This window comes from Electrona antarctica (assembly GCF_951216825.1).
Source record: "Electrona antarctica genome assembly, chromosome: 17".
NCBI classification, from domain to species: domain Eukaryota; kingdom Metazoa; phylum Chordata; class Actinopteri; order Myctophiformes; family Myctophidae; genus Electrona; species Electrona antarctica.
This window is the reverse complement of record NC_136798.1, coordinates 10,669,034-10,805,589: the sequence shown is the minus strand read 5'-3', so window position 1 is coordinate 10,805,589 and position 136,556 is coordinate 10,669,034. Positions and strand designations below refer to the sequence as shown.

The following is a 136,556-nucleotide window of genomic DNA, read 5'->3' as shown; positions in this document are numbered from 1 at the left end:
GAGAGAGAGAGAGAGAGAGAGAGAGAGAGAGAGAGAGAGAGAGAGAGAGAGCGCAAAAGAAAGAGAGAAGAGTGAGGGAGAGGTGGCGGGATGCCTATTCGGGAAAGAAGCAAATGACGAAGAAACACCGGCAAAAGGCAGCACGTTGCAGTCATAAGAGAGCTATACTGTAGCCCATAGGGTACCGCGAGACTGTTGAGCTTCGTCAATTTTATTTATAGGTCTTTCATTCTAATTTATTTTTTCCTTGTCTCTCTCGACCGGTGGCTGTGATGGGATTTTCTTTAACGTAACTTGTACGGCAACATCAGCTGGACTGCGTTTCGGTGGCCCCCGCACAGCGGATTATACAAAGCGTCTCCGGAGCTCTGCTGTGAGGAATAGCGAATTTCAGCACCCTGGACAGCGGCGGAACCCCTCGAGGTAAGCGACCAGTGCGTCGAGGAGCAAAAACAGCCTGTTCCTCTTATATGACTGAAAAGTGAATATTCTCCAGTCGTCACAGTCCCTCTGCGATGTGGCTACACACAGTAAAATACCAAGTGTTCATTTAGCCTACAAATGTAACCATATACACCCATATAAGGGTCGGTTAGGTTACATGTGTAGCCTATACACTCTCGGAGTTACAAATGTGGATAAAAACACATGGCTATACAGAAAATGTCGACTGTGGCCAGACTAGGTCTTACGGAGCTTCTAAAGAAATAACGAGGGGGGGGGGGGGGGGGGGGGGGGGGCTCTGGCATCGGCATGGCTTCACAGATGTTAATTGGGTTTAGTCGAGGTCATTGAGGTGGTTTATATTTTATCGAGATGTCTGCACTGTTTTCTAGCTGGCGCTCAATCACAGTATATAGGCTATATACCTCCTTTTCATCGGATGATGCGTGACGAAGTTTATTGGTATAGCTAATAGGCTATACTCGGGTCGAAAAATAATCCATATAGGCCTACACATCTATACTTTAGGCTGGGCCTATGTAGATTTGAGTTTGTAAACTCTTATCGCAGCTTTGAATCAAATGTTGACTATACGGCCAGAGGCAGCCTATTAATACCCGTAGCCTATGTTGTTAGTTGGACCGTCCAACTTGGACGGTTGATTGGGTTCGCAGCCTACTGTTCTGCCCCTAGGCTAAGCCTCAGTGGGGCAAAAGGAAACCCTCTCGTCCATTAATGTAAGGCAGCTATTTATTCTGAAGAGTCAGGCGCGTGTCCACTCAGCAGCAACTCGTGCCTGCCCGTCTGCACAGAAAATCAGCTCATGGACGGAGCGAGGCATTTCCCCCCCACTATTTGGCATGTAGCCAGGAGAGTTTCAAAAATGAATGAATAGATAAATTAACAAATAAATAAGTAAGTAACCTAAAGTAGGCTAGAACGCAATGCCGACGACAAGGGGCAGGCGCTACTGCTGCCAATCTCTAGTTGTCTTGGACAATTAATGCGTGCATTTCTCATGCATGAATGTGATTCTGATGTGGCCTATGCGAAACAAAATGGACCATATCAGGTTTTCTTTGGAAATAACTTAAGTGACCCGGTACTATAGGGCAGGCTACACGTGTCACGTTCCCTGCTTTACTGAACATATATAGACACATGAGAATTATATTCGTATATAACTATGCCCATAATTTTCCGTAGGACTTGGACGCCGCTGAATATAGCCTAATAACTCGGAATCTGTCACATGTGTGTCGACCCAGAATGAAGAATGTGGTGAGCAGGGAACTATAGAAGGTTGAATTACGAGGAGGGATATGGATGTCTTGCCAGGGAGGATCTGTCCTTGAGTAATATGGACCAACCTGCATTTATGGTCCAAGTATTGCTTCTGGATTTTTTATGCTACTGTATGCCCAGACATTGTGTGGAAACCTCAGATTATCATCCAAAAAACAGTATGTGAATTTACAGTATGTGAACAACACAGATCTTGGCCTGTTACTACTGCTCTCTTTTGTCCCATTTGTCTACTCGAAATGAAAGACCCACCAGCCATGCAGGGGCAGCTGAGGTTGTGAGTATGGGGCATTTATCTCCTGACACACCATAAAAGCAAGGCCAGGCTATTTTTCAACTGCAGGGGATTAGCCTGCAGTGTCTTGGACTGTGTCTTGCTGGTGCAGAATCTCCAGTAAACATGTTTAGGGTTAGCAGTTATGAGCACCCTTTGGTGACCATTGCATAATAATGAGTCCTTATAGGGTTGCTTTTTGTTCTTGTTCCAATCATACAAATGGCAAGAAAATGTTTTTATGAATCATGACTGTGTATGTACCGGGCATGCCGCACTGTAGATTGTGTTCTTGCGTGCCCAGAAACCCATTTACGAGTCTCTTAAAATTCACCCCCGCTAGAGATGTAATTAAATTCAATATTGCTATTATAGCTATAAATACACAGTGGACCAGTCAAAGCGTCAGAGAGCAGGCAGACCCCAGCAACCCCTCCTGCACATTGAGCCCCCACAACCGCTCTTCACCAGTGAGTTGTGGTTAATTTCAAATGAACAACTGACGACAATCTGGGAGGCTGCCACAGAGAATATTTTTTGCAATGAGCTGCACCAATAAAGGGACTGTGTGTCCAGAATAGTCAATGTGCTTACTGCTTACAGAGCCCAGCTCTTTTAGTACTTATTCTGTGTTCCTTTTTATAGAGTAGAGGAGAAAATAACGTGAGGATGGGCGATACTAGTATACTCTGTGCTAAATTGTGTCCTCATCAACCTTATGGTTCAGTATTAGGTTGTGTGTAAGGCTCTGGACTCGATTGTGCGGTGCTGAGCCTATAACTATAGCCTATACTGTACTTTGCTAGACTGTGCTGTAGCCCTATACTGTGCTATATGCCATTCTATTATGCTGCTTGTGCTCTGCCGTCTTGTCATTAGCTGAAACACACATCTGCTGTAGCATCAGAAGCAGTGAGCAGTATATGCTCGTCTAATTTCATCCGTTCTCAGCCACTGGTTTTCCACTTCACAACCACTGTGCTTCGGAGGGCTATAATCTCACTGACATAATGGCGTCCACTCCAATCAATAGCCAAATGGCACGGTGAATCAATAGATACCGTAATGTACAATAACGTGCAGGCCAGGCAGAGGCAGAGAGGAAAACAGCCTGCGGCTATCTCACTTTAACACTGCACTATTTGAAAATATGCTCTTTAATTATGGATCAAGATCCAAACCTTGTTAATGAGCCATGTATTATAGATTGCCCCTATGATCTATGCAAATATAAAAAAAAACACTGTCTATTGCATCTCTGCAATCACCCCACTGCAAACAAACCACACATACCCACTAACACACACACACAAAGACCAAAATAAGTATACACAAACACAGACGCAACTTAAAACATGAACAGATGCAAACACACAAACTCAAACATTAAAGCAAAGCCAACATCAAAACAACAGCAGAAATCATTTTAAACAATGCAGACTGTGAGCAGCCTATAGAGAATATATGTGCTTGCTGTGTGCACACTGCTCTGAGAGTTGCTGAAGTCATCTTATTTTGAATGGAAAGACCTGCCAAATGTTGGGATAATGTGGCTTTTTACAAGATTGTAGAGTTTAACACCCTCCACTGGGTTACTCTGTATCTGTATTTCAATCTATCGAGTCTTTCACCTTTGATAAGGCTAAATGTCTTCCAGAGAACAGCCACATTGACATGTTTTGACAATCACAAACAGATTATTCTGCTGTGTTTTGGTAGCAAAAGATTAGCAAAAGATTATATCTGGAAAAAAAGTGTAAAAGAAAAAGAAAAAAGAAAAAGTCTAAATCTAGATTTTGACCAGCTTGTGGAGCAAGCTGATCTATATTCAGTTGCTGCACTAGTAGCATTCTTTTTTTGTGACTTTATCCTCATTAGCTGTCCTTGAATAGGGAGTCTGCAATGCCTTCCCATAGAAGGAACACTTTCTAATTTACCGTTGCTAACTTACAGTAGACACAGACAAACTCATGGGTGTACAAATGTAAACAAATGGACCATTATAGGCACAGGAAAAAAATCTAATTAAAGCTAGCTGTCCACCGCACCGACGTCGGAAGGCGTTGAAAATCATCCGTTGCCGACAACCTGCCGACAACCTGCTGTAGATGCTGCCTCGCCGTCGTGTCAGGACTTCTAGTCGAACGCCAATGGCCGACCGAACTTGCTCGGTCGGGTCCCGACAGGCTAGATCCCGTCGATAGTCACGGGGTGGTGAAGAGGGGGGGGGGGGGGAGGAGGGGGGTGTAAAGGCTCTGTAGAGATCCCAGATTGGCCGTTTACTACTACAACTACGTCATTGTTTTTATTCTGATCAAGGTCTGCTGCCTCAGCTTCCGCCCCCCTGAGCTCCTGCAGACTACTGCCACCTCGGCCGACAGTTTGCAATAGTTTTTGCTGTAGTGTGTTGTAGTCTGAAGTACCTACTAGTCTGTTTGGTGGAGACTAGTCACCTTAATATGACTCTAAACATGTTTACACATAAAACTGCAGTAAGTATTTCACCATAGAGGAGAAGATGCCTCCCTGCGTTATGGAGGAGACGCCCACAGTCTAATCTGGTCACTGGCTGTAGTTTGGTAGACTGTAACAAGGCAGTTCAGATACGTAGGCATGAGAGCCTGAGAGGGTCTGAGAGAGTCAATTGATGAACAAGCGTATGAATAAACACTAGTATTTCTGAATGATTTCAAACTTTGCCAAATGATCGGCTCAGGGAAATAAAATAAGTCATCCCAAATTGAAATTGTCCTGACAGCCACGTTTTGGACCAACATTGTTTTATCACCGTATACGTGTGTAGAGACGTGTGGGGCGGCTGTGGCTCAAGAGGTAGAGCAGGTCGTCCAATGATCCATGGGTCGGCGGTTCGAATCCCGGCTCCTCCTGGCTACATGTCGAAGTGTCCTTGGGCAAGACACTGAACCCCAAATTGCTCCCGATGTGCTGGTTGGTACCTTGCATGGCTTCCGCCGCAATCGGTGTATGAATGTGTGTGTGAATGGGTGAATGTAATGCACAATCTATGTAAAGCGCCTTGGATAAAGGCGCTATATAAATGCACCATTTACCATTTACCATTTTAGAGAGGAATTCTGTTTTAAACAAAGAAGGAAAAACTCTTTTAAAAAATACCTGTGTACGTGTGAGTTATTCCCGCAGAGAAGCAAATTGGCCTGAACAAATCATTTGGAGTTTCTTCTTCCCATTTAGTACAAACGGTATACTACAAATGGGGCACAACGTGATTACAGTCTGCTTAACTAAATGATCACCACCAAAAGGGCATTTTCACTGTTGGTGTTCAATTCAATCTGCTTTGCTTCTCATACTGTCAAAGCAGATACACCAACTACTACAATGGACATAATTAGATGTCAACAGCATTCAATATGAGAGCACTATGGGACGCGAGAAAACAGAAGGTCAAAAGTTAAAGTAGGACATTTGCATTGCATGCATATAAATTATGCAGTCTCTACATGGAGTTCTTTTTGGTCATTTGGCTGTTTTTGACATCGGCTTGTCTATTTTTCCTGGGGGAGTTGTTGATGCGGGGGTGAACGAATAATGTGGTAACTGGCACAGAATGCAAATAACCTCATGTCCCTTCTCTCCTACACTATGTAGTGCATAATGAAGACACCTGGGGCCGTTCATCACCAGTAAAGAGTCTAAGAACAGTGTAAACAATATCGGTATACGTGACACTCACTCAGACGTGCACACGCACGCATGCACACGCATGCACACACGCACACACACACAATGGTGTCGTACAATTTTGAGGTACGGTATTCTTTTTATCACAAATATTGTACTTTTACTCCAATTACAATTATTTGAACATTTTAGTTACTAGTTTCTTTGCAGATATAAAATATTATATTATAAAACATACAGTACATTATTCACTTTAGCCCTATAATATACATATAGGCTAACATTTTAGTACTTTTACTTTTGGTGCCAATACTTTTGTATGTTTGCTCAAGTTACATTTGGAACATATAGACCTTACTTGTAACCGAGTATGTTTATATTGTATTATTGCTACTTTTACTCAAGTAAAAATATCTGAGTACTACTTCCACCACTGCACTCAGGACACTAACTGACCGCGCGCGCACACACACACACACACACACACGCACACGCACACGCACACGCACACGCACACACACACACACACACACACACACACACACACAGTAAAAAAAGCCCACATAAGCAGTGTGGCTACGGTAGGAAGAGGTAAAACGTTGGAGCCATTGCAGCGCTCTAGGCGAGCTGTTATCAGGGATACAGGACTGATGGGAAATCAATCAGCTCAAGTGGAGTGGCCTGGTCTGCAGAGCCTCGTCCACCACTGCATGTCTGCTACTCCACATCCTTAACCACCGCCATGACATAAACAGTACCACTATATCTGCCTACATGTACATATATGTTTAAATTATGAGGCATGACTGGCCGAAAGTCGAAAAACTCCCAGGCAATAGCACAATATATGCATCCTGTACATTACTAGACCTGTACGGCCTACTTGGCAACGGGGAACCTAATAATACCCGTCGTCATAGCACCCGTTTTAACTATCTGTCTGTGTCCCTTTTGTGCCCATACTGTATATGGAGATCTCTGTAGTATGCAATACCCGTTGTCATAGCACCCATTTTAACTGTCTGTCTGTGTCCCACATGGATATCTCTGTATCTGTCTGTCTGCCTGGAGAGTGCAAACTGAAAAGTGGACTTATAGGTAATCAAATGGCAGGTGTGGGGTTGCCATGTCAATCAATTGGCTGAGGCAGAGGCTGGAAATTGCACAGGTGAGGGGACTTGGTCTCATTAGGTCCACTGGCAGAGCCTGACCAGAGCCTTTTGTGGTGTTTCTGGGCAACGGTGTATGCCACCGACTCAAGACCGGGCACTGCACTCTCTGTGGGGGTGTGGAACGCGTGTGTCGAATTTGAAGTCGGTGGGGAAAACGGTTCTCAAGTTACATGCATTACAACCGTACACACACGCACACAGACTGTATGTCGACCTATCTATCCTTCTATCCATCCATCCGTCCGTCCGTCCGTCCGTCTTTGTACTTCATCAGCTCAGCTCAGTCCACTGTGAGGGGAATGAGATTGTGGAGACTTGGATGATGATATCAGGCAGAGCTTTAAGCAAACACTCTTACAAACACCTCTAGTGTATATCAACCTCATTTCTAATTTATGCCCTTTATTGCTACTTTGTATGAGGTGCAACGCAAGGCTATGGAGGTTACCAAAATGCATTTAATAGTCAGAGCAGTAACATAGCTAGGGGGCATACCGTATTGTAAGTGGCCATAAACATTAATATAGCATAATAATCCCATGGGGACTGTCTCCTTTAGAATGTATTTAAGGATGAAATATTAACCCATGTCGAACACACACACACACACACACACACACACACACACACACACACACACACACACACACACACACACACACACACACACACACACACACACACACACACACACACACACACACACACACACACACACACACACACACACACACACACACACACACACACACACACACGCATTTTCAGTGCACATGTACAATTTGTGCGTGCATATATTCTGCACACAAATTGTATGTGTGGTTGTGGCATCTACCCGATGTGCTTATCTAAATTGAGTGTGACTGTATAGTGCAGGCTTAATGCTGTATTCGCACTGGCACAGACAAAGCTACAGTGCAGGCTACCATTAATTTTCAATGGAAGCCAGCAGCATGAATATACAAAGTGACACCTGACGTTTGTAGCTGCATGCTGCAAAATGTACAAAGCTCAATTCGAGTTGAGCTGACTTCAACTGCTGCTATAGAAAGCTACCAAACCACAGATTGTGTTTTCTCCTCTCTCTCACAATTCCTGATTTTATAACAGGGAAAACTAATTATTTCCGCTAGATCCGTGTTCTTTGTAGCCCAGGCTTTATATTCCGTTATATTATTCTCGCTCTTCGGACACACGCTCGCTCGACGTCAACGAGTGTGATCATCAACACTTCTGTAGCGACTCAGTGACAGATACACTGCTTTGCTTTGTAGTTTTGTATCTAAGCTGCCAGTGTGAGCACAGCATGAGTCTCCAGTGTGTGTGTGTGTGTGTGTGTGTGTGTGTGTGTGTATGTGTGTGTGTCTGTGTGTGTGTGTGTGTGTGTATGTGTGTGTGTGTGTGTGTGTGTGTGTGTGTGTGTGTGTGTACCTTTACAACATGTGTGAATGCAGCAGTGCACTTCCATGTGTGACAACTGGGACCGTGCCTCATCATACGTGGAAGGATGGAAACCAAACCAAATGTAACGCTGCTGTCCCTGCATGTGCCACCTTCTGTTCCATCCTCCCTCATATCATTAATGCACCGCACCTGTCCAGATGGTGTGAGTGTGTGTGCGAGTGTGTGTGCGCGTGTGTGTGCACGTGTGTGTGTGCACGCGTGTGTGTGCACGCGTGTGTGTGCGTGCGGGCGTGCGTGCGTGCGTGCGTGCGTGCGTGCGTGCGCAAGCATGTATTCGCATGTGTTAGCTTGAACGTGCACATGTTTTTGTGCATAATATGCGTGTATAGCACGACCACCTTGTGTATACAATTGTTGTTTGGTAGTGCTGTGTGGGTTTCCAAGCTGGCAGGACAGGTCCGTATAGTGGGGCCAGCTGTGTCCATAACGTGGCCCTGGGACCGTGACAGGGACAGCTGCCTGCAGAGAGTGGCTATGTGGCCGCGGGGTGACGGGAAGGCCAAGCTGTCTGCTGCCAGTCCGCTTAAGATGCAAAACGAATGGGAGTAGATCATCTCAATGCAAGCTGATCTGCACAGCATCAGCCAGACACAACTAAGCTGGGCTGTGTATAAGTACATCAAGGACTGGGATGCATGCGTGTGACCGCACATGTTTGCGTTTATTATGTGCGAGACACAAGGTGGAGTTCAATTTAACCGGACGAAGTCCCTTGGGCCCTAGGCCTGGCCCTACCCTATCTTGCCTTACCCCTTATGCCTAAACATTTTGGGCATTTTCACTATTTTGAAAAAAATAACATTTTAAAACATAGCTATAAAAAAATAGCCGATCTACATCGACACGTTGTGAGCTTGTAGATCGAACGCTATGCACACACCTGCACATCTCAAATGAACGCCAGCTGTTTTAGTATAGATAACTTGAATGACTATGACTACAGACTGTCACTATGCCGGCTATGTGCATGGGCACATTATTTGGTCCTGTAGATGAGACATGTGTCGTGGGGGTGCTTATCATTATATGTTATAGCTTAGGAAGCAGATGGATCATCCCCCATATAATTTATGCGCCTATCCATAACATTGTGTTGACAGTAAGATGCCTGTTTGTCTATATGCTTACAAAGAACTAGAGCTGAGGTGAAATAAATTACACTGCAGCACAGCCGAAGCTGTATACTGTACATACAATACATAATACAGAGAATAATTATTCTCTCTTTGGACAGTCCCTTAAGCTGGCTCAGTGATGCTAATGAGTTCTATATTCCTATATGGAAATGATTGTTTAGACAATCTTTGTGTCACGTTGTGGCGGACAGAGCTGGATGGCTGACGCAGGTGTGGTCTGTGTATACAATTAAGTGTGTTTGGTTGTAATTAAGGCAGGTCCACGGTGTCAGCACCTGGGTTAGTTTAGAGCTTCATGTGCGGGGGCTTCACAACAACAACTGGCTCTTGTCATTTAATTACGGCGAAAAAGCACGACAATGGAGCTGCATAAAGTTCTTGAGCACGGTAGGCTGCTCACACGCACATTGCGATTCACACAGGCACATGTCACTGGCATGCATGCATTGCACACACACACACACAGCATAACAGCAACATGTTAACGGCATTCACACAAAGCCACAAACGCCCACATACTCACACACAGATTCACAGACAGCACATTGAGCCATGTCAGCCACTGTGGCCCAGCGGAGCAGCCTCCCACCTCCCCCTCGCGTGACCCTCTCATTTGTCATCCGCTGGCCTTTGCCTTCTATAAATTTGGGGGTTTATTTTGTGAGGAGCCTGGGGTTGGAACACTGACAGGGAATTAGCCTTGTTTGTTCGGGCCAACTGACCCTTCTGTATAACATTATTACCAGCATGTGCGGTGTGTTTCAGCCGAGCAAGTGTGTTCAACTGTGTGTAATAGCCACGTCGATACAGATCAAGACTGACGGATCCTCGGGTCCCGAATGTTAAAACTAGCTCTGAGTGAAAGTGGACCCTTACGGGTCACTCAGGACTTTAACTGTGTGTAGTAATCCGAGGGGTAAAAGGTCATGCTGGTGACACTAAAGTAATGGTTCTGAAAGTGGGGTCCGGGGACCCCTAGGGGTCCTTGTCAGGGTTCCACGGGGTCCCCAGCAAAATTAGCTAATATAGCTTAATAATCAGTTAAGCACTTTAAACCTAGTATACACTGGCTATTTGAAAACAGCCCATAATCTCTTATAGATCTGCTTTAAAAATGTATAATATAATAATATAATTAATTAATTATATATATATATATATGAGACAAGAAAGGGACTCCTGCACATCCAACAAGACCCGTGGGAGGTGCAAGTCTAGTTAGCAGGCATAGACATCAAAAAGGGAAAAACCTTCCAAGGAAGGGACTGCACATTCCAGGGAACAAAGACGGACAACTTACTGCATCAACTTATTTATTAGCACGACGCGTTTCGCCGTGAGCTTCGTCAGGTGCTATATATATATATATATATATATATATATATATATAAATATAATTTTAAAGTATTTTAACAACACAAATCTTGGCACGAAATATTTTCGTTCCAGGGACCCTGCGGCCAAATATGTATTAATTTGACAGTCCTCAACATGACAAGGTTTGAGGTTTAGGTGCACTAATCTGGTGGAACTGATTGTTGTCGCCTGTGCTGTCGTGGTGGTCCGGTGCATGGCTTTGAGGTGGAAAGGGCATCTTCAAGGGGCTCTGGACAAATTAGAGCTCCTCCCAACATTTCTGCTCTCTCTCTCTTTCTCTCTCTCTCTCTCTTTCTCTCTCTGTCCTCTGTTTCCCTTGGCAGCACTTAGACACCATCACCACAAGACAAGGACACGAGGCACAGACACACGCACTGGCGCACGTGTGCATGCGTGCGTGCATGCGTGCGTGCGTGCGTGCGTGCGTGCGTGCGTGCGTGCGTGCGTGCGTGCGTGTCGCTTCATGCACATATAAGAGAGAGGTTGGGCAAATTAAATGAATGTCTGTGCGTGCCATTAGATTATTTTTCTATTTGAATCAATGGGCGTGTTTTTCCGCGAGTCTGTCTCTCAACTCAGCAAGGCACTAATAGGCATTCTGCCAGCCGCAATGCCCTGCAATTAGCCACAGGCCGTGGAGAAAACATCTCTAAACAAAGATGATGGAATTGACGCCCACCCTGTCGCAAGAACAAAAAAAACAACTCAACACTAGTGTGCAGGTGTACGCATATCATCCTCCCCTGTCCCTCCTCCCTTGCCCACGTTTGTCCTTGAAAACCATCAAGCATCAAAGCCATGCAAGTGGCTCCATGTTCAAAGAAATAAAAGCCCACAAAGGCCATTTGCGTGCAGGATGTTGTTGCTGGAAGCAGGGTTGATATATACAGTACGTGTCTATACTGCGTGTGCGTGTGTGTGTGTGTGTGTGTGTGTGTGTGTGTGTGCGCGTGCGTGCGTGCGTGCGTGCGTGCGTGCGTGCGTGCGTGCGTGCGTGCGTGCGTGCGTGCGTGCGTGTGTCTGGCACCGTGGTAACCGGGAGGTCTGCTGCCCGTGGTTTCATGTCAGAGCCAGGGACAGTCACTGCAGCCACCATAAGATGAAAAACACTTCCTTGGCTAGTAAACATGCATTCTTGTCTATTATCCTGAACTGGCCATAGGGCAAGCGCTTGCACAAGAATAAACACCCCCCCCCCCCCCCCCCCACACACACACAATCTGTTCTCCTCTGTCTGTTTCTTTCTATTCCCCCCCCCCGTCTCGATCACTGAGTTTTTCCTCCAATTTTGCTCCAACACTGCATTGAAAATGTTTACACTTAATGAGACCAGCTCTGGCTCGTCTTTGAAGCCCATAAGCTTTTGAACGTTATTCTTAGCCTCGGCAAATCAGTCAATATCAACTACATTCCCTGTCTTTATGTATGTTAGCTATCATTTTGCGGTAATGAATAATGCCACACACACACACACACACACACACACACACACACACACACACACACACACACACACACACACACACACACACACACACACACACACACACACACACACACACACACACACACACAGACTTGTTTCTGATGAAACGAACAACATGATAGAACCATCCAGCAGGCTTTTGTTCTGAAATGTTGACAGAGCCATATATGGGATCGGTCTCTTGATGATTAATGCAACAACAACGAAAGAGTTACTCATACGAACTAACACATTGTTCAGTTGTAATGACGCAAAGGAATTAGAAACCTATAAAGAACGGAAAGAAGAGAATAAAAGAAGAAGTGGCCTGAGAGTTGCACTATGGCAACACATGCTGACAGTTCAGCATGCTCTGTTGACTCCAACGAGTGCACTCTTGGCCCTGGAGTCCAAGGCAGATCAGCAGGAATCAAGGAAGTGAATCAGAGGGTGACCGCGGCGTCGAGCTCCATGTAAATCGCCGGATAAACAGTGCAGCTTCACTGAGCTCAATGACCCTCGCCAGCTCTCCGTCAACACCGGCGAGGATCTCCAAATGACATGTCTGTGCTCCTGACGGCACTCCACAACATGCTGCAGATCACTGGAGCTCAACGGAGGGAGCATGACAGTGACATTGATGGGATCAGGGGCTTGTTTTCCCCCTCCTCGCAACATTCACTTTGGTTTACTGGAAGTTGGGGCGGCCCTCACAGCAACATCGCACCGCCAGTCCAACCGCTATGTCTATAAGTCATAGTGTCAGAGTATACGCGATGAACAGTCTGCCTGTGTGTCCATTTCATGGTAAATGGTAAATGGTGCATTTATATAGCGCCTTTATCCAAAGGCGCTTTACATAGATTGTGCATCAATTCACCCATTCACACACACATTCATACACCGATGGCGGGAGAAACCATGCAAGGCACTAGCCAGCACATCGGGAGCAATTAGGGGTTCAGTCACAGTGTCTTGCTCAAGGACACTTCGACACTAACTCTGGGGGAGCCGGGGTTCGAACAGGCAACCTTGCGGTTACCATCCAGCCACTCTACCCCTGAGCCACCGCCCCCCCATTTCATGCCCATATATGGAGATCATTAGTATATGCCCATTGCCCATACCATTTTCCCATTACCCTGTATACTGGCATGCCCACATATGGGCAACCACATATCCGAACTGCTCTGTGGCGGGGACTGCACTCCCTCGACCGAGTTTGAAGACGGTTGGTCCCTTATGTACATGTCATGACCATACAGTACATGTATACAGTACAGTACAATTATGCATAGCAAGTTGATCTGTGGCTCTGTATAACCATTCCTATGGGAATATCGGTTTTGCTTGTCTATTGTAGAAGAGAAGACTTTTCTCATACCTTATGAACAGAACAATGAGAGACAGAGAAGGCGAGAGCGAGAGAACTATAACGCAACATCTGCGTCATAAATCAATGCACAAGTGTGTGCTGGAACTCTTAACATGAGCGTGAGCAGCAAATGGGATATGGGCCAGTTTTACAATGAGTTTGGTGTTCTGTTGCCATGGGTGTAGCCTCGATAGTATACCCAGGCTTTCATTACCATGGGGTGTGAGAGAGATCTTACGCAGCTACAAGAAATCCTGTCAACAAAGTGGACAGCACTGAGGCACGCAATTACTTTAAGACTAATTCACTAGTCTTAAACATACAGTACTGGTCACAGCATTCATTCAAGAGACTGTTTTTTGTTGACGGACCGAAGGAACCACTGGATCGTTAGATCTCATCAAAAACAAAATGTAAGTGAAAGGTGAACTACAGCTGCACATGTAGCACTCAGGGTATTTACATCTCTTACTCACGCTACCCATTCCAGCAAGTTCCAATACAAGTCCAAGCACTGAATCAAGTGAGAGCTCAGTAAATTCACAAGCTTGATTTGAAAGCAACGGTTGCAATGCAACGATGCAATGTATGCCTATCCTGAACGTAGGTTATCCTTACAGTTAAACTGAGAGAAAATGTCTGCAACAGCAGAAGGCCCGCACACTGCAGATTAGATGAAAGTATTTTGGTGCAGGGCTCAATAATGCAAGATATACATGTATACAATTCTGAGGAAGGCTTTTCAGGTCAAAACGCGTCTGTTGTCTGTCCATATGGGAGGTAAATACACCATGTGAAAAGGGCATGTATTGGCTATTTCTTCACTTCTATATCCTTACAGTCAGCATCATTTCTCTTTTCCGCCGCAATTTGCATTTTTAAACCTAACTACAACACTACATTTATATGTACCATAAAATGTGAATTCATGGCATTTAATAATAAATGAAATAACAATTACCACCCACCCAGTATTACCCTAGTGTAAACGGCGATATGAAGGTTAATTCCTGAAAAACAGGACATAATGTGCTTTTTGTTGCTTGACAATCGCACTCTGCCAGGCAGCCTATATCCTCCTCTCTCTCCCCTCAGCTCTGCGGCGGCTGGCTGATCGCTGTGGGTTTGTTCGCGCGGCGAATCCATCTCATTCTAATTATGATATTTCAACATTGCTTCTCCTCGTGGATCCCAGCCCATCCTCCCTCCCCCAAGTAGATAACAGGTCAAGCTGACTGTTCTCCCATTCGCGTCCCAGGGCTTTGATGAAGGTCTCATTTTGTCACATTAATCCATTGAGACCTGGAACGCATCCATGTCACGTTAGCGTTTAACCACATTAACCATTAACCCATTTTGGGCGGGAACCCCTTTTGGTGTTTTAAACATTATGTTATAATTTAGCTATTGAAAAATAGCAGATCTACAAGCTCATAGCGCGCCACCGAGTGGCGCGCTATGAACTTGTAGGTCTGCTATTTTTGAAAAATCGTTAAAATGTGCCTCAAATCTTTCCGAAAATTGTCATGATTTAGAAAACTTTTTTTTTAAATTTCGACGTTAGGGCTGAATGGGTTAATAACGACCCCATGGTGTGCCGTGTCCGGCCGGGATGTCTCATCGACTGATGACACAACAAGGATGGGGAAGTGAGCGAGGCAGCGGCCTGCATCTCGCACGGCCCGCTCCAGCTTCATCAAACTCACTTACCGGTATAATCACCTCATGTTTCATCAGCGCTTTCCCCGGGAAGAAATGATCACTATAAATACACAAGGAAACAAATTAACCACCAGTGTCAGAATTCTAATGGTTTCAATTAGTCAACACTTTGGGGAGCGTGCATTATTTAGAATGATTGCACACCACTTCCAGTTCGTACATTTTGAGTGCTTAGCTACAATCAAAACACGTGTAGCCCAGCAGCTGCTACACTTGTCCTACGGTAGCCTACAAGCCCCATGCTACAGGTAATGCATGACTTATAGTCGGATGTGTGGCGGTGTCACGCATCAACAACAACAGATTACTGTCCGGGTAGCTCAGTCGGTAGAGCTCTCGCCTTTGGACCACAAGTCCATGGGTTCGATCCCGGGCACCGCCAACTCAGCGTATGAGTAGCACGGCTTGGGTGCGGCAAGTCGTGCGGGAAGTACTGGGAGCTGCACCGGGAGCTCCCAGTACTCCCGGTGCAATCCATCTCCCAGGGATCTAGCCGCATTGTAACGGGCACAGACTCCCGTGTGTTACCCGCTGATACCGACAATAAGCCACTCCCGACCTGCTTCTTTTTACAAGCTCACAAGGCGTCGCATCTGCTACATTTTGATGGGCTGCACTGTCACGTAACCAAGTATAAATCAACGGTAACTGTTGAGCTGTGTATTGGAGAGCATTCAGTTTATTCCTTTAGAATAACCTGAAATCCATGGTGCTCAGTTGGTGCAGGGGTAAAGTTCCTGTCCACCACTGGAGGCTAAGGGCTCCATTTTCGTCACCGATAAACCCCTAATCCCTAAACTTCTTTGCCTTTTTTTACTATTTTGCAAAACATTTTTGAATAGTTCAACTAGTCAATCTACATTGACACGTTGTGAGCTTGTAGACTGGCCATTTTAACTATTCAAAAATGTTTTGCAAAATATTAAAAAAAGGCAAAGAAGATTAGGGATAAGGGGTTTAGCGGTGACGAAAATGGAGCCCTAGGTGTTTTAATCCTCTGTGATGCCTCCAGTTTGGCTGAGTGTCCATACGAGCACAATTGGCCGTGTTGTTGGAGGGAACCCAGACAGGCAGGGCAATCGTTGTCGCTGCACCAGCAACTCCTACGGACTGAGGTGGCACCTGTCTGTCAGCAGAAGGTATTGAATGGCGAGGAGCAGAATGTTCCTCCACACATGCTACCGATCGTCCCAGTGGGGGCTCCTCACTGGCAGGTGAGCCATGCTACCTCGTCCCGGTGGGGGCTCCTCAATGGCAGGTGAGCCAGTTGGGATCAACAACAGTAGCGACAACACACAAGTGTATGGAAAATGCGGTAACAGCCATAATGAATAATTTGGGACGAAAACATAGTAAAAAATATATATAAAAATAAATTCAAATCCTTACCATGTGTGCATGCGCATAGATAAGACAGATGTTTATGGCAAATATTGTTCACCTTCCACTGACTTGTAATTTGGTAAAACAACTACCAGTAGATCCATGCATGCTAGACTGCAACATTTGTAATGTAATCCTAACATCTCTCACTGCTCTGAAATGTAACCCACACTTAGAATGTAATGTGCTGTAACAACAGAATATGAACTTTGTACACAGAGAAACTCCCTTCACTCAGTATAATTTAATCATACGCCATTTAAGGGGATACAATAATTATCTTGGTTCGGCACGTAAGCCTGTTTTGACGTGCGTGCCTTCTCTTTTGTAAGTGCACCAGTATGATTCATTGGATACACCTCCAGGACACAAGCCAATCAGTCAGCACAGCAGGGGGTTCTATGGTCTGCAGAAGGTCTGTAATCAGTGAGGGAGCTTAGAGGGAGATCTGGACATATATCGATTTTGAACTGCATGTCGATCAATAAATTGTACTTGCAAAAGTCAAAATAGTGTAATATTCAGTACTGTATGTAATTGACTTGTTCAATTGGAATGGATTGGGTTGATCTCGTAATAAAAGAGAATGATGAAAGATCAGCTTTCACTGCCTTACAGAAAAAGATTATTCCATACAGCTTGTGCAGCATAATCCATGTCTTAACCCATTCAGGCCTGACGTCAAAATTTTAAAAAAAAAGTTTTCTAAATCATGACAATTTTCGGAAAGATTTGAGGCACATTTTAACGATTTTTCTAAAATAGCAGACCTACAAGTTCATAGCGCGCCACTCGGTGGCGCGCTATGAGCTTGTAGATCTGCTATTTTTCAATAGCTAAATTATAACATAATGTTTAAAACGCTAACGCTAACGTGACATGGATGCGTTCCAGGTCTCAATGGATTAAGCCAAATAATCACTCCGTGAGTGGAAGAGACTCATATTCAAACCATTAGTGTATGCTCTGCTCGACGAGAATGCAAAATATCTCCAATTTTGGTTACACTCAAGGCTCGGGTGTGCATGCTTGAAGCTTTAAATAAAACAATGGCTGTAGTCACTGCAATTAATGGTGCAAAGGTCGTTTCCACTCCCTGCAGTGGGATCATTTGGAAGGGTTTTGCTGCATGCATTGTGTGAAGCATGATAAGTTGTGCCCTTTTAGGACTAAAGAACGAGTCATTGTTCATTCTGAGTTGTACTGACAATAATCTCCCTACTGTATGTGTTAAGTAGACAGTGTGTCACTATCTGGCATGAGGGTACAATAGATAATGACAGAATATTTAGGGGGGGAACTATTTCTTTTCAGTAAGCACACTCCACTGCATGGAGGTCTGCCAACTCAGAGCAGAATGTTAGCCAACATTAACTTGACATTAGAAACATATTGTATTCAGCACATCTCTTATCCACAGTTACAAAATCAGAGGGAAAAGCTTTGCTGGGTAATATAATATGATTGACCACAGGAGCTATCTAATGATGGTGGAATTAAATCCAGATATGGAAAATGCATGATTATGCTTTGACGTATTGCAGACAAACTCTACAAGTTCTGAACACGTTGCATTGTGTTGTGGGCTTACGTAGATTGAGTACACATCTGTGAGAGCCCTAATATTGACTGCTTATAGAAATACCTTTCTCTACGCCTACGGTCTGTGTGTGTGTGTGTGTGCGTGTGTGCGTGCGTGCGTGCGTGCGTGCGTGCGTGCGTGCGTGCGTGCGTGCGTGCGTGCGTGCGTGCGTGCGTGCGTGCGTGCGCATCCATGTGCATTGACATCTATGGCAAACTCCTCCAAGCACCTGTGACCTGTGCATGAAAATACCTAAACTCTGATCCGTGAGGGAGAACAACACACAGTTTTTAAGGAAAAAAACAGAGAGACGGTACACTTATGCCTGAGGCAAAAGCGTACTAAACGGCCGCGTAGGGGCCTGTGGCCATTGGGGGCCCTCGAGCAAGCAAAGAAATGATTTTTCTTTCTTTTTTTCCATTCACATAAAATAAATATGCACTCCACTCAACAGCAGCTTATTAATTGTAGTCAAGCATCCAGACATTTTAATTTATTTGAGTTATTGAGTATTTGTGTCTTTTCAACCTGGCATCCCTAGTTATTAACAAAGAAATAAACAAAGATTTCAAATATATTGAAAATAGCAGATCTACACTAAACGCAGAGACTGGATCTGAAGTTGTAGATTGGCTATTTTAGCAATTCTTCACACAACAGTATGTTGTATGAAAACTAAGTATGGCTTAGGTGGTTAAACGCTTGAAATGGCAATCTAAACATTAAGCTTTATGGTATCTCAAAGCACCTGCTTGACCGAAACATATATAGACACCAGTAGGAACTATTTGCTTTTGCTTTTTGAAAGGAATATTGTATAATAATGCCTAACCTGGTAAACGAACCCAGTCGGGTGGATTCTAATTATCATTTGTCTTCTGCAGACCAGTCTGGCCCCAAGTGCTACAGGTTGGCAACGTGGCACCACAGCGTGGAAGATCCAATCAGTGGCTGTCGATCACACGGCCCTGATCGCAGACTCTGATTGGCTCTTCCACTTTTTGGTTTCTGCAAAACACCCACCCAGTGCTTGGGGCCAGACCGCTCTGCAGAAGACAAATGATAATGTGAATTCACGTGACCGGCATGGTTCACCAGGGTAGTATTATGCCTTGAGGATGAAAAGGATATATCTTGAATGAATTGTTGTGATTGTGCCGCTGACCATATGTATGTTTACCTGCCAGCTGGCACCAAGGAGAAAGAAATGGGAAAACATAGACATTCAGTAGCGTATATAATCTATATGATAAGCAGTTTATCTTTGCTGAAAATAATGCCAAAAGTTTCATCACAATTACTCAGATGTTGAGGAACAGCTCTCTCCCTCTCTCTCCAACTCTGCCTGTCTCTCCCTCTCTCTAACTCTGTCTGTCTCTCCCTCTCTCCAACTCTGTCTCTCTCTCTCTCCCAGTTTAGAGAATACTTGGGGTGAAATCAAATTCTGCTTAGCCTAGGGCCCCAAAAAACGCCGGCCCGAGGGAAAGAGTAAAAAAAAACGCCTACGCCAAGTGTGTGTGTGCGTGCGTGCCTGCGTGCGCGCGTGTGAATGATGGAGTGAGTATGCAGCTCACCGTCTCCCAGCTCACGACCACAGTTAATTATTCACCAGGGCTGTGCTGCAGAGATGAACCGAGGGGCTTTGGGATGAAGGCACTGGAGAGGGAAGATGAAATTATAAAATCCTAATGATGGAACTCCGGCTGAATGGTAATTTCTTAAATTGATTTTGAAGAGATGCCCAGACACAGCACAGGCATGCGGAGGCGAGACAGGGAGGGGAATCTCTCTGCGTACACACTAGAAACTCTTCACCCCTGGTCTATAAGCTTCCATCTTTCCCCCCTAAGCTTCTACTTCCTTCACTCATGCTTTTGTTTCACTCCTCTCTCCTCTGGTTGACCTCAAAGTCTCACCTTGTCTGCCCAAACCTTCACGTTTCCCCCCCGTTTCTGGCCCCTGGGCCCCTCCTGACGAGTTATGACCTGGTAGCATCAGCTGTTCAAATAATCTCTCTTTTAACTCATGTGCACATTGCCATACAGCAAAAGTGAAGAGGAGACCAGAATTAAAATACATAACCTACTGTGTATAGCATTAGCACTACGTTTGAAAGTAGTCAAGGTCTATTCACACAACACATACAGTAGCACTGAAGTTCACCATTGTCAAGTTGTGGTGTGGACTCTGCCATTCACTTGAGTTAGAACGATTAGTCTGTTAGTCTGTCAGGGATGGTTGGCAGTGTCAATATTTACTGACATGAGTGGAATAATGGACCATGGTAATGCTGCCTGAGGACCAGCTCCTTGCTTGAAACACATTGCGTTCTGCAGTATGCGTTTAATGTATGTGTTATCTGTGCGTTATTGTGAACAGTACATCATCCAGTATCAACATACAAAAAACAACTATCAAGGAGCAAAATGTGTAAAGTAGGGGAAAAAAATCACATGCGTGTGAAGTGAGGGGCGCTCATCCCGGCAAATCACGTCCTCACTTTTCTGTCCTCACTATTTATCCTCAAGTCCAATCCGGCTAATCAATTGTGGCGTCCTCAATTTTCTGTCCTCACTTTTTATCCTCAATACCATCATCGCTATGGGGTACACACAAAGGCTGGGCATAGGAGGGGCTACCGGCCCTCAAAAATGGAGCATTTAGCAGTCTGTTTGCCATGGGGATGAACAATTTTGTATGGCGGTTAGTTTTGCAAGTGGGTAGAATATAAGAATGCCCTGATGGCAACAGATAGATACATTTCACTTGCTAGAACATATTGTTAGGAAGCCAAAATGCTTGCAGCCTCTGGGAGGGTTTGTTGATTACAGAAAGAAAGATAGTCTCGTTGTTTCACTCCGATACTCTTAGAATGCATTTGACAATTCTGTTTGGGCTGTTTCTATGTTGCCTTGTGAGACTGTAAAACCAAACCAGCAGACATTTTCTGGAGACTCAATAACAGGAGAGAAAAAGAGAAAACAAAAGAGAAGGATGGGCCTGACAGAAAAACGATTGTGTATGGGAATTCTCTGTCCCTAATTCACAATAGTGAGGAAGGCTAGACACCTGTGCCACCCCAGACACCTGGGAAAAATAAAAAAGTCTTACAGAAGGTCCTGAAATCTTACTACTCGGACAGCTATACCTGTTTTTCTGACGTGTTCCGTTTGGTGTGAGGACAGCTCTTCCCAGGACCAGAGAGCCCTGCAGAGGTTTGTGTGCTTAGCCCAGCACAAGTCTGGAAGTTCTGTCCCAGGACTCCTACATGAGCAAAGTATTTTAGACTTTAGATTTAAGACTCACCACCTCAGCAATGAACTGTTTATGCCACTACGATCAGGCAAATGCCTGATGTTACTACAGAGGCAAACATTGAGGCAGGGCCGTGAGATATTTACAGTAGGTAGTGCTGAACGTTCAGTAGGGGGTGCGCGCGTGTGAGTGCGTGCCGCAAAATGCGTGTGCACGCGCATTTTCACGCAGGAAAGTGACTTTAACTTTCCCTCTCAGTTATATGAACAAACTGACACCAGGATAAGGCACCGCTACTGTGATACAGCATATGTATTATAGGCCTAGTAACAGAAATCTGTTCTGATTAAAATTATTATTATTTTCCCCCTTCTGTCCGAGGGGGGGCTGTGCTCCAGCCCCCCCAGCACCCCCACTTCCCTATACTGTATCTTCCGCCAAGCACAAGACGGCGCAAAGGGGCAGTGCATTTATAATTGCTATTTTCCGACCAATTTCAATTAGTAGTAGCTACACTTTCATTTTTTTTAAACACGACAAATGCAGAATCTGAATACAACCCCTTTGCAACATGCTCCTCTCTTTGCACCCAGATAACGCACCGTTTGGCTAGCAAAGGTGACGGGGAAAAACCCCTGATGCATTTTTGCGACCTGTGTTCTGCGCTCTGTGCCATAGATCATAGATGATCAGCTTATTGTCTCCACCAGGCCGAAGGCATGGGGAGAGAGTATGTTTTGCACTCCGTCCGTCCGTCCGTCCGTCCGTGTGTCCGTGTGTCCGTCCGTCCGTGTGTCCGTGTGTCCGTCCGTCTGTGAACAGCTAATCTCCGGCACCGTTAACCCGGTCGATGCCAAATTTTGCACAAACACTCCCTGGATGCCAACGATGAACCTCTGCCCCAGAATGGCCTGTTATAGCGCCACCAGGAGGCCGCTTTGTGCAAAACAAGTTTTTGGACAGTACACCTACATATTTTGTCCAAACATCACGCAAATTGGTACACAGTCTCTCTAGAGCCATTCAACGAAACGGGTCTTTCAGATTTCTCAGACTCCATCCTGATTGGCTAAGATTGGCTTCCAAAGTTTGCAGGAGTGCTCGGTTTCAAACAAAATGCTGCAAATCATGAACACATCATGTGATTTCCGTGAAATTGTGCACGCACATTCCCACTAGGCAGAGGAAGAAATGCCCCAAGAACATTTTCAACTCAGCCTCATGGTGGCGCTATAACTGGCCGAAAAGTGTTTTTACCTCTAACTGCACGGATCTGTGAATAACTTTGTATGCCAACTCCCTAGAGGCCAAGGAAAAACCTTTGCCTGGAATGTTTCACATCTGCTCTTTATAGCGCCACCAGGAGGCCGACATATGTAAAACACATTTTCTAATATTACTCCTTCAGATTGTATCCAAATTTCACGCAAATCGGTACACATGCTCTCCATAGTCATGTGATCAAGACGGGTTTGTTTGATTTCTCATAATCCACCCTCATTGGCTACGATTGGCTCCTAAACTTTTCAGGAGTAGCCCGCTTTGTACCCGTTTTGTACAAATCGCCACAACTACTCAACGCAGCGTCCGATTGTGGTGAAACTGTGCATGCATATTCCCACTAGGCTTTGGAAGAAATGCCACTTGACCGTTTTCAAATCAGCCTCATGGTGGCGCTACAACAGGCCAAGCCGCGACACACACACACACACACACACACACACACACACACACACACACACACACACACACACACACACACACACACACACACACACACACACACACACACACACACACACACACACACACACACACACACACACACACACGTTTATATTGCTCCTAAACATTTTGCCAAACATCACACACACACACACTCCTATCCTCCTGGTGGAGACCTGTGCCCAGAAGGGCACTTTTTCTAGTTTTATTCTTATTTTTTATTTAATTTCATTTCATTTTTGGCCAAACCTATATTGCACATATTATACACTATATATTGTGCACTATATATACCTTTGCTGCTGCACGCATTTTCACTGTGTGTACTGTATAATGCAAGCAATCATATACTGTACCGTAAGTTCCTTGGTTCAATCATAAGTCCAAGAAGTTGTTATCAGCCCAGGAAATAAAGTCAGTGAGAACATGTACGTCATCTAATTTTGAACCTTGAAGAAAGGACAGCAACAGAGAGCTGTCCTGAGAGCTCCTGCATGCATCGATTGCATTCGTCAGCGTACATAATGAAAGGGCAAAAGGACGCACCCTTGTGGTGAGCCCATGTGGACACAGCTAACAAGGGTCGCTAAAATAACGGAGTAATACCCATTTATACATTTTCAGTTTTTTTGTGACAACGCAGTCTGTCACTATTAATCATTTTATCCGCCCTGGCATTCCCGTAAAAACCCCCACACCCACCTTCAGACCACCCCATCCGCGACCGACACACACCCCTCCGTCAGCCGTCAGTGCGGAGGGCCATGGTTCACAGCGGAATGCATGCTGATTGACAGAGATAAGACCCTTAATTAGGAGCCGTGATTGGGGTCTCCAGGGGGAGGGAGAATGTGTGTGCGCGTGCATGTGTGTGTGTGTGTGTGTGTGTGTGTGTGTGTGTGTGTGTGTGTGTGTGTGTGTGTGTGTGTACTGTGTGCGTGCTTTCTTGCATGTGTGTACTGCGTGCGTGCGTGCGTGCGTGCGTGCGTGCGTGCGTGCACACATACATACGTGGAGAGGGTTCTTGGTTTCCTGGCATATAGGCAGAAGCACAGGAGACAGACGTATACCCTGGGCTTCCAACCCCCCAGCCCGTCCCCTCGTCCCCCCCCCACCCACAATTAGAGACACATCTGCTATCAGCAATCAGCTCTGTGTCCCTGGGAGAGAAAGGATGCTCTACAAGCGCTATGCCTGCCTGCCAATGTCATTCATTGTCCCCATCCCTCTCTCTGCTCCTCCCTGATGGATGGAGCCGATAGTGGCGCTGTCTTGCTAACACAGACACACAGGCACATGGGAACATCAGTGCACGTGTGATATACACACTGCACACTGCACAGTTGTACGCATGTATGTACATGCACGGACACAGTCAGGTCTGCACGTATACCATACGGTACATGGCAGACATTTACACACATCTACAGTATACAGTCACTCACACTGTCACGCACGCACGCACACACGCACACACACACACACACACACACGCACGCACGAACGCACACACGCACGCACGCACGCACGCACGCACGCAAGCACGCACGCACGCACGCACGCACGCATACTGTTCCATACTGTACATACTAGCATGTGGATGCATGCATTTATGCAAAATAAGTGTATTGGCTAATAGCCATTTACAGTACAGTATGGCACATGAAACAGATAGTAAATCATGGTCAGGTGCCTAAACGATCACAAGCACACACACACATCCATATACACAAACAAACACATATTCATATGCTTAACCTGACATTAAGCATTAGTGCTAATATCTACTTGGCACAGGGTTCCGGGCACGGGCTTTAAATTTACAGCACCAGCATTAGACTGCGGAGGTTTTTACAGCCCTTGTGAAATGTCACGTCACCTCTGTGCAAGTTTTATGACTTTAATCCGACCAGGGGGCGACACAGACGCAGCAGCGCTCACTATAGCATGTTCAAAATGCAGTAATAGTGCATTATGGCACGCGAGCATACAGTACATCACGGCGGGATATGTGCGACGCCAGCATGTTGTCGGTTCGAGCCAAATTTATGCTCACATATGTCTGCTGCCTACAGTAATTCCAAAATATGGAGGGAGCCACCGTCATTTGAATAATCCATCTACTGTACAGTATACCAGGAGAACGAGGAGGGTAAGTGGGGTATTTATCATGATGAATAAGTCACAGCCGCGTAACGTGCATTATATGCATGACTTAAATCTTGCATCCCGTGCCGAGGGTGGAGCAGCTGATAGCAGCAGCGGAGGTGTTGTGGGAACTGACAACAGTCCCAAGCCACGCAGTTTTATTTTTTTCTTTGAAAGCCATATGGCACCACTGGCAGCCTTAGCCATTTGAACTCTAGTCTCGCATTGCCAGAAGATTGAATTGGATATCTTTGTCTCTATACCACCCCCCAACAACCCCCCCAAGAACTGCCTTGACTGCCTTGCTCTGTCCTTCGCATTGGTTCTGCAATGGAGTTTTTTGTTTTGTTTTAATCTCTGAATTGTTAGAGAAAGGAGGTCCCGCACACTGTCTTCACTCAGCAGTTTATTAAGCTACTGAGTGACAATGTCTCGGTCTCACAACCTTCATCAGGAATCGCTGAATTGTTACCACCCACAAAATGTCACCAGGTTTTTAAGAAGCGGAGATGAGCTTGAGGTCCAAGCAAGTCGAAACGAACCCTAGTGTACCTACAGTATTCCTGCCGTGTAAGAATAAGAGCAAACATTTGGCAAAAGCGAAAACAGCAGATCTACAACGCATTACCAACGCGGCGGATTGTGAGCTAGGTTGGCTATTTCCGCTCTTAAATGTAGCAAAGCATAGCGTATAAGTAATTAAGCATCTGGGGGCCTGTTTCAAGAACTAAAGTGGGACCCCAAGTGGTGTTTCTTGCCTGGCTACAGTAGGATAACGTAGCATCCAACTGCAGAGATTGTCCGCGGGAAATTAGCTAAGGAGTATGGAGATTTAATCCACATCTGTGAAACCAGCCACGAGTGTTTTCATTCTGGGGAACCGGGTCTTCATTAATACCTACCTACAGAAAGACTGGTTGCCTCAGCAACAAAGGGATCTGACTTTATCATGCCGCGCGGTAAACATGCGTGTTTGTGTACTATGCCTCTGCATTTGCTTGGGCTCCTTCTTATTCTTCAGAAGTGCTCTGCTTATATCTTGTTCCATGGTAAACAAACAGTGGGAGCTTTGTGTTAAATAAGTGACCTGAAGCTAGATAGAATATAAGATGTCAGAGGAGAGAGATAAATTGAGAGATATGGTATCTTAGCCCTTTGTGGACTGACAAGAACGTAAGAAGATGTTCTCCTTTGTGCAGGTCAGAAACACTGAAAGATCAGGAAAGGAGGAGAGAGGGAGCACGGGCGTGAGAGAGTCTAGACTCTAGAGGTATACTGTATGATACAGAGAGAGAGAGAGAGAGAGAGAGAGAGAGAGAGAGAGAGAGAGAGAGAGACAGAGCGAGAGAGAGAGAGAGAGAGAGAGAGGAGATGGAGACGGAGACGGAAAGAGGGAGGGAGGGATCTGTGAGTTCATTCAAGGAAAGAAAATGGGATAAATGGAGCATTTCCCCCTTGTGGATACTCAACACAGAGAGAGAGAGAGAGAGAGAGAGAGAGAGAGAGAGAGAGAGAGAGAGAGAGAGAGAGAGAGAGAGAGAGAGAGAGAGATAAGAGTGCAAGTGCTTCCTTGCATGCATCCTATGCATTGATTCATTTCGTCCAGTGCAGCTTTATAGGTCTTCTCTTTAGCACTGCCATTAAAGGTTGGCTTCAAAACACAAATCCAATGCCTCCAGCTCCCCTCCTAGTCTTAGCTCAGGGCAACATATTCTCACTCTCAAGCCGTACTAGAGAGCATGAAAACAAGTGACCAAACGGCAAACATTACAACATCCTGATAACCCCACAGAGTAGACTATGGAATGCGGAAGTGCTGTTCTCAAACCCAAGACATAGAGAGAGAGCTCTGCTGTTTGATTGGATTTTGGTAAATGAAATACAACACAAACAAAATATAATTTACGGTAAATCCAGAATATTCACATAAAAACATATAATAAAATGTGACAGTTTCTGACCGAGAAACTGTCATAACTTCAAATAGACATATTGGTTGTTCAGTTTGACCCACCAGTGTTGGACATAATGGCTTATAGAGTAATGTCTTGCAGAAAACAGTGAGTTGATAAAACAGGCTTGAAAGGTTAACTTCTGTCTGTACATGTTTAAGCATTTATTTCATATTTTGTATGTCGATTTCAGCTCTGACATTTATTTCAGACATGTTCTAATCTAGTATGTGAATAGTCTGCCTGTGTTATTAACTTATTTTGGATAAATAAATAAATAAATAGTTTTTCTCCTCTCCTGTCTTGCCGCCATGACTGTCTCTGTATCAAAAAGAGTCACAAATAATAGACAATAAATCACATAAACCCAATACATTATATAAAAACCAAGGCGAGGGGTGCTCGGTGGCCCAGTGGTTAAGTGTCTTCCCACCACCATCGCTGAGGCTGGGGGTTCTAATCCAACGTGGCCCGGCTTTGTCGAGCGTCTCTATATGTACACAATTACTGTAGCCCTTCGCTAAGTCCCTCCGCAACACGTCCTTGTCCAATAGGCATGTTAGCAACGGTTATAGATAGACATTGGCAAGCTTTTCCTTCTAACCCATTGAGATGCGTGTTAAATGACGGGATTTCTCCATATACTGTAAATAATCGATCATTTCAGTAGCACAAGCTTCAAAGTGTCTTCTAAATCTAGTCAACCAGGCCTTCAGTATAGGCTATGCACTGGACAAATGTGCATGACATTATTTGAATAAACTAGATAAACGAGGAAATGTTAGAGAAACAGTCTCCAACTCAATGAACTTTAACGACCATCTGACGGGAGTTTTCATGTAATGCACGGTAAGACTACGGTTATTAGTTTTATTGCCATCACCTGGGTGGGTCAGTCGTGTAACTTTCCCGAACGTTAAGCTACAGTATGGTAAATGGTAAATGGTGCATTTATATAGCGCCTTTATCCAAGGCGCTTTACATAGATTGTGCATTACATTCACCCACTCATACACCGATTGCGGCGGAAGCCATGCAAGGTACCAACCAGCACATCGGGAGCAATTTGGGGTTCAGTGTCTTGCCCAAGGACACTTCGACATGTAGACAGGAGGAGCCGGGATTCGAACCACCGACCCATGGATCATTGTACGACCTGCTCTACCTCCTGAGCCACAGTCGAATGTATGTGTTCAACAACACAGCCATGCAAAATAACGTGTGTGTGTGTGTGTGTGTGTGTGTGTGTGTATGACAGTGTGAGTGCCTGTACTGTAGATGTGTGTAAATGTCTGCCGTGTACTGTATGGTACGTGCAGACCTGACTGTGTACATACATGTAACTGTGCAGTGTCAACGGCTATGAGGTGACGAAAGCTTGCCCAGCATAGCAACGGTCGCTAAACTATATTGAACTTGCTTTTGGGGTGGGGTTTAGCGAAGGGCTACTTGTCCCGTGGGAAGCTAAACAGGGTGAGTGACATTAGGGGGACAGAATTGTAAATCCTCATCAGCATCGTGGGACGTCATGGGGACATCAGCATGTGACGTCGTAGGTACCAAAACCTCTAATAGTGACGTACGGTCAAATCCGTCCCCAGCTGTCACCCGTTTGACGGCACGGGTATGAGAATGTGTTGCTCAGGGCACACATCAGGAACCCAGACCTACAGTCAAAGCACACTCCAATGTTTAACTGCATGAACTCTAACGCCCCTATTCAGCCCAGCTGGCATATCATAATAGGCAAACCTTTGGCGACAATAGACGAACATTTGGAGAAAATAGATTATATACAAGCTCATAATGCAACACTTGAGCTTGTAGATTTTCCATAGTAGATTTTTTGCCAAAGAGATTTGGGGGAAAACGGAGGGGGGCAAGTACAGACGCCTGGAGGATCGCGGTCAACAAAGTATGTAGCGTTTAAGTGGGCTCAGAAGCTTACATCACATCCACAATGCAACTCAAATGTATTTAAATGCCTTTCTATTGGATGGGAAACCATACATCTACTGCTCATAAGGGGAACGCCCGCTGGCCAAGAAAGATACGAGCCTACTCTGCAACATTTAGATCAATGCGATAGCTCCATTATTCTGAATTAAAACCATCAGGACTAAATAATACAAAAGAAAAACACTTAAGAGAATATGTGAGAGACATATGTGCCTCCTCAGTGTGAGGCACTCCGTTATTAGCAAAGCCTGGTGACACATTTCACAGCAGCACAGCCAAAAGTCCACTTAACGGAGGCTTCACTGTGAGCACATTGCTTCAAGCTCATCTCCCCGTATCCGTTAAGTTATGCCGGAACATGTCACCAGCCATGTGCCAATGCTGCTCAGTATAATTACGTTAACTCCAGTGGCCGCGGTCCCTCGCTAACACGGCATGCTACTCTTGTTCCGGCTTTGCCCGTCTTCTTCATCTAGTGGATTAGGGCTATACCTTTTTTTATGCTCAAGGCTCAGCATTGAGCTAAATAGAATGTGCCTGGTGATATTTTAACGCAGCGTGAGGTCTAATACATGGAGAGTGCATGAGAGGCATAGCAGAGGGCTGAGTACTTATGAATGGCCTTTAACAGCAGGAGAGAGATGAACTCCTGCCTCGTCCTCTTCTTCCATCAGACTCTCCCTCTCTCCATCTGTCTCTCTGTCTCTCTCAACCCCCCTCTGCTCCACTGCAGCCTGCAACTGCTCATTGTGTGTGACATTCAGACGCAGTGTGAATATCAGAGGATGGGTAATTCTGTTTGTGTCGTGAGCCTCTGTGTGTCGTGTGTGTGTGTGTGTGTGTGTGTGTGTGTTCGAGCGAGCGAGCGAGAGCGGGAGAGCTTAAGGGCAGGGAATAATTTATGACCACTGCACCCTATAATTAGCGAAAACCAAATTGTGTGTCAGTGCAGGAGGCAGTTATATTGGGCCTGCTTCTGTCAAAGGACATTTCATATCCAAAAAAAGAACTATCATGCGACATTCCACTGGCTGAACTGACATAATAACACTGTGAAACTGGGCCTGCAGACTGAATGACTTCAGAACCTTTCTGGCAAGATCTGACCACCATAACTTTTTGATGAATTGCTAATTTGCAATTACTCTTTGGCTCTTCAACTGTTAATGTAAGTGGCAGAGTCTGCCATAAGCAGAATCACACACCTTGATATCGAGCACTCTATATCAAAATAGTTCCTTACACTTAGTTCGATCCAATCTCTGAGGTCAGGCACCGTGCAGTGGCCATGACCTGTGTGTCTGTGTCTGTGTGCGTGTGCGTGTGCGTGTGCGTGTGAGCGTGAGCGCGTGTGAAGCAGGTGGCGGATTGAACAGTTCACGCCAAACCCTGCTAGCCGCCCTATGCAAGCAAAGCAAAGCACTGCCTGAGGTCCACACCCCTTGGGACAAGCTGTAGTCTATTGTAAAGACCCAAGCTTCCAAAGCTTTGCAATGTTATGCCTGAGGGGTTGGCAAATATCTAAGTCATCAAAAAACATCTTAAATGTGTTTGTAGTGTTTTATGTGTTGAAATGCTAAATGATTTTGATCATGTTAGAGCATAATTATCTGCAGTCATATTGGTGACAACCAATATAACGTGATTATGAAAAAGAATTGGGGGAGATCCTTTTTGTGTATAGTTTTAAATCAAAAGTCAAATCTTAAAGGAGCATTCAGTGATTTGAGTGATTTGGAAAACCACCCAGTCCGCCCCGGTAACAAAATGTGCACATGCACGCTCTACAGTGGGGGGAAGTGCAACAGGCCAACAGCATGTGCACCAAGGCCCGCCCCCACTCGATCATGATTGGAGGAAGGCCTCTCTCATAGGGAGGATTATCCAGAAAAAATGAAAAAATAAGTGATATTTAGATTAAGTCAAATCACTGAATATACCTTTAATTTATACTTACTTACTTACAGGTCAAACAAACTTGTCATGCATGCATACATCAGCAGGTACCAAACAAATTCAATCAATAGGGCCCGGATGGTTAGCTGAACCGTCTGGGCACCTATCAATAGGGCCCGGATGGTTAACTGAACCGTCTGGGCACCTAGGCTGCTGAGCCAGCCTGACGGATGGTTAGCTGAACCGTCTGGGCACCTAGGCTGCTGAGCCAGCCTGACGGCGTGCCGCGTGTTCGACTCCCGATCCCGACGGCCCCGAAACCTACGTAGCTACCTGGTAACGCCATGCTACCACTGATGGCTCCGCTAGACAGTGCAGTAACAGAAACCAATGGAGGTGACCTCCATGCAGGCCATACTCACCATTCACAGAATGCGGGCTGTGGAGGTAAATATAATATTGTAAACCTTGAATAATTTCAATGAAGAATATTTTAAAAGCGCAAAGGTATAGGCTATACATGCGCTTAATGCACAGTTGCACACGCATCTCCTGTTTCACATGTCAAGATAGAGACATTATATACTCTCAATATACCACATATATCTCAACTGATAACTCATATCACCCATTTCCGTTCATCTAAATGGCTCCTGTAAATCACTTTGTTGTGAAATGGTTAGATGCTACACAATGTTTTATCAAAACATTGACACACGACCGAGCAATCACAATTGAGTAAAGACATCAATCAAATGGCTGACAAGGCCTCTCAAGTGTTCAGTGAGTCAGTGTTCCTTCGCTGGTGTGTGTGTGTGTGTGTGTGTGTGTGCGTGCGTGCGTGCGTGTGTGTGTGTGTGTGTGTGTGTGTGTGTGTGTGTGTAGAACCATTTCCACCAGACAATATGCTGATGATGTCATTGTGCAATTTACAATTTAGGCATTTAGCAGACGCTCTGAGTTATCGGCAGTTAATTGGCGGCGACGCCGCGTCTGCCGTCGCTACCGGAGAATGCACTTGCTCCTTCTGGATGGGCTCACCCAGAGCAACTTACACAGTTGCGTACACAGTTGGACCATGACCAACTAACAGACAGGAGTCTTGAATAAATCCCTCAATTAGAAACAAAAAAGGCTAAAATACCACCTCGACTTTAAGCAAAGAATGGAACTAAGGAGAACACCAATCAAGCAATGTTTGGTCGTTTTTTTGTTTTTTTGGGCCACCACAATGCTTTTCCAATGGGAGTCACATGGTTTGATCAAACATTTGTGTTTGATTGCTGATTGCTGATTGCTCCCCCGTCATCAAACAAAAATGTTTGGTCAAACCATGTGACTCCCATTGAAAATGAATTGGAGCAGCAATCAAACAGCAATCAGACATCACACACGGACCAAACATTTGTTGTGTGTATATGAAGCCTCAATGAAGTGTGCCGTCCACAGATTCGGCATTTTATGTTTGTCAGTGGCAAAGCCCGATGTCTAGCTAGAAGACGATAACACATTTCATTTATGTATATTGATCAGGCCGGATGCAACATTTTAGCCATAGCAAATGAACACCCAATGCATTGTTTCAATCATTTCAGTCCTGCATGGTCGAATCCTTCAGTGGGCTGTTTTCCAGTTCTCTTCCACTAAGCCAACATTAATTGGATGACACACGTACAAGCACTTTTCGGGAGAGTCAATCAGTCGCTTCTAGCCGCTGGTCTGTCACATTGCAGTGGAAGTCGATAGCCCACAATGAGTTGCAGAGCAAACAAGAGACTAATCCTGATCAAAGTTTTGTTTGACATTTCATTATCATACAGAGCATGTGTTGACTTGAGCAAACATGCAGGGAGTGCTTGAGAGATATACAAAGCTTTGCTACATCAAGCTTTGCGATATCTCGTTTCACATCAGTGATAATAGGAAGCGTACACAGAGCTGCATGGAGAAATGACATTTACAGGAAAAATGTGTCTTAAACTATAATTTCCTCTGGTATTCAGTCTTAATCTCCTCACTTTTGCAGATGTGTTCACTTGGTAAAGCAGAATTAAGATTTAAAGACTTAATTTGTTATTAAATTACTTATTAAGATGGTCTCTATACCATTTCATTTCTGACAGTTTTACACACCCTCCTCATAAATGCCTGGCTTGTTCTGCTTAATTCTGTTGGTGTTGCTCATTAGTGGCTCTTGAAATTCTCCCCATGTTAGAGCAGTTTTACCTTTCATTCAATCACATTGAAGTGTCACTTCTTTCCCCTCATCTCACCTCAAAGCCCTCTCTTCCCTCCCTTGCACTTATGCCAGATTTATACTTTGTTGCACACAGGTGTCACGCAACAAAAATAGCAGCTCTACAAGCATACATCGCACTGCGACACGTGGAATTGTAGATCTGCTGTTCTCTGCGCAACACCTGTGTTCAACTGAGTATAACTCAGGATTGACTTTCCTTGGACAAAATATGAGTGAGTGGTCTCTGCACCTTTACACACAACACGAGAGCTCCTCTGTCTTAAACATAGCCACCTTTGGGAGCAATAGGATGGTGTAAGTTTAAGTTGGATGAATATCTGGCCCGGAGAGTTAAACAAACCTTACTACCATGGAAACCGCAACTCAAGAGGAATTTTAAGAAGCAATCTGAATGGCTAAATTTACTTCTATGCACAATTTACTGTGCCACTCTGTTAATGAACAGAGTGGCACAGTAAATTGTGCATAGAAGTAAATTTAGCCATTAATTAAACCCTGAAAATAGGACCTTGGAGGTTTAGATGTCTCTACAGACAGACACACTTTTGTATGCTCGCCCACACAACATGCACGTATGCACACGCATAGAAATGGCAACAGTCTGATCAGGAGAAGGAGAAATTGCGAGGGGCGCATCAGTGGGGAGAGCCGTGGTTACTTGGCTATTGACAAATAGATTAAATGGATCTGCCTATAAACCCCCTCGATAACAATCACTAGCGCCCCTGGCCAATCACTTGCCCAGTGAAATGATCATCAGGAAGATGTAATTCTTGGGGCACAGTCAATATACTTGTTAGACTTTTGTGAATGAGCACAGGAGAGGTAGTCAAATGAGGAGTGTGTAATGTTTCATTTGAATATCATTAAAGATGCTTTTCTATGCTCACACTGTAAGCTTGGGGTGGAGTGGGAGAGTAATGGTGATAGCTTTTTTCTATGTTGTGACGCTCAATTACAATCTTTGAAATGGACGCCCCTCAAGCAAGTGCCAAACTTTGGGTGGAGCTACAGTAGGTTATGATGTGTGAATGACAGCATGAATCCCACCTCTCACTACCTGCACTATAGGAGAATCGCTGCACACTTTGGTGAATGTCAAAACGGTGGTAACTTGATGACATGTCCATCAACCACTAGTAAGCAACTAGATGTCAAGCTTTACACAGAAAAACTGAAAACTTCATTGTGCAATTTATAGTCCAGATTACAACATGGTTGTATATGATAGTTGTACATGATTGTCTCCACCAGGCCGAAGGCATGGGGAGAGAGTATGTTTTGCACTCCGTCCGTGTGTGTGTGTGTCCGTCCGTCCTTCCGTCCGTCCTTCCTTCCGTCCGTCTGTGTACAGCTAATCTCCGCCACCGTTAACCCGGACGGTGCCAAACTTTGCACACACACTCCCTGGATGCCAACGATGAACCTCTGCCCCACATTTTCCAGAACGGCCTGTTATAGCGCCACCAGGAGGCCGACTTTTGTAAAACACATTTTTTGATATTACTCCTCCATATTTTGTCCAAAAATCCAGCAAATCGTTACACAGTATCTCTATAGTCATGTGATCAAGACAGATCCGTCCGATATTGCTTATTCCATCCTGATTGGCTAACAATGACTTTCAAAATTTGCAGGATTGGCCCCGATTTGAACAAAAAGCCTCAAATCATGAACGCAGCGTGCAATTTACATTAAATCTTTCACAGACGTTCCTACTAGGCTGAGGAATATATCCCACCTTTTCACATTGGCCTGTTATAGCGCCACCAACAGGTGAATTTTTGCAAAACACATTTTTGGAACAAAATGCCTCAAATCATCCAATTGCCATCCAAGTCGTACGAAGAAATTGTACCCTTTTCACATTGGCCTATTATAGCGCCACCAGGAGGCCACAACCTGACCTGCCCTGGTGGAGACCTGTGCCCCGAGGGGCACTTTTTCTAGTTTATATTGTTATAGTCAAGTTAAATCTGGAGACTAGCAAACGTACACATTTTAAAAAGAATATACCGGTATGCCATACATTTTCAATATAACCAACTGCCATTATGCTAGCCACTCGCCATATACACACACACACACACACACACACACACACACACACACACACACACACACACACACACACACACACACACACACACACACACACACACACACACACACACACACACACACACACACACACACACAGATATAGGTGATGATCCAGTCTTCTCCATGTATTACTATCCAGGGTTTGATGAGGTCAGTGTCGTAATCTTCATATATGGAGACGGACATATATGGAGTGTGTCACAACCCACGAGGCGTGACGGACTTACGACCATATATGGTGGCGTGACGTGTCACGAGGCGTGATGGACTGACAACCATATATGAAGGCGTGACAGATCGACGGACGGAGGGACTGACAGGTTTTGCAGGTTTTCATAGTAATCTGCGACCTACCGTCGCAACTAATAGAGTAGAGCTTACTGCTGGATGCAGCATATGAAAGTCCCTAACTCACTGAGTTAGCTATAGAAAGAAATGGTACATTCTCACATAGTAGCAAAAATTGTGATATATGGCCATGCAGGCCTAGGTAATATGCCTGAGGGAATATTTGGTTGTGAACTAGGTTGTGCGCCATATCATGCACCGGCAATTGCCGATTTACAAGCTCACAATGTGTCACACTGTGAGCTTGTAGATCATATATTTTAGGTGTGCGACACCACTGTGTATTCATTTAATTTAAGCATCAAGTGATGTTATCTCTAGCTTTTGGCATGTGATAACACAAGCAAAGTATGGCATCTTGAATACATTTCCAAGTGAATCTTATTTACACCACCGCACACCTTTTCCTTTTAGGCATTATGCTGATGAATTTGTTTCATACTCCTTTCCAAGTTCCAATTAATATACTGCCTCCTATCACTATGATAATGTAAGAGACAGATGACCTGTAAAAAGCAGAACAGGCAAGATATATCCTGGCAGAAAAAGTTGTCTTTAGGCTGATGAAGCCACCATGGGCTGCCAGAAAATGTTACCATTTTACTCTGATGTATGTGTGTACTTTTATGCAGGCACCTCAACTCAATCCCACCACTGCACAAAACTCTCTGCATATATCATCAGTGGTGTACTCAGTTAGGTATTGCCTCTGGGGTGGAAACTCAGAACTGCTTTCCCAGGCTACAACAGTTTTCTCAACTCAACAATTCGTATGGGTTCAAATCCAGAGCTTGACATCGTGAAGACAGGATCCCACTTTAATTGGGCAAAAGCAAGGACACGTTTATAAACTGGTAATTTTTTATTCAACTCTGAAAATATGAATAAATATACGCATGTTTTTCTTCAGAATCCCTCAGTTTTAGCTACATTGTGCTGGTGAAGCAGATATTAGTATAAAGATTGCAGTAATTATAGTGCTTGGTAAGTCCTATACCAAATTAATTCCAATAATTTGACACTACCAGACAATGTACCACATTCTACAAGTCACAGTCCTATATAGACATTCTTAAGTAAGATGGGGTTCTGCCTTGATGGTAATCTATGAGAGAGAGCGAGTGCATTTTCTGGCAAAGGCATCAGCCGCGGAACACCCGCAGCAGGCGACAGTGTTTCTCGGCGGCATCAGTCCGACACTCTACCCAAAACCCTTACCCTAACCCTAACTGCAAGCACGACGCAACACATTTCGGAGCAACGCACTGCCGTGGAAGTGAGCGGCAGTCGAGTGTCATAATCCCCCCAGTTTCCCCGGCAGATGCCGCCCCTTCTTCGGGCAGCGCCGCGGCTGTTGACCGGCAGTTTACCGGCAGTGCTGAACGGACCGAGATAGAGCGGTAGTGGAGTAACATAATCCCCCCGGCAGATGCCGGCCCTCCCCAGCTGGCAGCGTCTCATTGCCGTTGCCGGAGAATGCAGTCGCTGCTTCTGTAAACTATAACACAGAATGCAAGTGGATGGATGAGGTAAATAGTGATGGCCTACTTTCTTTCCTCAATGGAACCATTTCACCATTCACTGAAACAAATTGCCCAAAGGTAACTTTATTACCCAGTTTGTTATTAAGGAAACGACAGAAATGTCTCCTCTCGAAAGTCACCAGCAGTGAGGGTCATTTAAAGTCATTTCTACTGTGTCGGGCGCCCTCAAAAGTAAATCAGTCACAGCTCATGCCACACGCCACACCACGAGCACATCACATCACATCACATCACATCACATCACATCACATCACAAAACAGTGAAACTTGCTGTACAAAGAGAATGTACATAATACACCACAAAACAGCACTGACATTAACAATTCATTTGTGAATTGCACACAGCAACTGGTTATGCAAAAGACTAGACAAGGAGGCCCCGCGCCATGGGCTCTAGTATGAAGGCGGCTAATTGGCACACTCAGCCGATAACTTTCTCTGTATTCCATGCAGGCCCTAACAAAATATCCCATCAGCACTGAGATTCCCAAGTTTGTGAACCGGCTTCTACAGATGGGGTGTGTGCAGCGCTTGCCACTTACTGAACATAACATCAGGGTGGATGAGAGTGCTTTGGGTATGAGATAGAGCGAGTGCATTTTCCGGCACCGGCGTCAGCCGCTGCGTTGCCGCCAGCAGTGGAAGACCTGAGGGGGCGGTTTAGAACATATTTAGGCAGGCAGTCATGTAGGTGGGACGGTGCGAGACCATTGAAAGCTTTATAAACAAGTAAAATAATTTTAAAATCAATCCTAAAAACAAGCCAATGCAGTGAAGCTAAAACTGGAGTAATATGTTCTCTCATCTTAGTTAAAACTCTGGCTGCCGCATTTTGGACAAGTTGTAATCTGTCAGTTGTTTTCTTAGGCAGTCCAGAAAAAAGTGCATTGCAGTAATCAAGCCGAGAAAAAACAAAGGCGTGGATGAGTTAAGGGGAGAAGGAAATACTGTATGTACAGTAGCCATTCTAGTTTACTGCAAAAGGGAAACTATAATTTGAAAGTTTTAAAGTTGAAAAGTTGAAAGTATTCAATGTGAAATAGTACAGCACTCACTAACCTCCACAGCAAAAAACAAACTTGGTATCTCAAGACAACCTGTGTTGTCATCATTAAATCAAAAGCTGCTAAAACCATTTTATTTTATTCTATTAATTTATCATGCACTTTGACACACTTCCTCCAACTTGATTATTAATTTTGAATGGACCAGCAGGGATTTCACCAAAGTGTGCCGCACAAAAGTTCAACTACAGGATGCCGACCTCCGCGATGTGCTGCGTCGTGCTGCGGTTTAGCAGCCGCTGTGCCTGTGCTACTGCTGCGTGTCAGACTTCTGAACCCATCAACAAGGCGCACTTCCTGATGGGTTCAGGAACTTGCGTGTTTAAGTGGGATGAATAGTAAATGTGGCCCAGAGGGTTAACAAACCCTGCTACCGTGCAATTTGCAACTCAGAGGAATTTTAAGAAGTGATCCGAACAGCTAAATTTACATCTTTGCACATCATTAACAGAGTGGAGCAGTAATTAAAAACGGAAAATAGGACCTTGGAGGTTTGTCACACGCACGCACGCACGCACACACGCACGCACGCACGCACGCACGCACGCACGCACGCACACACACACTCTCCCCCCTCAGGGTTGGCCAGAATAGAAACAGTCTGAGCAGCTGAAGGAGAAATTGCATCAATTTGCCGATAAACATTAACGTTACCGTCTTCAAATGGCTTCTTACATTATAATGTTCTCATTGCAAATTGCTCATCAAGCTGTCATTTTGTTTTTCCCATAATACCGTTCTCTGTCACTTAAAATGCTCTGCAAGGTTTTGGTAAGAGAGTGAGAGTGAACATTCTCCTCTAATTCTTGGCTGCGCCAAAAACAGCTCCATGGAAGTCTGAAGAAAACAAAACATCATGTGGATGATCTCAATATCCATATGGAAATTCCACTCCCATTTGGATCTCATGGCTTCATATGGCCAGTCTTTGATGTTAGTTGTGGCATGTCACTCCAAATTTGGGCAATGTTTCAGCCCAATCCAAGCCCCATTGACTTCCATTATAAAAATGTAAGTTCAATATTTCAAAAAGTATTAAACATGGAAAAATAGTAGTGAAGGTACTTATTTGGCCTACTGAAGTTGTGCATACATAGTTTAGCGCTGATCAGCCCCATCGATTTGTGAGATCAGCTCCGGAGACACTCACAGACGCACACTCACAGACCGACCCTCGTAGAACCACACTGCATAAAGTGATTAGTCACAATAGCTGACTGGGATAATTATGCAGGATCTGTATGACTCAATCGGTATAGAGTAGACCAACACTGTCAAGGCCAGGCCCTGGGCTGGAGCCTGGGGGCCCCCGACTGGGCAAATGATGAAATTATTTGTTTATAAAGTATTGCAATCCAATTCAAGTGAGATTTGTGTTTAGTTATTGCATATTTAGTAGCCTGTCCGTCCGTCCGTCCGTCCGCCCGTCCGTCCTGCCTGCCTGCCTGCCTGCCTGCCTCTCTCTCTCTCTTTTCGGGGGGCTGGGTACAAATTGTGCACTGTGTGGCCAAGGGGGGCCCTAAAATTTTGCCTAGCCCAGGGACCCCTACTACTGTAAATCTGGCACTGGTCAAGTCTATTGGATTTCATTGTCGCTGAAGTCACCCATGCAAAAAAAAAAGTGTAATATTTTAGATAAAAGCCTGCATTAAATTACTTTCTTTGCTAGGGGAACATGAAATACAAAAGTTCCGTATCACAAGAAAAAGTTTGACTTTTGCTTGTTAGGTTGGGGTGCCCTGACCCCTTCCCTCAAAAAATGCAGCTTAATTATTTTATTGCCAACTCCGGATATATCCGTACCCCCCACCTATGGGACGTCATACGCCAACTCCGGATTTATCAGTACCCCCCTTTACACTATATATGAAGCAGTTAGGCCGACAATCAGCTTTTAACATTTCAACAATGCCTCCGTCACCTCCAGCACTTTGCACACGGCCCCATAGACTTCTGTTCAAAGTAGGAATTTCAAAGCCTTATAACTCTGAAACTACGAGTGCTCTCCATGGTGATCGACAAGTTTTGGATGTCATTTGTGATTTTGTACCACATCACTCCCCACGTAAACGTTTCTGGCGAAAGATAAAGAGCGCGAGCTAATGCTAATCATAGCCGATCCTTACAATGGTGGTCTGAAGGCTGGTAAACAGGATTTGAACATGAGAAAAAAATCAAAGAAACTGCTGGCAAGGCTTAGCTACACTCTGTTGCCACCAATAAAAGAGTTGTGCTCACGACGTCTCCACACGTCTTTATAAGTACACCCGTAGAGGGCCCAGGACGTTTTTAATGATATAAAACCGGATCACTAAAATAAATTTTTGGACAGGGCAACACTCAGCGTCATGTTTCGCGAATGCTGCAGCCCTTCACTTCCTTGTTTACGGCCCAACAAAACTCTCTATTCTCTCCAAATCTACGACGCTGTCCATGGTTTTCATCAGAATGGCGATGTTCTGTCCTCATTTCTGACTTAACCAAGCATCTCGTTTGGAATATTAACGCTTGTCGAAAATTATAACTCCCGGTTTGGGGGTGGAAATGGAAGGTGGGTCTTTTCAGAGTAAAATCTGCCTCATCTGCTGGGCACTCTCGGCCTTTATTTTGAAACATTCCGGCGCACTGGAATTGTTAAAACAGGCCTGAAAATCCACCTTTCAGTAGGCCAATGGGAGAGGAAATTATCACTTCTCCCTTGATCACCCCCCCTCTTTACACCTCCCTTCTATTTTCTTCTACTCTGTAGTGTACATAGTGTTTTATATTTTGTGATGATATTGAATTTCGTATTTTTCATGAATTGAGGTACCCGAAAAATTGTAGGACCCGAAAAACAAGACCGCAAGGACCTTTTTTTGGTGCTATCCTTTTAGAGCAAGTGACTGTGCTCTGTTGCTGTTTAGTTTAGGAATAGGGTTAGGTTTTGGCATCGTTTTACTGAGGTCAAGGTTAGCAATAAGGTTAGGTTTAGGCAGTGGCGTGCACAGATATACACTAGGGGGTGCTAGAGCACCCCCTGCCCTTTTGGCAATGTGCCCTTTTGGAAAAAAATAAAACGGTTTTTGTTGTACAGTGTACACTAGTGTACAGTATGTGGACCATGGTGACATTGATCAATTCTTGATAAAAAGCTTCTAATATATTATTTAGGCCCCACAATCTATAAATCTCACACTATTAAGGCAACCGGCCGGTTCCACACGTTACACAAGGTGCCCTTTTTTCACTTGAGCACCTGTCCCTCTAAATGTCTGTGCACGCCACTGGGTTTAGGCATAGTTCACTGAGGTTAAGGTTAGAAATAAGGTTAGGTTTAGGCATAGTTTACTGCGGTTACATTAAGGAATACCAGGTAGAGACCGTTCTGAGGCCGCCAGATTTGCGCGCGGGGCAACTTGTGTTTTGGGGCGAGCGTTTTGGTATTCAATTTAAATAGTAACCATCTTGTGTTTCCGGAGGTACTCTAGTAAGAGAACAACCTGTCGATTTTTCTATATGTCATTCTAGTGTCCTGCTGGTGATGAACGGCAGGGTGGGGATGTCACTTTAATGATGACTCACTGTGGCGCGCCGTGGCACCTTTGACCCCTCCTCAGCTTTGTGAATAACAAATGTGCGGTGATTGACATTGTGCAGATTACAGCCTTTTGAGAGTTGGCAGGGGAGGGAAAGAAATGAATGTCACCGTCACTGCCCACCACTAAAGCCAAGGAGAAAAGGCTTGGGTGGCGTTCAAAACCATTTAGCAATGTTTCAACCGTTAAAAATAAAAAAAATAAACAGACCTCGAGCCACAGCACGACAGTGGTCATTTTAGTAAAGCAGATTAAGGTCATCAACTCCTACCTTAACACAGCCAAAAATCACTCACTGTGATGGAACGCTAGTACGCTACACAACTTAGGAATGGGGGGAGTGGAGGGGTGTCCCATATTCAATTATATTCTATATTCAAATTAGCTAATGGGAAGGCGGACCACAGCCATGTCACTGACATAACCATAAACAAAAGCAGGCCACATCATGATGATGTCAATGCAGCTCTGCCCAAATGTGGAGTGTGTTCATGTCTAACCTCATGTGTAAAGTCATGGCATCAGACGCAAACAAATCAGTCAGCTCTACTGTATGGGCACCAGATCAGTGGCCTTGTGGTTGAGTGTCCGCCCTGGGACTGGGAGGCTGGGGTTCTATCCCCAGCCGGGTCATACCAAAGACTGTAAAAATGGGACCCAGTGCCTCCCTGCTTGGCACTCAGCATCAAGGGTTGGATTGGGGGGTAAGTCCCTGCGACATACTAGCGTCATGTCCAGGGGGTGTACTTGTACATCAAGCTGCCTCACGCTACAGAAACAGGAGATAGGCTCGTGCCCTGGGCCTCATGGCTCGGCAAGGCTACTTTATACTGTATGGGCACAAAAGGGGCAGATCCAACCAAAATGCCCATACTGTCTATGGGTATTCCAATATATGACTCAGACATATTGCCTGTATCGGCAGTGCGACGTAGGTGTGAGGGCCGCGTAGCAGCCCGAACCTCTAGCGACTCAAAACAAAAGACTGCTTCAATTGAGTCCATGGCACTGCAGGTTCACCTGACAAAGCAAAGCGTAATTTCAGCCATCCTATAATGAACAAACTAAACAGTTTTGCAAAAAAACATGCAAGCCGGTGAGTTTTCCGAGTCTCATTAAGTTGTATTGTATAGAAGTTGTAGTCATCAGAACTCAATGGCACTGTCAGCAGTGTCAGGCTGAACTCAGACAGGAGGATACAGTGCACTCAAGCTCATGGGGGGAAAAGCATGAAATGTGAACACAACAACAGTTATTTAATTTGTAAAAAACATTTTTGTGGGTGGGTGGTGAGCAGTGGCGTGCACAGGCATTTAGAGGGGCAGGTGCTCAAGTGAAAAAAAGGGCACCTTGTGCAGCGCATGGAACCGTCCGGTTGCCTTAATAGTGTGAGATTTATAGATTGTGGGGCCTAAATAATATATTAGAAGCTTCTTATCAAGAATTGATCAATGTCACCATGGTCCACATACTGTATACAGTATGTATACAGTATGAAAAACAGTGTTTTTGTTTTTCAAAAGGGCACATTGCACATTGCTCTAGCACCCCCTAGTGTCTATCTGTGCACGCCACTGGTGGTGAGGTGTGCCAGGGTAGGGGATTTTAGCCCCGTTTCAAAGGCTGTTTGAAACGGGTCTAAAAATCCTTAAATCCACCCTAGCCATGTCCACTGTGTTTGGGTTTCAGCAGCTTTTGATCAATTCAGCTGTTTAAAGCCAGAGACGCGCTGAATGCAGATTGGGTTATTTACGGATGTGTGCCGAAATGAGCCCTTGGTACTCATCACACATAGGATGTGACAGGAGGTCTGAGGAGGACGAAACAGAATGGGGATCAGCCTTGATCAAGCATAATGGATGATAAAATAAGCTTAGCTGCCACTACAAAATATAAGTCACCTCCTTAGTTTGAGGTCCTGCTCAGTATTCTAACCCAGTGCAATCTCAAAGGCAATTATGAGCAAATTATTCAGGGATCACACTGCAAGGCTCTGGAGGAGAAAAGAGAGGAGAGGAGAGGAGAAAGAAAATTTACGAACAGCATCCAGACACATTGTGCTCTTTTATAATTGAAGTATCTCCATTTGAATTGTATAAGGTTGGGTTAGAGAAAACTGAAAAAGAATAACCTCCCAAGAAAATAATAATGATGAAAACTGAATGCAACAGAAAGAAAAGTCTGGGGGTCTATAAATTGATCCAGTAAGTTAAACCCATTAAATTAATAAACATTGTGTGAGCCATATTGTACGTACATTGCAAGTCTTAAGCCCTGTGAGGGTATAAGGTAGCCTGGTTAAATAAATGTACTATATTATAAAGAGATCCCTGGAGGAAATGTCACACGTGTGTTGCTGCAAACACAGGCAGGGTTGATACTCCATGGGAGTCATAAGACATGTATTAACATGTATTGAGGGATTTAGTAGAATCCCCATGGGGCATATGGAATCACTGCGTGGTTATCAGGCTGTGATAAATGGGATAAAGTCGTTAACCCTCTGATTACTATCCTGTCAACGACCTTGCTCTGCAGTGAAAATGTCAAAATGAGGGAAACTGTTTTGTGTGTGCACGTGTGCCCTCACGTGTATGCTTACATGCATAATGCATGGGCGCCTGCGTGTGTGCGTGCATGTCTGCGTGTGTGCGCATTCTGAATGTGTGTGTGAGTGTGAAACGTGTGTGCGTGCCTGTGTGGGGGGGCCAGGGGGTCTCAGCTTTTGTCTGATGCAAGAAGGGGTCTTCAAGGATAAAAGGGTGGGAATCACTACCGTCAGTACTGTAGCAGGCAGAGGTTGAGGCAATCAGCCTCCTCACCTGAACCTAGCCAAGCGCTGATTGTAACACAAGGACAGCGCCAGTGGCTGAGAGCCAGTACAACATATGGGTCTCATTCTGGCCCTAATGACGACAACCTGACAAAGATATGGCACAAAATGGTCTATGCTGAAGACAAAGCTGTCCCGTGCCAACGCTGCGCTGACATTGGAAGTGGGAAAGCAAAAGTGAGATGGGAGAGTTGGGCCGTGGATGAAACGCATGGCAGCCTTCACATAAGAACACATATCCCCGAAAGCATGAACATCTCAGTCGCCTTTGATAGGAAGCCCACAAGTCATGGAGAGAGTGAGATGGAGAGAGTAAAATCCAAAGTCTTTTGGAGGATAAAACGGTTGCTGTTGGGCTGTAAGCGCTACTGCACCTCACAGATAGTCTCGAAGCATATAAGATGTCAGAACATTTTTACTATCCCTGTTGAATTAAAAGCTCCCTGGATTTTCCAAGGTTGTACTATCCTTTTTAAGTAGTGAGCATTGTCAGGGGAGAAAACAGCTGTCTAGCTACATAGGTAATTAAATAAGTTATTGTTCAAGAAAATAAAAGCCGTCTTTGGTGTTCAACGTAAACACCAATCAGCCCCTGATTGTCCCAAGAACATGTACACTTTTTTTTTTGGTTCAGTTATATAATGAGATGAGATGAGATGAGATTTACTTTATTAATCCCCGAGGGGAAATTGAAGCGTTACAACAGCACAATGTGACACATAGAAAGCTAAAACTACTGGACAGACAGAAACACAAAAACAGACACAAATGGACATAAACCACACAAGACCAGCACCACTATACTATACAGTATCCAGCTTCTTAAAATATGCCAAAAAGTGTCCGAAAAGAATGTGGATCATTTTGTTTTATGAGAAAATTATTAAACAAATGTAATTTTCATTTCATTGGCCCGATCGGCTCCTTTTTAAGAGTGCTATACAGCATTTAGCAAAAAGATAAATAGTGGCAGTGATGACACTTGCTGCCCCGACCCTTGTCCTCGTTGTGATCCATGGAGGAGCCTGTGAACCTGTCAGGCTCCCTCTGTGTAGATTCAACTGGCTGACAAGGGAGGTCTGGCTTTTTACAGATAATGGCCTTGACCATTGACACAGTGATAGCCTGTATCGGCGAGGAATTGCTGTAATAACTTTCTAGTTCATGGCCCACTATATTGTCCACATATAATACACCATTATTTTAGCCCTGTGGCAGAAACCTAAAGTGAACTGAACGTTAACAAATGGCCCTGGCCTCCTAATCTATTCTTAACAAGAAAAGGAACAAGCTCTGCTAGTTAGCCCCAACTGGACCGAAGCGGTTTAATTAAACCAACTGACATGGCCATACTTGGAGCCCCACTCTTTCACTGGTGGGGCTAGGGGAGGTGTGGGGGATTAGATGAAAGGCCATTTAGTCAACACAATCAGTAGGTTTTGTCTGCCTATTAGATTATGAGATATCTTGTGCACAAAACTGACATAATATAAAAATCACACTGAGCGGTGCAACTATACTTTTATTGTGATAGTTAATGTACTGTGCTGTACTCTGTACTGTACTGTACGGTACGGTACTGTTTTATTGTTATAGTTATAGCCTAGTGCTCAGTGTGAATGGGCTTGTACAGTAAGTTGCTCAACAGCACTGCCACTTTAGGTCACCCTAAATTGCAGTTCATGTATTGCAGTTCATATCCCAAACAGACATAGACACATAGACACACAGGGACACACAAAGTGAGTCATTGGAGGGGTGTGCACCACTCAAAAGCGTTCCTCCTCCGCTCTTTGTTGTTGATCAGCACTTTGGATTATTTTCCAACACTACGACAAGCGATTACATTATCATTTTAAGGCGGATTTTCATGAAAAGGAATGATTATGTCGGCGCGGTAGTTCTTTTGCGATGTTTTTATCCCGCAGCCAAACTGTTAAGATCGCATGAACCCCCCACCATTTTGCTGTAAGCTGCTGTAAACCAGGCTAATAATGGTCATTCCAAATTAGTGTGATTATTGTAACGAGTGAGGGTGAGTGAGGCACTGTAATTTCTAACATCTCAGAGAGGCTAGAAGTATCCATCTCCCAGAGATGGTTATCACTGGAAAGCCATTTGTTCCACTAGTGCGGAGAAAAAATGTCATGAAGTGGGTGTGGTGTGACAGGATGTATGGAACTCCACTAGCCTTTAGAGCCGATCCATCTGTAAAGAAAAGTAAATGGATGAATGTAATAAATCAAATTGTGTACATAGATCCTGAGAGGCAAACATTCCCCAGTGTATGAAAGTCTTTCTCTCCGAGAGACCTGAACAGGATGGTCACCAATCAACAAAGTCCCAATAATAGTGTTTGAAATTTGAAAAAAGCGATGCACCATCCTATCAGTTTCCACTAGGCAGTCAACACAGTATTTTAGGACAAAATAGAGTGCTAGAGGAAAGGCCATTGAGCCACCAAAATCAAGTGAAGCTCATTTGCTGGGGTGGCTCAGGGTAGAGGAGAGTACAGCAACTTGCACTGGGCCTTGTCTTCAATATACTCAGGGGATCAGTGCCCATGCACTGTATCTATCTACTTCACTAGAGTTAGGGACGCCCACAGGCACAACACCAGATCTCGTTCCCCCCGAACAATGCGCTATACTATTCCACCAAAAAGTGGAACGCCCTGCCACCAGGGCGACTGTGGCTCAAATAATAATAATAATAAAACTTTATTTGTATAGCACCTTTCATGACATGAAATGCAGCTCAAAGTGCTTTACACAAAAAAATTAAAGAAAGGCAGGGCATAAACAATACAGTGAGGACATGAATAACATTTTTTTAAAAGACAAATACATCAATTAAAAGCAAGGGTGTAGAAGTGGGTCTTGAGCTGAGCTTTAAAAATGTCTACAGAGGCTGCCTGTCGAAGGTACAGTGGGAGTTTGTTCCACGCCGTCGGCCCGTAGAAGCAAAAAGCTGCTTCCCCGTATTTTTTAGTTGCCATTTATTTAGGCAAAGCGAGCAGGCCAGCAGTGGAAGACCTTAGGGGGCGGTTTGGGACATATTTCATCATGTAGGTAGGAAGGTGCGAGACCATTGAGAGCTTTATAAACAAGTAAAATAATTTTAAAATCAATCCTAAAAACAACCGGAAGCCAGTGCAATGAGGCCAAGAGGTAGAGCAGGTCGTCCAATGATCCATGGGTCGGCGGTTCGAATCCCGGCTCCTCCTGTCTACATGTCGAAGTGTCCTTGGGCAAGACACTGAACCCCAAATTGCTCCCGATGTGCTGGTTGGTACCTTGCATGGCTTCCGCCGCAATCGGTGTATGAATGTGTGTGTGAATGGGTGAATGTAATGCACAATCTATGTAAAGCGCCTTTGCTATATAAATGCACCATTTACCATTTAAATGCACCATTTCACCAGCCATCAAACTTTGTGACAATGCGACTCACTATCCATTCCTCATTCAAAACCACCCTAAAAGAGAACATGTCTGCAAATTGCAACAGGACCTAAATTATGGTACTGTAGATAAGTCTTCCAGCTTGCCACCAGGGAGTACTGTCAGCAAATGTATTGCTCCCATCTCCCCTGTGCCATTTTCTGTAAATGTACCTTTTATTGCTGCTGGTATTGATGATTTGCATTGTATTATACAGTATATCTTGTATGTCCTGATTAGAAATTGAATACAGATTACCACAAGGGAAACAGGACCTCAGGGCTCATGACATTGCTTACATAATTGCTCTTGCTGTACTTTATACATTTGTTTTCAAACAATCAATAAATAAAAAAGTCATGGAGATCCACTGCAATCCAGCCAGTAGCTTTTAACATTGCTGTATTAATCTGTGGCAGTAAATGCTTAATAGGGTTGAGATGCAAAACAGAGTGACACATTTCTGTCAGCGTTTCTCATTTAGGGCAATTTATATGCTACGTGACAGCGTGGATTAACAGCCTCCCATTACCGTCAAAGATAATCAGTTAACATTTCCACAGGATGTCCATGTGGTGTTGAAACCATGGTGACATCTCAGGACCAAAGCCATCTCTCCCTAGAGGTTCACAGACCCTATCATCACAGCAGCTGTAATCCATTCATTATGGAAATAATCCACTCTTTTTGATAATGAATGGCATTTAAATGAAGATGCGATGTATATATGGGAGTAGGCTTCCCATAATGATCTGCAGCACTTTGCTAATCAGTCAATTAATCACCATCGTATGAATTTAATCTCCCATTTAGGAACTGTTCTACATAATGTCCTTTCAACATTCAAATCCTTGCTAGGATTACATACAAGTCTCTAATAGCGGGCTTGTATGAAAACTAGGCCTGGCATCAAAGAGAGTGTCATGCATGGTGATTTGTAGTGCGTCTCATCACTGCATCCCGTACACTTCAGTCAGCAGTGCACAAAGCCATGTACAGTACATCTAAGAAACTATACTGAACATGGTCCTCTTGAAGAAGTTCTTAGCTGGGTTTTTATTAGATTCACATGAAGGGAGGGCATATAGTTATTACATTCAAATCTGTATGATTAATTTGAGTTTAACAAAACACAATTTAAATAAATGAAATGAAACAGTGCAATTGATTTAGTCTTCATGGCCATTCTCTCACTCGTATACATCAGGAGAAAACGTAATCAATGGAGTGTTAAATACAGCTTCATATTTTGGTTGACATTGGTTGGTTAACATTCACTGAGCAAGGACATGGTCTTTATTATTGTTATTAATTAAATTCTAATCAATGAGAGGGTTTGCAGTAGCCAAGTATTTAATGACTATAGTGCAAGTCTCTCCTGGACAGAAGACTAAACTCAATTTTCGAAAACAATATTTCAGTATTATGGGTGAAAAGGCCGTTAAGGTACTTAATTTATTTTAGATATTAGCAAAAACGAATTAAGCTTCGGTTATTACTTTAAAGAAAAATGGGACTGGATTAGAATCTGAAGTTTATTCACTCACATTTCTGAATCGCCATCTACAGTAGGAGGCAGTTGCAGTTTATTGGTCATAAAAACAGCTCTTTGATATCTTCAGAAACACCCGTCATGATGAGACTTGTAAAGTTCCTGTCCACCACCACAGAGACTAGGCCCGGAGGACAAGTTCTGTAGAGCTTTTTAATTTCAAGGACTCCCAGTTTGATATATGCATTAGGCCAGGGGTCGTCAACGTCTTTCATGCCAAGGACCCCTTATATAATTAATATTAGCTGAGAGAGAGAGAGAGATGAAGCAGGGACCCCCTAGCCTTGCGTAGCCAGCCTTCAATCTGCCTTTGCAATGCACATTGCCCCAGGTAGATTTAGCCTGGTGTCGCTCAATTGTGGGTGTATTTTCGCAGACCAAGCAGTAGTGGAGGACCAACCAGGGCCCAGTATGAAAATATGGGGCGGGCCTACCAGACTATAACGAACCAGGGCCCGTCATGTGTGTGACATAGTGGGCTACGCTGCTCTGATTGGTTGTAGGTATAACCAATAGTCAATAGTCTGTTTGAATATTTTTTTAACCGCACCTTGGAAAATATCAAAACACAGAGGGGAACCAGACTAATATCCATATATCCATTAGTGAAATTAAAACATAAGCTCCCCACCAGAAGAGGAGGAGGGAACCAAACGGCCCAAAATCCTCCACATTCTATTGGGCGAATTCCCAGAGGCAAATTCAAAAGAAACAAACAAACAGCAGAAGGCACTGTAGTATATTCCTTTTCTTTGCCGGTGGGTTCCCAGATTGCTGCTCCCTGTTCAATTAGGAGTTGAACAGGGAGAATATACAGAATAGTGTGTCCCTCCACTTGCGTTATACATCCTTCACACTCAGGTGATGCTTGTCCACTCCACACCCCATTCGTATATAAGAGTGTTCTGCCTTCACATCTCCATAGGGACAAGCGGAACAGAACAGAACAAAACACATGTCAAGCTAGCACAAGACAATATAACATAACAACAAACCAGAGGTTAACCTCTTTTTCCACGGAACGTGACCATGCAAGCTTGAAACAAGTGAGGGAGGTATTTCTGAATTCTATTTGCATGCTTCACTTTTTTTCCTCGCTTTGTCTGCGTGATAATATTTCACCATGGTGTATTATTCATGGATGAGGCTTGCAGATGAGGTTGTCTTCAGGCAGGCAATAATAAGTGCCACCCATCCATTGCATTAACTATAATGTGCGTGTGTGTGTGTGTGTGTGTGTGTGTGTGTGTGTGTGTGTGTGTGTGTGTGTGTGTGTGTGTGTGTGTGTGTGTGTGCGCGCGCGCGCGCGCGCGCGTGCGTGTGTGTGTGTGTGTGTAAGCACACCTGTCGCACCACCAATTCGACTGATATTCCCATATTATGTCATTCTAATTTAGGATATACAGGTATATATATATATATATATATATATATATATATATATATATACACACACATTTATATTTTCATGAATTGCAAATGAAGCCAAATTAGCCAATCTACAAGCTCACAATGCCTTACGATTCAATACGAGCTTTCGGATCTGCTATTTTGGAGGGGAAAAACTACATTTTCTTACGTTTTTGAAAATGTATACGTCTAATAATGACATGCCTGAAATTGGGACACCATGCAGGCTCGAAGTGGTCAAGTCTGTCTGTGTTTTTTATAAAATATAAATATATATATATATATATTTCACTAGAGCTTTTGTCTAAATAACAACTACATTGGACCCGTTGGAACAAAGGTTATTTTTTCAATTTCCTGAAAAGTAACGGTTTTGGAACATGCCCGAAGAGCTGTAAACAACAGAGGCTGCTTTGACTAGACCCCCGCCACCCCACTTGTCACACGCTCCAATGCAGGGCATCTGCAGGAATACTGAGCAGGTCAAAAGGAAAGCACCTTGAAACACTGTTCAGTGGATACAAATATATCATTAAACGCCATGCTGCTATTTTGAAACATTACAACCTGCCCATTACCCTGTTAATTTAAGATATCGTGCACAGCCTGATAATTGGAAAACTGCCACAGTTATAAAAATGCATTGATTTTTAGACGTTCCTCTGGGTTTATGAAATGCCCTGTGAGTCGTCCCACACCCTGTAAACTTTGTATGGTGCATATTACCACAACAACAACGGTATCCTTCTTTTTACCTCTCCCCCGCATCAAAATCTTACTGGGCGGGGAAATGTATTCTCTGCCATCTTTTGTCACATTTATGGTTGTCTGACAAGAAAACACAGGAGCGGAGGCGATGACACAGAAAAACTGATGCGCTGCAGTGCTAGTGACTCCATGACACTTATAAAATTGGTTTTCTGGAAGTTGCTGCTATGAGTCTGCTGTTGATATAACTTAGAAGGCTGAAGGAATTGCATCCATATTTCTTACATGACAATGTACATTAGTTGTAACAGGGACACAATGACAACCTGAGGCTGCCACCTTATCAACAGTGAAACAGGAAGCTTAGACTACTTTACGTTGGAGCCATGCTGACACTTTAGTTGGTTCCAGTATATGTTGAGGGCCGTTGGCAATGCTCCGTTATATAGCCCCTATAGTGCTGACAGCTTTCTTTCTGTTCTTCCCTCCCCCTCTCCTCCTCTCTGTGTCTCTCTCTCTCCCTTCAGGCTGTGGAGCGGCTGGCACGTGGCAAGAAGGCGGGGAGAAAGGATGCGTCTTTGGCCAAGTGTGAGAGCCTCCCCCCGGGGAAGCCGGCGGCGGACACAAGGCCCCATGGGCCGTTGACCCAATGTCTCTGTGATTTATGGCGGCTGGGCGCTGTGGCCACTGCAGACTCTTCTCTCTCAACCATTCAGAGTCACACACATACACTGCGGGAGACGCGAGGAGCCACACACACTGCAGCATCGACCACAGGAATATCTACAGAGCGATTGCTCACTGAGCACCAGAGCCACAAAGGCACACACACACACACACAAGTAGCATCACTACTCCTGCAGAAGGCTACACACTAAAATAAAAACCTCCTATTTACACCACTAGGTCTCACAGGACCTTCACTTGTCTATCAGGCTGAGGCCCCCCTCTATCCTCCATTCGACTGTGTGTGGATTACTATGCTTGAATCAGTCATGGCATGTCAGCCATAGTGGTTTCAGTGTAACAGCATCACTGGCGGGGTGGGATCAATGGAACTGCGCTGAGTAATGAGGTGCATGTTCCTGTGTTCACATGGTCTGAGCAATCAGCAGCTAGCCTCACTACTGCTGATGCCACACAACCTGTTCCACATCCACCTTGATTCCACCCTCTTCCTCACTCAATGACTCACTTCCTCCAGTAAGGGATCTTTAAGGAATTAATCGTGTATATATATATATATATATATCATATATATATAGTATTGCTTCATATTAATATTACATGCAGTGTAATCAGAAGTTGTTTGATTTGTCTGCCACCTTTAAAAAGCTCTGGAGTGTACTTTATTTCCGCTCCGTTTCACAACTTTTTTGAAAGCCCACGGATTAAAGAGCGAGAGCCAAAAGGCGCCCTCGCCATGGTGTTGCCGCCCCCTGACAAACGCCACGTGTGCCTGACCACCATCGTCATCATGACCAGCATGGCCTTCATGGACGCGTACCTGGTGGAGCAGAACCAGGGTCCCAGGAAGATCGGCGTGTGCATCATCGTCCTGGTGGGGGACGTGTGTTTCCTCATCGTGCTGCGCTACGTGGCAGTGTGGGTGGGCGCCGAGGTGCGCACGGCCAGGCGAGGATATGCCATGATCCTGTGGTTCCTGTACATCTTTGTCCTCGAGATCAAACTGTACTTCGTCTTCCAGAACTGCAAGGCCGACAGGAAGAGTCTGGAGACGGTGGCGCGGAAGGCTTTGACGTTATTGCTCTCGGTGTGCGTGCCGGGGCTCTACCTGGTCCTGGTTGCGCTGGACAGCATGGAGTACGTGAGAACGTTCCGGAAGAAGGAGGACATGCGGGGCCGTCTGTTCTGGGTGGCCCTGGACCTGCTGGACCTGCTGGACATCCAGGCCAACCTGTGGGAGCCCCAGCGGACGGGTCTGCCCATCTGGGCCGAGGGCTTGATGTTCTTCTACTGCTACATCCTGCTGCTTATCCTGCCGTGCGTGTCCCTCAGCGAGATCAGCATGCAGGGAGAGCACGTCTCGCCCCAGAAGATGATGCTCTACCCGGTCCTGAGCCTGGTCACCATCAACGTGGTTACCATCCTCATACGCGGCGTCAACATGGTGCTGTTTCAGGACAGCCGCGTCTCCACCATCTTCGTGGGCAAGAATGTGGTGGCCATCGCCACCAAGGCCTCCACCTTCCTAGAGTACCGCAAGCAGGTGAAGGAGTTCCCCCACCCGCAGAACGCCATGGCGATGGAACTGCAGCAGAACTCCATCAGCCACCCGCAGCCACTGCCCAATGCCACCAGTCTGCCCCACGAACCCTCACCTGCGCAGGACGTCATCGACACATGACCGGCCCCAGTGGACTCACTGGCACTTCACTGGAGTCAACCCTATAGCCTGTTGCGCTGTACCGTTTCCATGAACCCCGGGAGAATGGGCTGTAAATGGAGAAATCGGCTGCATGACAGGATGCTAGTTTAGTGTTGTCGTCGAGCCCATCTAAACTGCTGTGAAAATATCATAAGACACTTTCAGCCCGGTCTGTCCGTCAAGGCAGTATCCCTGATTCTCATGGAAGGGAAAAGACGTTTAAAAAATAAATAAAATATTAAAGGAGAGAGAAACACATTTTTATCATGTTATTGTGTTTTTAAATGTTTTAAAACTTTATTAAGAGAATCTCCACATTCTGCAGCTGGGTGACAGTTTTGTTGTGTATATTGGACAATTTGTTCCCCCTTTTTGAATATCTTGTATTTCTCACTTTGACACCGCAGGCGCATGCGTGGCATTTCCTTTGAATCCCAGCAATCAAAGGATGTACCACTCAATGTGCAGCACTTCAGGTAAAAGAGGAGTGGGTAGAGAGAGAGAGAGAGAGAGAGAGAGAGAGAGAGAGAGAGAGAGAGAGAGAGAGAGAGCGAGCGCGAGTGACGAGTGACGAGGGTCAGTCATGAGCAGATACTGTATATGATCTGTAGTAGAGAAAGGCTGGCAGAGAAGGAGGTGGGGGGGGGGCGCATATCAACAGGCACTGCACAGGCAGTTCTGCTGAGAATGGAGCTCTCTGCAACCTACTGCCTCTGCCAGGGTTACGCTTTACTACCAAATGTCTGATAAAAGCACCAGAGCTCAGCACTATACCATCTACTCCAGGCATCCAAGCGGTGTGTCTTATGTGTGTGCGTGCGTGTGTGTGTGCGTGTGTGTGTGTCTTTGTGTGTGCGCGTGAGTGGGTATTAATGCGTGTGCCTACATGTGTGCACGTACCAGCATACCTGCTCGCTTGTGGGCACTTGTGTATGTACTGTATGTGTGTGCGTGTGCGTGTGTGTATGTGTGTGTGTGTGTGTGTGTATGTACTGTATGTGTGTGCGCACAACAAGGACGTGGAAGGTCATATCAGTACAATAGTTTTGAAACAAATGTTGTACGACGTGAGGAAAAAGTCAATGGTCTGTGTTTCTTTAGCGCCTTCATCCAAAGCGCTTTACAATGTGTGTTAAATTCATTCTATTCACACTGAAAGCAGAAGCAACCAGGGGTTCAGTGTCAGGACAGCCGCTCTACCTCCTGAGCCACTGCTGCCCCTATATATATAAAATAAAACTAAAAACAAAACAAAAAAACAGTACAAAATCAGAAGAGGAGATGATCATTTTGTTTTATTTCCAGTACTGTACATTCCTCTACAACTAGCCTAAGCCTTGAAGTGGAAGAATGCAGTAATCCAGAGCGCAGACAAATATGTGAACAATAGGACAAGCGAAAAAGAGAAATAAAATAACATTCAAACAGCAGTTCTGAAATGTCCTTGTTGAATTCATTTCTTTATTATTATTATTATTACTACTACTACTACCGGTATGTATATTCTTATTCTTTATTGTTGGAGGCCTGTGATGTTTAAATAAAAAATATTAAGAAACAGGATAAACGGTCTCGTTTTTCCTACACTGATGACTGATAAAAGGTCCCCATTAAGCTTTCTGTATAGGAAATTGATCTTAGGAAGTCGTTTGTGCATTCCTTGCATGTGCTGCACATGGTGTCAAATAAAGCTAATCCCTTTCTGCTCAATTTTACATGAAATGAGTAACAGATGCCATAAATATGCAGCCCGTACAGCCACACGGACCTTTAATTCCATAACCCTCAGGCTAACACTTTTATGGAAAACTAGAGGGATGACTTTATCACTAAAATGTGATAAAAGTGTATGAACCTTTTGCAGAGTTCCCTAGTTTTCTTTATAGCCTCTCATTTGTGCTCTACTGTATACTTGGTCGTCATGTCTGCGGTGGCCTCGTACAATCCATCATGTCTAACTTCAACGACTGGTGTTTTTCTTCATGTTTCCACGGGGACTTTAATTAACATACCCCAGTTTTATGGTGGGAAATGGAGGGGTCAGTCACCTAAGGAAAGTCCCATTATGGCAGTAAGAATCGCTAAACCTGATTTAGCTCTGTTTTACAATGGTGTCGCATGCCGAAAATAGCCGACAAACTCAAGATCAGCCATTTTTGGCATGCGACACCATCGCATTACAGAGTATAAATTAAGAATAACGGTTAACTGCTGGCCTCAAGACTCAAGAGATCTAGGGCTCCATTTTCGTCACCGCTAAAGCCCTTATCCCGAAACTTCTTTGCCTTTTTTTACTATTTTGAAAAACATTTTTGAATAGTTCAACTAGCCAATCTACATTGACACGTTGTGAGCTTGTAGACTGGCCATTGTAACTATTCAAAAAATGTTTTGCAAAATAGTAAAAAATGCAAAGAAGTTTAGGGATACAGGGTTTAGCGGTGACGAAAATGGAGCCCCAGGTCTTTGCCCCTCAACTCCATTAAAGGGGAATTCCACTCATTTTCAACATTTTACTATGTCATTAATATACCTTAGAGCTGTTGTGTGAAAATAATAAAAAAGTCCCCCCCATTCTGTGTTTCCTAGAACTAGAGATCTGAAAAAAATCATTAACATGGTGAAACACATCTTGATGATGTCATCAAGATGTGTTTCACCATGTTAATGATTTTTTTTCATAATTACAGTTCTAGGAAACACAGAATGGGGGGACTTTTTTATTATTTCCACACAACAGCTCTAAGGTATATTAATGACATAGTAAAATGTTGAAAATGGGTGGTTTTCCCCTTTAACTACAACTACAACTGTCATGGCTGACAGTTGTCAGGCTGATTAATCACAGCGATGCCTGAGCTCAGGAAGCTGAAAAGATCTGCAGACACATTTAGGCTATTTATTTTTTTATTCATAAAAAGGGTGTCAGATGTGATTTTTGATAACTTATTGTAAGTTATCAAAAATGTTGTCGGACAACATGTACATGTGTTTACAATGCAAGAAAACATAAAAGATGCTGCAGCAGGGTACTTTTGTATGCACCAACATGTATGTATGTTTACAGATGATCATTCCGTTTCTCTTCCGTTTCACTCTTTTAAGTGCACTGCAGACAAGTGCAGATCTAGTAAAATAGACAACACAAACGATATTAGGGTTTAATACATGTTTTGCGTAGAATACTGTATGTTATTATTAAACTGCTCTGTTTCATGTCAGATGCAATGCAACATGATATTGGCACTATATTTTGGCCATCGGACACCATGCTCTCTAAATATCAGCTATTGAAAATTCCCAATTGGTTGACCACTAATAATACATTTGCAACAGCAGTCATCTGTAAATAAATAAATAAATAATGAAAGCAGTGATAATGGTTTGTCACCTTCCGTTATTCACCAAAATATCCTTCTACCATCGCTGCAATAATTCATCACCCTTGTACTGTAGAACTGTGGTAAAACAGTTCCCTCTGGTGTAATCTGAACTTTTTATTTTTACCAATTTGTTTAACCCATTTAGGCCCGACGTCGAAATAAAAAAAACGTTCGCTCTGAAAGAATATATACCTATTCAAAGATTTGTGCCGCATTTTTACGATTTTTCAAAAATAGCAGACCTACAAGCTTGTAGATCTGCTATTTTTCAATAGAGGGTATGCGCATGCACAAAGTGAATGGCAAATCGAGTGGCAAATCAAGTGGCAAAGTGACAGGAGAAATGAGTTTAACATTGTTTAATGTCGTTTAATGCAATTAGATATATGTTTGGATGCATGGGCTGTCAAGGCCAGAAAGTAGTTTTTAGCCACTCAGTAGGCATTCCTGCATAACTTCCTGGTTTGATGATGATGTCACGCGCATACCCTCTATAGCTAAAGTATAACAGAATGCTTGAAACACCAAAAGGGGTTCCCGCCCAAAATGGGTAAATGTACCCTGACACCCTAGTGGCTTATTGCAGTTGATCAATCAGCGCAAGCTAACGTGCCACCACACGTTGTGCTGTCACTGTGAGCAACCTCACCTCTTTATTCATTCCTGAATAAATGAGCTTATTAATCTGCATGTGGCCTCTCCTTGAGTTTCCATACTCTGAACCAAGCCTGCATAACACTAATCCAATTATTTTATCCAGGAATTGGTGGTACACAGAAAATGTTAAGTTAATTTAACTGGTGTGCACTGTACAATTCTCTCTTTTGAACCCTAAGGAGTTTTAGTACTGTATAAGTATGTGAAAAATAAATCACTATTAACACCCCATGTACACTGCCAGCGATGCGAGCGAGCGAACGATGAAATCCCATTAGAATACATGTTTTTCAATGAGACTGTCCTGACGTACCGCGAGTGTGCAGCGACGTCATCCACCCCTCCTATATTCGCTCTCTATTTTAGCGAGGTTTCGCGGCCCCAAACACTTTTATTGGTTTGTGATCTACATGCTACTATTTATTGATTATTTTATTTTTTTCCAGGCTACGTCGCAACCCAATGACCGACGCTCAATAATATCAGGACCGTTTTTCGTGTTCGCAACTTGCCTGTGTAGATGAGGTGTAAGAGTATAATGGATTAGGGCGCTCAGGTGGTGTCCACCATTATAGAGTCTAGGCCAGGTGTTCGAATCCACGGTTGTGCATCCAACTTGCCAAGCATCTACTGTACATGAACACAATTGGCCGCAAATAAATAAATAAATAAATAGAAGAAAAATAAATGCACTTTAGTTAAAATCTTTGGCCTATATAGGCCTGAAGTGAATGCTGACAATAAGTTATCTGAACTTTGGTGGAGGAGATCCTGATAGACTTTGCTCCATTTCTGAGGTAAACAAAATGTTTGGTTTGATGAGGGGAGGGGGGAGTCTCAGACCATCTGGCAGCCAAGGTGTTTGATGCTGGATAAACCCTTTGTGTATGTCTGTGTTGGTGCAGATGCTGGGTATGTTAGAACTTCTATTACACTGTTTTTTGTGCTCTTTTTTTGTTTGTTTGTGGTATGTGGGATAGGCCACCGCCTTGCTGACTTGCATGTGGACACACTGACAATGGAGTAGGTGTGGGCAGCTCATTAAAAAGAAAATAGAAAGTTTTAGAACATTTTTGAAAATAGATCTCAATATGTACAAATAAAAAATATTAAATCTGAATTATCGACACTCACATGTGGGGTCCCACAGGGATCCGTTCTGCGGCAAAAGCTTTTCATTTTTATATATTAATGACATATGCAATGTCTCCAGGAATCTGCATTGTGTCTTGTTTGCCGATGACACAAACACAGTTCCATTCAGTGGAAATGGAATTAAAAACAATAAAAAGATGGTTTGGTGCAAATAAATTATCATTAAATTTAAATAAAACAAAGTGTATTATATTTGGTAATCGTCAAATTGAACAAAACAAATTATGATAGATACAGTAAAAATAGAGAGAATCTATGACAATACATTTCTTGGAGTGGTTATTGACCATAAGTTGAGCTGGAATCCCCATATAAATCAATTAAAACAAAAATATCAAGTGCCATCGCAATACTACATAAAACAAAAGACATTCTCTCCACAGAATCACTACATATTTTGTATCAATCTTTAATAATACATTAAGCAACCAAATATACAATACTTTAAAAAAGCAATAAGATTGTCCACAATGTGGATTACTATGAGCCAACCAACACATTATTCAGAAAATCAAACAGTCTCAAATTCAGAGAACTAGTGGGCAGAAGATGTTTCAGAAAAGACAAACTAAATATAATCTCAGAGGCACATGTACGGTACATGTATCTACTAAAAACTAGAACAAATGGCAAACAAAGATCTCTAACATTTGCAGGAGTAAAGAACAGCCTCAATAAAGAGGTAAAATTATGCAGATCATTACATCTATTTAAAAAAAAATACTTAAAAATAATATCTACTGTATTATACATTTGAAAAGTTGTACCCAAGTGAGGACAAGGGACCCAAAGTCAACAGCTACGTCACTACTGCAACGCCGTCTTACACACTACACTCACACGGCAGTGACGTCACACACTTACCCTCCGCGTCGTTCCGCTATCTCCTCATGTCGCGCCGAACGCCGAGCCTCAACACCACCACCCACTGCCACCAAAGTCGGCTCCCTTCCACACTCACGCCGGCAATGCATTTCTTTACTACAAACACTATCGCCCCAAGCACCCACACCCCCGCACGCACGCACACACTCACACACGGAACACTGTCGCCAGGTCTATGAAAACAAGCCCAGAAAAAATGGCATTCAACATGCTACTTACACACACTACAACTCGCTTACAACTCGCGGACCTGGCAACACTGCATCCTGCATCCATTGGCTACCATTGCTAATTTGTTGCCACATCTAAGAAAACAAGCCCACAAACCCTGACTTCCTACAGGCTACTTACACACACTACCACTCGCTTACAATACGCGGACCTGGCAACACTAACATGCCCTCTTTCATTGGCTCTAACCCCACCACGTGACCCACGAGTTTCCATGTTACATTGCACAGTTCCGAAAAGCCAACCGGAAGTTACACACTACACACACACACATTAGAAGAACAAGACGAACACCACACACACACACACACACACACACGCGCGTGCGTGCGCATACGCTGCAACACAAAACATCTGCGTACACTGTGTGGACTTCTGTATCGCAACGCGGGGGACTTTAACTGACAAGTGAGAGAGAGTGTGTGTGTGTGTGTGTATGTGTGTGTGTGTGTGTGTGTGTGTGTGTGTGTGTGTGTGTGTGTGCATGTGCATGCGCAGTACACATACTATTTACCCAGCGTGTGCGTGTGTCTACGATGTGTGTCAAATCCCGCAATTTCCTTCTTCCCATATTGCGCTGCAACGTAACTCTAGGATGAGCCGCCCAAAGGGCGGCGAAATTCTAGTGATAGACAATATAAAACAAATAGATTGATAACAAATAACTTGGTTCCTATAGTAGTAGCTTTTTTGCTTTCTGCAAAATCAGGTGACTTTGACTTGTGTGTTCTTGTTTGCGTTGTGTATTTGTTTTTACATTTCCGTTATGTGTGTCTGTGTGTGTTTTGTCCTTTTTGTTTGCTTTGTATTTGTTTTATTTTTTACCTTGATTATTATTTAATATTAAAAGGGTAGGCATCATATAAGCTAAGGCTTCAGCCTATACTCCCTTTTCGTCTCTAGCAGAATAATAACTGCATATGCACTGCATATTTTATAAATGACCAATAAACTTGAACTTATCACTTAAATTTAATCTTTAACATCAGGTCAAAATTTGCGTCAGATCCTGTGTCTAGGTGAGACATGACCTTTGACACAATCTAAAGGTCTCAATAGAATAGCAGAGAGACAAAATACAACCACCCCAATTGCATAAGTTAAAAAGTTACATAGTTGTGCTTTAACTGATTGAAATGTAGACATTGTCAAGCAACAAAACCTTAGTTTTGGTAAAGGGAAGATATTTCCTTTTTCTTTTCTTTTTTGTCTCCATTGGAAGTCTGCCAAAACAAAAGTCTGCTGCACAAAGTTGCAGATTTGTTCCCCCAAGGAGCACTAGAACGAATAGATCAAAATTTAATTTCGGTCATTAATCATTTTTTTAGAGACTGTGGACCCGGCAGCATCCTCAACCCTGGTGGTTTGGTTCACCATAATGATGCTCTGGAGAAATAGCATTGTCTGAACAACGAAAATAACTTCTACAGATTCAGATGGAACAAAAGCACTTTGAACAATGAAGAGAAATTCTACAGATTCAGATGGAACAAAAGCATTTTCAGACAATCAAATGTGGAAAAAGAATGGGAATGTATAAAAGTGAAACAAAGTTCAATATGCCAGTATCGAGCAAGAACAAGAGATGCTTATATTGATGGCAGAAAGTAAAATTCCTGTGGATGGCACTGGGGATTCTTCAGCACAATCGGAGGCATCAGAAGAACAACTGTGTAGGTGGGCCTTGTCGTGACACCCCCCCCCCCCCCCCCCCCCCTCCTTTGAGCGTATTCACGCATGATCAGGGCTGGGGCGACTCATAGCACACACTGCTGCTGTGTGTTCAGGGGGAAGCTCAATGCCACGAAAACAAAGTATTGGCATTCAATACAAAACCATTGTCACTGTCACAGTGCTCAAATGTCTCTGAGCCTGGCCTGCTTCAACAAAACAGGATCTGAACGTCTGGAGGGCACTTGCCTGCAATGCCTGCCCCTGCATATGGATGAGGAGAGTGTGGAAATTAGACATGCGAGATAAGGCTGGCTGGCAAAAAAGAACTGACAGTGTGGAAGCCAACACAAGTCACGGCTAGAAAGGGAAAGAGGCGCACCACCTACAGTATGTAGACACTGCGGTGTGACAGCAGAGCCAACTAGAAAAAGTGCCCCTCGGGACACAGGTCTCCACCAGGTCAGGTAGGTTATTGTGGCCTCCTGGTGGCGCTATCCTACTATAAATGTGCCACGTATCTGTCTACGTGTGTGTGTACGGTTGTAATGCACGTAACTCTGTGTTACGTGCATTACACGTGCATGAAATAATTAATGACTGTGTATATGTTTGTAGGTGTGTATGTATATTTTTTCATTTATTTACCTTTCTTTCTGTCCGTGATTTGTTTTGATCTGATGTTATGCTTTATTAATTCTGATGTTCTTGATTGTTCTTTATGATTGTTGTTTTTTAATCCTGTCTGTAAAGCACTTTGTAACTTTTTGTTTGGAAAGGTGCTATATAAAAATTAATTAATTCATTCATTCAACTCGAGAACCGTTTCCCCCACCAACTTCAAATTCGACACACGCGTTCCACACCACCGCAGGGAGTGCAGTGCCCGGTATCGAGCCGGTCGGACCCACGGTTGTCCAGAACCACCACAAAAGTCTCTGGTCAGGCTCTGCCAGTGGGCCTAATGAGGCAAAGTCCCCTCACCTGTGCAATTTCCAGCCTCTGCCTCAGCCGATTGATTGCCATGGCAACCCCAAACCTGCCAATTGATTACTTAACCAGTCCACTTCAGACACAGGCAGACAGGCAGATACAGAGATCTCGATGTGGGACACAGACAGACAGTTAAAACGGGTGCTATGACAAGTTGACAACGGGTATTAGTAGGTGCCGACGGGCACTTACAGGTCTAGTGGCCAATGTGAAAAGGATGCCATTTCTTCTCACACCTTTGATGGCAATTGGATGATTTGATGCATTTTGTTCCAAAAATGTGTTTTGCAAAAATCCACCTGTTGGTGGATATAACAGGCCAATGTGAAAAGGGTGGGATTTATTCCTCAGCCTAGTAGGAAAGTGCGTGAAGGATTTCATGTAAACGCTGACTTGAGGCTTTTTGTTCAAAGCGGGCCAATCCTGCAAATTTTGGAAGCCAATTAAAACACCCTGAACGCCAGGGGTTATTTAATCCATTAAATCAGAGCGCCCAGCGATTTATAGCAGCGGAGCACATTTAGCGACGGACAAGGCGCTATCCCGGATGTAGCTGAAGTAGCTTGATGTAGCCAAAACACTCTCGAGGCGATCGACAACAACAGGAGGTATGATTAATTCTAACGCGACTAGCGACGGGACCGCGATGGGCCGTCTAACACATAATCTTTGCTTAGAATTGGAACATTTTCGATGACGTCCCACCAGGAAATAACATTGAATGTTGCGCAACAGACACTCCCAGCCTGTGGAGCGATGCGATCGGTTTTGATATCAATAAATCTCCGTCCTTTTATCAATCTCCGTCCTGAGTGCTGGGCGTTACTAATTGATTGAATCGTGCTGGAAAACGTGTGGCAGAGGTTCGTTGTTGGCCTCCAGGCAGTGTGTGTGCAAATTTTGGCATTGACCGGGTTAACGGTGCTGGAGATTAGCTGTACACGGATGGATGGATGGACGGACGGACGGACGGACGGACGGACGGACGGACGGACACACGGACGGACAGAGTGCAAAACATACTCTCTCCCCATGCCTTTGGCCTGGTGTAGACAATAATACTGGTGGGGAGGGCAGCGATTCAGGAGTCCCAAATTTGTGTTGGCTAATCCGTACTCTCACATTGCATCATCAGGGGAACTAAGGCTCCGGGGGTGTTTACAGCATTAAGAGCTGTAAAAGTGTTAAATAGGCACTATTGAAGGTCTACAAGACAAGTTAGTTCCCGAGGCGTTTAGGAACAGAAGGGAAAGTGACCGTCAGACTCACAGCAAGGTTGCTCATTGCTTCTTGATCACTAGCATCCTGATTATAGGCGTGTCATGAAAAGCCAATATTTGCCCCCCCAAAAAAAGAACATTCTGCAAATAAAGCAGTTGAACATATTTTGTGAAAATAGCAGATCTACAAGCTCACAGAGCTTGTAGATTGGCTATTTTCGCTATGTGATGTACAACAGAGTATATAAGGTAGGTGTAAGTGTCCTTGAGGTAGGTTTTAAGTGTCCTTGAGACAACCTGCTCAGCCATGGCTACACAGTACCACTTCTAGTAAATTCCGTAGAGGGAGGGAAGTTCCCCTCCGATGATGCACATGGGTCGTCTGCAGACTCTGAACCCCCCGCTGTATGGTGCCTTCTGAATGAGGGCGGTTCAGCTCCCATACCATGCAGTTTATCAGGAGGCTCTGGGTGGTGTTGTTGTAGTACGACCTGAGGATGTGGGGGCTCGCAATTTGAGGTCTATGTAGATGGTGGGCCGGGTGGGGTGCTGGGCTTCATTTCTACAGCCTTGTGATTTGCACATTTGTCACATTCACATAAATCCTGCGCCTCGATTGAGACTGAGTATTTGTGGAAGCCTTTGTTCCTTTTCTCTCTGTCCTGAATGATATCTTCTTTATTTCTAGTTTGATTTTCCAGACCCCGGGAATTGCTGGTGGTAAGCATATCGTGGAGGTATTGGGGATGTGGGATGATGGATTTCTGTGCGGTAGGAGTTTTCAGTGGGATGTGTGGTGGAACCGAGTTTGAGTGATGTGCCAAAGCATTGGTGGGTATAATTTACTTTTATGGCTTTGAACTTATATAGATATAAAAGCTATAGTTAGTGGTTACTGTAGTGTTACATGCTATAGTAAGTATTTTTTATATGTGACAGTTTTGTATTTGTTTTTGCAGTCCCATTAGCTGGCCCTGTGTCTTGGGAGGTGGGTTACAGCCATGGGGCCATACACTTTTGTCTCTTTTTGACTACAAATGGAAACGCAGAACCTTCTATAACGTTTCTAGAAATTAGTTTTTTGTTTTCGTGTTTTATCCAGAAGCACCCTTGAAGGGGAAGTACATTCTAAAAAGAAACTAATAGCTGGTTTGCAAGCTTGCAATGCTTATAGCTATTTTCAAAAAGTCTTGAATGTATAATTGCAGGTGTTGTATTGCTATAGCGTTTGGTACCAGTATCGTCACATTAGCTTGACCAATCCAGAGCAGCAGCCGCTTGCACTTCCCATGGGTTCCCAGAACTGATGGTTAGTATCCTGAGCTATGCTCCTAAGTTAGGGCCCAAATTACGTTCTGAGAACATTATGTGAAACCGAGCTCAGGTGTGGATTGGCAGGTTTATTCTCTCCATTCTGGCTTTCTCCCTTCTCGGTCTGACAGTCTTTTGCTTTTGTCTTCAGTGTTTACTTTCTACAGTATATTCATTATTCATTCTTTAATCTTATTCACAATCTGAATGTGGACTCGCCTTCAGAAAGCAGTGTTTCAACTACACCAGCAAAGCAGTCAGGAGTTTATTTTCTTTTTTTTTAAGACTGTTATTTTCATTTGGCAAAGGAGACAGACAAGTAGGGGGCGAAGTGCTTTGGCAAGAGTAGAAGGTGGGCGGTAAAATGTCAAATTCATGCAGTATTTGTAACGATGAGCTGTTGTTGGTTGTGTCTAAAGAAATACAACCTTTTGATGCTTAAATGTAGCCTACAGTTGTTGGAAGGGAAGAAAAAGGATATATAACAGTCAGTAACATCCAATGATCATTGTTTAGGAGGAAATGGGCCTGCAGCACTCAACTTTACAAAATAATAGACCCATTCAAAACAGCCATTGCAGAAAAGTGTTAGCATCTACTGATGCCTGTGTTCATTTCAACTAATTGAATACTCGATTATTCAAGCCCATCCCCTACCATAAAGAAATACTGCCATAAATAAATCATACTGACAAAACATTAGTCTACAACACATAAAAATATATGGTGCTTTGTGGACAGAATACAGAATACACCTGAATACACTCAAGACTTAAAAGAAAAGTGAGAATCTATCAAACTCAAATATTGAGTATTTTCATCCTGCAGAAAAGATATCACGCTCTGTTACTGTATGTTACTTGCCTTCCTTGTTAGGAGCGTAATTACAGTCTTTGCTACATTTAACAAGAGGCAGGATTTAATTAACCAAGAATTATTATAAACCGCAGTGGCTGTCAGTTTGGATGCCACTTCGGATTTAAATTGATGGCAAGTCATTAACAATTTAGGCATTTAACAGATGCGCTTATCCGGAGCGATAAGTGCATGATCTGAATAAATGGCACGAACCCTAGTTAGCAAACGACAGGGCTTGGTGCAGAGTTCTGGAAAGTGAGTGACACAGGCCATCTGTCACAAGTTAGACAAGATGCCTCAGGATACTGAGGATATTCGGGGGGGGGGGGGGGGTGCACACGCAGATCCGACACACCAAAGGTCCGAAGCGCGGGGACATGCGATGCGAAAATGTGATGGTTCAACATGCGCTGCTCCCGTGCTTGCGGTTATGGTTAGGTTAGGGATTGAGGTTTCCGATCAATAGTATGTCGGAACTAAAGCCTGTACCCCTTATGTATTCTACAGTCACTCAGGTGACCCAGCCGGGGTGATCAAGTCAGACTTAGGTCCCAGTAGCTGCCTTCGATCAGTCCATTAGGGAAAGACCAGGGCCACACGATCCGTTGCTCCGGAACTACTCTGCCGGGACTGGGAGGTAGACCAATCTGGTGTGTGGAAGGACTAGGCTCTGTGGGTTGACTCCTGACCAGGCCCCTCCCTCCTGGAATTTGTTGGACAAAACATTGATGTGACACTGAACGTAGGCTATACAGCAGTGTATCAAAGACCATCAGCGAGCACTGATCCGCCAGGGTGACGGCAGACTGCTGGGCGAATGCTGGCGCTTTGGCATGGGGGGTCAGATCAACATATGGAATGAATTCTGTACTGGCCATACAGTATATGGATCATGTCTTGAGTGTACAGGGTTTGATGGAATGTCAGAACAGGTCAGCTCCATAAATAGAGAGCTATGGGTGGAAGCGGGGGCAGTGTCTTGAGTGTACAGGGTTTGATGAGGTCTGGCCATATATGGAGCGTGTCTTGAGTGTACAGGGTTTGCTGAGGGCTCAGGTAGGGCCGGGCCTTCATTTTCAGGCATGTTGAGAATTCTATTTTTCGCCGGCTGCCGTGCGTGGCTGCACTAATAACTTTGGGGCGGGCCCGAGTTTGAATGGACAGGCATCAGTCAAAAGGGAGACATCGAAGAGGAAGGACGGGTGGGGACGGATCAACATACGGAATGTCAGAACAGGTCAGCTCCATATATAGAGATCTAAGGGTTTGAGGTTTGAGGTCAGATGTAGAGTTTCTGGCCGGCTCCTTATAATGCAGATCTAGGTGATGATCCAGTCTTCTCCATGTATGGTCCAGGGTTTGATGAGGTCAGTCGTGATCGTCATATATGGAGACGGACATATTTGGAGCTCCAAAAAACGTCACGCAACCATATATCGTGACACGTCACAACACCATATATGGCCGTCAGTGATGGACTGGTCACGAGGCGTGACGTGTCACGAGGCGTGACATGTCACGAGGCGTGATGTCACGACGGGTGATGGACTGACGGCCATATATGGTGGCGTGACTGACGGAGCGACAGGTTTTGCAGGTTTTCATAGTAATCTGCGAACTATGGTCGCAAAAAAACATTGAGCAGCAGCCTCATAGTTATATCTTACAATCGATTACACATGTTTCTCTGAAGTTGACGATTATTCAAGGTTTGATTATTTGAAAGCCTTAGTGTGTATTTTAAATAGAAGAGGAACTTTGTGATGACCCGTGTCAAATTCCTTTCTCATCGCTATCCAACACAGATTTAACAGAATATTCTCTGAAAAAGCAATTTGCCGTTTCAATTGAATGTTAAGATCTAAAGCCGGATGTAAAGAGAAGGGAGTGTTGCTCTGGTCGGAAATGAGAGGTTCTGACACCCACTTTTCAGCAACAACGTGGACACTACTGATGGGTCTTTAATTACAGACATCCTGTGGGTCACCTGAGTCGAAGATGGACGTAACCACAGCTGACTTCCACACACAAGAGATCCCTTCTGAGATGAATATGAAACTAGATATACTAGAGATGATAGAAACTAGAGTCATAGATAAAGCCAAGGTCTCTTTCAGAGTTTAATAAAAAAAAGAAAATGTGTCCATGTCTGACTTACATCCTTCGCTACCTTTGACTCAGACACCTTGTACTTCCATCACAAGTTCACAACCTGAACCAGGTCACTGGCTGGGAAGCTTTGTGCTATTTTAGCAATAGAATCCATTACCAAAATAAATATATATATATTCAAGTCTCTTGAAATGCGTGCGTTTTCGTTTTTACACATTGCCATGTCAACTCAATTTGAACAATTTGAACAAGTATAATACGCAGCTTGTTACTACACTAAGGCTCAGCCGAAATGCATTCCTTCCTAAGCCTAATTTCAAAAAGTACCTAAAGGACATTACTGTGAGTGCTGCTGGTGATTCTTCTTCATTGAATTAACTCTTCTGAATGCTGCACCAGGTAAAGAAATGACTTGATAATACTCAAAGAGGATGCGAGCACGACATGTTCTTTAGAACTCACGTTATTGGATTTCTGTCTAAATGATACGCCTAATTTTAAAAATGTATAATAATAAAGGCTTCATTTGGTTTTGATACACAGCGGTGCAGTAAAGCACCTCAGGCATGTGCCTGTAGGGTCAAATTGAAACCAAACATTTTTCCCACAGAACCATTTTTTTGTACACTGCAAAAAAATTAAATACAGTCTGACTCTGATGAGAGCTCATTGCTAAGCCTACAGCATAATGTCACCATTGTTTGAAGAAATCTTGTCAGCACAAAGGGGAAGTAAGTAAACGGCAAACTTGGGAATAGAATCAATGACCTGTGGCTGATTCTACTACAGTAATTGCAATGACTCATGTAACGTGGTAAGAACACTTTTCTCCTTACTTGTGATTTATTCTGCATCCATATCATCCAGGAGGATAAAGGATTCAAATTAATTCAGAACCAAATGGGTGGAAATTTGGCTGAAACAGTATTGGGCGGGGTCTTAAAGGACCACTTCACCACTTTTCAACTTCTCTTCCTATAATTGGTCCTAACTAATGTTCATGATAAAATGCCACCATTTTTTCCTACTCAGTCTGTGTCTCATAGGAAGGCTGTGGGCAGTTCAGAAACCCGTCCACCAGTGACATCATCAATGGTGAATCCAAGCTAATAGAAACGGCAGGCTTTCTTTTCCTGAAAAGTTGCAATGCAAAAGTTGAAGCCATCGTTCTCACGATAATAAAAATCTAAATATATTTTAAAACAAATCTTGTTTAAAAAAAAATATGCCTAATGATGATGTCACTGGTGAACGGGTGTCCGAACTGCCCAAAGCCCTCCTATGAGACACAGACTGAGTAGGAAAAAATGGTGGTGTTTTATCATGAACATTAGTGAAGACCAATTATATGAAGAGATGTTGAAAAGTGGTGAAGTGGTCCTTTAACTGTTGACTAGCGTTGGGTTTGCTGACATTATGAGTTTCTCTGTGTGACCGCTTCACCGCTTTGCACTGCAACTAAAGTCTCTCAGCTTAAACCCCAAGCACTTTCTCACCTACACAACTCTTAAACGGCACTGCCCACTGCACAAACAGTCATCTATATGGAAATTTGTCTCTGTGCGTCCATCAGAATACTGCAATGCATTTATTGTCCACTGGAGGCTCGGCCAAAGAAGATAGACCTTTGATGGCGGGGCAAAAGGTTTATTAGAAGAAATGTGTTTTTGGACGATGACGTTCCTGCATGATATTTATTGATTCACTGCACTCAGTTTAGTGAGTATAACAGTACATTCACACTTCCTGTTCATTCAAAAGCCAAGACTGTGCACTGGTGCTAAAAAACGATTAAGGTGCCATAGTCCCTTAGGTAAAAAAGGATGGCATTATCTTTGAATTATGTCCCATAACAGTTGGCTACGACTGCGACTTCTATTAAGACCCGAGGCACGCATCTAAGTCAGCCATTCCATGTCTTCATTTACAGTTCGAATTAGGAGTCCACAAAAAAAATATATAATTCATAGCTAAATGTAAATGTTGGACTATATCCAACACTAATGTGCCTGCACCGGTCATGAAAGATGTCTTCCCTAAGCTAACATAAGTACATAGCACTCCAGCTCTGTGCCAGCATGTCAGAAACTGCACATGATCTAACCTTGTGCAAACTGCTCAGTTCATGACTCAACATTACTTCGACTTTTCATTGACCTTCTAGTATTGGCCTGGTTTTGTATGATATTATAAAAGGACGTACATGCAACGCACCACTGCTCACTGCTAGCCCCACAAGGTCTGAGCAATTGATATGCATGCAAAACATAGATAAGATGCCATTGCGCTTCCTTCACAAGCCACACACCACAGGCGTATACAGTGAATGAATCATTCAACCACAGGCCACAGCGACTGGCCTGGAATGCATGCAGGGAGAGACAGTAGCAGCTGTCACAGACACAAACGAGAACTCAATTTGCATGATCCATGGAGAAATTTGTGTGAAATGGCTGCCTAGGCTCTACTTTTTTTCTTTTTCACCCAGCCATGTTTATTCTGTTATGTAAGGGTATTTTAATATCAGTCATAAGGTTTCTGATGTTGAAAGACCCCAAACCACCCAGTGACCCCAGATTACAATTGCCACCATGCAGCACATCTGAGTACATCAGATGAACAGTTATATATAGGTTTTGTCGAACGTCTACACGAACACAATTGGCCATTGTTCGGGATAGGGAAGCCGAGCGGGGAAGGTGATAGTCACTGCAAGTAATCCCACGGGCTGCAGCGGCACCTCTCAGCAGGGAGTGTTGGGTGGGAGGAGTCCTCACGCTGGGGGCTCCTCACTGACAGGTGATTCAGTAGGATACAACAGCAGTGACAACACGGAAATGTGTGTGGGGAGGAATCAATTGGCATAACGACTACATTGGGAAAAGGGGATAAAGAAAAAAAGGACAGGTAAGCAGGTGTTCCATCTTAGCTCACTGTCTCACCTGAGACAAAACCTGGGTTCAAATCCCGAAAAGAACATAGATAATGGATTGCAGCTTCAAGTATCAAAAATGTCAAACAATCAATAATAGATTAAACACATTTAATTTGTGATCGTTTATACACAATACAAATCCATAGTGTTAATTTAACTGTGTAACTGTTTTAATTTAACCCGGAGAGTACTCTCCGAGTTAAATTAAAGCAAAGGATTTGACAGTGTAGCGACCTTGAAAAGGACCCAGATAATTGATCCATGATACCGATTAATATAGAGGAGCGCATAGGCATAGGTGGGTGGAGACTGGAGAGAGTTCCTCAGAGAAAAGTGGTCCTTTTTAGTTTCCATAGAAGACAACCAGCCACTTTATCAAACCCAAGCAAAGATTATTCCACCTCCCTCGGCACTTCTCTGTAAGTGTGAGATATTTTATAGGCCTCTCATTCAGCAATTATTCCAGATTAACCAAGCCTTTGAAAATTCAATACCTGATGACAGTTCAAATATTGAATCCTTTGAAACCTACTTGGTATTTTTCCAGAGAAGTGTGTTGAAGGGAGTCATGGGTTGCCTGTCAATGCTGCAGGTAAGGTCAAATGAAACCAAGAGTTGTAGACAGGCGCCCAGCTCACCAGTCACCAGGCACAGCGTACGTGCTGAACATGATGCTTGCCATGGAACGCAACAGGCAGGAGCAACCCAGTTTGCTTTCTATCCATCACTGCAGCAGTGCAATTTACTGAAACAGTAGGGAGGTGTCACCAAGAAAACAGCTACAGCAGCGCAAGCAGGTAGCAGCAGAAGTAAATGTCCTCCATCTGTTATTGCGAGGGTGGTCGGTGGGTGAGTACTCGATAAACAAGATTTCACAGCAGGATTGTATTATTGAGGTTTTGGACAGAATGCGTGGGCCTTCTCTCCAAAGCGGTAAAATAAATGGTGGAGTTAAGCTAAGCCTTTGTTTATGAGAGATAGCTGTCCGTGCGGCAGGCGTGGACAGCATAGGAGCAAGAATTCATCTGATCACAAGATCACAGCCATCAGTGAATGTTGTTAACTGCAGCATGGTAGGCATTCTAGGCAAGAGGGTGGCTCATTATGGAAAAGCAAGCACCACTGGCTATTTGGGCTTCATTTGCCAATTCAGATTCCTGTATGGCTAAACAAGGTGATAGGATCCATCAGGAAGCAGGCACATCTCCAGAAATTATATTATTATTTAATTATTATTAATTATTACAAATATATACGGTACATACAATGAAAAGGAAGGGATGTCCGCACACTGTTTCTCTGCTCCCTAAAGAATTTTAATGGGAGCAGAGAAACAGTGTGCGGACATCCCTTCCTTTTCATTAAACAAGGTGATAACCATCCATCACTAAGGATTAGGGAATGTCATGTATAATAATTATTTATAGGAAATAATATGTATGGCAAACGTTGCTAATGCTATGACCTTACAAACAATCTAGGGAATTTAGACTTTGTGCAAACTGGCCAGGTGTTTTTCACTTACACATGGTGCATTATTTGAATTTCTTTATCTTAAAAGTACCAGTCTAAAGCCTTTCACTTTGCTAAACTGAGCACCATTTCCATAATGAGGTGCAACACTAGGAGTAAAATACGGCTACAGTGCCCTCTAATGGTGATGTGGAGAGAATAATTCCAGTTTGGTAGGCCTATGTATTCAAGTGTGGAAGCAGACAAGATTAAAACAAACACTAAATTCCCATTCGCCCGCCTGGCAGCTCTTCACATTTTGTCAGCCGTCATTTAAAGCAACAAATTGGTAATCAATTGCCCTAGTCTTGCTGCCTTGATCATTGTGCAGTTTTCCCAAAGGTCCAATAAATCATAATGTATCATTCATTCAGACTCCATGCAACTGAGGCAACAGAAATAATAATTGATTCACTTCAAGGAGTGATTCAATCCAAAAGTAAAAATCACACCCGTGTGAAGTGAGGGGCGCTCTTATCACCATACAGAATCTCATTCTGGCCAATCACAATTTGCGTCCTCACTGCGTCTTCATGCGTCCTCATTGCGTCTTCACTTTTCTGCCCTCACTTTTATCTTCAATATTTACTTTGCTCAGCCAATCAAATCATCGCTATGGGGTGATCATCAGCCATTCACAAGCCAATGTTTGTGTTTACACAAACCCGAAAAGCTGGCAGGCAGACAGAAACAGATACAGAAATCTCCATATTATGGGCATAAAAGGGACACAGACAGAGACAGGTAAAATGGGTACTCTCTCTGAAATCTTGTAGAACTGGGTGGGACATGCATTCCCAATTAACTTGCATTGCTGTGTGTGTGTGTGTGTGTGTGTGTGTGTGTGTGTGTGTGTGTGTGTGTGTGTGTGTGTGTGTGTGTGTGTGTGTGTGTGTGTGTGTGTGTGTGTGTGTGTGTGTGTGTGTGTTGATGAGAACAGGATTTGGGGATTTTACACAATCCATAATTAATATGGTAATGTCAGGAATGGGAATGTTTGTTTTAGCTGACTTGGAATACCAGGTGAGTGGGGGTTGCCATCTATGACTAGCAGAAACATTAGATAATGACAGTAACGTATTCAAAAGTAATCTCTGTGAAAATATGAAAAAACGCTCTCAATTTCAGGCGCTTTGAAAATGTTGATGCACACGCAGATTAGACACACTTCAACCATCAGCTCCACCTCCTTGCTCAACAGGACGCAAGCAAATTAATAATGAATTGCATTTTATAGCGCTTTTCCAAGTGCTCAAAGCGCTTTACAATGGTTCATTCATTCATAAATTGGGAGGTGAAGCGGCAAACAGTCGACGCCAGCGTCCTCACTTCCCACATTCACACACCAATGGTGGCAAGCGCACACCGACCAACTCATTGGAGGCAATGTAGGGTTCAGTGTCTTGCCCAAGGACACTTCGACATGTGGACAGGAGAAGCCGGGATTCGAACCGCCGACCCAGGGATCATTGGACGACCTGCTCTACCCCCTGAGCCACAGCCACAAATTCCTGAATACTATACTATTTGAAACAGACGTATGACAGAAAGCACAGATTAAGATCCAAGGCTGATTCTACTGCCTTCTAAAATCAGTTGATCTCAGACATTCAACAGTTTTCAAAAATGTTAAAAAATAGCAGCTGTACGGGCTCGCTGTGAGCTTATATCTGCCATTTTTTAATAGGCATCGCACACATTTATAATGACAGATGCTTTCCAGGTTTTAATGGAATACTGTAACTCTCTCTCCCAAATACTGTACATCAGAAATCATCTGCAGAGGTGCTGCTAGGCACACGGACAGCCACAATGATCAGGACATATTTCCCTGTCCTGAGCGATAACAGTGTGCATTGGTGTGATAATGTGAGCATGTTAGTGTACAGGTATTTATTGTGAAATGCGGATGAAGATATGGGAATTCATGTGAGGTAGGATGATTGTGCAAACTCATGGTTGCAGAGGTTGTGTTGGAAAAAGCAGCAAGTAGCAGGGAGCTGATTATTATGCAGTTTACTGAAATGACGTACAGCAGATAAAGATTGGTGACAATTGGATTTATAACTTGTATAAATCCAAACATGTAAATCCAAAGTATGGCCTCTCTTATAGAAATCTTGTTTTCTGTTTTACCTCCTGATTTTACAATCAGGAAAATGTTGGTTAATAGAATGTACTCAGTGATGACAAAAATGTGAGTGATTTGTTGTAAATAAAGATTCAGAGCATTCAAGACTATAAGTTGCGAGCCCCCGTCTAGTTTTTCATGGCTCAGCACCAAGAAGCAGAGGGTGTTTGTTTCTTTTTTCTTTTTCTTCTTATTTTTTTTGTTTTAATGTTTGACTTTTGAGCTACCTGCTTATTTTACAGTTGTGTCTTAATTCTTCAACTGACATGTCTGAGTGAGAGAAAACAGGATGTGAATCCAACTGCATCATTACTAGCCCGATATGTTCCCTCAGTCCCTACGCTAATTAGAATGAGGGACTGAGGGAACGTATCAGGGCTACATCATTACTAGCCCGTCTCCGGACCCCCCGGGTTGAGCTCCTTTGGACCTACCACGTAGGGTCCGGTCTCACCGGATTCAAGCGACATGGTATGCAATCTGATTTCCCCTGACTTAGCCCTGTGCTGCGGTGTGGGTGTCACGCTGACATATTCCAAACGAAGCATATGAACGCTATAGGAGACAACGAACCATCTGACCCCCCCCGCGAACGGCTCAGAAGCCGTTAAGTATTTTTAATGTTTGTACGACCGCTTTGGCAGCTCTGAAATTCTCTCTTCGGTCCCTCCTTGTTGACATCTCGGTTGGCTAGCTGCGCCTACGGTTGGCTAGCTGCGCCTACGAGGCGCGTAGGGAGGCGCTGCTAGCCAACCGAGATGCTGGAGGCGGTACAATGGGATGTCAACAAGAGAGAATTTCAGAGCTGCCAAAACGGTCGTACAAACATTAAAAATACTTAACGGCTTCTGTGCCGTTCGGGGGGGGGTGAGAGGGTTCGTTGTATCCTATAGCGTCCATATGCTTCTTTTGGAATATGTCAGCGTGACACCCACACCGCAGCACTGGGGTAAGTCAGGGGAAATCAGATTGCATCCCATGTCGCTTGAATCCGGTGAGAAGGAACCCTACATAAAGTCATCAAAATGTCAGAAACTTTAACGTAGGGTTCCGAAAGGAGCTACATCATTACCTACCCTCTTCAATTGTCCTGTGCTTGGTCATAAGCCTTCAGGTAGCCGATGAGACCCTGCCTGCCTGCCAGCCATGAAGAATCTCTCCAAGAACATCTGATGGAACAAAGACAATGATGAGATAAATTAAGCAATAAATAATATTGCTTAGTTTACTGAACAGTACCATTATAGCTACAGTTTGAGAATTCTTCAACATAGTGTTTCAGAATCCCAAAACTCCTTCCCTCATATCAAAAAAATATCATATCATTAATGGACTAGAAAGTAGATGAAGAGATAAGAAATCAAGATATCTTATACAATTTAGTTCATTTTGGGGGTTATTCAAAAACATGTAAGCCAACTGTGACAGGGTCTCCCATAGCAACCACTCACTGGTCTCATGTGTTTAATTTGAAGCCTTTGATCTGCTTTATCTTTTAGTTTCAACACCATGCAGGCTGCTGCTGCTGCTGCTGCAGACATTTGCTCCTTTTTTCAGAATAACTTATTCTAAAGTTAACAATGCTTTACCTTGAAAGTCCTGGTTCCTGCAGAGGCTCGTTTTTGGCTTATTCTGCAGTCCATCTTCATCTCACCATGTTGAACAAGGTGGATCATGTTTTGGTCTAAGGCTGTCTATTCATGACCATGTCAAGGGAATAAAATAAGACCAAAACAATCATAATAGATAGAAGGCATATGGCATGCCTATGTTGTGTGCATTTGATGTTTTAGTTATTTGAATTCTACTTTGAAGTATTCGTAATACAGTTTGGTCCAATAGACCTCGTTCCACACCACAGCAGCCAATTTGATTGTAGCTGGGTAAACAGATGTTGCCAATACTAATTCAACTCCATTCCATATGGTGCAGCTGACATGTTGGCTCACTAAGCTCTGCAAACAGAAACGTAATCACCTGTGTTTACCCTACTATTTTATATCATTGCGGCTTTTGGCGGGTGTTAGCTGACCCCATATTGTATTCAAATGCTCTAAATTCGAAAATAACAGCGTTAACTTTAATGACGCTGGTCCAGAGCTAGCACCTGTCATTTAACCCAATGAACGGGGGTGGGCGGTCCCTCGATCGTTCTAAATTGAAAGACAACTTTTGCAAAGGTGACTATAGAGCGTCGCAGTCCCGCCTCCTACCCTGACCCAGGAAATGAAACCCAATGCATTATTCTCATAGACATTTCTTAAAGTATTTATTTAAAGACGGTTACGCCGCGGACAAAGCCAACTCGAGTCGTGACAACTCATGACAACACAAACAATATTTTGGACCAAACAAATAATTAGAAAGAAGAAAAAAACGGCAGGTTACAACACTTTTTTTGTTGTTTTTCTTCTTTGTAATTATTTGTTTGGTCCAAAATATTGTTTGTGTTGTCATGAGTTGTCACGACTCGAGTTGGCTTTGTCAGCTAGTCTGCTTTAAATAGTAGCCTACTGATAACATTCGAACCTGCTGCTCAGTGCTCCCTCCTGCAATAACCATGGATATCATAACGGTATGCTGAACCTGGTAGCCGCCCTAGACTACCACTACACAGGCCTCTTGCTGCAGCGCCATCTACTGCTTATTGGTTAAGCCATATGCTGGGTTTCAAATGCTGGCTATTATTAAACATGGCAAAACAGAAAAATGTTAATTCTCATGTTTAGACATGCCAAATAAAATAAAACATGTTAGGTAGCCTATTATACATAAAACCCAATGTTCAGTTCATGTCATAGGGCTATAGCATTTTTGTAAACCCATCTGACATCCCCTTGTTACTTGAGTCAGAGATCATTTGTACCCAATCCTGCTCATGTTAGTTAATCTCATCTCATCTGTTAATTGAGTTATTTTTCAACACAAAACAAATTTATTTTTTTAAATAATCACTTAAATTGGTATAGGTCTGATTAAGCACTTAGCCCAATACTTTGTGTGCAATGGGCTTACAAAAATAGCCGACCTAGAAGCTCATAACAGCTTGTAAACCTGCTATTTTCACCACATTAAAAAACATTGTCTATGAATCAAAATAGGTTTGAAATAACCATATTGAGTTTTAGTAATATCGCCCCCGCCATACAACTACAATGAAACAAGTAATATAAAATCATTATTGTTACAATGTGTGAACAACTAGGGGGAAAAAAGGTTGACATAATGAAATAGACTAGGTTACAACTTGAAACTGTCAGAGGAATCATTGAAGCACTCCAAAGGCAATGGTCTACATCAGGGGTGGGCAGCATTTCTTTTCAGGGGGCCATACTGACTTTGATAAAGTGAGTGAAGGGCCACACATTGGACTATTCACTATTGAATTGAAACTTGAAACATACAGTAGTAAACTGAATGAATACGCTGTGCTATATCACTCATTATCAAACATATTCCCCATTTTGCACGGCCTCTCTGGTTTTAGGACTAATCTTATTAGGCTTATTTTATTTAGAAAAACATTTTAAATTGACAAAAAATACCCGATCTACAAGCTCACAGCTGTAGTACAGTCATTTTTGCCCAATAAGATTAGTCCTAAGGTCATAAGACGCTGCGCAAAATGGAGCCCATTGCATTATGTTATCCATGGCAGACTTTCACCGTTGCATTATACACATTTAACATTTGAGTACATACAGATGGAATGCATTCCTATACACTCATTGTACTTAATAATTAATTGAAGTCATTAAATTAATTTCCCCTAAAAACATAATGCTGCCTTTTTAAGATGTAGATGTTTTGGGTGCCATTTTGTTTTTCTTTGAGGACCAGATTGAGATGGGGCCATGTGTGGTCTAATGTACAAATGATTCTTGAATTTGTCATATTAAATGTTCCAAGAACTTATGACACAAATAGTACAGGAATATTTTGCCATTTTATTATTTTTTCCACATTATTGCTTTACAGTAAAATGCATCAGTTGGATATGTCCAGTATAGCAAGACAATACATTCATATAAGTTATACAGATGTCCTCAATAATGTTTCATAGGAACTAACTTTACATTAAATATATTAGAATTATCATATTTTTTATCATTTATTATTGTCGACAAACAACTCCCACATCACATTGAGCTCACAGTGCATCAGGTCGCATTCATTCAAGAGAAAATACATACAGTTCCTCTGTGTTCTGTAGTCATAGACGTGTGGTCTCTGTGTGCGCGAGCTTATTTTGTACACGTTTTGATACAATCTGGATTTTATGCAGAGCTACGACATTTATGGCATCTTGAATTCTACTCGTTTATTTTTCATTTTTAAAAAGTGACTATAATAAAGACGCACGTCGAGAGGACCGGTGAGATTGTACACGGATGAGTAGAACAAATAGGAGCAGTGTGACCTGCTGTGCTGTTACCATGTAAACCCAGCCAACGAGGACATGACCACACAGGTGAAAACACAGACCCCCGCCTGGCCAAGACCTTCAGTCCCATGTCGACAACTTTAAAGAAACTCACACATACCACTTATAATCACAATATGCATTCTGAATCAATTCTAGGGTACAGCGCAAATCCCCTTATAAATCACATAAGTCACAGAAACCCCAAAAATTTGGAAAACCAGTCAGATTGAAAAAGGTGGCACGCCATCTGAAAGTGACTTGAGCCACAAGAGGCACCGCCAAGCGAGCTTAGGCGACCGTCCAAGTTATGTCCCAACAGGGACAGAATCTTAAATATTAAATAAATATTCAGAATGGCACAAGTAGACAATGGTCTCAGTGGAGGTTGCTAATAAACTCTAGCAGGACCCATCTACAATAATTCACAGGGTAGGGTACCAAAAGGTGGTGCAGGGTTGCAGGTGGAGTTGTGGCTGCCCATTAGTAGGACCTGTGTGGTCACCTCCTTCCAAAGAGAACACAGCGGTTGACCCCTTTTTGAGTAGCAGCTTAGAGGCCCCCCACTTTTTTGTGTGTATATAGTTTTGTTTTTAAAGTCTGCTCTCAAGTTCATCAAGGTAGACATCCAAAGTTATTTTTCATGGAGGAGCTGACTAAAGTTCTTCAAGTGAGAAAAGTCCCGAGGAGCAAACGTGTCCATGCGTTCTGTCCTGTTGAAGTCCAGACTCCCACCCCCTCTGCTCCTTAAGCTAGAGTTTGGTGGAAAGTAATGCCCTTGCACAAGAGAGGAGGGAAGCAGGGTTAATTCTACCCCTGCACACCAGCAGTTAGTTTCTAGAACAGTCCGTCTGTCTCAATCCTCAGGCTTGGTTCCTCAGCTGTCCCACACGCGCACCTGTGAGCTCGCACATTAATACTAGACAAACTGACATCACATCTCCACAGGATCCCCAAACATTATGGCAACCTTGCAGGGGGCCCTCCATCATATACTGTATAATTCTTTACATTGAGATTGCATATACAAGTGCCCTTCTGCCAGCAGTGTGTCAGAGGAATTAGACATGTTTTCAACTCTCAACGATCCCTTTCTCCCCCACAGTAAACGTTTATAGTTTCTGCACTCCATTCAGGACTCATCACAGGCAATTTTTGCATGATGTCAAATGACTGGAGTAGCTCGTAGCTGCCGGTTTTGTAAAGTGGGGGCGGTGGGGGCAGAAGCCCCTCAGCCTTTGCTGTGGAGGAATTGCATTTTTAATGTCCCAGCATGCACTGCAGACAGAGGCGGGTGTGCTCACGGTGTTGGGAGGTTAAGTCTTTTTTCATTTTTCTTTAAGAATCAAAGTGCCTCAGTGAGAGAAATGGAGTGCAGGCCTTATACTGAGGACGCACACTTTTCACACACACACACACACACACACACACACACACACACACACACACACACACACACACACACACACACACACACACACACACACACACACACACACACACACACACACACACACACACACACACACACACACACACACACACACACACACACACACAATACACCCTCACTGAAGGAAGCACTAGTTGATTCAGAATGAGAGGACTGCTTGCTGTTAAAGTGCAATATCTACATGGATTTCAAATCAAAAGACCACCACCTCCTGGAGCTGTTGAGCTCCAGGTTTCCCTGATAACCCTACTGTAGGTTGTGGTTGATACCGTGCACGCATCAGGTGGGTTGCATTGCCCCCTGGTGGCCTGGGGGTGACGGGTTTATACTGTAGCAGATCATGATAAGAACCATCCCGGACCTACACACATACACTTTTTTTCTTACCGCAACTGTAATGACTTGAAGGTGGCAAAAAAGAAAAAAGCATCTGATGCATTCCAAAGACTTGGAGCAGGGTGTGGCTTTTCTTCTCTACTATTGTGCATTTGGAGTGTTCAGGAAATCGATCAGTCTCCAAAACAAAATAATACTGAGCTTGAGCACAATAGTGTATGGAATCGCAACCACCAGCCAGGTACCCCCTCCTCCCTTTGGAAAGGGGTCCAAATCTCCTCACAGCACAAAGAAAGAAAAGCTATAGCCCTGAAACATGACCGCCATAATCATGACAGTCATGACGCAACTGAAGCCAGTTTTACGCGATCGCTACATTTACAGTGAAAACGTGTACATAAACATTCAGATTTCAAATATAAAGTACTCACCATGTGTGCCACGGGTGTTGGAAATGTACTGGGACAGCGATTAGCATTGCTGCATTCCGCGTCGTTTAATAAAAGCCATTTTTATCCGAGCAACCCGGCAATTTTTCTCAAACGGGGTGCGTTCGGAAAACTCAGTTGCACACCGGGAGCGCACTCGCCTATTAGTTTGTATTGGCAGCGAGTGCGGTCAGCGTGCATATATCGAACACACCCAGTGTTTCAGAGTGCAACACTCCTCCTGACCGATAGGGGCGCGTAGTTGAAAGCCTATGGCAAAAAAAAACAGCTCGGAAAAAAATGCCTTTTATTAAACAACGCGGAATGCAGCAGTGCTAATCACTGTACCAGCACATTTCTAACACCTGTGGCCCACGTGGTGAGTACTTTATATTTTAAATCTGAATTTTTATGTACACGTTTTCACTGTAAATGTAGCGATTGCGTAAAACAGGCAGAAGTTAAGCCATGACGCTCGGCTCGTGAAGTACGAGCGTCATGTGAAGTACGAGCGTCATGTGAAGTACGAGCGTCATGTGAACCATGGCTAGAAAAGCTAGTTCAATGTGCAATTTGTTTATTAAAAAAAATAAGAAGAAAAACAGGCAAATGTCCCTATGATTGCAACCAACTCTTGTCTATATATTCACACTAGTCAAAACTCAAGTTTATGAAAAAATAAATAAATACAAAACAAAATGTATGTTTACAAGTTTTTACAACGTTGTGCAGTGGTGCATATAGCCATATACAGAGCGCTCCCCGCACAGTCTGCTCTGATTCGGACTGTGACTCGTTGAGACAAAGCTTCCTGACAAATGTCAATTCATAAAGTGAGAGAGAGAGAGAGAGAGAGAGAGAGAGAGAGAAAAAAAAGATAGCCGATTTGATCAAGCACTGGGCCTAGGAAAGCGGACTGCAGAGAGGGAGTTGAGGGGTGCGCCATCAGGACCTGCTCCCTGATGCTAAAGGCCATGCCAGGGAGTGGCAGGTGGGGTGAGGCCAGGTCCAGGGTGGAGGAGGGGAGCTGCCGAGGAGAAAAATCCTCCTCCGGGGGTGGGGATTGAAGGGCAAGAGAAAAGGGATGGAGGGGTGCACTTTCCACTTTGGGTATACTGTTAAGTTACTTAAGTCAGTAATTCTTTTGTAAAGAATTTGCTTAAAAAATCTGGTTTTGTATGAAATGAGATCCAGTGTCTTTTTGTTTAGATTTTTACACAGAGACTGGTTTGGTTTGTGGAACAGGCTTTGGGATGGTGTGTGGTAATCTACAGTGGGTAAATTGTTGGGAAAAAATCTTGACTAAAGTCCACAGGAGGCCTAATTCCAAAAGGTCCCCAAACATCTAAAGCCATGCTAGAGACGGGTAAAGGTAACAAGAAGCACTGCAGGGCAGGGATGGACGGGGGTAAAGAGAAGGAGATCACCAGGCTAGGGAGTGCTATAAAAGGACTGGTGCTGTGTGACAAGATGACCATTCAGAAACACGGAACGGTGTCCCACAGTCCTACAGAAAAGTGGGAGGAAAAAAATGAGACAGAGACTTGAGATGAAAAGGGACATGAGAAGGTCATAGTGGAATAAAACGGGAGTCTCGGACCATGACCTTAGTGAGAGAAGGAGTCTGCAAACAGACTGAGGTCCAGTGTTGTTGTCAGGGGATTGAGAGGGCTTGGGCGTGGGTGGATTACGGATTTGGTTTTCCCAAGGCGCGCTGCCGTGTTCTAAGCATAATCTAAGCACATGGGCAGGTTGACAAAAGTGAAGACGTTGTACTCGATCATGATGGAGAAACAGAGGAAGATGGCGTACAGGACCAAGCACCATATGCCCAGCTTCACGTCCAGCCTCCACTTGTTCAGGCGGATGCCCCCCACCTGCACACAAAGACACCACGTTAGAAGGACATGTGCATTACAACTGAGACAAAGGTGATTTTGGCACAACTTGCTCAATTTTCATACCGATCCACTTGATCCGCATGGTACTGTATGCGTTTGACTTTTCATGAAATTGGTCAACAAATTGGGTTTGTATTGATGCTATACAAATAGTTATGTTTTGACTTCCTAACTTGATAGCTATAGACATGTGCAGTGGTAAAGCTAATACTACACTGGTAGACCAGTATTCCACTGAAACGCTTCTCTGAAGACCCTTTGTATCATTATGTGATGATAATCACCAGTCATAGTTTGAGTCTTAAATGTTTTACTGAAGAAACAAAATCAGCCACGTCTGAACCGAGCGGTGCAGTGTGTGTGTGTGTGTGTGTGTGTGTGCACACGCTGCAGTGGTCAATGTGTGTGTGTGTGTGTGTGTGTGTGTGTGTGTGTGTGTGTGTGTGCTCGCTGCAGTGGTCAGTGTGTGTGTGTGTGTGCGCGCGCTGCAGTGGTCAATGTGTGTGTGTGTGTGTGTGTGTGTGTGTGCGCGTGCGAGCGTGCTGCAGTGGTCAATGTGTGTGTACCCTGCAGTGGTCAGTGTGTGTGTGTGTGTGTGTGTGCAGCTGCTCAACAGTGCCACTTTAGGTCACCCAGCAATATTGCAGATGTCTGTACTCAAGCAGACATACATGGAGACGTACATAGGGACACACATAGCTGTTCATTGGAGCAGTTAGGCACCCCTCAAAAAGAAAAAGAAAATTAAATTACTTTAATCTTAGGGCTGGAAATGCTTCTTCGATAAAGGATTGGGTTATTTAAGTACCAAACCATGATTGTTAGCCTAACTGCAGTAAACAATTAATTGTGCAGTGCATTTATTTAACAAGCCTTATGCTAAACACAAAAACATATACAGCATTAATAAAGGATTATATTCTGAACAGTCATAACTATTCTGAACAACAGTCACAACATGGTACTAGTTTCGTGTAAACAGGAGTGTGAGTTGCTCACCGTGAGAGCCACTGAACCCAACAGCAAGAACACCGAGTACACCAGCCCTTTGCTATTAATCATGACCTACAGGACATAGATAGATAGATAGAATACTTTATTGGCAGTTTAAGAAAAATTACAGAAAATGACATCATTTTAAAAAACGCCAAATGGATTTAGTCACAAAAAAGCCTTCGCTTGTTTCCATTGTGGTCCACTTTGTAACATGAAACTATACACAAACATACTGTACAAACAAAACAACCATGGAACATATAATAAATAATCCTTATATATAAGGCTGGGAGCTATATACATAGGACAAGAGGTACCCTGAGAGAATAGTCCAGAGCATGGGAGATGGGCTATCCAGGGTCGGAAGCTAACTATGACCAGTTAGTGTGTAGATGGAGCCATGATTTCAGGTCTTTCCTAAATCTTGCAATAGAATTGAGTGATTTCAGGGCTGGAGGGAGTGCATTCCACAGAGTAGTGGCTGTGTAGTAAAAAGCATTTTTTCCCTTGAGTGTCCTGAAACTGGGGGGAACTAGATCATATGGACTTCCTCTGGTTGAGTACCTGTGAGCATCCCTCACTCTGGGCAGGTAGCCCAGCAGGTACTTAGGAACAGAGGCATATAGGATCTTGAAGACCAGACACAATGAGAGCTGAGATACTCTCTCCTCCACTCTTAGCCATCCCAGGCTACTAAAGTGGGCAGAGGTAAGATGAGACCTGGGGTTCAATTTTAGTAGTAACCTCACAAGCTTGTTTTGGGAGGTCTGCAGCTTTGTTTTCAATAGCTTGGAGATACCTCTGTACCATGAAGTACAAGCATAGTCAAAGTGGCACTGGATGAGGGCACCGGCCAAGGTCCTCATAGCACTGCTGTTGACATAAGGGGATATCCTGCCCAAGAAACGAGTTCTCTGGTTGACCTTTGAGATCACTTTCATTGCCATTTTTTCACCCGTGAGTTTGTTATCTAGTATAAAACCCAAGTAAGTGACCTCTTCCCTATTCAGGAAGAGGAGAACAGAGACTGGTTTATAAACACAGGACCAATGGTTTTCAAACGTGTTGTGCCCAAGGCACTTGGCAAGTCAAAATCACACTTCATTTAAAATTAATTGGCTAATGGGAGGACCGGCCAGCCGACTGGCGGCCCCCCCGCCAGTGGTGTCTCTCACACGCACACATGTGATTGTCACAAAATCCCAAGGCACACCCAGACTTGTCTCATAGTACACTAATTGCAAACCATTGCTATATATTTTCTTTCTCAGAGAACTCGGCTTATTCCTTCTCAAGCCTAATTTATACTCTGAAACTACACGTCGTTAGCTAGAAAATTAGGTCTTAGCTTCAGAATTCTAATCAAAAGTATTGATATTTGTGTTGACAGTGCAGCGATAAGAACATTTTAAAATAGTTCAAATAGCTGATCTACAAGCTCACAACATGTAAATGTAGATCAGCTAGTTGAACTATTTTAAAATGATTTTCAAAATGGCAAATGGGATAAGGGATAAGGGGGGAGCAAGATGGAGCCCTTAGTGTAAAGGGGAAAAACCAGCGGACCTAGTGTAGACCCCTGGATACGCAGGTCAATACTCATTGAATGCCAAGGACTTTTGATGAGCTTTTTTCCCCCAAAAGGCACACACTGACGCTTGCGAAGAGGCTGAAAACTAAAAACTGTATTAATCATCAAGGTTGAGTATAAACTGTTCCGTTACCTCTGATCCATAGTTGACACACATGGTCTGCAGAGCCCAGGGAAGCCCCAGTCCAACCAGAATATCAAACACATTACTGCCAATAGTGTTGGACACTGCCATGTCACCCAGTCCTGGAACACAGCGCAGGAAATCACATTCAGATAATGTCACATAGCCCTGACATGAGATGAGATGAGATGTACTTTATTATCCCCGCAGGGAAATTGATAGAAAATCACATTCAGATAATGTCCCCCTAACCCTGGAACACAACACAGGAAATCACATTCAGAGAACTTTGAAAGAGGAATGTGATTTATTTTCATCGCCTTTTCTTATTTTTGGCTATTTCTAAAGGGCTTTGATGTTTGCGAAAATGATCACATTGCTATTGTGGATGGGATTATGGAATGTGAAGATTACTGTACAGAACAATAAAGAAACAAAACATATCAGATGTGTTACCTTGCCGAGCGACGATGAGACTTGCAATGCAGTCTGGAACACTGGTTCCTGCTGCCAGGAAAGTTATGCCCATAATGACGTCAGGGATGCCCAGAGTATAGCCAATGATGGTTACCTACAGTACAAGTACACAGACAACAAAGCTTACCCAGCAAGTTCTGTAAGTATTAATACAAATGTTTATACAGTATTTGCACGTCAGGCATGGAAAGAATACTAAATGATGGAGCACCAAGTAGCCTAAGCTATACCCGTTTCATTATGGGGGGGGGGGGGGTCGATCGTACTGGATATAAATATTTTGTGACTACTTGCAAGGTAAGGAAAAATGGAAAATTGCTGGAAATGGGTGGATTCTTTATGTATTTACTCCGACAGTAAATGAGTAATGGCTAAAAGGATAACACCAAAAAGTCCTGGGGACTAGTTTCCATTGTGGTCCTATCATGTATTCAATTCATCAACAATTGAACATAAGTTTACACAATACAATACACAATGTCATCAATGTACAGAAGATGAGAAAAAGGAAAAACGGTGGCAATGAATGACACCTCCTTTCATGGGAATTTACATTTACCTCGCCCTGTGGTCTCCTGATCGATGTTTTTCAGGCCAGGTTTGACAGAAATCATTGATTGGCATCCTTTAATGGAAGGTGTCAGGGAATTCCACGTTTTGGTGGCAGAGTAGTAGTAGTAGTAGTAGTTTGTTCTAAATTTGGGTGGGGTTGCTCCCTCTGGTGTTGTGGCTGTGGTTGTCACTTTATTTGGAGAAACAGTCTAAGACCACTTGTGTTCAAGAAAACCATTACCTCACCAAAAAGTCTTGTTTCAGCAAACAAGAGTACTTAAAGAGTCTAAAACCCCACTAGTGGTTCCTAGAGATCACACTGCTAATAGAATGTTTTTTAGATTACTGTATCTTGTTTGGGACCCAAATGTCCAGTATTTTGTCTGCACAATCTGCACATTTGATTAAAGGTATATTCAGTGATTTCACTTCATTCAAATATCACTTATTTTTTCTTTTTTTTGGATAATCCTCCCTACTATAGAGTGTGCTGACCATATAAGGAGTTCCTCCCTGTCCCCAGTGAGCCCCTGGGGTCAAAAAACCCTAGTTTCAGTTTTGGTGGCGGGTGGCAAAGCCTTCATCCAATCAGGATGAGAGGGGCCTTCCTCCAATCATGATCGAGTGGGGGCGGGCCTTGGTGCACATGCTGTTGGCCTGTTGCACTTCCCCCCACTGTAGAGCGTGTGCATGTGCACATTTTGTTACCGGGGCTGACTGGGTGGTTTTCCAAATCACCCAAATCACTGAATGCTCCTTTAAGCGACATCTTGTGTTGACATTTTGGCAATAAAGGTGGCACTAGAGAAAAGGTCATGGGGTCAACAAAATCTTTTGAGCAATTGGATTCAGACAATTGTATTGATCCCAAAAGGGGAATGAATTTGCAGCTTAACCAGTTCTTACACATCATTCATAAAACCCACAAGCAAGGTTTTTCTGTATGTCTCAGAGATAACAGATCAATGGAAGCAAACAACAACAGGAGTAAAGAAAACATTTCAAATATATAAATGGACAGAATTAGAGGAAAAGGACTTGCATTATTGCAGCAGTTTGTTCCAAGGAGAACATAATGCCAGTCTAGGGCATTATAGTGAATTCGGAATAGTTGATATTCCTACAACTTTCAGGGTTGTGTCAGTCGGTGGAGCACTTTTAGACCCCAAGGTTATGTGTTTTTCTTTTTGAAATGTATTATTTATTGTACACTCAAGTATAGGACAATGGCTACAGAGAATACCTATAATTTATTATGAACTCAATGGAGTCCATAATAAATCACTTTTGGACTTGGTTCCCATCTCTCTGCACACTCCTGTTTAAATACATTTAAAGACTCACCATCCAGACCATCAGATAGGAGAACACAGCAATCCAGACAGTAGACAGGATAAACGAGAGCATGAAGTACTTTTCCCAGCGAGGCTTGGCACAGTTGGGGATGGTGAAGAACAGGACCAAGAGCAGAGGCCAGGAGATCAACCACTTGCACTTGCTGCCAATGCCAGCTGAATCAGACACAACAGAGGAGCACAGTCTTGTGTATTAATTCTAGCCTTTTCAATAGAACTTCACTCAATTTAGGATGGAGCGTGAAGCGAACAACAGATTTTTTTTGGGGGGGGGCGCTAGCCCCTCCAACGTCTGGCTTTCAGAGATTACGTCATATGGGGAATAAATAAAAATCCAAGAGAACGATCATTTGAATATGAAGTCACTGATGAAATTCAAGGAAGGGATTTAAAATAAACTATTATAGTCTGCAGGTTTAAGGGCACCTGTCCACAGGCCATTGTGCGACATATGATACATAGCTTGCAGAGTTAGTTCAGTCAGGTATACTCGAGGGGATAACGTTATGCTCATAGACACATACATGCGTATTACAATGGTACTACACATGATTCATACGGCATACATACGCCATACGATGACGTGGCAGTCAGCTGACCAGTGGCTGGGTTATTTAAGCTCAACTCAGTCTCTGTTCTTCCTGCTGTCATCCTCCTGCTGTCATTTGTCCCTGGACTGTTGGTATGTGCCCGTTTGCTCCCACCGCCTCCCCAGCACCACCAGTGGGCTCTGCTATAGTTGTTAACTTGTTCCCCATGGGGGGTGTTATTGCATTTCTATCGCTCTGCTCGTTATGTTTAATGATGGTTGTTTAATTGTGCCGAGCAGGGAGAAAATATAGCAGAGCCGAACGCCAAGATAAAATATTATATGCACACTTACCCCAGTATTTTTATTTGGATGTGTGTGTGTGTGTGTGCGCGCGCGTGCACGCACGCACGCACGCACGCACGCACACACACACACACACACACACACAGTCGGGCCTAAAGCCTATCAAAATAAATATACTTGGAAGGGTTTTGAAAGGGACCAATAAGTCCACAATGTGAATACCATTTCCATGTATTTTGTGTTTTACTGCTTTGTCTTTCTGTACTCTAACCATATTATATGCACACTTACCCCAGTATTTTTATTTGGATGTGTGTGTGTGTGTGTGCGCGCGCGCATGCGCGCGCGCGCACGCACGCACGCAGTCGGGCCTAAAGCCTATCAAAAGAAATATACTTGGAAGATGAAGCAGAGACTTAAAATGAGCGCTGAAGCTTTTGAAAGGGACCAATAAGTCCACAATGTGAATACCATTTCCATGTATTTTACCGCTTTGTCTTTCTGTACTCTAACCATATTATATGCACACACACACACACACACACACACACACACACACACACACACACACACACACACACACACACACACACACACACACACACACACACACACACACACACACACACACACACACACACACACACACACACACACACACACACACACACACACACACACACACACACACACACACACAGAGAGAGAGAGTCGGGCCTAAAGCCTATCAAAATAAATATACTTGGAAGATGAAGCAGAGACTTAAAACGAGCGCTGAATCTTTTGAAAGGGACCAATAAGTCCACAATGTGAATACCATTTCCATGTATTTTACTGCACTCTAACCATATTTGGCTGTGGATCATAGTTGGCCCTATATTGCATATCAATTTCCCCCAGGTATCCGTTTTATGTACTGTATGCATGCACTAATAATTTAACTCTGAACGGGTACACAAATGAAAGCAAATGGAAGTTTCCCTTTCTATACGAATCTGGATTTTATTATGTGCATCTGTTTATACTGTATATCCATACATAAACAGTTTATCCATATATTTGTTTATTGATTCAAAATTATAAGAGTCACATACCTGGAATATGAAAGGGAGAAACCGTTTCATTTTCCTCCTCCTCCTCCTCCTCGCTAGGCTTGTCCTCTGGAACATTTCCATTCTCAATTTCGACCTTGCCGTCGATCACTTGTGTCTCCACACCGTTGGCAGATTGGACCAACTTCTGACGCTTTCACAAGAGAGAAACTAAGTCAACTAGCCCTCCAACAAGAATTGGAAAGATTTACTCAAGTACCGTACTCAAGTAAATGTACGTAGTTACAACAATGCGGTCTGTACCTCTGTGATGATGAGGCGACTGGCCATGCGGAGGCGGGTCTTGGGTCCAAAGTGGCTGGTGATCATGATGCGAAGCCCAGCCTCTGGGAAGCGGAACTTGGGTGGGCTAGCATGCATCATCTCGTCCACCATCACAACCGAGCCCCGCTTGATGTCCTTGGCAGGCTTAACTGGGGGGGGGGGGGGGGGGGGTGTCATGCTTGTTAGAATTGTAAAGTTAATCTCGATGGACTGTGCACATAACTGGTTACTGGAAATTGCTTTGCAGTCATAGAAGCAGATAGCGTTATTTCAAGGGTCAAGGTGTTTGTCACATATACTGTACAGCCACACCAAAGTGCAAGTAAAAAATACCAAAGCACACCTATGTATCTATAAAACGTCCTATGAATTTTCACTCGACAAATTCCAAATACGTTTTAAATGTATTTTGTAAGTATAGCATATTGACTCCAATACGAAATGAGTGTACACAAAGTATTGATATAGGAAATTCATAGTTTTGTTTGTTTTTTTACAGTTTATTGTAACATTTGCCATGGGTTTAGTACTACCGCTTACATGGAGCATGATATTATAAAGTTCTATGCCCAATTTAACTTATCATACATGCATGAATGTGCCTACATTAACTACGGTATGTAAACAGAACCAGCACAAACATTTCCTCTTGTGAAATTCATTACCACCCTTGAAGTCAGTGGGTTACTTTGGACCCCAGAGAGCAGCAGATTATAAGCAGTATGCAGGCAAAATGAATCACTCACCAACACATAATCTCACACAAACACAGTTAACAATGAGCAACAGGTGGGTTTAGTAAGGCTAAACAAACAGGCATGTCAACATGAATGCAATAAGAGTAGGAAGTGACCCAAGGCCAATAAGAACCGCTATAAATCACTTGTGGGAATTTTTTGCTGGGTTAAAAAAAAAGAAAAGAAAAATAAATAAAGCAGGAATGTGCCATACATAGTACAGTAGAGATATTTGCCTGAAAGGGAATTTATACTGAAACGGACTTAAAGGGGCATTCCACTCATTTTCAACATTTTACTATGTCATTAATATACCTTAGAGCTGTTGTGTGGAAATAATAAAAAAGTCCCCCCATTCTATGTTTCTTAGAACTGGAGGTCTGAAAAAAATCATTAACATGGTGAAACGCATCTTGATGATGTCATCAAGATGTGTTTCACCATGTTAATGATTCTTTTCATACTTTTCATGAAACATTAAGGTTATTCTATGAGTAGATACAGTATCTTTTACAAACTCTTTTCCGTTTCATGAGTTATTTTTTTTTTTTAAATATACTGTATATCTCGTGGAAGGTTGTCTCTCGCATCTCTATAACGTCTCTAATTGTGTGCAAAATGTTCTAGTTATAGTGCAGTACCCGGGTACTTAGTGGGGTACTTTGTAGTATGACTTCAGTACCCGTTGTCAGAGCACTTTGCCATCGTTGCATGTAATTGTGGTGCACACAGTTTCTGGAGAACCACTGACACACAACCAACTTTACACACTGTACTGCACTCCCTTGGGGCGTCAGCAATACACACGGCGCATTATGATGGTTCTCGAGATACACATACATGCCTTTTGTGGAATTTATGGAAAGATGAGTCATGGCAAATATTTCAGAATAAGCGAGAAAAAGTTAATTGTTAAAATTCCCTTTAAGTAGGCTCAACCAGTTCAGGTCAGTTATGCAGGAAGAGGAACGCTTAAAACCACAGTCTTGCAGACCAGAGACCAATCACACAACCCATCACCGCAAAAGCCAGCACCATTGTCACTGCAGCATAGTGGATACGCGGCGTCTCCCGCTAGGAATGCATCTTGTGTATCCAAGCCTGTTTGGTTAGCCTTACCTGTTGGGAGTAAAGGTGATGATGGGTCGTCAACCCAAACATAGTCATAACTAGCATTACCGTCCTCCATCTCACTGCTGGCTGCCGCTGCATTACCATTCGCCACATTCTTGTCTTTTTTCTTCCCCATGAACAATCTCTGTAAGGACTGGTTGAATCTAGGCACAAGAGAGAACGGGAGTCACAATCGGAAATGCTCAGCAGCCTTAATTCAAGGGCCACTTTTGAAAAATGTGGTCTGGCCTGGGTTCAAAGGGTGAAATTACATTCACTGTTGCATTCACTGTTCTTTGCCTGCTAATGAAATGGAGAATGGTTCACAGTCCACAGTCTTGGCTTCATTGCACTGGCTTCCGGTTGTTTTTAGGATTGATTTTAAAATTCTTTTACTTGTTTATAAAGCTCTCAATGGTCTCGCACCTTCCTACCTACATGACTGCCTGCCGAAATATGTCCCAAACCGCCCCCTAAGGTCTTCCACTGCTGGCCTGCTCGCTTTGCCTAAAAAAATGGAAACTAAAAAATACGGGGAAGCAGCTTTTTGCTTCTACGGGCCGACGGCGTGGAACAAACTCCCACTGTACCTTCGACAGGCAGCCTCTGTAGACATTTTTAAAGCTCAGCTCAAGACCCACTCCTACACCCTTGCTTTTAATTGATTTATTTGTCTTTTTAAAAAAAATGTTATTCATGTCCTCACTGTATTGTTTATGCCCTGCCTTTCTTTTCTTTTTTTGTGTAAAGCACTTTGAGCTGCATTTCATGTCATGAAAGGTGCTATACAAATAAAGTTTTATTATTATTATTATTATTATTAGCTGAAGGTGTAAAATTACCACGCATCAAGTTTTTATTGATTTATCACTACCCTTTGCCTCCATTTGGTAAAGAAGAAAGTACTATATCAGACCATGTTCTAGGGCTATTTAAGATTATTTAAACCAAATAATACAGAGTAGGGGGCACGGTGGCGCAGTCTGTAGCGCTGTCGCCTCACAGCTGGAAGGTCCCAGGTTTGATTCCGGCCGGGGACACTGTGGGCGTGTTCTCTCCTCCGCGTTGTCAGTGCCCATACTCTAGGTGGGGTTGGCGAAAGGGCCTTTCTGTGTGGAGTTTGCCTTCTCTCCCCGTGTTCCCTAGGGTAGGTAACCTCACAAAAAATATGCAGTAATCCAGGTCTCTATACTGCCTCCCTCTGGTCAGCCGGGGTGCCTGATGGAGGGGAAAGGAACTGCTTGGAATAACATGTTCTTTCCATGCGCTACGTCGTAAACTCCCCCGTCAGGTGATAAGAAGAGGCCTGCTCACTCCTCATGCATTGAAGGAAGCATGAGCTCAGTTCGGGGCTCTCCCCAGGTTGGCAAAGGGAGAGTAGCGCCCAGGATTAAAGCGAATGCATTGTCATATATGCATCTGTGCCTATTTGTGAATGGCATAGTCCACCGTTTAGATGATTCACCCTTTATGTTGGTTGTGACCGGTTTAGGGTCATGTGCATGGTTGATCCACCCTGTGAGGCCCAGGGTGGATCAACTTAAGCTAGGCTATATATGAACAATCTTTTTACGGTAATGCCCCTGCCTACAGTAGACTAATGCTAAGTTGATTGCAGCAGTATGACACTATGCCCAACCAAATGGTATACGAGATGCCAAGAGTCAAATGTTGTGGCAAGAGTTCTCATATATACAGAGGTATTTCTCTTTGCAACGAGATGCCTGTGTGACAGGCAGTCTCAATTAGTACAGGAAATCTATGGAAAATACAGGATCAACCTCTAACTAATTGCAAAAAAAACGAACTTGCATCTTCAATATATCCTGAATAACAGAAAAAAAGTTGCCTGGAATTGTCTGAGGGGAAAGTGTTGAAAATAGCCTGTACAGTGTGGCCACCATTGACATCCTATTATAAGGTAATATTTTCTAAATGTCCTTATGCTTTAAGTAGCATGTGACATATCAAACTAGGGGGTTTTCATGATGCTGAATCCATTCCAAGCATTAGTTTTGCATAAAAACACTCATTGGGCTAAATTTGGCCATAGCAACTTGCCCAAATGTGCTGACCTCATTACATTTTGGCAAGTTGCTATGGCCAAATTTAGCCCAATGAGTGTTTTTATGCAAAACTAATGCTTGGAATGGCTTCAGCATCATGACAACAACCTAGTTTGATATGTCACATGCTACTTAAAGCATAAGGAAATTTAGAAAATATTGCCTTATAATAGGATGTCAATGGTGGCCATACTGTACAGGCCATTTTCAACACTTTCTCCTCAGACAATTCCAGGCAACTTTCTTTCTGTTATTCAGGATATATTTTTTTTGCAATTAGTTAGAGGTCAAATTACATTATTACTGGACTAAATCTAGAGAGGCAATGCACGATTGTCATCAATACAAACTGTGTTTGTACTGGGCACATACCCAGTTATGACTGTGTGTGAAACCACAACTTGAACTACTCTCTATGGATATTGCTGTGAATAAATTAATTCACTCACCGAGGGATTTCAAAACATTTGCCATGCCCAATGCCCATTTAAATTATGAATTACATGCACAACTCACTTCATGATGATGATGTAGCCAATATACATAAGCACCAGTACCAAACTCTCCCACCTGAAACAGAGGAAGGCATGGGATAAACATACCATAGCTACACTATGTTAAAGGAGCTATGTAATTAAACTACAAAATAAATTGCTAATCAAAATTGTTGGCGAATGTAATAGAGTTACTCTCGAATAACTTGACAGTAAAAAAATAAAACATGAAAAAATCTAAAATGCAGGTAAATCAGGAAAGACCTCAAGGCAGGTAGCAGTAACGTACCATTTTGAGTAATAGATACAAGGTATACAATTTTGAACTTTTCTTTGAGGTACACAATTAGCCCTCATCTATGTCCCTCCCCAACCCATCCTTGTCCAATAGGCACATTAGCAACGGTTACAGAGAGGAGACATTGGCAAGCTTTCATTCTCACCCATTGAGATGCATGTTAAATGACAGGATTTCTCCATATAAATAATCGATCATTTCAGTAGCAAGAGCTTCAAAAGGTCTTCTAAATCTAGTCAACCAGGCCTGCAGTAGGCTATGAACTGGACAAACAAATATGCATGACTTTATTTCAATAAACAAAAAATACGAGGGATATGTTAAAGTTGATTGAGTTGGATACCGATTCTCTAACGACCGTCCGACGGGAGTTTTCATGTAATGCACGGTAAGACTACGGTGATTAATTTTATTACCTGGGTGGGTCAGTCGTGTAACTTTCCCGACGTTAAGCCGTGTACAGTTGGGTGCCACCGATATTGTCCCTTATCATTTGACCCATTTAGGCCTGACCTCAAAATTTAAAAAAAATCCTTCTAAATCCTCCAGTTTTCTGAAATAAATATTTTCACGATTTTTCAAAAATAGCAGACCTACAAGCTCGTAGCGCGCCACTCGGTGGCGCGCTATGAGCTTGTAGATCTGCTATTTTTCAATAGCTAAATTATAACATAATGTTTAAAACACCAAAAGGGGTTTTGCGCAGATCGCGCAAACCTCAGCAAAAAGAAAAGGACAATATCGATGGCCTCCAACTGTATGTGTTCAACTACACAGCCATGCAAAATAACATTGACAGCTATGAGGTGACGAAAGCCAGCATATCAGAGGTTGCTAAACTATATTGAATTGGCATTGGGCAATCGCTTTTGAGTACTGTCAATATGGGTTGCCAGATTGCCAGATTTCATGGAGTGCAAAATTGTACTGTACACTTATCTACTGAATACATTTTGCAAAGTAAACAAGGTAATCAAAATCTTCATAAAGTTTGATGATTTTGATTACCTTGATTACCTTGCAAAATGTATTAAGTAGATAAACGTATTAAAAGTTTAGGAGGGTAATCAGTCATCTGCTTTTCCCAATCCTGTTCGTCACAAACCCTACATTTTGTTTTTGTACAATTTGTAACTGAATTTGTAATAAAACTGAAGTCCATCTTATCTTAGCTAGTCACAAACATCACGTGGCTCATGTCAAATTGTCAATTATTTGACATTGTTTCAAAGTTATTCCTAGACCAGTCTGATATAAAATGTTATATTTTCTGTGACTGTGTGAATGTTGGGTCCTGCACTAGTAGTTCTTAAGAGTTATCTTAAGAATAAAGCTGTATAGATGACTCACTTACCAAACTATCTTCTCATCATAGATGAACTGTTAAAAAAAAAACATGTTTTAGCTCCATTTATATTTTAGATGACAGAGTACAATTTAACAAAGTTTTAAAAGTAACCGCTGAGTAATGCTACAGTCAACTTACAGCGATAAGAGCCAACACAGACAAGGTGTAATAGAAGGAGTCTCTGTAGACTGACCACCGGGTCAATACCACCACCTAAAACAAACAGACATGGCCACCTTAAATCTTCACATGGGTTTGCTCTGAAAAGCATTTCACATTAACCATGCACATGAAACTGAATTTATACGTATACCATTACCTGCTGCCATTTCTATATGCCGGACATGATTTACAGCTGCACGAGAAGCATTTATGCCTTCCGTAGAGCAACCTATCCATTCAACTTTTTAAATCATGGACCTTAACATTGGATTGTGCCTTGCGTTCCGGTTTTATTTGATTGGTTCTGTGTTGTGCTCCTTTCCGCTCTATTCTCTCATCCCTCTTCTAACTCTTCCTGTAAACTGCAATGTTGAGAGATCACACATCTTTTACACCTGTAGTTATGCTACAGATATGTGATAATTTTTATTCTGATTCTGAAATTAATTAAAACATTAAAAACAGCAATATAATAGACAGAAACGAGATGTAAAATGATTTAGTTTGAATACCAACATTGTGTTTGCGCATTATGTATACGGTACGTATATTTCAAGAGTTAAACTCACTGACATTTAGGTTTTATTATTTTCCTACGTTAAGACGGAACCCTAGCGTTCACATTCTGGGGAAAACATTTGGCCAAAATAGCTGATCTAGAAGCTTGCAACACTTGTTGTGAACTGGTATTTTTGGCGAAGAGATTTGGTGTAGTGGGAAATAACAGCAGATCTAGTATAAAGGGGGACTCCAATCAATACGTATAGGGTTTAAAGTCAGATCAAATCAGAATCACCACATGTTTACAGAAGAAGTAACAGTAAGAGGTGGTAAGAAGAAAGAACACAGGACACAAACAGGTCAAACCCCCATAAACAAAGTATGCAGCAGGGGCAGCACAATGTCACACCAATAAAACACACACACCTGTCCAGCGAAGATTCCGCAGACGCCAATGATGCAGAGAATGTTGAAGACAGCTGAACCCACGATGGTGCCCACGCCCACGTCTCCGTGGGTGATGAAGACACCTGAACACAGGGAGGCAGCCAATCAAAACCAGCTGCTGACAACCACCATCTGCATTTGCCTGTGTGTGGGTATGTGTGCCCGTGTATAGGCAGGCACCCAAGTGTGCTCGTGTGTGTGTGTGTGTGTGTGTGTGTATACCAATGACAGAGGCAAAGAGCTCTGGTGCAGAACTGCCAGCTGCCATGAATGTAGCTCCAGCCACGTCCTCACTGAGGTCTAGTTTCTGACAGACGGAGGGAGAAAAGGAGCTGATTTGTCTAAAAACAAAAACAACGCCACCATATACACACACACAATAAAAAGCAGGGTATACTGTATAGATGACAGCACTGAGAGAGGATGATGCCTCAGTACCTCGCAGATCTTCTCCAGCGATGTCACAAAGTAGTCGTCGCATATTATGGCGAGGCCCAGGAACATGTAGAGAGTCTACATAAGAGAGAACAGGAGTTGAGTTTGGAATAGTGTGTGTGTGTGTGTGTGTGTGTGTGTGTGTGTGTGTGTGTGTGTGTGTGTGTGTGTGTGTGTGTGTGTGTGTGTGTGTGTGTGTGAGCTACAGTGTAAACTGCACATACATACTCACAATCACATATTAGCTGACTTAACACACAAATGGCGTTGAGATATTTTCTTACTCAAGGACTGAAGGACAAAGCATAGCCCCGATTCAAATTTGGATTTGTGGCTCATTCAATACCTCAAATACCTCAGTTCTGTGCCAAGGTGTTTTCCCTACACTGTGAAAAATCTAAGTAATCCGCACCGCACCCCCACACCATTGCGAGATGAATGGGGGGAAAGCAGCCCATTTCACTAGTGTGACGTTGGGATCTATAAATTATAGATCAGTTTGTGACATCATAGCCTTTACAGCTCATGTAGTGCTGCTCTGCTCTATGCTATCCACAGGGGGCAGTGCAGGACCACAGTTGAAGTGAAACAGTGTGATTCCTCAACTCAGTATTTCAGCCTTGACCCAATATTAACATACACTACTGTTTCCAAGAGAAGGCTGTTCAATTCACACAATACAACTTGCTGGAATCCCATTAAGGTTACATTTGTGTGTGTGTGTCCACCCGAATATTTATATTTTTCTTTGAACACTTACGCCATATCACAATAGTACAATATCCCAAATCAGACAATATCCAGTCTAATACCATGATATGGATATAATATTGATACTAAAGGGATTTCCCGATCATGTTATTTTGCTCCCGATCCGATTCCGATCAATTGAAAATGACGTGATCGGCCCCGTTTTCCAATCACGTGATCGGATCGGGACAACCCTAACTTTAAGCAATTAAGGTGACAGCAGTTGCCAAGATGTCAAGGAGGATATAGTGAGCTTGAACATACCGTTTCTGAAAGTTCTATGCATATTTATCAATCTGTCATCCCTATTTTACAAGGGGCGGCAGTGGCTCAGGAGGGGTTTTTGGCTGGGGACCCCAGAAAATGCATTGGCCATGTCTCACGCCCCCCGATCCCCACCCCACCACGAATACAAATTGGCCGCTACAATAACCTTTAATAACAGAGAAATTAGATCATAAATACTGAAACCAAATATAATCATTAAGGAAAGTTTATGCATGCACTATGTGTCCTATGTATAAACTCTAAATTTCCATTTTCCAGCCATTCAGTTGCAAAAAAGGATTTTTATATTTATTTTTTTATTATTTATCAAAATAATTTGGGGACCCCCCAAAATAATTTCAGGACATGTATCTATGTAAAAGCACCTTGGTTAAAGGTACTATATAAATGCACCCCATTGCACCATTTACCATTTTATTTAACATTTATTTTGGGCGTGTCATTCGTAAAAACAAAAGAAAATGTTGTACACAAAACAATAATTAAATGTATTGCGAATTTGTAGATTAGATTACCTATTTTTGCTATTCATTGTACGACAATTTATATAGAGCTTAACTAGCTAATGTAGCCAGTGAAACTACTCCAGACTTATATGCTGAAACTACTACAGATGTGTACACTGAAATGGGCAGAACAACAATGTTCTATCCAAAGACGGTGTCGAGTTTCTGCACCCCATCTCTGGAATCACATCACTCGTTTATTGGCATTGGGGATGATGGTTCACTGCCAGGTATTGTCCATTGTATGGGCATCTCCCCCCGCATTGTTAAGACCGTAAAATCTGGGATGATGTCCAAATTCACAGCCAACGACTGGGCAGATGCCACAACCACTTTTGAAAAAAAAGAAGAAAGAAATCCTCCAATAACATCCACAGGTGCATAGAGGATCACAGTCAAATCAATGGAGCTGAACATGGCCAAATGTGGGGGCAATGCACCATTTCTAGTTGCAGAGCTACACCTACAATATATTATGCTGAAACTGCTCATCCCAAATAAATAAGATATCAGCCCTAAATGTATTAAATGGAAATGTGTGGATGACTGGATGTTTTAGGTTATGTTTTATGGTTTGAGGTTTATTCCCATTAGCTGGCATCAAGATACCAAGTTACTTTTCCTGCAGAACAAAATATAATCCAAATCATATATTCTAATGTGCTGCCTCACCTTTCCAATTGAGGATACACTCTTGTAAGTGGATGTGTGTATGACACAGGCATGTGTAAACACTGCAACAGTCCACTGAGTCCCGTTTTAATTGTTGACTTGGTACTGGATTCTGGGCAGTGGTGGACAGTATCTCTGCTGTGTAGGGAGGAAACCTCATAACTCCAAAATGTTCATTTTTCAGGAAATGAAAAATATACATTTTTCAGGAAATTAAGAAAACCTTATATTTTTAAAACAAAGCATTACTGCCTCATCAAAGTTGGTGTTGTAACTTTATATATTGTCAATTACTTCCATGAGAGGGGGAGAGGAGAGGTGGTGGAGTTAGGTGCTTTACCAGATATTTTGAGGGTCCAATGGAGTTAAGAGGCACTTTTTACTACTTTCCATTGGTTCAATATTTTCGAAACAACACACAGATGTAAAGGGTGTTCAATTGCACTGATTTATGCCAAAAAAAATCAAAAACCTAAAAATTTTTGTTATGAAGTTTCCTCCCGACAGCAACGATATCCAAAAATACAAATGTTCAAATATTTTGGATACTTATGACTTTTCTCAACTCAACTTTATTGATTTGCTCCACTCCGCTACAAAGACAAATATTTGACTCCACTACATTTGTAGGAACTAGGAAGGCAAAAGCATTATGTATTTAGTTTTACTTAAGCTCCATTTCAAATAGTGGAAATAAAAATTTTAAATTTATTTTCTTTATCTGGAACATGAATACTTAAGTACTTTTAAGATCACTTTTAAGATCATGCAATTTAAATTTATTTTCTTTATCTGGAACATGAATACTCAAGTACTTTTAAGATCATGCACATTTGAATACTTAAGCATTTTTAAAAGCAAGTACTCCATTACTTTAACTCGAGTACAACTTTAACTGAGCAACATTCACATAATATTTGAGCAGGCGTTATCTATACTTTGACTCGAGTACTGGGGTTGAGCTCTTTGTCCACCACTGATTTTGGGAGCAGCAGGTGTGTGCCCTCTTACCGCCACAATGTGCAGGAGAATGGCTCCACTCCATCTCTCTTCAATGGTGAAAAGGTCTTCGGGGAACTCGTGTATTGCTGAGGAGATAGAGAGAGAATGTCACAGTCACCAAACATCTGCCGCATGACAGCGAGCTCTGCAGCCCCCACCCTCCCCGAAGTGTACTGCAGGACCCCATTATGCGTGTCATTAAAAAAAAAGAAAAATCGAAGTTGGTCCTGCAGGCTAAGGGCACATACAGTACATGAAACCACCATAACTATATCAGAGTCATTGCCACTCAAGTCTGTCCTGCATTGCCGTTTCTGCCCACTGTGTTAAAGCAAAAAATAAAAAGTGACAGATGTTTAAAAAATAAAAAAGGATGTCCGATATAGTCTTCTTTGCCGATATCCGATTTTGCAATATTGTGTTACAACTCTTAATCTCCGATTGCGATAACGATAATCAACCGATAAAGATGTATGTAGGCTTTTTTCACCAAAACTAATGTCACTTACCTTGTGCTGTGGAATTAACACAAGATGCCTCATTTTATTGTGATGCCCCACTGGATGCATTCATAAATTAAACAAAGCTAAATTAAAGGTGATACCAATATTTTCTGATATACATTGTTTATGTTAATAATGGCCGATAATATCGGGGTGGGGTGGGGGTGATATTATCTGACATTTAAAAAAATAATAATAATAATAATAATAAGTTCCTTAGGTTCCTTATATAAATATAAAACGGATTCACATGTTCATAAACATATCTACAGCAAGTTGGCAATACGACTCGCATCATCCGAAAAAAAATATGAAAGCTGAAGAACTACACGGAAATCCTCAAGAGAGATGAACATGCGCTCATTGCGTTGTAGTGAGCGAATGAGCAAGCTCAAACAGCTGCTCTACTTTTTGAAAAACAGAAAAACATCCCGAGAGCACAGCATCCTCAGCTCACAAATTCACATCAACACATCTACAGTGCAATGCAACACCGTAGAGATGAAAGGTAGTATAGCCACATTCTGTATGGTACGTTCAACTAATGCAGAGGCACAGTTCAGATATCTAGGATGAGCATGATCCGAGTTCATGGTTTAATTTTATTTATCTTGGTCTGGGTATTCATCTCTAGCTCTCCTGTGTTTCAGTCTCACTGCTGTTGCCAATTGCCATTACACCTGAATTTCCCTTTGGGGACCAATAAGGCTTTGTAAATTGTCTTATAATAGCTTTAAAAAAAGAACCTGCCAGCTTTGTGATAGGGCCATTGTTTGGGGAAGGAGCTAAAACACAGGCCATTAATATCATAATATATTAATATCACCCAAATAATACAACAAGAACATTTAACATCAGATATTATAGACTATCAATATTGTGTCGCAAATGAGCACTATAGTGGTTCCAGGCATACAACACTAATTAATGTCATCTATTCATGCCTAAGTTATAAAAGACTCAGCCGTCACCGATCTCCTGGAAATCTGAGGCAAAAGCCAAGGCTATATTAAGAGCCTGAAGTCATACAGAATTAAAGCAAGCAGGCAGAAAAATCCTCCATGCTGAGGAGCCATCATCCATCATCCATAGCCCCAGCTGGAGCACAGTGGGACTGTGGTACCACCATACGGCCTGCATCGCTGGCATCACAGTCACACCACAGAGCACCTGGCTGGAGACAGAAGTCAGCCGTCTCCCTTAAGGGAGGTAGGCGTCTGGAGGAATGTCCCCCATGTGACCCATTCTCGCTGTACCCTACCCCACATGACAAGGTCACGGCTGCTATTTGGAGCAGCCCTACAAGACTATTTTTGCTGGCACAGGCAATAACTACAGTCTAACCGGATAAACCACCCTGGTCGCGGAATTCACATTTAATTTGCTGAAATCAAATGAAATGTGAATTCCACGACTAGGGTGGTTTACCAGGCAACAACTACCAGGGACATTCCGATCAATCATCCGCCATCATTTACTGGCTGATGCACATTCAATGTTATTAGATTGGTGGCTCAAATTTGGAGTATTGAGCCGTTTCCTTGACATTTTTTATACACATATGATTGGCGTCTGTCCAATCTGGCTTAAGAAAAGTCATCCTTAACCCTTAGACAGATTACTACTGGAAAACACGTGGAGTTTTGCATTAGTCTTTTCTGCCCTGTACGTGATTTTCCGTAGTTCTCTTTTTTTATTAATACCAATATATTAATTCGGTCCGCACCTCTGTATATAGTATTGAGCATAAATATCAACTACATTTCCCAGAATTCCCGTGTCACGTGACACACGTGTATGCTTTCCTATTGGAAACTGACGCCCAGCCCCCAGTGAACAGGGGGGTTGGTTGACTCCTCCGAGGTGGGCACTGGAGGAAGAGTTTTTCAGCCAGGTTTGCAGTCGCCGCAAAAAAAACAATCTGAAAAATGATCCATCCGTGTCCAGTGGCATTCTCCAGTCCCAGACCGTTGGCCGGGCTGCAACATCCACCCTCGCGGATTACACGTGTGCAATGTTTTTTCTTCTCCCCACCGGAGTTACCACCAAGGCTGATGCCTTCGCTAAAAGGTAATTTTATTGTATTCGAAAATGCCCTAATATGACATGTCTAGTAAGACGATCCCTATATTTGGCCCGAGCCGACCTAGTGCTGATATCAGATAGATGTGGTAGAACCATATATGGATAGATCTAACTGGTTTAGTCATCGTGACATGCATAGTCGGAGAATATATAACAAGGGTCGGTACTATAGGTGATCGACGTAGCTAACAAAAACATCTGATCAAATGAATGTATTGTACTGTGTCTTTGTGGGCCGAATCGTGGCATCGTGGCATACAAATAGATGTTTGTATAATTAGTATCACGATAAAATAATATGGCGACGTTAGAATGACACCACCAATGAGTGATCGCGTGTAATGTAGCTGCCCAGCGTATATCCAGCACCATCACGTCACCACATTCCACTGGCTGTTGGCTAGTAGTAGTTGCTAACAAACACTGCACAAATGGTACTGGCTATTGGCCGGGCCACAAGCCCGGGCAATAGCCAGTACCAATGTTGCTGGATGATTGCGACGCAATGGTGCTGGATATACCCTGGGCAGCTAGCTACATTACCACCGATCACTCATTGGTGTTTCATTCTAACGTTGCCATATTATTTTATCGTGATACTACTTATACAAGCATCTATTTGTATTTGTCATGCCACGACTCGGCCCACAAAGACACTGCACAATAAAATCATTGATCGCCAGCAGCCGGGTAAAACGCCATGTAATAGTAGCGTGCACTGACTACAGCTAAAATGTTTATTTCTTTTTATATATTTAGAACTGGCATCAGATGAGGAGGAGGAGGAGGATGAAGAGTCAAGACTGCGATGGCGTTCTCCGACACTGAACCGGATTCATTCATTCATTCATTTCAGGGGGGGGCAGTTTTTGGGTGTTTTTTTTATTTAGCCTACTCACACATAACCTGACTCCGCCAGATGGGGCAGCAGAGAGTACACTGGGTTCCCCCCTCCTGCTCCCATCTGGGAACTCTCAGGCAGACTTGATGCCCGGCCACAAAACGGCCTGGCCAATCAGCAGCAGCTAGAAGCGAAGTTGCTCACAAAACGGCCTGGCCAATCAGCAGCAGCTAGTAGAAGCTAGAAGCTGCTGCTAGAAGTTGCTAGAAGCTGCTGCTGATTGGCCAGGCCGTTTTGTGGCCGGGCATCAAGTCTGCCTGAGAGTTCCCAGATAGGAGCAGGAGGGGGGAACACAGTGTACACTCTGCTGCCCCATATGGCGGAGTCAGGTTAACTCACACACACACACCGTCAAGGACTGGGTTTGGGGACATTTGGGAGGAGTAGCTCTGATCCATAGCTCTAAATGCGCATTTAGAGCTATGGATCAGAGCTAGGGGAGGAGTAACTGTTTTGTATGTAGGCCTATTTATTTTCTGTAATATTTATCATTTTATTATGTTAGTAGTCGTAAAAAATAAAAGACGCTTTTACAATGAGTTAGACCTGTCATGACTATTTTGTTCACTATTGTGAGGTTTATTGTATATGACTAAGCAAGTTTCAACTGTGATTTACTCTGTAACGGTAGATGGTAATAACTCAATTTCTTTTTTATAATACAGTATACATTCAAGTCTATATTTTGATACATATCATGGGCACCAAGTCATATCAAAACAATGTCCTTGGATGTGTTTTTTATCAAAACTGTGTTTCTTCATAACAGGTTTTTGAGATACATGCATGAATAGACAAGGTACTGGTAAGACTATGTAAACATGGTATATATCAAAATGTGCGTTAGAATGTCTAATTTTACCCCAAAAAAGAATTGAGTTTATATGATGTTCCAATTTCAGAGCTATGGGGACTTTTAGCTGGATAGGTCAGATTGATCATGACTGACCATGCTATTTATAGATGGCAAAATATCTACAGTGGTACATGTGAGAAACTTTTTATTTTATTTTAATTGAACTAGACAACTCACCCTTTAAAATGAGATATTGCATGGCTATGTATGCCCAGCAGAAAAAAAGTTATTTAGAAAATAAAACTTCAACCGGGCATAACTTTTTTTGGTTGTCCTAGAAACAGAAACAGTGTAAATGCAGGCTCTTTTAAATGGCTTCCAACACAAGAACTAAACATTTTATCAACTCAGTTCATTTTTTTCCTGGAAGCAGACAAGTCAAGCTTTCTCTGAAGGTCTTTCGTTGTCACACATTCACAACAGAGAATTTTCAATAAATCATTCAAAAACGCCATTCTGGCCATAGAGAAGTCTACCTACTATATAGAAATCCTTGAAACGCTCAAAGAGTTAAAACCCTCTCAGAAGGTGTATTAGAAAGCAGATAACTGTCTTTATAACAGAATATGTTTAACAGTACTTTATAAATGTGCTCAGACATTGTCGATATTTAAATTGCCAAATTCCTTTAGCATACTGTACTGTAACTGTAAGCTTGTCTAAGATGCATGCACAAACAAACATTATACAGTATGTGGCCAAAATCAAACTGTCTTTTAGCCTGCCCAACAATGCTGTTCACAACTACAATTGGGCCTTTGACGCATATAGAATGAGTAATTGGAACACCGTTCACCTGAGACTCATCAGTGCACCTGTCCCAACCTCAGTGTGGTCTGTTCTGCTGACATTTGATGACATGCATGCATGACTGACTCGGCGCGCCTCTTGGAACACTGCACAAGCAGGGGAATGTACAGTAGCCTACTTATTTCACAGGATGGAGCCCAAGCTCACTCAAATCCCCCTCCGATTGTATTCCATTACATTCTAAGCATGCAGCGATGCTTTGCAGTCAGTGTTTATGTGTGGTTTCTGTGTCCAAATTATTTGTTCAGAAAATAGCAGAGAAAACAGAATGCTTATTTTGCATGAAAGACAATAATCCATGACTGAGCATATGAGGGGTTTAGAATATTTTAAATCTACAGTAACGGATAAGACCGCGAGGCAAGCATATCTGTGAGATGATGCACAAGATGAAAACAAATTATACCCATGGCTGTTAATGAGCACATAACAGGGCAATGGGATAAAAGTGTACACTGTGCTTGCAACAGCTTTAACAGGGTAAATCTATAAAGCCTTTGCTCAATTTATTTCTGACAGTTTTATGCGGTGGAACGACACGTGTGGGCTTAGCATGCTGCTCTCGACCACAGGTGCAATCAATTATAGGATTTGTCAGCTGTGTCCTTGACAGGGATGGAAACGTAACTGATGCTGATACAGTAGGCTAAAGAAACATATTACAATTATCCTTGCAGCAATGACTTATCTTTCTATTACAATGTCCTTTCCTGCTACTCTTTGCAAAATGGCAGTCATCAGGCCTGTAGGTTTGCACTGAATCAATCGCTTAATGGTGCAGACATTCCTGTCTGGCGCTGAAGATAACTGCAGTAAATTCCAAAATATCCTCTGTGAATGACACGGTCGTACGATGTAATTATTAGCCATGAGAGAGAGAGAGAACAGAGTTGAGAGGCACATTCAGAGTCACCTCCGAGGCTCTATAAACATCGAACCAGACACCATCTGCAGGGATTCGCCCGTGTGTGTCCCCCTCGGTGCCGAGGTCAATCTGAACATGAACGTGCTTCCACAGCCATTTCTCTACGTGAGGAGGAGAGGTGAGAAGATACACCACAGAGGCAGCACAAAAGATCAGAACAGCCTTCTGCACAGTAGATGGAGTCAATTATGCAGCCCACGCACTCTCCCAGAATAGCATGTCAATAAATAGCCTCAACGGGTCAAGGTAAATATGAAGGTGAATATTTCACTCATTAATTGGAGAACCCACATCATAATGATGGATCATCCATTACAGAAATCTATGTAGCCATCAATATTTATTGCCACCCTGAGGACAATGAACTACCGCTGGTCTTTCAATTTTCTAACTTGTGCCATGTTCCTACAAATGAGCCTGAAATAGAAACATCGACTATATTGATTTAGTAAGTGAATAATAAGGCCATATTTATTACGGCTATATTGTTATACTTTTGAGTGGTATTATTCAGAGGGAAATTAATTACTGTGTAAAACCTTTGTGAGGTATTGGTTATGCCCCATAAATGGACATGGTTGACGTCACAGTATGCATATCAGAGTTGTTAGCCAGTTGACGTCTGCGCAAAATCACTGTTAGGTTTATGTTGTGTGAGACATCAGGCCAAAGCTCAATCAGTGAGACAGAGAAAGACACAGAGTGGGAGGGATGGAGAGTAAAGAGAGAGAGATTGAAAGGGGGGTGGAGAGAGGCAGAGAACCTATTCCACCCATGCAATAACCCGGCCAATGCTGGGTACCGGAACCTGAATGTGTCGCTTGTCAGCGCAATAACCCTGGCAACGCCAGGAAAGCTAATAACTTAGCACGTTTTCTGCTCATTTATAAATAAACCTCTAGACACCCGACTGTGCTTCTTATGCAAGAAATTAATACCAACACTTGTTCATCTGCCTCCTGTCTGCCTCCAATCTCATAATCAGCCCCCGGGAGTAATGACTTGGTCCACACAGAGTGAGTCCTCTCTCAGGAGGACTCGGGAGTGGGTTAGGTTTAACACAGCTCAAGCCTGCCCTGCAAACAGCAGTAACATTCTGTTGAATCCAGCACCACTGCCTAACAGTGGCAAGTTCAGTTATTTAACACTCCGGATTGCCTGGGCGATTGGGGTGTTAACAATAAAGAGACATGAATATGACGAAAACGACACATTATGACGTACATTTTCCCTTTATTGTCAATGTGTTTACTAAACAAACTTTGAACTAAAGACAAACATTAAACCTGTGTCGCCCCTCAAAAATCAAATATATTTTTCCTTCTTCAGCGATCCTAGACCGGTTTCGCACATGCGGACTGCCGTTCACTTCCTTGTTTACAGGCCGACAAAAGTTGCTCATAACTCTAAATCTACAGCGCTCTCCATGGTTTTGATCATAATGCCGATGTTCTGTGGTCACTGCTGACTTCAGCAAGCACCTCGTTTGGAATATTACCGCTTCTAGAGAGACATAAGACGAGGTAGCGCGAGGTACTAAGGGAAAATGATGCCTCCCGGTTTTGGGGGGGTAATGTTAGTAAAGTAAAATATCAGTGTTCATTTTTGTTCTAGCGATTTTTGACAGGGGGGTGGGGCATTCGAACAAGTGGCTAAATATGTAATTTTTTGGGAAAAATTATACGTTGCTTTATCATTTACTATAGTCCTAGTAGACCCCAGTAAATTACATCTGGCCACAAAAGATCACAGGATTCTATTGAATGTGAAGGGCCACAATAGCTGTGGCCTTGTGGTTAGAGTGTCCGCCCTGAGACTGGGAGGTCGGGGTTCAATCCCCGGCCTGGTCATACCAAAGACTCTAAAAATGGGACCCAGTGCCTCCTGCTTGACACTCAGCATCAAGGGTTGGATTGGGGGTAAGTCCCTGCGACATACTAGCTTCATGTCCAGGGGGTGTACTTGTACATCATGTCCAGGGGGTGTACATGTACATCAAGCTGCCTCACGCTACAGAAACAGGAGATAGACTCCTGCCCTATGGGACCCATGGCTCGGCAAGGCTACTTACTACAATAGCTTCACAGGAAAGGGGGGGAGAGACGGGGGGGGGGAAGACACGCAGCAAAGGTCGTCGGGCTCGGGACTCGAACACGCGAAACGTGGATTACCAGCCCAGGCCATCTATTAATATTTCTGAAGTACGGCTTGGCTTTGCATAATAGAGATCAAAGCTAACACTAACGCCCTCTCTGTCTCAATAGTGTGTGTGTGTGTGTGTGTGTGTGTGTGTGTGTGTGTGTGTGTGTGTGTGTGTGTGTGTGTGTGTGTGCGCGCGTGCGTGTAACATTAACTGCCATCAAATATCATCTTGACAATTAAAATGTTGTGCTATAACACTTGTCAACTGCCTGGCCCAAACCAAAGACAAACAAAGAAGGCCTGTTGTCATTAACTAAATGCAATTTGTCCACATTCTCTTGACCACTGTTGAGTTTTTTTGAGGGGAGCCAGCGGCTAGCCCCTCCAACGTCTGGCTTTCAGCCAAAGTGTTTGTTTTCAGCAGTAAATGTCTGTGACTGCTTTCGTTTTACACAACACACTGCATTCATGTCTCATAATGTATATACTATATAGTGGCAGTAAATCTGCAATGAATGAAAGTGACACTGCCATATATGTGCAGGATTCTAAAGGTCAGGCGCCCCTCACTTCACACGAGTGTGATATTTTAATAAACTAGAGGTTAATAATAATAATGCAATTTATTTCAAAAGCTCTTTAAATTCTCACAAATCTCAAAGTGCTACAAAGATTAAAAGCATGGCAAAAGATAAAATACAAAAAAAGAAGCGTAAGCAACATCAAAAGCATAACGAAGCATGATCAATAATATCATGGGACCCAACATGGCTAAGCTAAAAGACTAGGTAAAAAGGTGGGTCTTTAGTCCATTCTTAAAAGAGTCGGTGGACTGTGGTGCTCTCAAGTGCATAGGGAGTGAGTTCCACAGATATGGGGCTGTGTGGCAGAAGGCTCTGTCGCCCAAGGTGTGGAGCTTGGTGTGGGGGACAGGGAGAAGATGGGTGTTGGAGGAGCGGAGGCATTTCCGTAGATGCACTGGTGTGTAAGAAGGGAGATCTTGTATTCAGTCCTGAAGGTGATGGGGAGCCAGTGGAGAGAATAGAGGGTGGGTGTAATTAATGATCATATTTTCGCACTCTCATCAGGAGGTTTTGAATGTACTGGAGCCTCTTGCTAGGGATCCCGATGAGTAGTGCGTTGCAGTAATCCAGCCTAGAGACGACGAAGGCGTGGACGAGTTTCTCAGCATCTGGCAGGGCGAGTGTGGTGCGGAGTTTGGAGATGTTCCTGCGGTGGAAAAATGAGGTCTTGCACAGGTGTTTGATGTTTGCCTCGTAATTGAGCCGAGAATGAGATGCTGGTTATGGGACATGTTTGGATCTGGTGCGGGGTGCCAATAAGGATGGCTTCGGTTTTGGAGCGTGATATGCCCATATGTGGCGATCTGTCAGTCCTTCCTTGTCCCTTCAGACCTTGTCCCTTTTGTGCCCATATATGGAGCCGACTGATTTGTTGAGGTTAGACAACATACTCCATATTTAGATGAGTCAGGTATACTGTATGAGCATGACGTCAGAGGAGGCATGTTGTCATAGCGACGTGGTCATGATTTGTTTATGGTTATGTTGTCATAGCGACCACATCTCTGATAGTGACGTCGCCGTGACACGAGTGTGAGGCTGACGTCAGAGTTCAGTCCGCCCGCCGCCGGCCAGTCCTCCCTTAAGCCAATTTTAATATAGGATTACAGAATTAGCTATCCCAACCGAATATCATTACGTGAGCATGACTGCTTTTGCAAGAGAGAATCCATATTTCAATAGACGAATATTATCATATCAACTAGATTACAGCCATGCGTTATCTTACTGAAGACTCCATGTTGGAACATGTCTCTCTCTCTCTCTCACACACGTTATCTTACTGAAGACTCCATGTTGGAACATGTCTCTCTCTCTCTCTCACACACGTTATCTTACTGAAGACTCCATGTTGGAACATGTCTCTCTCTCTCTCTCACACACGTTATCTTACTGAAGACTCCATGTTGGAACATGTCTCTCTCTCTCACACACGTTATCTTACTGAAGACTCCATGTTGGAACATGTCTGTCTCTCTCACGTTATCTTACTGAAGACTCCATGTTGGAACATGTCTGTCTCTCTCACGTTATCTTACTGAAGACTCCATGTTGGAACATGTCTGTCTGTGTCTCACACACACACACACACACACACACACACACACACACACACACACACACACACACACACACACACACACACACACACACACACACACACACACACACACACACACACACACACACACACACACACTTTAGCAGGGCAACTTGCTGGAGTCTCCTGGTTCAATAACCTAAAGAGGACACAACTGTGAAGGGCACGTGTTCAGCGGTAAAAAAATTAAAAAAAACTCCCCCTGGGTACAGCACAGCTCTGCAGCAACAGAGGCAGAACATAATCACTTTCCATACTGTAGGTGATCTTTTACTGGAGTGACCCATATGCCTCTTGTACGTGGCGCAATTAGACTTTAGCCACTCGCGCAAGTAAATCCCAACAGAAGAACTCCCTGCTAGCAAACAGCATGATGCGAGGGAAAATTCATAAATACCATAATGCAAGCAGTGCTGAAGCGGAAAGGTGCGAGAAGAGAATGTACAGTAAATGATGAATAAATACATGAAGAGGTGTACAAGCGTGTTGAACAAAGTGCTCTGTACAGCTGCTTTGGCCCACGCTAACCCCCTCCACCGCCACTCCACAGTATTGTTCTAGTGTTGGCATGCGAGCCAGAAGCGAGGCGAGGTCAGTTTCCATTATGCACAGCAGTATAATCCTCCGCTTGTGTAATTCCCTTTTAAAAAGCCTCCTTCTGGTGTTTCCCTGGAGTCGACAAACCTGCATGCCACCGCGGAGCAGCCGCCAGTCACAGTCAGCCTTCCCTTATCTCTCTGCTAATTTTGCAGGCCCCCACATCTGCGCCGCCTTGAATACTACTTTCTTAACACTCAGAAATCACGTTGACACTTAGACTTGCTTCATCCGCACTGCATTTTCAGTACCTGTGCCATGAGAATGTTAAAGAGGTCAGAGAGAGAGAGAGAGAGACTCCACTACTTGCACTTGCCATGCCATGGAAAGAAACACGCAACCACACCAAAAACACGCAACATGTACACACACACACACACACACACCCACACCCCCCCCCCCCCCATCCACCCCTGAGCAGATTAGTACGATGCCGTATCTAAAACCACTATAATCAAATCCTGAGGGATTATTGCATAGTGCAAACCAGGCCACACTAAAACCCGTGTTTTGTTGTTCAGTTCTGTCCAGTTTTAACACACACGCTTAAGCATGTTAATTATGCTACTCAAGTGGGAATTCTCAATATTAGCAACATGCTTATTAGAGTGGGTGCCACGGCCTGGTGGCTCAGACAGTTGGTGCACAGACCATACTGTATGCTCCTTGTGAGCGCGGGTCCGACACGTTAAAATTACCACCGCTGAAGTGCCCTTGAGCAAGGCATTGAACCACTACCATGAAATGTTCTATGAGCAGGGCCTGGCTGGAAACAAGTTCTTGAGCTTAGCCCAGATACCCTGGGTAAATATAGTAACTTTGCTTTGCGAGGCCCCCCCGATTCAAATCACACCCCTATCTGGTCTTGCATGTCTCCTCTCTGCTTTTGGGGTCCTGTCTCTAAACAGACCCATCTGAAATAAAACGTAAAAAACAACAAAACAAAATAATAGAATCAGAAGCAAATTATTCCTTCCATAGCAACATTACCTACAATGCTCTTCCCCCACCAAACATGCTGTTATGCTTCTGATTTGGCATTAGTTAGGCCCATGCAAAAGGAGGGTGGGGAGAAAGAAAAAAAAACACATTACAACACACTGGAGTCTGTATCATTTAGTATTCCATAGTCAACCTCAACTACTGTGTCAAGTTCAAACCACATTCTTCACACAACATGTACTATAGCAGCTCATAAACTTCTACAATAAAAGGTACAATGCCTTTCCTCCCAAGAGTTATTGTGACCTGCTGAATTATGGAGGAACACATCAAAGTGAATTTGTACCATTAATCAATAATCACTGGATTGTCATAGATTTAGAGGCTATAATTCTCTGAGCACACACTTTAATTAGTTTACACTACTGTGGCGACAGAATGACTTAAACTCAGTCATGATAAAAACAGTGTAATGAGCACTTAGTGGCTGCAGTATGATTCGTCTTCATAAATTACAACAAGCATGGTGTGTAATGAACTTGCTAGTGCAAATAAGGGTTTGGATAACGTTGTGAGTTATTGCTGAATGACCAATAACAAAACGGGGCACTTATGATGAATGGCTGTCTTCGCTAGCACAGCACAAGACTCAGGAACAGCAAAAACAATATTAGCACCTCATGGACCCTGGAAATGGCTTCCTCGCCAAGCAAAGAAATAATGATGAGGAAAAAGGGAGCGAGCAGGCCAAGTATAAATCTATGCATTCCACAAACAGCAGCCTAATTAAGCAGAGCTTTAGATGAGGGTACACACTCAGCATAAAACAAGAAGTCTCTGATAATAACTCTCACACAGTCCTCGGCTGGTACATCTCTCTGCCCGCGTCCCCATCCCCCATGGGCCAATTCTGAGAAATTAATAGATCCAGGATGAAAGCAGCAAGCACATCACTTAACTGAAGAACGGTGCTGACAGACAGTCCAAACCCAAAAAAAAAAAAGGTAAATGAAGCAAGCACTGCATACATGAAGTTGCCTCTGCAACCATTTATTTTGCCCAGGCAGAAGTCTGACCTTTCTGAAATACGCTGTACAACTTAAATTAATGTATGACTGACACCTAGAGTATGAGATGGCGGGTCTACTCTGTTTCTAGGACCCATCTCAAGAAATGGCCATGATGTATGATTAGGGGATTAGGGGTCAAATGAAGCCTACGGCATAATTAATGGCATATCATCAGCCCATACTCAAGGTGAAGTAGTGGTAGTGGTTCTGGAGAGGGGGAAGTGAGCGGTGTGAAGTGCAGTCTGCAGCCTGCAGTGGGCAAGACATTTGCAAGGGGGAAAAAGTAATCCCCAAGGATTAGAAGGAAGACTTCCAGCACATAATCTTGTCAACTGGCACTCATTTCAGTAAGACCCCCACTGAGACTTCAAAAGTTTCAAAACAATAGACAGCATGGATGTACATGAATACAGGGCTGGTAATGCCACAATAATGTGCAGGGGGAAAAAATAGCGCGATTCGACAATGAAACCTTGAGGTGAGAAAAGGCTTAAATTAAAAATAACGTTAAAGGTTACTTTAGTAACCACGGTTGTATATATAAATTGAACGAAATACCTTTCGTTTATGGGTAGGTTTCCTTCAAAACCTAGCTGCAGAACATTATTTTATGTACTCCCAGGACAGAAAATTCTAGAATTTTCGCTGTCCTGGGCTCTAAGGGTGACGTAGGAAGCCACGCCTATCCCGTATAGATACCTGCGTGGCTACGTCAGCCCTCATTCGGAACTTTTCTTCTGCTTTAGAGAACAGAAGGGCGTTCCACGAAAGGTATTTCGTTCAATTTATATATACAACCGTGGTTACTAAAGTAACCTTTAACGTTGTATTATATAGAAATTTCACGAAATACCTTTCGTTTATGGGACTTTATGAACTCCCGTGACCTGAACTTCCAGTGGGTCCCAGGTAAACCTTTTGGGAGGGGCTCGGACCCTTTTGGGTCCAGAACCTAGTCCTTGTGGAGAGCAGGAGGCAGCGCTATGCTGCCCTGATGCTTTACTGAGCAGCGGCCCCCAAGACCGCGTGCGCTAGCGAAGGCGCTGCCACATCTAGGTTATAGTATGTGGCGAAAGTCGAGGGTGTAGACCAGCTTGCTGCTGTGCAGACTTCCTGAATGGAGACACCCTTGTAGAGTGCCCAGGAAGCTGCCACACCTCTTGTGGAGTGGGCCCTCAGGGCTTGAGGGGAATCCACGCCTTGGCTAGTGTAGGCCAGACGGATGGCTTCCACTATCCAGTTAGAGATAGTGACCTTCGTGACGGGCTTTCCTTTGGTCCTGGCACCCCAGGACACAAAGAGTTGGCTTCCTTGTCTGAAGGGAGCCAGTCTATCCGCGTATATGCGTAAAGCTCTGACTGGGCAGAGGCAATTAAGCCTGCTGTCTTCGTCAGAGGAGAACGGCGGGGGATGGAAAGCCTGTAGGTTCACTGGCACACACACTGAGAGAGCATTTTTGGGAATGAAGGCGGGGTTTGCCTTTAGGGTGACCTTGGTCGACCCCTCATCGAACCTCATGCAGTCTGGAGAGATCGAGAGCGCATGTAGGTCGCTGACCCTTTTTGCTGTCGTGAGTGCGATCAGGAGAGCCACCTTCAGGGTTAGGAGCTTGAGGCTCACGGTTTGTAGTGGTTCAAAGGGTGCTGTAGCCAGAGCCTTTAGAACCAGGGACAAATCCCACGAGGGAACGAGGGATCTGCATGTCCTATGTTCCCTGCGTACACCCTTCATGAATTGTTTTACCAGCGGGTGCTTCCACACCGTCTGGTTATCAAAGCCTGGGTGGCAGGCAGAGATTGCCGCCAAATGGACCTTGACTGAGGAGAGGCCTAGACACCTGTCTAGGAGCTCCTGCAGGAATGACAGGACGTCGATCACTGAGGCCTGGTAGGGGACTGTTTGGTCTGGTCTTCGTGAGCACCAATGCTCGAAGACGCGCCAGGCTGTGTCGTAACGGTCCCTTGTTGACTGGGCTCTGCCTTTCTGAATCGTTTCGATTACGTTCGGAGGTAGACCCACGGCAGTCAACATCACCCTTTGACGGGCCAGACCCATAGGTCTAGGTCCTGGGGGTGAGGGTGGAAGATCTCCCCCCTCGCTTGAGAGAGGAGATCCGCTCGAAGGGGAATTCTCCACGGCTGGTCGTAGAGGAGAGGGGTTATTTCCGACCTCCAGACCCCCCACGACGGGGCTATTAGGAGCACCTTCAGACCCTGAGTCCTCACTCTGTCCAGAGTGGGGCTGATGAGGGATAGCGGGGGAAAGGCGTAGAGAAGGGTTTTGGGCCATTGGTGTGACAGAGCGTCTAGCCCCAACGTTGATGGTCCCCTGATTGCGAAGAAGAGGGGACACTTCGTGTTCTCCTCTGTGGCAAAGAGATCCACCTTGGATTTCCCAAACCTGCTCCAGACCTGGGCCACTGCATGAGGGTGTAGTGACCAGTCTGAGTAGCGGAGAGGTCCTCTGGACAGCAGGTCTGCCCCTGTGTTCAGAAGACCTGGGACGTGACACGCTACTATTGAGAGGACGCGTGTGTTGCACCACAGGATCAGTTTCTGAGCCAGTTGATGAAGACGAGGGGACCTGAGTCCACCTTGTCTGTTGATGTAGCACATGGCCGTGGTGTTGTCTGTCCTGACTAGGACATGGCAACCCAGGATGCGCTGCTCGAAGTGTTTCAGGGCGAGGAAGACTGCCATGAGCTCTAAGTAATTTATGTGAAGGGCACGTAGTGGCCCCAACCATAAACCTCTGGCTGTGAGTCCTTCCATCGTGGCTCCCCAGCCTGTCATGCTGGCGTCTGTAGTGATGACTTTCCTGATCAGAGGCTTTCCCATGGGGACGCCCTCTGAGAGGGTTTTCCTGTCTGACCACCATTGAAGGGCTAGTATGCATTGTGATGTTACTGTTACCTTCTGGTGCCGACGGTGCATTGGTACATGTAGAGAGCCTATCCATCGTTGGAAAGGTCTCATATGTAGCCTTGCTAGGCGGATTAAATAGACCGCAGAGGCCATTAACCCCGCCATCCGGAGGCATGCATGAAAAGGAATCGAGCGTCCCCTTTTGAATGACGTCACGCACTGCAGTGTTGCGTCTATTCTCTCTTGGCTCAGGCGGGCCGTGTAAGAGATTGAGTTCAGTGTTATGCCTATAAAGTCTATTGACTGTGTTGGCATAAGCATGCTCTTCTCGTGGTTTATTATAAACCCAAGCGAGTCGAGGTGGCTGAGCACACGATGTGTGTGCGACAGTGCTTCTCGTGGAGAGTCTGCAAGTAGGATCCAGTCGTCTACGTATGTAGCGAGACGGATCCCTTGCTGTCGGAGCGGAGCGATAGCTGCCGCGGTGCACTTTATGAAGACTCTGGGACTCAGTGACATTCCGAAGGGAAGGACTGTGTACTCGTACACTTTTCCTCTGAACCCGAAGCGCAGAAATTTTCTGTGCGGCGGGTAAATCGGAATGTGGAAATATGCGTCTTGCAGGTCTATCGACGTAAACCAGTCCCCTTCGCGAATTAGGCGTAGGATGACTGGTGGAGTAAGCATTTTGAATCGCAGCTTTTTTAAGTGACGATTCAATGCCCTCAGGTCTAGAATGGGACGGAGTCCGCCCCCCTTTTTCTTTACCAAGAAATAGCGGGAGTAAAAACCGTTCATTGATTGGTCGAGGGCCACCTCTGTGATGGCGCCTTTCTGCATTAATGAATTGATTTCCTCTTGCAGAATGGCGGCCTTTTGCCCGCTCGCTTCTGAGAAAATAATTTTCCTGGAAGTGGGCGGTTTCGAGGCGAACTGAAGCCTGTATCCTGTCTGAATTGTACGGATTATCCACGGGGAAGCCCCGGATATCCGCCATTGTGACAGATGACGTGACAAAGGGTTCCCTGTGCTTGTCAGCGTGGGGCATGGCCTGCCTAGGGGAAGACTTACTTTGTGTGAAATGTCTCCCTCTAGTGAATTTTTTCGGTATTGAGTTTGGAAAAAATTGGCGTGGAGTTTTTGGACTGTGACAGCTAAAGCTGTCACAGTGTGGGTTATCTTTCCCACTGGGCCTATGCCCTTCAGAGTTGGTTTTATTGTTTTTTGTGTTTTTTGTTTTTTTGTTTTCTTTATTGAACAACGTGGAAAAACATACACATGTGAATTGCACATAACAATTTTGGGGGTCTGTACAACGGTGCTCACAGCACTGTGTACAGGCCCCCTTAAGCGCTTCAGCGCAGGCTCTGAGGTGAGATCTGTGATCCCCACCTCTGGCCTTGAACTCTGAGTGTGGTGGGGAAGATGACCCGGCCCGGGCAGGTCATTTGCGCTTCCCCTGGCCTCGGCCTCTGGGAGCGCTCCTGGCCTTGTAGGGCGGCGGAGAGGTGCGGCGGTCTGCTCTGCCTCGGCCTGCAGGCTGTCGCTGTCTATCTCCGCTCCGGTCCTGGGACCTGGGTTTGTCATCGGTCTTGGCCTTCCAGGGTGCCTTCTTAGCCTTGGGGCGGCCTACCGGGGCGGCCTGGTTGGCCAGCGGTTCGAGCGCCTTCATCGTCTTGGTGGAGGACTCGAGCTGTTGGATGGTCTCTGACATTTTGGCCAGAGCGTCCTTAAACATACTGTCTGGGTGGATATTTCCAGCCACAAACTCTTTCTTTGTCTCCAGGGAGATGGCGCTGGTCTGATCGACCCAACGCCATCTCTCCTGGAGGATGGAACATGCCATTGCCTTGGCGTTGTGGAGAGTGGAGTCCCTCTGGAGGGTGGCCATCTCGTGATTCAAGCGGCGTAACTCGGCCAGGTCTTCTGGCAGTTCCGCTAGCTGGACTTTAATGGACTTCTGTCCCATCTCAATGAGGAGGCTCTTCATGGAACCCTGGAGAAGTGCTCCTGCATTGAGGGCCTTCGCCACGAATGACATGTGTGCATACTGCCACTTGTTCAGTTTTGAGGCTTCCCTCACGCTGCTGGACAGGAGCTGCGGTTCCTTTACGTGGTGATCCACTCTAGGAGCTGCAGGGTTGGCCAGGTAGGCCGCTATAGCCTTGTCCATAGCTGGCATGAAGTCTATGGCGAGGGTTTGTTTATCTGGTATGTCGTTGGGCCCCTTGGCGCTGGCCTTGGGAAAATCCACCTTCAGGAGGGGTTCGTCCCAGGCGTGCATCATGGCCTCCTCGAAGCCCTGTGCCATAGGGAGCTTCTGTCTTCTAGGTGCAGGGGGGGGGCGGACTCATCAGTCCTGCCTTCCCATGATAGTACCTTGACAGTTGACTTAGGCCATGTGTGGTTACAACGTGCACTAGCCTTCCTGTATATCTCGTAAATATTGGAGTCATCCATGGGGGGTACAGGAGGCGGGGGGACAGGAGCCCTGGCTTGCTGGTGCTCCTGTATTTCCATGGCATCCAGGTCGTCGAAGGGGCGACGAGTGGTGCTGACGTAGTCCCCGGGGGAGAGGTCATCATGGCCATCTCGCTCGTCCGCGTAGGCCTCGTCCAGGACGTGGTAGTCCTGGAGTTGCTCCTGGAAGGAAGGGAGCTCGTCATCACGAAGCTCCCCTTCCTCCCTGGTAGTCCAATGCTCCCCACCGGGAGACATTGCGCGGTCTGGGGAAGGGTCCAGGCGGTCCACCATATAGCTGGGTGCAACAGCAGGCTGTCTGCGTCTAGCTGTATGTCTGGGCGGGCACTCAATGGTGGCCTGCACGACGTGTTGTCGAGCACGTGGAGCTGGGGAAGAGCGGCGCGGTGCGAAGGTATCCCTTGGCCTCGCGCCATGAGCCTCGTAATCAGTGGCCTCGTGAGCCCTGGTTGCAGAGGCTGAAGTAGCGTACCTGTCTCGGCTAGCGCCGGCAGGTGCTGCTCTTGAAGAAGAGGCTCCGGTTGGGGCTCTGTTGCCCGAGTAGTCGAGCCTCTGTCTCGGGGTAGCTCGTTGTCCCTTTGGCGGGACTTGTATGCGAGCTCGTCGCGGGGGAGGAGTGGGGCTCCTCTCTCGGAGTCCGTGGGCGGCAAAGTTGTCATAATACCTTTGGACACGTCCGAGCCTGTTGTTTAGGACGTCGTCGTCCATTTCCTCACAATGGAGGCAAACGGGACCGATTTCCTCCATGGACTCACGGGTGTGGGTGAGGCCGAGACAATACATGCACTCGTCATGCCCGTCTTTGCCCGACATCGTGTTCCCGCATCCCCAGGTGGAGCACGTCTTTTGTTTGGGGCCTTCTTGACAGTCGGCGGGCACCGGCTGTCGTCGATGGCGTCTTTCCCCGGGCTGGGTCTCCCTCGTCAGCGACATGGTTGCTTGTAGAGAGAGGAGTCCGGGTGCTTAACAGCCACAGGTTTATCTTCCTCGTGGCGTGTAATAGTAGACCACAGGCGTATCTGCCTAGTAGCGCTAAGCTAACTATCGATAGCTTTAAGCTAACAAACGCTAGCTTTAGCGAGAGAGAAAAAGAGGCGCGAGCTGTTTTTTCGACAAGCTAGCGTAGCAACAAGTTGCCTAGAACTCACTTGTGTCGAAGTTCGGCTTTTTTTCTCGAGAAGTATCCTTCTGTTTGCTTCGAGAGTGTGCCAGAGATCTCACGGTCCTAAAGAATTAATCTCTCGGCCGAGTTTGCGAGATATATTACCCTGCACACACTGGAATGTTAAAGTTCGTTCTCGCAGCTTAGCAGAAGAAAAGTTGAATGAGGGCTGACGTAGCCACGCAGGTATCTATACGGGATAGGCGTGGCTTCCTACGTCACCCTTAGAGCCCAGGACAGCGAAAATTCTAGAATTTTCTGTCCTGGGAGTACATAAAATAATGTTCTGCAGCTAGGTTTTGAAGGAAACCTACCCATAAACGAAAGGTATTTCGTGAAATTTCTATATAATACAACTGTTTATGCAGCTCATCCCCTTAAGGATTCTACCTGCTGTGACAAGTAATGAAGAGATACTGTCAGCCCTCATTGGGTCAATAGTAGAACCACAAGAAGAGCTAAATACAGCACCTCCAATTACCTTCAGAGATTCGTGTCCCACTCCCATGGTGCCACTCTGCAGATGCTGTCAAGTGCAACTACCGGTACACCGTGCACAAAACATTAGGGACACCTTCCCACTATACAGTTGGAGGCCATCGATATTGTCCTTTTCTTTTTGCTGAGGTTTGCGTGATCTGCGCAAAAGGACAGTTAAACCATTTTGGGCGGGAACCCCTTTTGGTGTTTTAAACATGTTATAATTTAGCTATTGAAAAATAGCAGATCTACAAGCTCATAGCGCGCCACCGAGTGGCGCGCTACGAGCTTGTAGGTCTGCTATTTTTGAAAAATCGTGAAAATATTTATTTCAGAAAACTGGAGGATTTAGAAGGATTTTTTTTAAATTTTGAGGTCAGGCCTAAATGGGTCAAATGATAAGGGACAATATCGGTGGCACCCAACTGTATGTTGCTAAATGCGCTTATTTTCCTGGACACCTCCCCTTCATCTGCATTTCTTTCAAGAGGAATTGATTCAAGCATGGATCAAGCACATTCATTTGATAAGCTTATGTTATGGGCAAAGCAGATGTTACTATAATTGTGCAATAAGACTAGATGACTTTAGTGTGGACACATATTTTACTCATAAGGATGCCATTTAGGGTGGACACAGGAAACTAAATGAGTGGATAAGTGTTTTTTAGAATGGACAGCCCAAAACGGGGATGCACTGGACAGGCTCACACAGACAGGTTTGTGCAATGTATACAGGTGCTTCTCAATACATTTGAATATCGTGGACATTTTTGAAACTTTCATATATTCTAGATTCATTGTGCATACTGTAAAGTGAAATATTGAAAACCTTTTTGTTTTAATCTTGATGATATGGCATACAGCTCATGGAAATCAAAAAATCCTATCTAAAAATATTAGAATTTTATGAGACCACTAAAAAAAACATAATACAGAAATGTTGACGATCTGAAAAGTATGTTAATTTATGCACTCAATACGTGGTCTGGGCTACTTTTAAACAAATTATTTCATCAATGGGGCATGGCATGGAGGTGATAAGACTGTGGCATTGTTGAGGTGTTATGAAAGCCCAGAATTGCTTTGATAGCAGCTTAAACTCATTTGTATTGTTGAATCTAGTGTCTCACACCTTGCTCTTGACAATACAACCTGGATTCTCTGTGGGGTTCAGGTCAGTTGGCTGGTCAGTTAATTATTACCAGTAAGACGCCCTGAGGGCGAGAAGCGACGTAAGGGTGAGGTTGCGTGCACACATCCGTCATGGGTGACGTCAGACTGCTGGGCGAGCACTGGCGCTTTGGTATGGGTGGTCAGATCAACATATGGAATGAATTCTGTACTGGCCATATGTGGAGCGTGTCTTGAGTGTACAGGGCTTGATGAGGTCAGATCAACATATGGAATGTCAGAACAGGTCAGCTCCATATATGGAGATCAAAGGGTGGCAGTGGGGGCAGTGTCTTGAGTGTACAGGGTTTGATGAAGTCTGGCCATATATGGAGCGTGTCTTGAGTGTACAGGGTTTGATGAAGTCAGCTCAACATAATGGAATGTCAGAACAGGTCAGCATACTGTATGGAGATCTAAGGGTGGCAGCGGGGGCAGTGTCTTGAGTGTACAGGGTTTGATGAGGGCCCAGGTAGGGCCGGGCCTTAATTTTCGGGCCTGTTGAGAACTCTAGTTTTCGCTGGCTGCCGGGCACAACTGCACTATTAACTTTGGGCGGACCCCTCTGGAGTATGGCATCAGTCAAAAAGGAGACATTGACGAAGGACGGGTGGGGAGGATCTACATATGTAATGTCAGAACAGGTCAGCTCTATATACTGTAGGGAGATCTAAGGGTTTGAGGTTTGGCCGGCTCTCCATGTCTTCTCTTCTCCATGTATGGCTATCCAGGGTTTGATGAGGTACAGTGTCATGATCTTCGTATACAGTATGGAGACAGCCATATATGCAGGGTGTCACGAGGCATGACGGACTGACGGCCAAATATGGTGGTGTGACGTGTCATGAGGCGTGACGGCCATATATGGTGGCGTGACTGATCGACTGACCTGTTTTGCAGGTTTTCATAGTAATCTTTTTTTTCCAATTATTATCATTATTATGCTAAAACACTAAACACTCAACACCTGCTGAGAACTATTTCATGTTAAACATTTGGGGAAATTGTTGTAATTTCTTTTTGCTTGGAAAGCAGCTTTGAAATTAATTTACGTCTCCCTAAACCAACCCTCTGCAACTCAGACAATCAAGTGTGTCCCACTTAGCCGCTGAATTTATGCAAGATGAGGAATCGTGCTTTATTTTTTCCTTTTACCCAGTGCCGATATCAGCACTGTTGCTGGAATTGTCAGCACTGTATCCACCGTAACAAATTAGAGAGTTCACTGATACCTTTAAGTGCAGCAAGGGTGTACTAAACTAATTTATGTGTGACCCTTTTTAATAGTCTGCTCGATACAAATTAAAATGCTGCAAGTGAGCTAAAATGATTCAGACTTCAGAGCAAAATAATCTCAAAATGGGGAGGTGGGATAAACCATTGGATTAACTGATCAGGGTGTCAGTGGCTAATAACATTGATTAAATGCTACAAACCTAATGCACCTCCCTCTAATCACACCCATCCACCTCCGTGTGGATGGGTGCATGTCTATTAGATCAGCAATGGTTCTCAGTTCTCCAGTATTATCGTCCCCAAAAGATTAGCATTCATTCTAGACGTTTAGGGGCACCAATCAGCTATATGGCATGAGAGAAAAAAAATCGCACCCGTGCGAACTTAGCGTTGCTGTGTGTGTGTGTGTGTGTGTGTGTGTGTGTGTGTGTGTGTGTGTTCTGCAGGGGTCAAAAGGTCCTACTCTAAACAGTTTTGTTTGGCGGGTGTTGGACATTGGCCGTGGAGAGAATTTCACAGGAGGGAGGCAGAGGAAGTGCCCAGGGGCTCCTGAGCTCCGGACACTGAATTCACTGAAATCTGATTTCTTTCCCCTGACGTCCAGGACGGCGGAGGGGGCGGGGCGCGCACCGCCCTCGCGCCCGTCCCGAGGGCGTCCCTCACAGGTATGGGACGCCACCAGTCCCCCCCCCCCCTCCGTTCTGTGGGGGGGTATTAAGATGGACACGGAGCATTGTGCACCGCTCAAAAACAGGGTCAGATCCACTGACCGAGACAACAAACAAAATTGATGTAAAATGCTGAACATGTGTTGCCCAATGTCAAGTGTGTGTGTGTGTGTGTGTATAATATACACACAGTAAAATCACTTTCACCAGTAAACTAATGAATGTTGGAAATGGAATCCGTCAGAGCAGGGTTCCTCAACATTTCCATGCCAAGGACCCCCAAATAGCAATAGCCTATTGCTGCGGCCCAACTATGGTAAAATCACACAATGTGATGCAACACACTGTGAGCTTGTACAGTAGATCTGCAATTTGCTATTATGGAAAACATTTAAATGTTTGGGGAAACATCACGTTTTGACAATTATGACATGCCCAAGGGACGCCAGGTTGAAAGTGAAAATGGCACAATATTAATGCTAATATGAACTAAAATACATTTTGTAATTTACTATAGTTAACCCATTCTGGGCGGGAACCCCTTTTGGTGTTCTAACCCTTCTGGACGGGAACACCTCTTGGGGTTCTGTACAGTATGTACAGTATTAAAAAATTACAAAAATGTTATGCCGCTATATAAATATTTGAAGTTTTTCAGAAAACTTAGGTTAGCTTTTTAGAATCGGCTTCAGTCCAAAATGGGTTAAGCGGTTCATTTTGTTGATCTTTTTAATCACACTCACACTCACACACACACACACAAAGTGTACCTGGTTCTGTACAGTTCTTGTGCTCCGTTTCATTGTCTGGTGGCGAGGCCATGAGTCTTCTTCCCCAGTGTTCATGGTCCGGGTGCGGGTGCCCCTCCACTAACATCCCATAACCTGGAACAGAACATGAGCCGTGTTATTTTTTTGACCATATTCATATAAGCAATATGTAATCACAAGAACAATAGCAAACTGGCAGACAATGAAAAAAAGAAGTTGTGGCACTTTATTTTTTTTGACTGCTCCTGAAGTAAAATATAAGTTCTTGTGGGCTTATTTGAATTTCAAATTAAAGACATCCATTATGTGCTGCTGCCCCATGGGTGTTGTTAAACCTCCCACATGATGCTAAAAACCAACACGTTTTTTCTAACTCCGTTAAAAGTCCGCTTTGGGATGTTTTTCATTCTGCATCTGTAAACATCAAAACGCATCAGGTTTTGGTTGGCAAAAACAGATTCTGCCTGTTAAATCTTCTACTCTACAGTTCTGGAATCCATTATGTATAATGATACAGACTGTTTAAACGTGAATTATTTTATAATATCACAGCACAAACAGGCAATAGATAATTATATAGATTACTTTAATGAAGAACCATGTGCTAGCATCCGAGTGTATGTAAATTAGAAGGAAAAATTGCCCGTTTATGGAGTGTAAAATGTATGCTTTCTTCCAGTTCTACAATGCTCGAGCATCTGAAAATTAATTGAGATAAGTAGCTTCCAAAATCTGTTTAAATCTCTAGTCTCCCTGATTGTGACCACGACTGAGATTATTGCAGTCACAACAGGCGGATTTAACTCCTGATTTAATTATTTATTAGGAGGACAATGTGGTTAGTGTTTACTGTTTACTCTGATTTAATTCTAGGGTGGGAGAGAAATATTGCTAAACCTCCATAAATATATCTACAGTATAGGCCATTTTACATATCAAAACCACTGTTGCACAAAAACATTTTCTATATATTCCATGATTATATTCAGTAAATAACATTACATAATGATGCATGTCATGCACCAATCACCATTTTAAACTGAAAATCTACGGTCTGAGAGTTACTTGTTGCCACCATAGAGTGAATAATGTACATCAAATGCACAGCATTCTTTTGCATACCGTGTAAAAAAATAACAAACCCAAATCACACTACTCAAACCATCGAACAACTCTACCACAACAACACTGGTCGTTTTCTGACAGCTTGTCAATTCCAGTTTGTGTTTTTCCCGGATAGGTTCTCAAACAAAAAACATCCTGGTATTTTTAGCACACATTTAGTCATTGAAAGTAATTCAGCATTAAATGGCACGCGTTGAGTGAAGGGCAATCATCTGGAAGAGCAGACTGACGATCCACCGCCTCCCGACACACCCTCCAACAATCACTCACACCTGCGCCGCACATCTCACCGTTGTGTGCCTAGTTGAGCTGCATGGATGGCTCATTGACAATGCCAAATTGGGCCAAAATGTCAGATACCGAGTTAGAGATCATGTTTCATTGCTTTGTATTCCAATTTGATGATCAGTGGTGGAAACATTACTACTTTGTTTTTTTACTCAAGTATCAATACCACAATGTAGAAAATAATGACTCTGTAAGACAGTAAAGGTCAAGTACAAGTTATCATGTATAAAATGTACTTAAGTAATTGACTTGTACTTGAGTACACTGGATGATACAGTGTAGTGAATCATTGCAGAAAGAGTGACATACTGTACATGACATTAAATACAACAGTCACACAGCCTAATTTCCATACTCTTGCTCTCTCTGTGCACCTCAACTAAGTTTTGTGCCACAGCTTTGTTCTGGAGAGAGAAAGACCTTTGTTGTTAGTCCTGCAGGAACAATTCTGTTTCAGCTTCACCCCAGCTGATGAATACTGAGGCGGTTATCATGAGCGCTCCGTGGATCTACGTAGTTAGTAGTTAGAGCGTATGTGTCATGCTCTGGGAGAGACACTATAGAGCGTCGCAGTCCCGCCCCCTACCATGGACCAGGAAATTATTCTCCGTTCATTTTCCTCAGACATTTCAGAAAGTATTTATTTAAAGACGTTTACGCCGGACAAAGCCAACTCGAGTCGTGACAAATCATGACAACAAACACAATTTTTTGGTCCGAACAAATAATTAGAAAGAAGAAAAAAACGGCAGGTTACAACACTTTTTTTGTTGTTTTTCTTCTTTGTAATTATTTGTTTGGTCCAAAATATTGTTTGTGTTGTCATGAGTTGTCACGACTCCAGTTGGCTTTGTCCGCGGCGTAACCGTCTTTAAATAAATACTAATAGAAATGTCTATGGGAAAAATGCATTGGGATTCATTTCCTGGTCCATGGTAGGGGGCGGGACTGCGACGCTCTATAGGACATTTAGTCGGGACCGGGAACCAAGGCTCGCAATTTATGTCCAAGAAATTGGAATGACATGAGCAATCACAGTCAAATCCTGTTACATTTTATTAAATTAATTAAAGTCAAATTAACGCTTTCAACTGGCTCCACAGTGGTTAGGCAATTTCAGCTGATCTTGAATGCATACGAAAAGTCCAAATCAATAAATATATATTCTCAATAACATTTTTGACAATCCCATTATTCATGTAATAATTCTTATTCAGATTTAAACCACTTAAACATGTACTTTGTTCCTTCATTTTGTCATTTGTTTTGTTATGTTGTATGACATTCTAGGTCCACTAGTCTGCAAAAAAAAAATCACACCCGTGTAAAGTGAGGGGCGCTTTACCAACCCTTATCATCTTCTTACATCATCGCGATAACATAACATGCATATGCCGATTTGCTCAGTGACAGACACAACATTAAACTCTGTTCATTGTAAATGGCATTTAATTTTTGTGTTAGTGACAAAACAAACATTAAACTCTGTCCATTGTCAATGGCGTTTTTAATGTTTGTCTAGACAAGACAAACAAACCAGTATATAGGAGGGGCTAGCGCCCCTCAAAAATAAATAAAATCCCAGACACACAGAGGGGACGGAGGGGACAACTCAGTGCTTCACATACATATCACCACCAGTGTGCATATTGCATAAAATACAAATAGCAGTCGTCATCAATATTGTCAGTACATCAAAAGAACATTATGTTGTGAACAGGGGTGAAAAGTAATTCTAGCTTCACATTCTTGATATAGCATTGTACTCAACAATTTTTGAAAAGGCAATTACAGAACAGCCTACGGTTATGCTGTTGGGGGGCACACGTTAGTTCGACATCCCGTCAGTCCGACTACGTGGACAGTTAAGACTCACCCGTGGCTTCCGCGTTCGGTTAGGGTTTGGTGATAGGGTTGTATGGGGCTCTATGGTCGGAATATTGGGTAGTCGATTTATGGGTGTCGGATAATTGGGACATCGAACTAACGCTACACACCCTGTGCTGTTATGGCAATCAGGAGGAAATTTGGTTTTCGTTTGAAAATTGCATGATTAAACCTCTTTTCCAAGTCAATCAATTGAGAAAGCTTCTTTATAAAGAAAAAAAAAGGTCACTCAATACTTTGAAGGTAATCAATGATTTAGAGAAGCATTTTGATGGGTAGGACGCATATTGAAAGGGTTATATCAGGATGTGACCATAATGTGCCCGTCAGTGGCGGCCTTGCATGGTTCCCGGTCCGAGTTCGACCCCCAGCTCCTCCTGGCTACATGTCGAAGTGTCATTGAGCAAGACACATTCTACTTCTGCGAGCAGGTCGGTGCCTTGCATGGTTTCATCTGCTGTTTGTGTTTGAATGGGTGAATATGCACATTGTACAGTGCTTTGGAAAAAGGCACAAGCGCTGTATGAATGTACCTTTTTTGAGTACACTGTACTGAATGTTTAAGAAAACTCTCCATCAATACATCCTCCTAGTCCTAGTGATATTAGAAAACCATTTCAAGCGATAATCTTCAAGATGTGTTACACTGTGTCTGTTACCTACATGTATGGTATTTGACAAATCAAATATCCGGAAAACTGCTGTGCAGAATCGTAACGGTAGATGGCAAAGACTCTGAGCTAAACTGAGTCAAACGCCTTTTCTGCCTTGAAGGAGAAACAAAAATAAATTATACCAACAACGTGGTGACTGTCTGCCTCCAAGCAGCTTGTATTGTGTTCTAGTGAGACACAGAGCAACAGTAACCTGGTAGTAATGTCATCCCCCAGCTCTGTCCAATCATCTAGGGAGGGGATGGACCAAGGACGCTCATAAATCACATCCACTTCCTGCACTGTGAGCGTATACTACGAGAGTGCACCTCCTCACAGGAGCTCCTGCTGCCAAAAATCATCCCTCGTACACAGTAAAATCCTCAGTGTTCATTTAACTCTACTCTGAGATTATGTACACTCAGTGGCGTACATTTAGAGGGGCAGGTGCTCAAGTGAAAAAAAAGGGCACCTTGTGCAGCGCGTGGAACCAGCCGGTCGCCTTAATAGTGTGAGATTTATAGATTTTGGGGCCTAAATATTATATTAGAAGCTGTTTTTTATCAAGAATTGATCAATGTCCCCATGGTCCACATACTGTACAGTGTGCACTGTACAAAAAAAATACGTTTTTTTTTCCAAAAAATTGCCAAAGGGGCAGGGGATGCTCTAGCACCCCCTAGTGTCTATGTGTGCACGCCACTGTGTACACTCAGTTACAAAATGGATAAATAACACTGAAGCCTCCCTCCTCACATCACCATTGATCTGCCCTGCACATACCTGTCAGACCTGGGCATAAACACCTGTTCTAGCCTCCCATGTGGCACCCCGCTAACATACATGTATCCAATCAGCATGCAGGGTAAACCAACCCCATGACATAAATGGTGCATTTATATAGCGCCTTTTATCCAAGGCGCTTTACATAGATTGTGCATTACATTCACCCATTCACCCATTCACACACACATTCATACACCGATTGCGGCGGAAGCCATGCAAGGTACCAACCAGCACATCGGGAGCAATTTGGGGTTCAGTGTCTTGCCCAAGGACACTTCGACATGTAGACAGGAGGAGCCGGGATTCGAACCGCCGACCCATGGATCATTGGACGACCTGCTCTACCTCTTGAGCCACAGTCGCCTTCCATAAAGACATACCGGTAACCCAGAAGAAATGCATCTCTTAGCTCCCAGCCAATATGCTGTCGATAAGACAAGGTTGTCCCTAAGACAAGACTTAAGCAAAGATGGTGGCAGTGGCAGTATGGCAAATCTAAAATCAGTACCAAAGGTTTGTTGTCCAAGTAATGGTTGGTAGTTAGAATGGTTATCTTGAAATGCCTGGTCCATGTACAAATCAAAGACACAGCCCACCTCCAGAATCAGGACATCCTTGTGATTGGTGTCAAACAACAACATCTGGTGTATTTGGGATGCAAATGCATAACTAAACCAATCTGGTAACACTCTTGAATTAATACATTGCTGCAATGGATGGCATACATTGTTGAGCGGTGCCAACTGCCAACCACCTCTATTAAGTGACTGTGTGTCTGTCTGTCTATGTATGTATGTCTTCATGTATGCATGTCTGTTTGAGTACGGCAATACCGCTGGGTGACCTAAAGTGGCACTATTGAGCAGCCTAAATGGCTACACTACAGCTGTTGAGCTTCACACTGACTGGCCACTATCACACGCACACACACACACACACACACACACACACACACACAGGTTGTGGCGAGCAAAATAAAAAAATTGTATGCACTGCAATGCATCCATTTGTTGTTTGCAGTTGCACTAGATGTGAATTTGGGTACAGCTGACACTCCAAAAGGTCTGACAGTCATTAGACCAATGCTTGTTTCCTTTCTGAGAGATACGAGTACTAACAAGGCCATAAGAGTCATAGTTTGATCTGATTAGTGTTCAGCAACCGTTACCCAGCCCATAGGTCCAGGAGCGTCCCATCCCATTGCCTTAGGCTTAGATCAAACACCTCTCATCTGGAACACCTTGAGATGACCACCATTACTTCTACAAGTCACAGCAGTGCATCATGGCTAAAATGAAAGAAACCCCTAGCGCTGTCAAATACCCCTGCCTGGCAACACTCACACTTGAGTCAGGCAAACTTGATTAAATGAAAAAAGGCAAGCCATTACTGAGCAGGAGGCTTAGTTTGGGCTCCCAGAGCATGCCTTTTGGAGACAACAGATTTTGTGATTTGCACTTGCGTGCATGATATCATTTGAGAATAATCTCTTAAACTTGTTGTTTTAATGTAATTAATACATTCCCCAATACATCCTTTAGAGACATTATAGAGGCCACAGAGTGCTGATTTACAGATGATTTCAAGCCTGGGCCTAAGACTAAGTGGATGCAGATGGGCAGATCCCACACCATGCAAGCTCTGAGGTTGAGGGTCAGGGTTAAAAGCACTTTGAGGACCAAACAGATTGAAACCACTTTTGTCTTTACAGTAATCCCTGTGTGCTGTGGCAAACAAAAATGTGCAATGTATCCATCCATAGTGACACTGAACATGGCATTCCAGCCGGAGGGGTATTTTCTCTCATGTCCAGCTATGAGGGTGTGTGTAAACACAATATTGTATCCAACACAAACATTAAATGCCATTGAAAATGAATGGCCATTTTTGAGTGTTTGTGTAAACACAAACATTACGAAAACACAAACATTGAAGACAAAAGTGAGGACGCAAATTGTGATTGGCCGGAATAAGATGTATGATGATAAGCACGCCCCTCACTTCACACGGGTGTGATTTTTTTAGGCTATTTGCAGTAGCCTATATAATATTTTGTTATGCTTTTGCAGATATAGGCTTCATGAATACCGTTCAGAGAGCCTATCACTCATGTTGATGATGGATAACCTCGGTTATGAATCAGGTATTCTTCATGTGAATGTCAAGGTTAATTGTCTTGGCGTCGGTGACGATTACATAACGAAGAGACAGCTCGAGCTACTACTCTGCAGACTGCATGTTAAGTGTTTCACATCAGACACGTGCAGTGGCGTTTTGACACAGCCCATACAGACACGCGTGTGCGTTCTTCTTTTGTATATGGGGCTTGTGACATATGTCACACAAACACGGTGCATGCATGATGCATCGTTCGTGAATAATCCACGGACCTCACCATGCACACAGTGCATTGCACACCTCGGAGAGCAGCTGTGAATAATGGATCAGTGAGAGCGAATGCACCCCCCCCCCACCCCCTCTCTCATGTTATTTCCCCAAATGATCGTCCTCTGCGTAATTGTATGATCACTCGACCCTCATGCAGAACCTAAAGCGTGCGTTATGCAGGAGGAGAAAGATAACGATTATGAGACAAGTGTGCGCGATGCTGATGCCAGGCATTACCACGGCGGGGCAACGCTCCAAACGTATAGTGGCCGCTGATGCGCCGCTGCTTGCCATGATTCGTCTCCAGCGCCTGCCCTGGCACAAACGCAGATTTGCCACGGAGAAACGACTCAACCCAAAATTAGGCTGATTGAAAACGCGCCTTGTCGTCAGTTATCTGGCGTCTACAATGAACGTGGATAAGGGCTGTGCATCGTATCTAAAAAACGTTCCGTTGCCACGGCGCGCACACTGCGGCATAAGGACAAACAGACGCATAGAAAAGACATATGACCTAGATCACCGATATGGACCCATTCAAATATAATAATACAATAGAACAGGCACACCATTCGCTGCAGAGGCAGACGTCCCCTAAAATGACCAGATGCATGCCATTAAACCAGAGCCACCGTAGCCTGCAGGCGCATTCGCACAAGATAACATGCCTGCTCCATCCTATATGGACCACCTATGTTATTCCGTATGTGATGCATGCGATCAATTCCACGATGGCTCGGACACTCCTACCAGGCTACATGCCCTTGACAGTGTGTTTGTTACTTTCAGAATTGGAGAATCATTGAAATACAACGCATTGGTTACACTGCAGAATCCTCAGCTGCTGGGCTGTCCACCATGACCCACGTTTGTCAGCAGTGTGTGAGTGTGTCCCCGGTTCGGTCCCCACTCACCTGTCTTTGTGAGCAGAGCCGACATGCTCCACGCCACGAACAGGACGCTGCAGATGAAACACACTTGCACGAAAAGCATCTGTCTCCTCTTGCGAACTTTAAAAATCTTTGCAATGATTGTCTTTTTGGAGACACTCGACGCGTTGTCGTCTTGCTCCATGCTTGCGGCTCTCCTGTGGGCCAGCGGCCACTTCCTCTCGTCCTCTTGCCTCACTGCGGACGACGGGAGACGCCGAACAAACTGCCCCCCTCTTCGCCTCCTCTTCACAGAGAACAGGCTCGGGACGCGGTCCTCATCTCAAGTGGACCCGGGGCGCAGATGGAGGAGCGGAGCGGACAGTTTGACAATGCTGTTCAGCTGCTGCTGGATTGATGGAACGCGGCCGTTAAGGTTCCGTGTGTGTGCTGCTACTAGGCTACACACAGCACGGGCAATGATGGCAGGGCGGGCAACTCCTGTGTCTCCAATCAATTCAGCAATTCTCCAAATCCCAGATTTAGATATCAGCAGCAGAATAGCTCCCACGGCACTATGCGGAAAAGAAATCCAGGTTTGTCCCGAGAAAAGCCTGCATAGTCCTTATCTTTCCTACTTTATCTATTAAGCATACGCTGCGTCAAAAAAAAAAGTAAAAGTAGCCTAAACTGATTAAACCCCAATACAAAATAATTCACCTGTAGGCTTATACTTGGTCGCAAACTACACGCATCTGTTGTTGCCCGGTGGTCTATTAAGTGAAACCAATCTGTATTCATCAAGGTTTTAATTGTTAGATTCGGGCAGCAAAGTCATATGCCACTCGCCTCGGTCGGACGGGCACCTCCCCCTCAACATCAATTCTTTAGTGCAGAAAAGCTGTGCACAGACAGTGCTGCTGATGATGAGGACCATCAACTAAACAGCTGCGGTCCTCGTCCTCCTGCCTGTATAATGTCGTTTTGTGCCATAAATTACAAAACACATGTGTTCCATGATCGATTTCTAGGCTATACTTTTCTGGGGTGTCATGTGCTAAACATCATCACACGGTCCCTGTAACAACTGGAAGTACAGTACACCTTGAAGCCCGGACATCGATCAATCCCTGGAGTGTTACAATCTCACTCTCACGTTATTTATAGGTCACCATTTAGACCAAATATAGAGGCAGTGCGACGATCGAGGAAAGTGCGCGCTGCCTGCCTGCTCCCAAAGCAGCAAGTCAAAGAAAGAGCCAGTACCTAAACCAAATGCTGCATGTGTTATGAAACCAAATCCAATATATTTATCTTACTCCATCCCGAGCACACCCCCTTTAATAAGTGCCTCACTGCCTGCAGGTTCTAGTGTCTGCTGCTAAATCTCATTTTTTGATATCACAGAGAATAATTGAGGTTATAGATGTCCAGCTTGAGGGCGCCAATACCTGCTGAATTCAGAATCCAAAACCATGAAATAGGCCTTTTTACTGATAACCTCTATTGTTTTACTGTGATATGCCTACTGGTTTATGCATGGCTTTGTGGGTTTGATAAAAAACACAATGTTCTGTCCATAGACATAATTAATATCTGGAATGTACTGTATAGCGCTAGAGTACTCAAATACACTTTTGTGTGGGGGCCATGGGGGAGAGGACAAAAGAGAGAACAACTTTATTAGGAGAAAAACTCATAAGCAAAAGCAATTAAAAATTAAAAGCAATAAAACAATAAAAATAACGAGTTGAAATCAAAGTCAACTCGGAAAGGCAATTTTCAGGGCGGTTGAAGGGGGCGTCTCTGATGTGTTTGGGGAGTGCATTCCAGAAGGAGGGGGCAGCCACAGAGAAGGCCCTAGTAGTGTCGCCCCAGGTACGGCCTGGTCTTGGGGTGATCGAGGAGGCTGGCAATTAAATTGGGACGTTAATTTCTAGTTACAGGGTTGAGAGTCTGGATTCAGACCAAAATCAGTCAGACACGCAAACCTACAGTAGGCTAGGATATTATCCTTCGTTGTGGTCCCCTTATGCATAGCTGCTATTGTAGTCCTACCACTACAAACCTGAGTAGAATAGAAGTCTAGTATGTGTCATCATGGGCTCCCTGTGATCAGAAGATACTTCAAAACACTTCTGGGGTCCTTTTAACATCTACTCTGGCTTTTGTGTGCAACCTACAGTAGACAGTTAAGTTGCTTGATTCAATCTTTAGATATTTTATATTTATTTGATCCGACATCCTTTAAAACCCCATTGTAACAAATTCAAATTCAATTCAAACTCAATTTTAACCATGTTAGACTCATTGAAAACACATCCCTGGTTGTGTGTGTGTGTGTGTGTGTGTGTGTGTGACTGTGTGTGTGTCTGTGTGTGTGCACGCTCGCGCGCAAAACTGTAGGCATCTACAATTACTTCACACCATGGATAGGAAAGATCTGAGAGTGAGAGGGAGGGG

At 43.8% G+C, this 136,556-nt stretch overlaps 2 protein-coding genes across 3 annotated transcripts; one reads left to right on the top strand and one right to left on the bottom strand.

Annotated features, from left to right (window-relative positions):
* Positions 1 to 53,563: 53,563 nt before the first annotated feature.
* tmem121ab (transmembrane protein 121Ab) lies at positions 53,564 to 54,508 on the top strand (the record flags this gene model as incomplete). The annotated part of the gene is made up of 1 exon (XM_079525492.1): positions 53,564 to 54,508. The coding sequence occupies one exon, from the start codon at positions 53,564 to 53,566 to the stop codon at positions 54,506 to 54,508; it is 945 nt and encodes a 314-aa protein (XP_079381618.1).
* Positions 54,509 to 79,533: 25,025 nt separating this feature from the next.
* Positions 79,534 to 135,226, bottom strand: slc24a4b (solute carrier family 24 member 4b). Of its 2 annotated transcripts, none has more exons than XM_079525825.1 (17): positions 134,139 to 135,226; positions 126,098 to 126,211; positions 102,259 to 102,335; positions 99,035 to 99,109; positions 98,819 to 98,903; positions 98,576 to 98,679; positions 97,625 to 97,699; positions 97,493 to 97,518; positions 95,863 to 95,916; positions 93,347 to 93,444; positions 91,410 to 91,579; positions 91,149 to 91,293; positions 89,209 to 89,375; positions 87,292 to 87,406; positions 86,845 to 86,957; positions 85,124 to 85,189; positions 79,534 to 84,100 (listed from the first exon to the last, which is right to left on the bottom strand). In XM_079525825.1, the coding sequence occupies exons 1-17, from the start codon at positions 134,296 to 134,298 to the stop codon at positions 83,948 to 83,950; spliced, it is 1,797 nt and encodes a 598-aa protein (XP_079381951.1). In that variant the 5' UTR covers positions 134,299 to 135,226; the 3' UTR covers positions 79,534 to 83,947. The 2 variants fall into 2 exon arrangements, with proteins under 2 accessions (XP_079381951.1, XP_079381950.1); XM_079525824.1 differs by having other exon boundaries at positions 91,149 to 91,299; positions 134,139 to 135,224.
* Between the last annotated feature and the right edge of the window lie 1,330 nt (positions 135,227 to 136,556).

Coding starts and splice junctions, on each gene's coding strand:
- slc24a4b (XM_079525824.1), bottom strand. CDS start 134,298: ATGGAGCAAGACGACAACGCGTCGAGTGTCTCCAAAAAGACAATCATT. Junction 97,519..97,624: donor CTGTGTTGGCTCTTATCGCT/GTAAGTTGACTG, acceptor TTTTTTTAACAG/TTCATCTATGATGAGAAGAT. Junction 86,958..87,291: donor TCTCATCGTCGCTCGGCAAG/GTAACACATCTG, acceptor GCTGTGTTCCAG/GACTGGGTGACATGGCAGTG.